The 108,733-nt window shown below is 29.6% G+C and overlaps 2 protein-coding genes across 3 annotated transcripts; one reads left to right on the top strand and one right to left on the bottom strand.

Annotated features, from left to right (window-relative positions):
• Nucleotides 1-6,278: 6,278 nt before the first annotated feature.
• LOC135123255 (mitochondrial carrier protein Rim2) lies at nt 6,279-70,913 on the bottom strand. 2 transcript variants are annotated; one of them, XM_064047750.1, is made up of 5 exons: nt 70,530-70,913; nt 41,336-41,496; nt 41,192-41,281; nt 33,734-33,993; nt 6,279-7,010 (listed from the first exon to the last, which is right to left on the bottom strand). In XM_064047750.1, exons 1-5 carry the CDS (start codon nt 70,568-70,570, stop codon nt 6,567-6,569), a joined length of 996 nt encoding a protein of 331 aa, XP_063903820.1. In that variant the 5' UTR covers nt 70,571-70,913; the 3' UTR covers nt 6,279-6,566. The 2 variants fall into 2 exon arrangements, with proteins under 2 accessions (XP_063903820.1, XP_063903819.1); XM_064047749.1 differs by having other exon boundaries at nt 41,192-41,496; nt 70,530-70,912.
• A 9,279-nt stretch (nt 70,914-80,192) lies between these two features.
• On the top strand, nt 80,193-101,330 carry LOC135123254 (2-phosphoxylose phosphatase 1). The gene is made up of 5 exons (XM_064047748.1): nt 80,193-80,587; nt 80,634-80,776; nt 93,065-93,444; nt 100,020-100,223; nt 100,279-101,330. Exons 1-5 carry the CDS (start codon nt 80,350-80,352, stop codon nt 100,775-100,777), a joined length of 1,464 nt encoding a protein of 487 aa, XP_063903818.1. The 5' UTR covers nt 80,193-80,349; the 3' UTR covers nt 100,778-101,330.
• The last annotated feature ends 7,403 nt before the right edge of the window (nt 101,331-108,733 follow it).

Here is a 108,733-nt window from a genome sequence, read left to right as displayed (position 1 = left end):
TAAATTTTTCTAATTTGGCCTATTTTGATTTATCTCAATTTTTAGACTTCTCCACTTTTCGATTTCTCGATAGTAAATTTTTTGATATTTCAGTTTTAGGATTTTTCAATTTTTATCCTTCAGTTTTTCGATTCTTCAATTCTTAATTGTTTAAGTTTTCGACTTCTTTTTCGTTTTTCGATTTCTTAATTTTCCGATTTTTCAGTTTTGCGATTTTTCAATTTTTAGATTCAATTTTTCACGTTTGTAAATTTTCAATTTTTCAATGTCTCAATTAGTAGATTTTTGATTTTCCTATTTCTTGACTTTTCAATGTTGCGGTTTACCAATTCTTCAATTTTGATTTTTCAAGTTCTCGATTTTTGGATATTTCAATTTTGGGATTTTCTACTTTTTCGATTCGCAATTCTTCCATTTTTCAATTTTTGGATGTTTCAGTTTTGGGATTTTTCATTTTTTGACGTTTCTATATTTTCGATTAATTGATTTTCTGGTTTTCTCATATCGTAATTTCTCGACTTTTCAGTTTTTCGATTTATCGAGATTTTGATGTTTCGATTTTTTTTTTTTGGTTAACTTCATGATTTTTCGATTTGAATTTTAAATTTTTCAATTTTGGCCTATTTTGATTTATCTCAATTTTTAGACGCGTCCACACTTTACTCGAGAGCTCGTAAAGTGTGGACGCGTTGCAAGTTACTCGATTAAAAATGAAATGCAAAAAGTGTAAAGCCAGTTTAATAAGTGGTGTAAAATGCAATGTTTGTTTGTCTTATTATCACACAAGTTGTGGAAAGTTGCTCAGTAAAGGGAAGTTCAATTCTGAAGATGTTATATTGTGCTGTAATCGACCCTGTTCTCCGTTTACCGAAGACACTACTCCTGAGCCAAATGATATCATCGATTTATCAAACATCACTGAACCAGTTGATGCGACCATGTTTAAGTATGTCATGCAGCAGAAAGATGTGATCATTGAAGAACTACGGTCTAAAATCGATCTCCTACAAGAAAAAATTTGCCTTCTAGAACAACTGGAAAAAGAACGGCAAAAACTCTCCTAGTCCTCTATCACACCAGTCGCTGCTAAGCAAGATAAGCAAAAGGTAAACAAGGAAAATGGTGGAAGTTCTGTCAAAGTTTCTATCAAAGGTTTAAGAAGTCCTGCGATGTCATCAAAAAGTCCTGCGATGTCATCTAAAAGTCCTGCAATGTCATCAAAAAGTCCTGTGATGTCATCACCCAACATAAAGTCTATACAGCCCACAATGAAAGTACAGCCAAAGGCTCTTCCAAAACGCCATAATGATGAATGGAATCTAGTTGAGAAGAAAAAACGTAAAGCCGTAGTTGGTTGTTTCGCTGCTGCAGGTTGCAGTTTGAAAGCTATACCAAAACTAATGGATCTGCATGTTTATAGGTTACACCCAGATACCAAAAAGGAAGACGTACTAACGTTTGTTAAATCTCATTTTCCCGAAGCAAAATGCGAGGAACTGGAAGCTAAACACAAAGGCGAATATTCATCTTTCAAGCTGTCTGTATATGCTGACAATTTCGGAAAAGCCCTGGATCCCAACATCTGGCCTGTAGGAGCATGTGTTCGCAAGTTTTTTCATTTTAAAAAAATTAACGAGTAAAGCGGTAGTTAGTGATAGCTATTTTTCAATTTTCCATTTAAATGTACAATCGATTAGGAAAAAAGTTGATGAAGTAGAGGTAGTTTTACATAACATTGAAGAATCTTATGATGTTTTATGTTTTACAGAACATTGGTTAACAAACTATGAGTTGGATTTATTAAAATTGGGTAGTTTTAAGATAGCCTCTGCCTATACCAGGAAAGATAAAGGTTATGGCGGTGTTGTGATACTAGTAAACGATAAAATTAAATACCAAGTTATTGATGTTTCAAAGTTTTGTAATGTAATTGACATTGAGCTTGCAGCCATTAAAGTTAATAAACCCAAACTAATCATAATAACTGTATACAGAGCACCAAAAGGCAATCTGGAAGTTTTATACTCTAATTTGACTAATTTATTTAATTTTATCAATATAATCGATTCAGATGTTATTATTAATGGAGACTTTAACATACATTTTGACCGCAAAACCAAACAGACTCTAGAGTTCCTTAACTTTTTAAAATCTTATAATTTGAGACCTCTAATCTTTGAGAACACGCGAGCAAATTCGTGTATTGATAATATACTTACAAATATCGCACATGATTGTAGGCACCAGGTCATGGAGACTCATTTATCTGACCATCGTGCTGCTACTGTAGAAATTCCACATAATCGTCATAAGTCAAAAGACTGCTCGAAAGTTGTATCATATCAACCTTTTACGGAAGTAGGATTCTTTAATTTTTTTAATATTATTAGTGATTGCAATTTTGATTTTATCAATGATGCTGGACTTGATACAAATACCAAATTTAACTTATTCACCAAATTAATTTCTGATAAAGTAAACATGGCCTTTCCTATAAAAGTAAAAAGAATAAAAAATGTTAAAAAGGATGATATTTACTGGTATGATGAGAAATTACATAAAATGAAACAAAATGTAGACCTGCTACACGAATTACACAATCAAAATCCTAATGACCCAACTTTTGTGACCTATTTTCAAAAATATAGAGAATTGTTTAGAACCGAAGTTAAGAAAAGAAAAAAAACCTTTAATGACAACCTAATTAAAAATTCTACTAATGTAGCAAAGGACAGCTGGAAATTAATTAATAGCAAACGATTAGCTAGTAGCAATAATTATTCAGAAAAACTGACTGCGGAGGACTTCTCTACATTTTTTGGTGATATCCCACATAATTTGGAGAATAATTTAAAATTATCAAATACGGATCCAATTCAGCTAATGCACAAAAATTTGACTCCGGTGAACTCTGTTTTCAATTTCAGAGAGATAACATTTAATGAAGTAAGAGATACAATTGATTCCATCAAAAAAAAAGAAAAGTAAGGACTACTACAACATAAGTATCACCATTGTTAGGAATATTAAGAATCTCATTCTAGTTCCACTCACAAGATTGATCAATCGGTGTATTAATGAAAATCTTTTCCCATCCTGTCTCAAGGTGACCAAAGTAATCCCTATCCACAAAAAGGGCAACGTAGATGATGTTGATAAATATAGACCAATCTCTATAACGCCTATTTTTGGGAAAATTTTAGAAAAGATTATGCTTAAACAACTTGAGGAATACGTTACTAAACAAAATATATTGAACCAACGCCAGTTTGGTTTCCAACATGGCAAAAGTACAACCATGGCTATTAATAGGCTTGTTGATGAGGTCATTACCTGTTTCGAAACAAAACAATTCTTAGGATGCACATTTTGTGATCTATCAAAAGCTTTCGATAGTATTAATCACAACATTCTAATAAACAAGCTTGAGTTGTACGGATTGTCAAATGGAGCCTTACAGCTTATTTTTAGTTTTCTCCACAATCGCCAGCAGGTTGTTCTGTTTAATAATGTATACTCCGAAATGACAATAGTTAACATAGGAGTGCCACAAGGCTCGATTTTAGGTCCGTTGCTCTTTTTGTTATACATTAACGACTTGGCTAAACATCTAGACAATAAAATCATACTTTTTGCGGATGACACTACTTGCTATAGTGTGGACTCAGACATCCCGTCTCTCTTGGACAGGATGGAACAAGATATTAATGCTGCTAGTGAATGGTTTACTTCAAACAGATTAACGCTTAATGTACTGAAAACTCAAAAAATGGTGTTTTCCCTTCGTTACATTTCTGAGATTGACAATCCGAGGTGTGTCAAATTTCTTGGTGTGACACTGGACCCGAAATTATGCTGGGATAATCACGTCATTGATATCTGTAAAAAATTGTCCAAGTCAACTTTTCTTATTAGGAATTTGCAATATGAGGTTAGTGAGCAGATCCTTATGATGATATACTACTCTTTATTTCAAAGTATTTTTAGCTATGCCATTATAACCTGGGGCCACAGCAGTCATTTAAAAACCGTTTTTAAATTGCAGCGCCGAGTAGTTCGAATTATTGGAGGTCTATCTTACAGAGCTTGTGTTAAAAATTATTTTAAAGAAAAAAGTATTCTCACCGTGCCCTGTCTTTATATTTTATATGCTTTATTATATGTGAAGTCTAATCTCACCACTTATAATAATCCCACAAATATGTCATTAATCACGAGATCTACCCATAGCATTCACACCGAATTCTATCGTGTAGGTAGAAGTAGAAATGCCATCAATTATTATGGGCCCAAATTATTCAATAAATTACCGAAACGTATTGCTAACTTACCTTTTTCGCAATTTAGCCGTACTATAAGAAATTTTTTATTAAAAAACGCATTTTACTCTCTCGATGAATTTTTAAATTGTAGCGATGTCCTGTGTAGTTTTTACCAGTCGATTTGAATTATCTTGTAAATTGTATAATTTTAAACTCTTTATATTGTAACTTCATCTGACTTGACTTATGTACCCTAATGGTCATTAATAAATACTTACTTACTTACTTACTTACTAGACTTCTCCACTTTTCGATTTCTCGATAGTTCAGTTTTGGAATTTTTCAATATTTCGACTTTTCTTTCAACTTTTCAATTTTTTGATATTTCAGTTTTAGGATTTTTCAGTTTTTATCCTTCAGTTTTTCGATTCTTCAATTCTTAATTGTTTAAATTTTCGACTTCTTTTTCGTTTTCCGATTTCTCAATTTTCCGATTTTTCAGTTTTGCGATTTTTCAATTTTTAGATTCAAATTTTCACGTTTGTAAATTTTCAATTTTTCAATGTCTCAATTAGTAGATTTTTGATTTTCCTATTTCTTGACTTTTCAATGTTCCGGTTTACCAATTCTTCAATTTTTTTTTTCAAGTTCTCGATTTTTGGATATTTCAATTTTGGGATTTTCTACTTTTTCGATTCTCAATTTTGCTTCCATTTTTCAATTTTTGGATGTTTCAGTTTTGGGATTTTTCATTTTGGACGTTTCTATATTTTCGATTAATTGATTTTCTGGTTTTCTCATATCGTAATTTCTCGACTTTTCAGTTTTTCGATTTATCGAGATTTCGATGTTTCGATTTTTTTTTTGGTTAACTTCATGATTTTTCGATTTGAATTTTAAATTTTTCAATTTTGGCCTATTTTGATTTGTCTCAATTTTTAGACTTCTCCACTTTTCGATTTCTCGATAGTTCAGTTTATGAATTTTTCGATTTCTCAATTTTTCTTACATTTTTCAATTTTTCGACTTTTCTGATTTCAACTTTTCAATTTTTTGATATTTCAGTTTTAGGATTTTTCAATTTTTATCCTTCAGTTTTTCGATTCTTCAATTCTTAATTGTTTAAATTTTCGACTTCTTTTTCGTTTTGCGATTTTTCAATTTTTAGATTCAATTTTTCACGTTTGTAAATTTTCAATTTTTCAATGTTTCAATTAGTAGATTTTTGATTTTCTTATTTCTTGACTTTTCAATGTTTCGGTTTTCCAATTCTTCAATTTTGATTTTTTAAGTTCTCAATTTTTAATCGAATTTTTATTTTCCCATTTCTCGATTTCTGGACTTTCTGCTTCGATTTTTTGATATTTCGATTACGCGATTTTTCAATTTTTCGTCATTTCAGTTTTGGAATTTTTCAATTTTTGACATATTAAATGAAAATTTTTACAAACATTTTCTTTATTTCGGGTTAGATATATCTATATTAGGGAAAAGCAACAGAAAATGAACAGGAAAAATTTAGAAAAACGGGGTGCAACTAGGGAAAGTTCTTCTTAATAGTTAATAATTTCGTAATACAGATGTAAATATAATTAAATTAATTTTATTTTTATCCAAATATAGTCTCATTTTTTTACCGTAGTCCAAATTTTCTACACTGACTTAGTTCTTCTACAACTCAAGTTTTTCCTTTGGTGGATTTTTTCCTATGCTCTTGACCCATTATCAAAAAAATTCCATATTTTGAATTGAATATATTATTGTAAAGATAAGCTCCTCCGTAGTCTAGTGGTAAGGGCACCCGCCCGGCAAGCGGTAAACGTGCAGTTCGATTCCCACCGGAGAAGCAACATTATTCTTCGCTTACCTACATTATTTCCAACTTTCTGAAGACTTCCTGATACCATGATTTTCGTAGAGATTTACCCCTAGATGTTCCACTGAAACCTAAAAATCGGTATATAATTTGTTTTTTAATAATACCAACTGGACCTGGGCTTAAAACACAAACCCCTCTTTAGACAAAAGGTATATTTAAATCAATAACTTGGCCATATATACAACGAGCAAATTTATACATCTATAAGAAAATATCGCATCTCGAAACCACCTTAAATCTCCATAACAAAACAGTTCTCGACCGATTTTTACATCTTACCCTACCGACATGACCAGAATCATCTCTCAACAAAAAACACTTTACCTCTAATACTGTACACCACTACATCCACAAATTGAAACTTAACCTAACCTCAACTTTACAACGTAATAACACAGATCTCTAACATCAAGACTACGACCCTGTTATCCGCGAGCCTCCTCCTTCTCGTAGAAGTCGGTCCCCGTCTTCGTCGTCAGCACGTACACCACAGCCTCGTAGGTCGCCATCATGATGGCCGTATTCGGTATCTGCCGGACGAGCTGCGTCGTCAGACCCCGGTACACCCCCCGGACGCCCTCCTCCTTAAAGACCAAAGTGAGGGTCTGCCAGAAGCCGGTGTACCTGCTGCCCTCCTCGCGAAGGCGGGTTCGGGCGACCTCGTGCGGGTACGCGATGCACGACGCGACCGTCTTCGACACTGCCCCCGCCATCATGAACTCGAAAAAGTCCCGAGAACTTTTCTCGACGGAATATTGATGGTGGTTGATCAGTTCGGCTTTGATCGCTTCGTAGATGACGAAGTGGACGATGGTCTCGGAGATGCCCATGTAGGAGGCGGAGATGCCTTTGTAGAAGCCCAGGATGCCCTGCAACACAAAAAACAGTTACTTGAGTTAAGTGTACTTAACAATCTTTTCCTCTTCCTATAACAAATAAAAATAATAAAGTAAACAAATTTCCACGTGACATTCTTCCGATGTAACATAAACATTTCAAGCACTATGCATGTTGTTGAGAGGCCATTTTTCCCGTTGGTTATCTGTTGTAAATATATTTTACGTTGTCCGCTGTTTATGACGAAGTGGCCTAAATGTAAAGGAAAATAAAATTTATAAATTTGTCAATTTTTCCAATGTTTAAATTTTACAATTTTCAATTTTTTATTTTTCGAATTTTTTTTTTTAATTTTACAAGAATTCAGTTTGGGGATTTTTTCAATTTCTCGATTTTTTGCTTTTTTTGATTTTTCAGTTTTTCGATTTTTTGTTGTTTCAATTTTTCAATGTTTTCAATATTTCAATTCTCAATATTTCGATTTTTCAACTTTTCGATTTTTCGATTTTCCAATTTTTCAAGTTCTTGATTTTTCAATATTTCGATTTTTTAAAGTTTTAGATTTTTCGAATTTAAAATTTTCGATTTTTCAAACTTTCGATTTCGGGGTATTCTAATTCCTCGATTTTTCGACTTCGCGATCTTTTGATGCTTCAATTTCTCCCATGTTTCAATTTTTCGATTTCTTGGTTTTTGATTTTTCGAGAATTCAGTTTGGGTATTTTGAATTTATCGATTTCTTAAATTTTAGATTTCTCGATTTTCCAAATTTTAAATCATAGATTTTTACATTTTTTGATTTTTCAGTTTTTCGATTTTTTGGTGTTTCAATTTTTGGAATTTTGGACTTCTCGACGTCTCGTTTTTCCGATTTATAAAATTTTTCCAATTTCCGAGTTTTCAAGTTTTCGATTTCTCACTATTTCAACATTTCAATTTTGGGAATTTTTTCGACTTTTCGATACTTTAATTTTTCAATATTTTAAACTTAAGACTTTCGATGTTTCCATTGCCAAACTTCCCCATTTTTGATTTTTCGAATTTCAATGTCAGTTTTCCATTTTGTCGATTTTTGAAATATTTTAAATTCTCAATATTTCGATTTTTCAACTTTTCGATTTTCCAATTTTTCAAGTTCTTGATTTTTCAATATTTCGATTTTTAAAGTTTCAGATTTTTCGAATTTAAATTTCTCGATTTTTCGATTTCTCGATCTTTTAACGCTTCAATTTCTCGATGTTTCAATGTTTCGATTTCTTGGTTTTTGATTTTTCGAGAATTCAGTTTGGGTATTTTGAATTTATCGATTTCTTAAATTTTAGATTTTTCGATTTTCCAAATTTTAAATCGTAGATTTTTACATTTTTTGATTTTTCAGTTTTTCGATTTTTCGGTGTTTCAATTTTTGGAATTTTGGACTTCTCGACGTCTCGTTTTTCCGATTTATAAAATTTTTCCAATTTCCGAGTTTTCAAGTTTTCGATTTCTCACTATTTCAACATTTCAATTTTGGGAATTTTTTCGACTTTTCGATACTTTAATTTTTCAATATTTTAAACTTAAGACTTTCGAAGTTTCCATTGCCAAACTTCCCGGTTTTTGACTTTTCGAATTTCAATGTCAGTTTTCCATTTTGTCGATTTTTAAAATATTTTAAATTCTCAATATTTTGTTTTTCAACTCTTCAATTTTTCGATTTTCCAATTTTTCAAGTTCTTGATTTTTCAATATTTCGATTTTTAAAGTTTCAGATTTTCCGAATTTAAATTTCTCGATTTTTCGACTTCTCGATCTTTTAACGCTTCAATTTCTCGATGTTTCAATGTTTCGATTTCTTGGTTTTAAATTATTCTAGAACTCAGTTTGGGTATTTTGAATTTATCGATTTCTTAAATTTTAGATTTTTCGATTTTCCAAATTTTAAATCGTAGATTTTTACATTTTTTTAATTTTCAGTTTTTCGATTTTTTGGTGTTTCAATTTTTGGAATTTTGGACTTCTCGACGTCTCGTTTTTCCGATTTATAAAATTTTTCCAATTTCCGAGTTTTCAAGTTTTCGATTTCTCACCATTTCAACATTTCAATTTTGGGAATTTTTTCGACTTTTCGATACTTTAATTTTTCAATATTTTAAACTTAAGACTTTCGATGTTTCCATTGCCAAACTTCCCGATTTTTGACTTTTCGAATTTCAATGTCAGTTTTCCATTTTGGCGATTTTTAAAATATTTTAAATTCTCAATATTTCGTTTTTCAACTCTTCAATTTTTCGATTTTCCAATTTTTCAAGTTCTTGATTTTTCAATATTTCGATTTTTAAAGTTTCAGATTTTTCGAATTTAAATTTCTCGATTTTTCGACTTCTCGCTCTTTTAACGCTTCAATTTCACGATGTTTCAATGTTTCGATTTCTTGGTTTTTGATTTTTCGAGAACTCAGTTTGGGTATTTTGAATTTATCGATTTCTTAAATTTTAGATTTTTCGATTTTCCAAATTTTAAATCGTAGATTTTTACATTTTTTGATTTTTCAGTTTTTCGATTTTTTGGTGTTTCAATTTTTGGAATTTTGGACTTCTCGACGTCTCGTTTTTCCGATTTATAAAATTTTTCCAATTTCCGAGTTCTCAAGTTTTCGATTTCTCACTATTACAACATTTCAATTTTGGGAATTTTTTCGACTTTTCGATACTTTAATTTTTCAATATTTTAAACTTAAGACTTTCGATGTTTCCATTGCCAAACTTCCCGGTTTTTGACTTTTCGAATTTCAATGTCAGTTTTCCATTTTGTCAATTTTTAAAATATTTTAAATTCTCAATATTTTGTTTTTCAACTCTTCAATTTTTCGACTTTCCAATTTTTCAAGTTCTTGATTTTTCAATATTTCGATTTTTAAAGTTTCAGATTTTTCGAATTTAAATTTCTCGATTTTTCGACTTCTCGATCTTTTAACGCTTCAATTTCTCGATGTTTCAATGTTTCGATTTCTTGGTTTTTGATTTTTCGAGAACTCAGTTTGGGTATTTTGAATTTATCGATTTCTTAAATTTTAGATTTTTCGATTTTCCAAATTTTAAATCGTAGATTTTTACATTTTTTGATTTTTCAGTTTTTCGATTTTTTGGTGTTTCAATTTTTGGAATTTTGGACTTCTCGACGTCTCGTTTTTCCGATTTATAAAATTTTTCCAATTTCCGAGTTTTCAAGTTTTCGATTTCTCACTATTTCAACATTTCAATTTTGGGAATTTTTTCGACTTTTCGATACTTTAATTTTTCAATATTTTAAACTTAAGACTTTCGATGTTTCCATTGCCAAACTTCCCGGTTTTTGACTTTTCGAATTTCAATGTCAGTTTTCCATTTTGTCGATTTTTAAAATATTTTAAATTCTCAATATTTTGTTTTTCAACTCTTCAATTTTTCGATTTTCCAATTTTTCAAGTTCTTGATTTTTCAATATTTCGATTTTTAAAGTTTCAGATTTTCCGAATTTAAATTTCTCGATTTTTCGACTTCTCGATCTTTTAACGCTTCAATTTCTCGATGTGTCAATGTTTCGATTTCTTGGTTTTTGATTTTTCGAGAATTCAGTTTGGGTATTTTGAATTTGTCGATTTCTTAAATTTTAGATTTTTCGATTTTCCAAATTTTAAATAGTAGATTTTTACATTTTTTGATTTTTCAGTTTTTCGATTTTCTGGTGTTTCAATTTTTGGAATTTTGGACTTCTCGACGTCTCGTTTTTCCGATTTATAAAATTTTTCCAATTTCCGAGTTTTCAAGTTTTCGATTTCTCACTATTTCAACATTTCAATTTTGGGATTTTTTTCGACTTTTCGATACTTTAATTTTTCAATATTTTAAACTTAAGACTTTCGATGTTTCTTTCCATTGCCAAACTTCCCGATTTTTGACTTTTCGAATTTCAATTTCAGTTTTCTATTTTGCCGATTTTTAAAATACTTTAAATTCTCAATATTTCGTTTTTCAACTCTTCAAATTTTCGATTTTCCAATTTTTCAAGTTCTTGATTTTTCAATATTTCGATTTTTAAAGTTTCAGATTTTTCGAAATTAAATTTCTCGATCTTTCGACTTCTCGATCTTTTAACGCTTCAATTTCTCGATGTTTCAATGTTTCGATTTCTTGGTTTTTGATTTTTCGAGAATTCAGTTTGGGTATTTCTCGATTTTTCGACTTCTCGATCTTTTAACGCTTCAATTTCTCGATGTTTCAATGTTTCGATGTCTTGGTTTTGATTTTTCGAGAATTCAGTTTGGGTATTTTGAATTTATCGATTTCTTAAATTTTAGATTTTTCGATTTTCCAAATTTTAAATCGTAGATTTTTACATTTTTTGATTTTTCAGTTTTTCGATTTTTTGGTGTTTCAATTTTTGGAATTTTGGACTTCTCGACGTCTCGTTTTTCCGATTTATTAAATTTTTCAATTTCCGAGTTTTCAAGTTTTTGATTTCTCACTATTTCAACATTTCAATTTTGGGAATTTTTTAGACTTTTCGATACTTTGATTTTTCAATATTTTAAACTTAAGACTTTCGATGTTTCCAATGCCGAACTTCCCGATTTTTGACTTTTCGAATTTCAATGTCAGTTTTCCATTTTGTCGATTTTTAAATTATTTTAAATTCTCAATATTTCGTTTTTCAACTCTTCAATTTTCGATTTTCCAATTTTTCAAGTTCTTGATTTTTCAATATTTCGATCTTTAAAGTTTCAGATTTTTCGAATTTAAATTTCTCGATTTTTCGACTTCTCGATCTTTTAACGCTTCAATTTCTCGATGTGTCAATGTTTCGATTTCTTGGTTTTTGATTTTTTGAGAATTCAGTTTGGGTATTTTGAATTTGTCGATTTCTTAAATTTTAGATTTTTCGATTTTCCAAATTTTAAATCGTAGATTTTTACATTTTTTGATTTTTCAGTTTTTCGATTTTTTGGTGTTTCAATTTTTGGAATTTTGGACTTCTCGACGTCTCGTTTTTCCGATTTATAAAATTTTTCCAATTTCCGAGTTTTCAAGTTTTCAATTTCTCACTATTTCAACATTTCAATTTTGGGAATTTTTTCGACTTTTCGATACTTTAATTTTTCAATATTTTAAACTTAAGACTTTCGATGTTTCCATTGCCAAACTTCCCGGTTTTTGACTTTTCGAATTTCAATGTCAGTTTTCCATTTTGTCGATTTTTAAAATACTTTAAATTCTCAATATTTCGTTTTTCAACTCTTCAATTTTTCGATTTTCCAATTTTTCAAGTTCTTGATTTTTCAATATTTCGATTTTTAAAGTTTCAGATTTTTCGAAATTAAATTTCTCGATTTTTCGACTTCTCGATCTTTTAACGCTTCAATTTCTCGATGTTTCAATTCTTCGATTTCTTGGTTTTTGATTTTTCGAGAATTCAGTTTGGGTATTTTGAATTTATCGATTTCTTAAATTTTAGATTTTTCGATTTTCCAAATTTTAAATCGTAGATTTTTACATTTTTTGATTTTTCAGTTTTTCGATTATTTTGGTGTTTCAATTTTTGGAATTTTGGACTCTCGACGTCTCATTTTTCCGATTTATAAAATTTTTCCAATTTCCGAGTTTTCAAGTTTTCGATTTCTCACTATTTCAACATTTCAATTTTGGGAATTTTTTCGACTTTTCGATACTTTAATTTTTCAATATTTTAAACTTAAGACTTTCGATGTTTCCATTGCCAAACTTCCCGATTTTTGACTTTTCGAATTTCAATGTCAGTTTTCCATTTTGTCGATTTTTAAAATATTTTAAATTCTCAATATTTCGTTTTTCAACTCTTCAATTTTTCGATTTTCCAATTTTTCAACTTCTTGATTTTTCAATATTTCGATTTTTAAAGTTTTAGATTTTTCGAATTTAAATTTTTCGATTTTTCAAACTTTCGATTTTGAGCTACTCTAATTTCTCGATTTTTCGACTTCTGGATTTTCGAAAATTTTCCAAATATTAAATCGTACATTTTTACATTTTTTGATGTTTCAATTGCTCGATCTTTCTATTTTTCGATTTTCCAATTTAACGGGAATTCATGTTTTTATGATTTTTCAGGTTTTCGATTTTACGATTTTTCAAATTTTAGACTTCTCGACACCTCGTTTCGATTTTAAAAATTTGTGGGCTTCTTTCAAGTTTTAAATTTCGCATTATTTCGACATTTCAATTTTAAGATTTTAGTTCAATTTTTCGATATTTTAATTTTTTGATGTTTAGATTGCTCGATCTTCCGATTTTTTGACTTTTCGGATGTCGATTTGTCGGTTTTTCAATGTTTCGATTTTTAAAATGTTTTGACTTCTCGATATTTCGATTTCTCAATTCTTCAACTTTTCGAATTTGCATTTTTTTTCAGTATTTCGATTCTTTAAATTTTCGATATCTCGATTTCTCAATTTTTGGATGTTTAAGTTGTGGGATTTTTAAATATTTTGATTTTTAAAGCTTTAGATTTTTCGGTTTTAAATTTTTGGATTTTTTGATGTTTCGATTTCTCGCTTTTTCAGTCCTTCGAAATTGGACTACTCTAATTTCTCTTTTTTCGAGTTTCTTCATTTTTAGTTGTTTCTTAAATTTAACATTTTTCGATTTCTAAATTTTCCGATTTTACGATTTTTTGTTTAACTTTCCCGATTTTTAAATATTTTAATATCTCAATTTTTTGAAGTTTGAATTTCTCGCATCTCTTTATGATTTTTAAAATTTTTCGATTTTTCAAGTTTCCGATTTCTCAATTTTCCAAAATTTAAATCTTTATCTTTTTTTTCCATTTGTACTTCTCCACATTTGGTTTTTTGTTTTTTTCTATTTCTAAAATTTTCCGACTTTTCGATTTTTCATTATTTCAACATTTCAATTTTGGATATTTTTCAATTTTTAGATGTTTCGATTGTTACATCTTCCGATTTTTGGACTTTTCGGATTTTTCGTTTTTCCAATTTTTCAATTTGTCGATATCTCAGATTTTTGTCTTTTCAGTGTTTCGATTTTTTAAGTTCTAGATTTTTCGATTTTTTCAAACTTCAGTTTTTCCATAATTCGATTTTACAATTTTTTGAGAACTCAGTTTGGGGATTTTTCGATTTTTGTTTTCAAATTTTACATTCTTTAATTTTTAAATATTTAATTTTTACGATTTTGTGTTTAACTTTCTCGATTTTTAAATATTTTAATATTTCAATTTTTCGAATTTTGGATCTCCTTTTTCCGATTTTTAAATTTTTCGATTTTTCAAGTTTCCGATTTCTCAATTTTCCAGAATTTTTCGACTTTTCCATTTTTCATTAATTTAACATTTCAATTTTTGAATTTTTTACATTTTTCTGCATTTTAATATTTTGATTTTTTAAACTTTAGATTTTTCGATGTTTCGATTGCTGAATTTTCCCATTTTTAGACTTTTCAAATTTCGATTTGTCGGTTTTTCAATTTTTGGATTTTTCGATGTTTCGATTTTTCAATTCTTCAATTTTTCGATAATCCAATTTTTCAATTTTTTGATTTCTCAAATTTTTGTTTTACAGTATTTCGATTCTTTAAATTTTCGATATCTCGATTTTTTAAGTTTTAGATTTTTCGATTTTGTGACGTTTTGATTTCCCAATTTTTCAATCCTTCGACTTTGGGTTACTCTAATTTCTGAATTTTTCGATTTCTGGATTTTTTCATGCTTCAATTTCTCGAGGTTTCAATTTTTCGATTTCTTATTTTTTGATATTTCAGTTTTTCAATTTTTCGATTTCTTAAATTTTACAATTTACGAATTCTAAATTTTTCGATTTTACGATTTTTTGTTTAACTTTCTCGATTTATAAATATTTTAATATTGCAATTTTTCGAATTTTGGATCTTTCGCATCTCCTTTTTTCCAATTTTTTTATTTTTCTATTTTTCAAGTTTCCGATTTCTCAGTTTTCCAAAAATTTTCGACTTTCCCATTTTTCATTAATTCAACGTTTCAATTTTTGAATTTTTTAAATTTTTCTGCATTTTAATTGTTCAATTTTTTAAACTTTAGATTTTTCGATGTTTCGGTTGCTGGATTTTTCGATTTTTGGACTTTTCAAATTTCGATTTGTCGGTTTTTCAATTTTTCGATTTCTCGATATTTCTAATTTTCAATTCTTCAATTTTTCGATAATCCAATTTTTCAATTTTTTGATTTCTCAAATTGTTGTCTTTTCAGTATTTCGATTCTTTAAATTTTCGATATCTCGATTTTTTAAGTTTTAGATTTTTCGATTTTTTGACGTTTTGATTTCCCGATTTTTCAATCCTTCGACTTTGGGCTACTCTAATTTCTGGATTTTTCGACTTCTCGATCTTTTCATGCTTCAAGTTCTCGAGGTTTCAATTTTTCGATTTCTTATTTTTTTGATGTTTCAGTTTTTCAGTTTTTCAATTTTTCAATTTCTCGATATTTGGATTTTTCGATTTCTCGATATTTCGAATTTTCAATTCTTCAATTTTTCAATAATCCAATTTTTCAATTTTTCGATATCTCGATTTTTTAAATTTTAGATTTTTCAATTTTTTTTGCGTTTCGATTTCCCGATTTTTCAATCTTTCGACTTTGGGCTACGCTAATTTCTGGATTTTTCGACTTCTCGATCTTTTCATGCTTCAGTTTTTCGGTTTTTCAATTTTTCGATTTCTTAAATTTTACACTTTTCAATTTCTTAAATTTTACACTTTTCGATTTCTAAATTTTTCGATTTTACGATTTTTTGTTTAACTTTCTCGATTTCTAAATATTTTAATGTTTCAATTTTTCGAATTTTCGATTTCTCGCATCCCCCTTTACCGATTTTTTAATTTTTCAATTTTTCAAATTTCCGATTTTACAATTTTCAAGAATTTTCCGACTTTTTCATTTTTCAATAATTCAACATTTCAATTTTTGAATTTTTTGAATTTTTCTGCATTTTAATATTTCAATTTTTTAAACTTTAGTTTTTTTGTTGTTTCGATTGCTGGATTTTCTCATTTTTGGACTTTCAAATTTCGATTTGTCGGTTTTTCAATTCTTCAATTTTTCGATAATCCAATTTTTCAAATTTTCAACATCTCGATTTTTTAAGTCTTAGATTTTTCGATTTCCCGATTTTTCAATCCTTCGACTTTGGGCTACTCTAATTTCTGGATTTTTCGACTTCTCGATTTTTTCATGCTGCAATTTCTCGAGGTTTCAATTTTTCGATTTCTTAAATTTTACACTTTTTGATTTAAAAATTTTTCGATTTTACGGTTTTTTGTTTAACTTTCTCCATTTTTAAATATTTTAATATTTCAATTTTTGAATTTTGGAACTCTCGCATCTCCTTTTTCCGATTTTTAAAACTGTTCGATTTTTCAAATTTCCGATTTCTCAATTTTCCAAAATTTAAATCCTTGAAATTTTTCGATTTTGGACTTCTCCACATTTGGTTATTTCGATTTTTAACATTTTTCGATATTTTAATGATTCAATTTTTTAAACTTTAGATTTTTGTTGTTTCGATTCCTCGATCTTCTGCTTTTTTTACTTTTCGGATTTCGATTTGTCGGTTTTTAATTTCTCGATTTTCAAAATATTCTGATGTCTCGTTGTTTCAATTTTCCAATTTTTCGAGAATTCAGTTGTTCCAGATTTTCGGTTTTTCAATTTTTCGATTTCTACATTTTAAAACATTTGTAAGATTTCAGATTTTGCAATTTTAAAGTTAAATAAAATTGTAACATGTTATATACATATTACATATTACAAGATGGCGCCTAAGACAGACGCTAATAAAGACGAGCGGAATCAAACGTGTAAAAAGTGCAAATCAAGAGTGGTTTCAGGCGTTAAATGTGGAATATGTGCAGCTGTGTTTCACCCAAGTTGTGCTAAAAACTCCGCTTATGTAAAAATATCGGATGATATAGTGAAATGTTGTGAAAAAACATATGAAAACCAAATGGACGACGAGTTCGAAGATGCACTCGACTTTGACGAACTACCGAAACATTTCAAATACATCTTAAGACAAAAGGACATTATCATCGCCGAACTTAGGGAAAAGAACGAAATCCTGAAGGATCAGGTGAAACTTTACAAAACCTTCAGTAGGTTACAACTCGATGATCTAGAGGGTGATAAGCAGCAAGTTGAAAAAAACAAGCTAGATGATAAGCAATGTACTCCACAAAACCAGGTACATGCAAAAAACCCAAATAAACAGCGAACAGCTGATCAAATGCCAAAAATGACGAACCCAAACCATACGACCAAACAAAAGCAAATTAAACAAATAAACACACCTGATATTAGGAACGCTGACACTGATAATTCTCGGAAGGAAAGTGAATGGAATGAAGTGCGAATACGACAAAGGAAATCATCACAGAGGGTGCCTCAAGTGGTTGGAACCAACACCCAGTTCCCCTCGATAAAGGTGGCCCCCAAGAAAGCCTTCATATACGTTTCGAGGCTAGCTCCTGGAACCTCAGCTGCAGAAGTCTGTGGTCTGCTAAAATCTAAATTCCCAGAGACAACATGCCAGGAACTTGACAGTAAACACCCGGAATTTTACACATCATTTAAGGTGACCGTCGATCTGCATAATTTCAATTCAGCACTAGATGCCAATAACTGGCCAAGTGGATGCTATGTAACACGTTATTTTCATCGGGCGACGACGAGACAAACACCAAGTTAGTCCAAACTCCAATCTGTTCACTACTACATCTTAATCTCCAAAGTTTAAGAAACAAACGCAATGAATTCAGTCATCTTGTAAATGAATTAACCCCTACAGTTATTGGTATCACTGAACACTGGCTCAAAGACGGCGAAGTCTTACCATACGGACCTGAAAACTATCATCTAGCTGCAACCTTCTCCCGCCAAAGCACCCGAGGTGGTGGTACAGCGATATTCTTAAAAAATTCCAATCTGTTTGACAGTTCTCCTGTGAATTTCGATCAACCTAAACCGATAGAGGGTGACTTTGAATATTGTTGTGCAAAGATCAAACCGTCCAACGAGCCTAATATTCTAGTAGTATGTATATACCGTGCTCCTACTGGAGATAAAAATGTATTTCTCCAAAAATTATTTGAGTTATTACAATATGTTTTTAGTACTTCATCAAAACGATTAATAGTCTGCGGAGATTTCAATGTCGACTTTCTGGAAAACAGTAACAATGACGAAGCTCGTGAAGTGGTACATCTTTTTCAAAGCTTTGGATTAATACCACATGTACGGGAAGCAACGCGAATAGGTAGAAATTCAGAATCCCTCTTAGACAATATATTCAGCAATATTAATACTGATTCTGTAGCATGTGAAGTCATCAAGTCATATATATCGGACCATTTCTCGCAAGTATTGAAAATCTCTTCTGGGGACCAGCAAATAGAGTCGGAAACCCTCTATACTCAAAAACGAAATTTCGTAAGTTCAAAAAATAATCTTACCTTTTACGAAGCCATTAGAAATGAATCTTGGCATAATGTTTATGGTGTATCAGACAGCAACAGTAAATTTAAACAATTCTATGAAATAATCAAATACCATTTCAACAAATCCTATCCATTAATAACAAAGCCTGCCATCCAAAATAAAACAAAAAAAATTAACAACCCATATTTGAAAACGTGGTCAGCATATATACATGATCTATATAAATTATATATAAAAAATAAATCACCACAACTGCTCCAAAAACTTAAACAGGAAAAAAAAGACTTTAAGAATTTTTTAAAAAAAGTAAAACAAGATGAAAATTATAGATTAATTAATGGTTCCACAAATAAATCAAAAACAACGTTTGCTATTTTTAAGAGTATCACACAGCGGGGGTATCGTAAGCACCAATATTCAATCAAAGATAACAATGTCCCAATTTCTGATCCATCAGAATTAGCCAATAGGTTTATGAAAGTATTCCAACCGACTAGGGACAGTAACTCTAGTAGTTCCAATATTAATAATCATTCAGTTAGTAACAAATATGTCAATAATAGCATGTACCTTATGCCGGTGACAGTAGACGAAGTAAAAAAATTGATAACCACGTTACCAAATAAATATTCAAGTGGGATTGATGAAATTCCTATAACCGTAATAAAAAGCGTCAACAATCTTATAAGTGAACCCCTAACTCAAATACTTAATCAATGCTTTTTAGATGGCTACTTTCCAAATGAGTTAAAAGAAGCCAAAGTTATCCCTATTCACAAAAAAGGCAGTAAAGAAAATATTAACAACTATAGGCCAATATCTCTTCTGTCATCAATCTCAAAAATTTTTGAAAAAATTATATATCATAGATTAATTAATTTCCTTCAACGTAACGCTATCATTTCTCAAACACACCATGGTTTTGTACCTAATCGTAACACCGAAACTGCTTTATTTAATTTTATGGACTCATTACTGAATTCTCTTGACGATCATCAAAAATGTGCCGGTGTCTACTTCGATTTGTCAAAGGCATTTGATACAATTAAACACGACATCCTGTTAAATAAAATAGAGAAATATGGTCTTAGGGGGCAAGTAAATAAATTAATAGCATCATATTTAACTGGCAGAACTCAACGAGTTGATGTAACGACTACTATTAACAATATTTTAACAACTAAAAAGTCGTATATTAGTCATATCATGCAAGGGGTACCGCAAGGATCAATTCTTGGCCCTATATTGTTCCTTCTGTATGTAAATGATCTACATGAACACGTGGACATTAAGCACGTTTATCAATTTGCTGACGATACTTCGTGTATGGTGTGCAGTCATAGTCTTAATATGCTTTCTGAAAACATAGTTACGGTCATTAACAAAATGATTACATACTGCAAGCAGAATTGTCTAAAATTAAATGTGGATAAAACAGGATTGCTATTCTTTAAAAATTTTGAAAACATATTTATAAATCATATGCAAATTCAGCAATCTAGTGAAATAAAATTCCTAGGAATTGTCATAGATTACAAACTGCAATTTTCGGAACACATTAAAAATATAATAAGTAAGATAAATACAGCATGCTATGTAGTACGTGTTCTAAAAGAAGAATTACCCATTGCAAGTCTTATGCAATTCTACTACGCTTACGTACAGTCCATTATTTCTTATGGCATTGTTTTCTGGTACATATCGTCTGAGTGGAACAAAGTCTTTATAACCCAGAAGAGATTTTTAAGAATTATACTTGATTTACCAAGTAAAGAATCATGTAGATCTTTTTTTAAAAAACTTGGCATAATGACAGTAACCTCCCTCTATATGTTTAAATTAATAATGTATGTAAGATCTAATGAAACCAGTTTTGAAAAAAACAGGGATCTTTACTCTCGGATGACCACAAGAGGTAATGCTTATCTTAGCGTGCCCAAACATAAAACCCGTTGCTTTGAAAAAGGCCCACATTATAGAGCAATTCTCGCATATAATTCTTTGCCATCAACTATAATAAATATACGCGAAACAAATAAATTCAAATGGGAACTAAAAAAATATTTAATAGATAAAGAGTATTATAGCTTTGATGAGATACTGAATCGATGTTAACGTCTATATTGTACTGTAAAATTGTATGTATGTGTATATATTTGTATGACACTATTGACACTTTTAACTCTTTGTATGTTGTGACAATGCCGATGTCGTATATTCACGATCTTGATGGCTGAATAAAATTTATTATTATTATTATTATTATTATTATTATTATTATAATTTTGATTTTTTTTTTTTTCTCCAAAAATCTGGATGTCTAGGGTAAAAACTCAACACCGATTCATAAACCACAAATGGAGGGGTACGTTATTATATAAAATAACGTCTACGATGGCTTACTCTCGGGAAATAAAAACAACTGTAACGGCAAAAAACTGACAGTTATTGAAAATGACATTTGACAACAAAATAATGTTAGGTTAGAAAATGTTTTCTCAACATCGATCTTAACGACGAAATTGTTCACGCCCCAAAGTATATTTGGTTGTCTACTTATCTCCAAAAATAATTCCCAATTATAAATAAACGGCAAATAATAATTCCAAGGCCTACTCCAAATAATTTTTTTGTTGTACACCCGTTATGTTTTAATTGCACATTCCGTTCCTGGTACCGCAAAACAGAACAATAAAAACACTTTTTAAGCTTTCAAATGTAAAAAACAGATTTATGGAAAAGATTTCGTGCTCAAAATATCAACTTGGTTCGATAGAAGCGGCACATTTATTTCTCATTACCTAGATTTAAACATTAAAATAAAGTAAGTATTTTATTAGCAAAAAATTTCGATCTCGGTATAATCTTTTATTTATAAACATAGTACTTGCGATTTATTGATCTTGTTATCATGTTTGGTGGATTAGATAGAGTGTAGTTGATGTGCCTAATTGTTTACAATAGTGTTGAGATCTTTTTTATGATATCAATTATTATTATTTGATGTTAATATATCTTATCGCTTTCGAGAGTTTCGCGAAATTGGTACACGATGCACTCGTTATTAAATTCCTCAAAATATGCTGCGATAAATTGTGGACACAATATTTTTGATTATTATTAGGTTTCTATTAAGAAAAATATAAACAGATATTTAATATTTTTCTCTTTAATATGTGTCAGTTCTAAGTGCAATTTGTTTTTTTCTTGAGAATGTGAATAAAATTCAGTGTTGTAAAAATTGTCGAAAGTTGCAAAAGTATTGTTGGTACCCAGTAGCGAGGGGTACTAGACTGCTCCGCTTCTTTACTACGGGTTTCCATAATCCCTAAACATTCAGAATAAAGTGGACAAGGATCAAGAATTTATAGTATATTTTAATTTTAATACAGACATTATTTAAATAAATTGCACTACTAACAAATTAAAAAATCCAGAAATTGAAAAATTCCAAAGATTTAAATTTTGAAAAATTGAGAAATCGGGAACTTGAAAATCGAAAAATTTTAAAAATCGAAGAAAGGATATGCGAGAAGTCCAAAAAGGAAAAGTTAAACAAAATATCGTAAAATCGAAAAATGTAAAATTTAAGAAAACGAAAAATTGAAAAGCCGAAAAACTGAAATATCAAAAAAATAAAAGATCGAGAAATTAAAAAATATCCAAAATTGAAATGTGGAAATAATGAAAAATCGAAAACTTGAAGAGTCTAAAAGTCAAACAATTTTAAAAATCAAAACAACCAACTGTGGAGAAGTTCAAAATTGAAAAATTTTCAATCGGAAAATTTAGAAATCGAAAAATGTAAAACTAAAGAAACCGAAAAATTGAAAAAGCGAAAAACTGAAACAACAAAAAATGAAGAAATCGAGAAATTGAAAAATCCCCAAAGCGAATTCTGGAAAAATAAAAAATTGAAACATCGAGAAATTGAAGCACGAAAAGATCGAGAAGTCGAAAAATCGAAAAATTAGAGTAGCCCAAAATCGAAGGGCTGAAAAAACGAGAAATTGAAACATTAAAAAATTGGAAAATCGAAAAATTGAAAAACCGACAAAAAAAATCAAGATCCGAAAAGTCCAAAAATCGGAATGTTTCGATGTTTTGATTTCTCGTTTGTTCGATTTTTCCACTCTTCAATTTTTCGATATTTCAATTGTTCGAATTTTTAAATTTTGGATTTTCGATTTCTCCATTTTTTGGTGTTTCGATTTTTCGAAAAATAAAAAATAGGAAAACTGAAAAATGCAGAAATCAATAAATTGAAAATTTTCAATTAAAAAAAAAAAAACGAGAAATTGAAATATCAAAGAACTGAAAAATTGACAAATCGAAACATCAAAAAATAGAAAAATTCAAACATTTTAAAATTGAAAATCCATAAACCGATAAATCGAAAATCCAAAATTTAAAAAATTGAAAAATGGGAAAAAAGTCGAAAAGTTAAAAATTTAAAAAATGAAAAATCAAAAAACTTAAAAATCAAAACTTTAAAAATTTGAAAAAATTAAAAAACGGGAAATTGGAAAAATTACAAAGTCGAAAAACTGAAGAATGAAAAAATTTAAAAGATTAAAAATCGAAAAGTCTAAAAATTGGAAAATTTAAATTAAAAAAAACTGAGAAATTGAAATGTCGAAGAACTGAAAAATTGACAATTCGAAACATTAAAAAATGGAAAAATTCAATCATGTTAAAATTAAAAATCGATAAACCGAGAAATCGAAAATTCAAAATTTAAAAAATTGAAAAATCAGAAAATATGTAGGAAAGTAAAAAATTGAAAAACTTAAAAATCAAAACTTTAAAAATTTGAAAAAATGGGACATTCGAAAAATTACAAAGTCGAAAAACTGAAGAATGGAAAATTGAAATTAGGAAAATTGAAAAGATTATAAATCGAAAAGTCTAAAAATAGAAAAATGTAAATTAAAAAAAACTGAGAAATTGAAAATATCGAAGAACTGAAAAATTGATAAATCGAAACTAGAAAAATTCAAACATGTTAAAATTGAAACACCAAAAACCGATAAATCGAAAATCCAAAATTTAAAAACTTAAAAATCAAATATTTAAAAACTCCAAAAAATAAAAAAAATAGGAAATATGAAAAGTTACAAAATCGAAAGTTCGAATTTTCCGATTTTTAATTTTTTTGTAATTTTGGATTTTCAATATCTCTATTTTTGGTTTTTCGATTTTTAATCTCTAAGATGTTTCGATTTCTCCATTTTTCAATTTTCCTATTTTCAATTTTTCGACATTGTAATTTTTCCAATTTTCCATTGTGTAATTTTTTCGAATTTTTAAATTTTCGATTTTTCATTTTTTCAATTTTTAACTTTCCGCCTTATTTTCCGATTTTCCAATTTTTTAAATTTTTGATGTTTCGATTTATCAATTTTTCAGTTCTTCGATACATATTTCAATTTCAGTTTTTTTTTAAATGTACATTTTTCAATTTTTCGATTTTCAACTTTTCGACTTTTGGCCTCTTTCGATTTCTGAATTTTTGATGTTGTTTTGATTCCTCGGTTTTTCGATTTTTCCACTCTTCAATGTTTCGATATTGTAATTTTTCGAATTTTTAAAATCTGCTTTTTCGATTTCTCTATTTTTTGGTTTTTCAATTTTTAATCTTTAAGATGTTTCGATTTCTCCATTTTTCAATTTTTCCATTTTTCAGTTTTTCGATATTATAATTTTTCCAATTTTCCATTTTTTAATTTTTCGAATTTTTCCAATTTTCCATTTTTTTAAATTTTTCCGAATTTTTAAATTTTCGATTTTTCATTTTTTCAATTTTTAACTTTCCGCCTTATTTTCTGATTTTTCAATTTTTTAATTTTTGATGTTTCGATTTATCAATTTTTCAGTTCTTCGATACATGTTTCAATGTCACAGTTTTTTTAGTTTATATTTTTCAATTTTTCGATTCTTAACTTTTCGACTTTTGGCCTATTTCGATTTCTGAATTTTTGATGTTGTTTTGATTTCTCGGTTTTTCGATTTTTCCACTCTTCAATGTTTCGATATTGTAATTTTTCGAATTTTTAAATTTTGGTTTTTCGATTTCTCCATTTTTCAATTTTCCTATTTTCAATGTTTCCATTTTTCAGTTTTTCGACATTGTAATTTTTCCAATTTTCCATTTTTTAATTTTTTCGAGTTTTTAAATTTTCGATTTTTTATTTTTTCAATTTTTAACTTGCCGCCTTATTTTCCGATTTTTCAATTTTTTAAATTTTTGATGTTTCGATTTATAAATTTTTCATTTCTTCGATACATATTTTAATTTCAGTTTTTTTTAAATTTACATTTTTCAATTTTTCGATTCTTACCTTTTCGACTTTTGGCCTATTTCGATTTCTGAATTTTTGATGTTGTTTTGATTTCTCAGTTTTTCGATTTTTCCACTCTTCAATGTTTCGATATTGTAATTTTTCGAATTTTTAAATTTTGGATTTTCGATTTCTCTATTTTTTGGTTTTTCGATTTTTAATCTTGAAGATGTTTCGATTTCTCCATTTTTCAATTTTCCTGCTTTCAGTTTTTGATTTTTAAGTTTTTGGATTTTCCAATTTTTCAATTAACTTTTCGACTTTTCGATTACTCAATTTTTTTCGAATTTTGGACTTATTTTTCGATCTTTTAATGTGTTTGTTTCTCAATTTTTCATTGTTTCGACCTTTTATTTTTTCAATTTTTCGATACATATCAAAATTTTTCATCAATTCAGTTTTGATATTTTTCAATTTGTAGATTTTTCTGGTCTCTAAATTTTGGATTTTCGATTTCTCGGTTTTTCGATTTTCAATTTATACATGTTTCAATATTTCAATTTTTTAATGTTTCGACTTGTCAATTTTTCAGTTCTTCGATATTTCAATTTTTTGTTTTTTTTTTAATTCAAATTTTACAATTTTTCGATATTTCGTCTTCTCCAACTTTATATGTTTCGATTTCTCGATGTTTCCACTCTTCAATATTTCGATATTGTAATTTTTTGAATTTTTGAAGTTTCAAATTTCTCAATTTTTCAGTTTTTGGATATTTCAATTTTTCGAATTTTTAAATTTTGGATTTTCGATTTCTCCATCTTTTGGTTTTTCGATTTTTAGACTTTTTGTTTTGATTTCTCGGTTTTTCCATTTTTCCACTCTTCAATGTTTCGATATTGTAATTTTTCGAATTTTTAAATTCTGGATTTTCGATTTCTCTATGTTTTGGTTTTTCGATTTTTAATCTTGAAGATGTTTCGATTTCTCCATTTTTCAATTTTCCTATTTTCAATTTTTCCATTCTTCAGTTTTTCGACTTCGTAATTTTTCCAATTTCCCATTTTTTAATTTTTTTGAATTTTTAAATTTTTGATTTTTAAATTTTTGGTTTTTCAGTTCTTCAATTTTCAACTTTTCGACTTTTCGATTTTGGTCTGTTTCGATTACTCGATTGTTCGAATTTTCGACTTCTCGATTTCTCCATCTTTCGATGTTTTTTTTAGTAATAATAATAATAATAAGTTTATTGTCCCACAGGTTTCCCAATTTTTTTTTCATTGTTTGGATATGTCTATGTGTATACAGTGTTTTTAAAATTTTGGATTTTCAATTTCTCGGTTTTTCGATTTTTTGAATTTTTCAGTTCTTCGATATTTCAACTTTTGGTTTTTTAAATTTAAATTTTTCAATTTTTAGACTTTTCGATTTTTAATCTTTTCAATTTTCCCATTTTCAATTTTTTCATTCTTCAGTTTTTCGACTTTGCAATTTTTCCAATTTCCCGTTTTTTAAGTTTTCCAAATTTTTAAAGTTTTGATGTTTAAGTTTTTTGATTTTTCATTTTTTGGATTTTTAACTTTCCGGCTTATTTTCCGATTTTTCAATTTTTTAAATTTTGGATTTTCGATTTTTGGGTTTTTCGATTTTCAACTTGTACATGTTTGAATTTTTCAATTTTTTAATGTTTCAATTTATCTACTTTTCAGTTCTTCGATACATATTTCAATTTCACAGTTTTTTTTAATTTATTCTTTTCAATTTTTCGATTTTTTACTTTTCGATTTTTGGTCTATTTCGATTTCTGAATTTTTGATATTTCGTCTTCTTCATCTTTTAATGTTTCAGTTTTTGAATTTTTTGATGTTCTGATTTCTCGGTTTTTCGCTTTTTCCACTCTTCAATGTTTAGATTTTGTAATTTTTCGAATTTTTAAGATTTGAATTTCTCGATTTTTCGAATTTTTAATTTTTGGATTATCGATTTCTCTATTTTTTGGTTTTTCAATTTTTAATCTCTAAGATGTTTCGATTTCTCCATTTTTCAATTTTTCTATTTTCAATTTTTCCATTTTTCAGTTTTTCGACATTGTAGTTTTTCCAATTTTCCATTTTTTAATTTTTTCGAATTTTTAAATTTTCATTTTTTCAATTTTTAACTTTCCGCCTTATTTTCCGATTTTTCAATTTTTTAAATTTTGGACTTTCGATTTTTCGGTTTTTCGATTTTCAACTTTTACATGTTTGAATTTCCCAATTTTTTAATGTTTCGATTTATCTATTTTTCAGTTCTTCGATACATCTTTCAATTTTACAATTTTTTTTTCATTTATTCTTTTCAATTTTTCGATTTTTGGTCTATTTCGATTTACCTGAATTTTTGATATTTCGTCTTCTTCATCTTTTAATGTTTCAGTTTTTGAATTTTTTGATGTTTTGATTTCTCGGTTTTTCGCTTTTTCCACCCTTCAATGTTTAGATTTTGTAATTTTTAAAATTTTTAAGTTTTAAATTTCTCGATTTTTCGATATTTCAATTTTTCGAATTTTTAAATTTTGGATTTTCGATTTCTCTATTTTTTGGTTTTTGATTTCTAATCTTTAAGATGTTTCGATTTCTGCATTTTTCAATTTTCCTATTTTCAATTTTTCCATTCTTCAGTTTTTCGACTTCGTAATTTTTCCAATTTCTCATTTTTTAATTTTTTGATGTTTTAGTTTTTGACATTTTCATTGTTTGGATTTTTCAGTTTTTCGATTTCATAATTTTTCGTCTCTTTAGGTTCGGAATTTTTCAATTTCCCGATTTTTCTATTTTTCAATTCTTCGATTTTCTGATTTTTCAAGTTTTTAAATTTTGGATTTTCAATTTATCGGTTTTTCGGTTTTTTGAATTTTTCATTTCTTCGATATTTCAACTTTTGTTTTTTTTTTTAACTTTAAATTTTTCATTTTTTCTCGTCTTCCATCTTTTGATGTTTCGATTTCTCGATGTTCCAGCTTCTGAATTTTTCAATGTTTCGATTTCTTTCCAACTTTTCCGATTTTCCGTTTGCCAGTCATCTTTATTAAATACATAATTTCCGAAACTACTGGACCGATTAACAGTTAAACGCAAACCAAAATTGATTTGTGTTTTTTTGGAGAAAAAAAAATCAAAACCGTACACGAAAATTTGAAAATTTCTGTTAAATATCTAAGTGTGAAAATTCGCAAATTTTACTATTTATTTTAGAAACTAAACCAATTGCTCTGAAATTTAGCACATGATTTGAGGTTATTTTCAGACTGATTGATCGTTAATTAGAATTGTCTACGTACCCCCACCAAAACTTTGATGACATCACTCGAAAATTTTGCCAAGTAATTCCTATTTAATGTGGTTCAGGGGCAACAGAAATTCGACCCAAAATACTCAGATCGCTTGACAACCAAAATATTTTATTCCAACTGTGATGGGCTAATTTTTGTCATGCAAATCTGACACATTACGAAATATTAAATGATAAAACAATCACAAATAATTCTATCAAATCAACGAAAATTTTTAACAAAACAAAAATAACTACTATTTACATAATCGATAAACTAAAATGCGATAAGTGCATAAACAAGCCACACTACACGCATTTCTGCATATTGAAAATGCAAACAACCAAACACTGATAACATTGAAATTAGCTTATCACATTATTTACACCCGTACATCGCGTGTTTCAAACCAAAGTTTGTAGGAACGTGTTGATCCCCGATTTCGTTCTGAACAAAATCTTTACGTTTAAAAATCGACAACAATAATTTATAAATTAATCAACACGACTGACACCGACCTAATTTATAAGTTTATAGCCTGCCGAGATAAAACAACGGCTTCTGTACTTCTATCTAGAAATAACCGCGTCAGATCGCACGAGTGCGTAAAGTCATCACCAAAACAATTGATAGCATTCTCCTTACAAAAACCCACAAGTTTTGCACGCGAACTATATCACGTGCTTTTCCCGAACAGCGTTTTTAATTTTTATCGTCCAGATAAGACCGATAAGGAGATTAAAAGCCTCCAAACCTTTGAACCTTGACACTGCCATTCCTCATCACTCGAATCTCCAAATAGGCGACTTGTGACGACGTTGCGTTAGAAAAATTGGTCGAAGGTTGTTTAGACCGAACTTTCCTTGCCCCTGAAGTGTGGCCTAACAAATCCCGTTTCTTTGAAAAATTATAAAAATTGTAACAATACTCCCGCAGCTATGACTTGAATTTTTCAATTCTTTAATTTTTTTCTAATTCAATTAGCAATTTTTCGAGTTTTTAAGTTCAAATTTTTCTATTTTCCAAATTTCTCAGTTTTTAATTGTAGTATTTTTCGATTTGAAATTTTTCTTTTCGGTTTTTTATTTTCTTTATTTTTTAATTAATCGATTTTTTAATGTTTCGATTGTATTATTTTTTGGTTTTTCAATTTTAACTTTTTCAGTTTCTTGTTTCTTCAACTTTTCAATATTTGAGTTTTTGGATTTCTTTAAATTTTCGATTTGCAATTTCGACTTTTTAATTTTTCATGATTTTAATTTTTCGTTTCGGTTTTTTATTCCCTTACTTTTTTCAATGTTTCCATTTTATTATTTTTTGTTTTTTCAATTTTAATTTTTTCAGTTTTTGGTTTCTTCAATTTTTCGATTTTTCCATTTTTCATTTTTTGTTACTTCAATTTTCAATTTTTCAGTTTTTGGATTTCTTAAATTTTCGATTTGCAATTTTTCGATTTTTCAATGTTCCGATTTTACAATTTTTTACTTTTCCAATTTCAATTTTTTCAATTTTTGTATTTTTTAATTTTTCATGTTTCTAATTTTTTGTTTCGTTTTTTTTATTTCTTTATTTTTTCAATTTTTCAATGGAAACATTTTTGTTTTTTCAATTTTAATTCTTTCAGTTTGGCGTTTTTTCAATTTTTCGATTTTTCATTTTTTGTTTCTTTCATTTTTAGATTTTGTCATTTTTCGATTTAAAACTTTCTTGAGTTTTCAATTTTCAATATTACACTTTTTGGATTTCTTAAAATTTTCGATTTGCAATTTTTCGTTTTGTTTATTTTCTTAATATTTTTAATTTTTCGTTTTTTCAATGTTAAAAACTTTTTACTTTTCAGATTTAATTTTTTCAGTTTCTCGTTTCTTCAATTTCTCATTTTGTTTGTCTCTTCAATTTTTAGATTTAGCAAATTTTCGATTCAAAATTTCTTGATTTTCAATTTTAATTTTTCAGTTTTTGGATTTCTTTTCGTTTTGCAATTTTTCGCTTCGTTTTTTTTTTCTTTATTTTTTCAATGTTTCGATTTTTCAATGTTCCTATACAGCTTTTTGTTTTTTCAATTTAAATTTTTTAAATATTACGATTTTTTAATCTTTCATGATTTTAATTTTTCGTTTCGGTTTTTTCGATTTTTCAAATGTTCCGATTTTATAATTATTTGCATTTCCAATTTCTATTTTTTCAATTTTTTGATTTTTTAATTTTTCATCTTTTAATTTTTTGTTTCGGTTGTTTTATTTCTTTATTTTTTCAATTTTTCAGTGTTTCCATTTTATTATTTTTTGGATTTCTTGAAATTTTCGATTTAAAATTTTTCGTTTCGTTTTTCATTTTCCTTATTTTTTCAATATTTCGATTTTTTAATTTTTCATGTTTTCAATTTTTCGTTATGAGTTTTTTGTTTCTTAATTGATTCAATGTTTTAATTTTTTTCAATTTTTAATTTTTTTGTTCAATTTTTAGATTTTGCAATTTTTCGATTTAAAATTTCTTGAGGTTTCTATTTTCAATTTTTCACTTTTCGGGATTTCTTAAAATTTTCGAAATGCAATTTTTCGCTTCGTTTTTTTATTATTATTTTTTCAATTTTTCGATTTTTCAATATTCTGATTTTACAGTTTTTTGCTTTTTCAATTTTTAAAATATTTCCATTTTTTAATTTTTCATGATTTTAATTTTTTTGTTTCGGTTTTTTTTTCCTACTTTTTCAATGTTTCCATTTAAATATTTTTAATTTTTTTGTTTCTTCAATCTTTAAATTTTGCCATTTTTCGATTAAACATTTGTTGAATTTTCAATTTTCAATATTACACTTTTTGGATTTCTTAAAATTTTCGATTTGCAATTTTTCGTTTTGTTTCTTTATCTTCTTAATATTTTTAATTTTTCGTTTTTTCCATGTTCTGATTTTTAACTTTTGTTTTTCAATCTCTTGCAATTTTTCATTTTTTTGTCTCTTCAATTTTTTGATTTAGCGATTTTTCAATTTAAAATTTCTTGATCGTCAATTTAAAATTTTCGATTTGCAATTTTTCGGTTCGTTTTTTTATTTTCTTTATTTTTTCAATTTAAAATTTTTCAGTTTCTTGTTTTTCTAATTTTTAATTTTTCAGTTTTTAGATTTCCAAAAATTTTCGATTTGCAATTTCTCGTTTCTCTTTTTTCTTTTAATTTCTCTATTTTCTCAATTTTTCGATTTTTGAATGCTCCGGTTTTATAACTTTTGGTTTTTCAATGTCCTGATTTTCAAATTTTTGTTTATTTTTAATGTAAAACGTTTCAAGGACTTTTTCGTTTCATTTTCTTATTTTCTTTAATTTTTCAATTTTTCAATGTTCCGATTTTATAACTTTTTGTTTTTTCCATTTCAATTTTTTCAATTTTTCGATTTTATAATTTTCCGTTTCGGTTTTTTGTGTCTTCATTTTCTCAATGTTCCGATTTTTCAATGTTTCCAATTTATTTTTTGTTTTTTCAATTTCATCATCATAATTTTTTCAATTTTTTCAGTTTCTTGTTTTTCCAATTTTTAATTTTTCACTTTTCAGATTTCCAAAAATTTTCGATTTGCAATTTTTCGTTTCGATTTTTTAATTTCTGTATTTTTTCAATTATTCGATTTCTGAATGTTCCGGTTTTATAGCTTTCGGTTTTTCAGTTTCAATTTTTTAAATTTTTCGATTATTTATTTCTTGATTTTTTCAATTTTTCGATTTTTCAATATCCTGATTTCCAAATTTATCTTTTTTTTAATGTAAAACGTTTCAATTTTTGGATTTGTCAATTTTTCGGTTTTAAAATTATTTCACTTTTTCAATTTTACGATTTTAAAATGTTTCCATTTTCCAATTACTGGATTTTCACACTTTTTCATTTATTCTACTTTTCAACTTTTTTATTCTTGAATTTTTCATTTCTTCAAATTTTCGTTTTGAATTTTTATTTGTTTCATTTTACAATTTTTCAACTTTTGATGTTCCGATTTTATAATTTTTTGTTTTTCAATTTCAATTTTTTCAATTTTTTGAGTCGCAATTTTTCAATATTTCATTTTCTTCGTTTCTTCAATTTACGATATGCAACTCCTTGAGTTTTCATTTTTAAATTTTTCAGTTTTTTGAATTGACAACTTTTGAATGTCTATGTTTAGATTTTGCACTTTCACGAGTTTTCAATTTTTAATTTTTCAATTTTTTAACTTTTGAATTTTTCAATTTTCGATTTCGACGATATTTTTTTTTTGGTTTTGGTTTTTTATTTTTAAAAATTTTCGGTTTTCCAATATTTTCAATTTATAATTATTCTTTTTTTAATGTGAAATTTTTCAATCTTCCGATTTTTAATTTTTCATTTCTTCAATTTTTGTTTCGAATTTTTTCACTTTTTCAATTTTCCATTTTTCAATTATTGGATTTTAAAACTTTTTCATTTATTCGATTTTTCAGTTTCTCGTCATTTAATTTTTCAATCCAATGTTACAGTTTTTCGATTTTACAATTTTTGGGTTTTCCAATTTTTCTTATCGATTTGTTTTTTCTTCTTTTTTAATTCATTGTCTTTTTCGATTTCTAAATGTATCTATTTTCAGTTTTTATCTTGTTACAGTTTTTCAATTTTACAATTTTTGAGTTTTCCACTTTTTTACGTATGTTTTTTCTTCCTTTTCTATTTATTAATTTCTTAGATTTTTAAATTTATCGAGTTCAGTTTTTGAATGTTTCAGTTTTTCCTTCCTCAGTTCTTCGATTTTCAATTTTTCGATTTTGCAAGTTTTTGTTTTTTCTTTTTTTGATTTTCAAGTTTTTACGATCTTTTAGTTTTTCGATTTTTCATCTTTTCGAATAAAAAACATGGCAAACTGCAAATTATAAAATGAAATTAAAAATGAAACAAAAAAGTATAACATGAAAGCTTTGAAAAGTCTAAAAATTGGAAATCAAGAACTTGAAAAATTGGAGAAACTTAAAATCGAAGAAGTGCAAAATTGACAAAATTTAAAAGCAGGAAAATCGGGAAATTGAAAAATCTAGAATTGAAAAAATGAGACATAAAAAATCTAAAATTCAAAAATCGAAACACTGAAAACCGAAAAATAAATATCATAAAATCGAAACGTTTAAAAAGTAATGGAAATGAAAAAACGAAAAAATTCTGATATAAAATCGAGAAAATGAAAATAAAAAAATCGGAAGAATGAAAAATAAAAATTAAGAACTTAAAAAACTGAGGAAACGAAAAATTGAAAAATCGAAAAATTTGAGAAACTAAAAAAATCGAAAATGAAAAATTGTAGTAGCGAAAAACAGCAAAATTAAAAAATTGCAAATCGAAAAATTGAAGAAACGAAAATTTAAAAATTTTGGAAGTTGAGAAATTGAAAAATGAAAAAAAATGAAAAAAGAACAAAAATTATAATATCAAAAAAACTGATCGAAGCTAAATAAATCCAATGTCGTTCTTCATTTAATCAATATATATAATCTTACAACTTGAATTTGAACATTTATTCCCAAATTATTATTCAGACTTTTCTTAATTTGAAATAAGAAAAAAGCACCTTCAATAATTCCCATTTAAATTTAACGTTCTACGCCTCGCTAAAAGGCACACTAAGGTCACCTACTCAACACCCCGACATTTCGCGCCTTTGGCGCGTTATTTTGGCCGAAATCGCGACGGAACTTACCGATCTGGCGTATATCCTGCGGATACATTCAAAAGCGGTCATGTTGCTGTTCTTGTTCAGGTCGAGCTGCAGTCGGGTTTTGACGAACCATATGGGGTTGGTGAGGGTGCTCGCGACGAAGCCGGCACACGACGCCGAGCACACGTGCACCATGGGGGAATCGGGAGGAAGGAGGCCGTTCCAGAAGAATTTCGCTTGGGAATACGTGGCGAAGTAGACGGCCCTCGAAGGGGCCACACCTACGAGGTTCGGGCCCAGGCCTGCAAAGAGGAAGTCGATTAGTTCCGTCGGGGCGGCGGCCGGTCCGTCAATTACGCTGAAAGCGTTTTTGTTTCGTTTAAGAGCGTTTATGTAAGACGGGTGTTTGGGTAGGATGCTGTAACGAGTGGGCGAGAGGCGGTGGAAATTGAATTGGACGGTGGTGGCGGCGGCGATAGGGAAAAAATACGGTGAAGTTTGCGAAAATAATTAAAAAAAAAAAGGAAAATAGCGTTAGCATGCCAATTTCTGAATCATAATATATAATAGAGGACCCAGAACAGACCTTTGGGGCACTCTTTTTTTTTTAGTGTACGTATGAGCAAAATGTTATCTGTTTCCTAAATACTTCCAAGCCACCATTAGAATTATCAACTTCACCAAAATTTGACCAATCAGAACCTGAAAAATTTTCCAAAGTTTGATTTTTCGACAAATTTTTACATCAGAAAAGAAAAAATTTTCTAAAATTTTGTAATACTTAAACACAGAATATTTAAAAAAAACCAAATTTTGGTGCAATTTTGACACCCATAGATTTGGATTTTGTCAAGTAGAAAACCAACATTAGACGAAAATTTTGCTTTGGACCATTTGTTTTTCAATGATTTGATATTTTGACGAATTTGTAGCGTGACGATCGTTGATTCGAGAAGACAATAAATTTTTCAAAATTTTCACGAATTTTTGAGAGTTGCAACTGGAACAATTAACCAAAATTTGGCGAAATAGAGCGCAAAAACTGTGAATTTACATCCGAAAGAATACAAAATTAATAAACTTGACGCTTCTTTTACAAGAGAAGACCATAGATTTTCTAAAACTTTGGTAATATTTGGACGTACATTATTAACAAAAATTCGCGAATTTTGGGAAATTTTAACGCGTAGAGTTGAGTTTCTTAACTAAAAAATTCACCTTGAACGAAACTTTTAGTCTTGAGTATTTGGCTTCAGCAAGAGCCTTCCAAATTTTTGATATTTTGACGAATTTGTTGAAATTGCGTGAAATAAGATCAATTTGAACAAATTTTGACGAATTAAAGGCCTAAGGTATGTGAAATAATCTTTTTTCTTTAGAAAGGACAACAGAATTTCCAAATTTTGGTAATATTTTGAGCAAAAATACAGAATTTTCAAACTTGCCGCTTTTGTGTAAGAAAAGACAACAAATTTTAAAAAATTTTGGGAGTTCTGTGGAATTGAGGATTTCGCTTTTCTGAGGATTTGAGGATTATGGGGTTCTGAGGATTTGAGGATTTCCCTGTTCTGAAGTTTTGAGGATTTCGCATTTCTGAGGATTTGAGGATTTTGCTGTTCTAAGGATTTGAGCATTTCGCTGTTCTGAGGATTTGAGGATTTTGGAATTCTGTGGATTTGGGGGTTATGGAGTTATGAGGACTTTAGGATTTCGGTGTTCTGAGAATTTGAGATTATTATGGAGTTCTGAGGATTTGAGGATTATGGAGTTCTGAGGATTTGAGGATTATGGGGTTCTGAGTATTCGAGGATTTCCCTGTTCTGAAGTTTTGAGGATTTCGCATTTCTGAGGATTTGAGGATTTTGGTGTTCTGAGGATTTGAGAATTATGGAGTTCTGAGGATTTAAGAATTATGGGGATCTGAGGATTTGAGGATTATGTTGTTCTGAAGATCTGAGAATTTCGCGGTTCTGAGGATTTAAGGACTTCGCTTTTTTGAGGATTTGAGGACTTCCGAGTCCTGAGATTTTGAGGATTTTGGTGTTCTGAGGTTTTGAGGTTTTGGGACTATGGAGTTTTGAGGAATTAAAGATTACGGTATTCTGAGGATTTCAGGAATATGGTGTTCTGAAGATTTAAGTATTTCGCTTTTCTAAGGATTTGAGGATTTCGGAGTTCTGAGATTTTGAGGATTTTGATGTTCTGAGAATTTGTTCTGAAGATTTTGGAGTTTTGAGGATTTCGCTTTTCTGAGGATTTGAGAATTATGGAGTTCTGAGAATTTGAGGATTTTGGAGTTCTGATGATTTGAGGATTTTGGAGTTGAAAAATTTGAGAATTATGGAGTTCTGAGGACTTGAGGATTTCGCTGTTCTGAGGATTTGAGGATTTTGGATTTCAAAGTACTTGAGAATTACGGAGTTCTAAGGATTTGAGCATTTCGCTGTTCTGAGGATTTGAGGGTTTTGGAATTCTGTGGATTTGGGGGTTATGGAGTTATGAGGACTTGAGGATTTCGCTGTTCTGAGGATTTGAGATTATTATGGAGTTCTGAGAATTTGAGGATTATGGGGTTCTGAGGATTTAAGGATTTCGCTGTTGTGAGGATTTGAGGATTTTGGAGTTCTGAGATTTTGAGGATTTTGATGTTCTGAGAATTTGTTCTGAAGATTTTGGAGTTTTGAGGATTTCGCTTTTCTGAGGATTTGAGAATTATGGAGTTCTGAGGATTTGAGGATTTTGGAGTTCTGATGATTTGAGGATTTTGGAGTTGAAAAATTTGAGAATTATGGAGTTCTGAGGACTTGAGGATTTCGCTGTTCTGAGGATTTGAGGATTTTGGATTTCAAAGTACTTGAGAATTACGGAGTTCTAAGGATTTGAGCATTTCGCTGTTCTGAGGATTTGAGGGTTTTGGAATTCTGTGGATTTGGGGGTTATGGAGTTCTGAGGATTTGAGGATTTCGCTTTTCTGAGGATATGAGGATTATGGAGTTCTGAGGATTTGAGGATTATGCTGTTCTGAAGATTTGAGGATTTATCTGTTCTGAAGTTTTGAGGATTTCGCATTTCTGCGGATTTGAGAGATTTTGGTGTTCTGAGGATTTGAAGGCAATGAGGTTCTGAGGATATGAGGAATTTGGTGTTCTGGAGATTTGAGGATTATGGAGTTCTGAGGATTTGAGGATTATAGTATTCTGGAGATTTAAGGATTATGTGGTTATAAGGATTTGAAGATTTGGCTGTTCTGAGATTTTGAGGATTTTGGTGTTCTGAGGATTTGAGGATTATGGAGTTCTGAGGATTTGAGAATTATGGGGATCTGAGGATTTGAGGATTATGGTGTTCTGAAGATTTGAGAATTTCATGGTTCTGAGGACTTAAGGATTTCGCTTTTCTGAAGATTTGAGGACTTCCGAGTCCTGAGATTTTGAGGATTTTGGTGTTCTGAGGTTTTGAGGATTTGGGACTATGGAGTTTTGAGGAATTGAAGATTACGGTGTTCTGAGGATTTGAGGACTATGGTGTTCTGAGGATTTAAGTATTTCGCTTTTCTGATGATTTCAAGATTTCGAAGTTCTGCGATTTTGAGGATTTTGATGTTCTGAGAATTTGTTCTGAAGATTTTGGAGTTTTGAGGATTTCGCTTTTCTGAGGATTTGAGAATTATGGAGTTCTGAGGATTTGAGGATTTTGGAGTTCTGATGATTTGAGGATTTGAGAATTATGGAGTTCTGAGGACTTGAGGATTTCGCTGTTCTGAGGATTTGAGGTTATGGAGTTCTGAGGATTTGAGGATTTCGCTTTTCCGAGGTTTTGAGGATTTTGGTGTTCTAAGGATTTGAGGATTTTGAGGTTCTGAGGATTTGAGGATTATGGAGTTCTGAGCATTTCAGGATTACGGGGTTCTGAGGCTTTGAGGATTATGATGTAGAGGATTTGAGGATTTCGCTATTCTGAGGATGTGAGGATTTTGGAGTTCTGAAGATTTGAGGATCATGGACTTCTGAGGATTTGGGGATTTCGCTATTCTGAGGATTTGACGATTTTGGAGTTCTGAAGATTTGAGGATTATGAAGTTCTGAGGATTTGAGGATTATGAAGTTCTGAGGATTTGAAGATTATGTGTTCTGAAAATTTGAGGATTTCGCTGTAGTGAGAATTTGAGGATTATTGAGTTCTGAGGATTTCGCTTTTCTGAGGATTTGATGTGATGAAGTTCTGAGCATTTGGGGATTATCGAGTTCTGAGGATTTGAGGATTTCGCTGTTCTGAGGATTTGAGGATTTTGGAGTTATGAGGATTTGAGGATTTTGGAGTTCTGAGTATTTGAGAATTACGGAGTTCTGAGGATTTGAGAATTTCGCTTTTCTGAGACTTTTAGAGGATTTTGGTGTTCTAAGGATTTGAAGATTTGAAGATTTCGAGGTTCTGAGGATTTGAGGATTATGGAGTTCTGAGCATTTCAGGATTACGGGGTTCTGAGGATTTGAGGATTATGCTGTAGAGGATTTGAAGATTTCGCTATTCTGAGGATTTGAGGATTTTGGAATTCTGAAAATTTGAGGATTATGGAGTTCTGAGGATTTGGGGATTTCGCTATTCTGAGGATTTGACGATTTTGGAGTTCTGAAGATTTGAGGATTATGAAGTTCTGAGGATTTGAGGATTATGGAGTTCTGAGGATTTGGGGATTTCGATGTTGTGATGATTTGAGGATTTATAGAGTTCTGAGGATGACAGGATTTCGCTTTTCTGAGGATTTGAGGATTACGGAGTTCGGAGATTTTGAGGATTTTGGAGTTCTTAGGATTTGAGGATTTCGCTGTTGTAAGGATTTAAGGATTACATAGTTCTGAGGATTTCGTTTTTCTGAGGATTTGAGGATTTTGGAGTTCTGAGATTTTGAGGATTTGGTGTTCTGAGGATTTGAGGATTTTGGGGTTCTGAGAATTTGAGGACATGGAGTTCTGAACATTTGAGGACTTTGGTGCTCTGAGGATTTGGGACTATGGAGTTCTGAGTAATTGAAAATTACGGTGTTCTGAGGATTTGAGGATTATGCTGTTCTGATGATTTGAGGATTTCGCTGTTCTGAGGATTTGAGGATTTTGCAGTTCTGAGAATTTGAGGATTTTGGGGTTCTGAGGATTTGAGGATTATGGAGTTCTGAGGATTTGAAGATGTCGCTGTGCTGAGGATTTGATTTTTTTTTCAGTCTAGATAATTTATCTTGGGTTAATAAGAGATTTCCAAAAATGTTCATATTTCGACGAATTTTTGAGAAATCTCGGTAAATACTTAAGAACAACTTGACCCAATTTTAACGAATTCGAGTCTAAACACTGAACCTAAAACAAAAAAGGAACACAGAATTCTCAAATTTGCCGCTTATGTATCAGAAAAAAACAAATTTTCGAAAATTTTGACAATATTTAGATGAAGAATATGAAAACAAAAGTAAACTTCGGACAATTTTGACGCCCAGAGAGTTGGATTTAGTCAAGTAGAAAATTAATTTGAGACGAAATTTTTAATTTGGACCATTAGTTTTCGGTAAGAGAAATCCAAAATTTTGATATTTCGACGAATTTTTTAGAAACGCTTGAAATAAAAGCACTTTGACCAAATTTTTAAAAATTACAATAAAAAAACGCTAATTATCAAACTTTATTAACTTGATTTACTACTCAAAAACAACAAAATTTTTATAAAATCCACCTGGGACGAAACGAAAACTTTTAGTCCAATGATTTTCAATTGACAAAATTTTTACATTTTTACAAATTTTGGCGGATCAGGCCCACAAAACTATAAATTTGAGGCCGAGGGAACACAAAAATTATCAAACTTAACTCTTGTTTACAACAACAGAGCGTAGATTTTCAAAAAATTTACCAATATTTGGACGTAAATCATTGACTAAAATTTGAGAAATTCGGTGAATTTTGACGCTCTGAGAGTTGAGTTTGGTCAATTAGAAAACCCATCTAAGAGTAAGAGTAGTAAGAGATTTACAAACTTTTAATATTTTGACGAATTTTTGAAAAATCTCGTTAAATAAGAGCAGTTTCACCAAATTTTGGCGCATTAGAGTCGAAACACTGTGAACTTAAAACCCAAGGAATACAGAATTTTCAAACTTGGCGCCTGTACTCTATAAAATTTTGTAATACTTAAACAAAGAATATTAAAAAAAGACAAATTTTGAGCAATTTTGACGCCCATAGAGTTGGAGTTGGTCAAGTAGAAAATCAACATTAGACGAAATTTTACTTTGGACCGTTTGTTTTCAGTACGAGATTTCCAAAATTTTGATATTTTGACGAATTTCTAGCGTGAAATAGGAACATTCCGACTATAAATTGGTGAACCAAGAGCCTTCAAACCACCAGCTTAATTCCCGACGCAAAATTTTCAAACTTGACGATTGTTTATTCGAAAAGACAATAAATGTTCCAAAATTTTCACGAATTTTTGGGATTTGCAATTGGAACAACTTAACCAAAATTTGGCTTAAAAAACCCCAAAAACTGTGAATTTACATTCGAAAGATTTGGCGGACAAATTTGTTAAATTAGACTTACAAACATTACCAAACTTGATTGTTTACAAGAAAAGACCGTAGATTTTCCAAAATGTTGGTAATATTTGGACGTATTTTTTTTTTTTTTTTTGGCGACTTAAGAGTTGAGTGGACGTAACGAACTTCTTAGAAATCTCAGTTGTTCAGGGTCGAACCAAATACCTTAAGGTCCAAATTTTGTAAATTTTTCGAATTCTTTCTTCGGCTAGTTTCCAAATTCAATAGCATTTTTAAATGACTGGGTAGAGAGTAAATTTTAAATAATAAATTTTCTATGAAAAGATTCTTTATAAATTTGTTTTTAATAAATCTATCACACCCATACGGTGTGCCCCGATGTTGTAAACATGTCCCATAATCGCGACTGATCCACTAATACGAATCCAATAAAACACCACCTACTGTGGCTATTTTTAACTAAAAATTAGAAAACGCAGGACGCAATATTATATCATTTCAAAATAAATGAAATCTGGATTTATTGCCAATTCGTTCAACAGTCCAACGCGTGCAAATACCGTTCTAACAAGAAACTAATGTTAGGAAAAAAACAATAAATTAATTATAGTAGTATATACAATGAACAGAGGAAACTAGACGCCAAGTGTAAATTTAGCCGCAACACAAGATAATTTATTTTAGTAAATAAACTGAGCGTCATGATCAAAACAATCTCCTAATGAAAAATTGTGTCTCTATCTAAAAACGCGCATTTATTTATAACCAATCGAGTTGGAAGAACGATCAGCTGCCACCGTACTTGATCGAGCACCCAACCAAACACTCATCTTAATTGGCTGTGACGGAGTGCAGTCGCGAGCGTTCTGGAGCAGGAACACAATACAACTCTTCTTTTCGTTACCAAAATATGTAGTCACAAATAAAATCAAAACTGTATCCTCCCGACACGTTACCTTTGAACAAGGCCATCGGTCCTTCGTGCTTGATTATGTGTTTCAGGCATTGGACGATGGTCATACTATTGGACGAAGATCTGACGTAACCTGAAAGAGCCACAACTTGAGGCCGGCTGTGCCGTGTAGTGGTCCATAACCTACGCCTCTGTGCGGGATATACGGTACGGCACGTGGTTTGAGAACCGCCGGGGGGCTCCTGTGCTATCTGAGGCAACTGGTGGAAGCCACTGTTTGACGACTGCTGACGAGTTTTTACCACTTCGAGGGGACATGTCACTATGGCCCCCACCGTACCGGCGACCCTGCAAAAAAAACTAAGATTAACAGGGTTAACTTACAAATGTATCGAAAATAAGGACTAGATTGATAAAGTAGCGAATTAGCGCAGCTATGGCTTAAGCTTAATATAATAAATGGCGTAAAAGTATTAGAAAGAGTGAGAATTAGCTAAAAAAAATCGCCAAAATGGAAACGAAAAGTGTAAAAATGGTAAAGATGTTTTAAAAAATTGGGTATAATCTCTTTCAAAACTCTCTGAAAAGTAAATTGGTTCAAATACAAATTCAGAAGAAAGTCTGCCTGTCTGTCTGAGGTCTGTCCGGATTTTTATCAGAAATTACGTACTCCTCCACCTGTGGTTTATGAAACCGTGAATCATTTAACATTTTACAATTTAATTTTAAAATTACAAAATCGAATATGTATTTCGAAATCTTGCAAACTCGGAAGCATGAGTAAATCGTTAATCAAAATTTATTGTTCATTGTCCACCTAGGAAATCACGAAGTTGTCGAATAAATGTTATTTAAATGTTAAAAAGTACCATCGTCCTAAATTTGTGGTTTATGAATCCGGGTTGAATTTTTTTCACATACATCAAAATTTTTGGAAATCTCCATTTCCATTTTCCACTTTTTTTAATTTATAGATTTTTTTTATTATAAATTTTTCATTTTTTCGACTTCTCGACTTTTAAATTTTCCCATGCTTCGATTTTTCAATTTCTCGATTTTTCGATGTTTCCATTTTGCAATTTTTCGATTCCACTAATTTCCCATTTTTCAATGTTTAAAATTTTGAATTTTCGATTTCATTCAATTTTTCATTTTTAATGTCCCAATTTTTAAAATTTTAGATTTTTCGATTTTTCACTTCTTCGTTAACTCAATTTTTCAAATTTTTCGATTTCTTGACATTTCGGTTTTCCGATTTTTTTAATTTTTTGCTTTTCGATTTTTAGATTTCTCAGTTGATTTTTCAAGTATTCGATTTCTGAAATTTTCAAAATCTCACTTTTGGTAACTTTTTAACTTCTAGATTTTACAATTTTTTGATTTTTTGGTACAATCGACCGAAAATTGGTGCCAAATTGTTGATAATCTTTCGCTAGTTACGAATCTGAAATCGCCGTCACGATATCTGTTTCAACAAACAAGAAAAGTGAATTCAAAATTTCCAAAAATTTTCTAAAAAAGTGGTTAAAATTGGTTCAATCGACGGGAAATTGGTGCCAAATTGTAGATAATCTTCCGCTAGTTACGAATCTGAAACCGCCGTCACGATATCTGTACCAATAAGCACGAAAAGTGAATTCAAAATTTCCAAAAAATTTCCAAAAGAATGCTTAAAATTGGTTTAATCTGCCGAAAATTGGTGCCAAATTGTTGATCATCTTCTGCTAGTAACGAATCTAAAATCGCCGTCACGATATTTGTTCAAATAAACACGAAAAGTGAATTCAAAATTTCCAAAAAGTTTCCAGAAAAGTTGTTAAAATTGGTTCAATCGATCAAAAATTGGTGTCAAATTGTAGATAATCTCCCGCTAGTTACGAATCTGAAACCGCCGTCACGATATCTGTTCCAATAAACACGAAAAGTGAATTCAAAGTTTCCAAAAATTTTCAAAAAAGGTGGTTAAAATTGGTTCAATCGACCGAAAATTGATGGTAAATTGTAGATAATCTTCCAACCGTTACGAATCTGAAATCGCCGTCACGATACCTCTTCCAATAAACGCGAAAAGTGAATTCAAAATTTCCAAAAAAGGGGTTAAAATTGGTTCAATCGACCAAAAATTGGTGTCAAATTGTACATAATCTTCTGCTAGTTACGAATCTGAAACCGCCGTCACGATATCTGTTCCAATAAACACGAAAAGTGAATTCAAAATTTCCAAAAATTTTCCAAAAAAGTGGTTAAAATTGGTTCAATCGACGGAAAATTGGTGCCAAATTGTAGATAATCTTCCGCTAGTTACGAATCTGAAACCGCCGTCACGATATCTGTACCAATAAACACGAAAAGTGAATTCAAAATTTCCAAAAATTTTCCAAAAAAGTGGTTAAAATTGGTTCAATCGACCGAAAATTGATGGTAAATTGTAGAAAATCTTCAAACCGTTACGAATCTGAAATCGCCGTCACGATATCTCTTCCAATAAACGCGAAAAGTGAATTCAAAATTTCCAAAAATTTTCCAAAAAAGTGGTTAAAATTGGTGCAATCGACCAAAAATTGGTGCCAAATTGTAGATAATCTTCTGCTAGTTACGAATCTGAAACCGCCGTCACGATATCTGTTCCAATAACCACGAAAAGTGAATTCAAAATTTCCAAAAATTTTCCAAAAAAGTGGTTAAAATTGGTTCAATCTACGGAAAATTGGTGCGAAATTGTAGATAATCTTCCGCTAGATACGAATCTGAAACCGCCGTCACGATATCTATTTCAATAAACACGAAAAGTGAATTCAAAATTTCCAAAAATTTTCCAAAAAAGTGGTTAAAATTGGTTCAATCGACCGAAAAATGATGGTAAATTGTAGACAATCTTCAAACCGTTACGAATCTGAAATCGCAGTCACGATATCTCTTCCAATAAACGCGAAAAATGAATTCAAAATTTCCAAAAATTTTCCAAAAAGTGGTTAAAATTGGTGCAATCGACCAAAAATTGGTGCCAAATTGTAGATAATCTTCTGCTAGTTACGAATCTGAAACCGCCGTCACGATATCTGTTCCAATAAACACGAAAAGTGAATTCAAAATTTCCAAAAATTTTCCACAAAAGTGGTTAAAATTGGTTCAATCAACGGAAAATTGGTGCCAAATTGTAGATAATCTTCCGCTAGTTACGAATCTGAAACCGCCGTCACGATATCTGTACCAATAAGCACGAAAAGTGAATTCACAATTTCCAAAAATTTTCCAAAAAAGTGGTTAAAATTGGTTTAATCTGCCGAAAATTGGTGCCAAATTGTTGATCATCTTCTGCTAATAACGAATCTAAAATCGCCGTCACGATATTTGTTCCAATAAACACGAAAAGTGAATTCAAAATTTCCAAAAAGTTTCCAAAAAAGTGGTTAAAATTGGTTCAATCGACCGAAAATTGATGATAAATTGTAGATAATCTTCCAACCGTTACGAATCTGAAATCGCCGTCACGATATCTCTTCCAATATACGCGAAAAGTGAATTCAAAATTTCGAAAAAATTTCCAAAAAAGTGGTTAAAATTAGTTTAATCGACCGAAAATTAGTGCCAAATTGTTGATAATCTTTCGCTAGTTACGAATCTGAAACCGCCGTCACGATATCTGTTCCAATAAACACGAAAAGTGAATTCAAAATTTCCAAAAATTTTCCAAAAAAGTGGTTAAAATTGGTTCAATCGACGGAAAATTGGTGCCAAATTGTAGATAATCTTCCGCTAGTTACGAATCTGAAACCGCCGTCACGATATCTGTACCAATAAACACGAAAAGTGAATTCAAAATTTCCAAAAATTTTCCAAAAAAGTGGTTAAAATTGGTTCAATCGACCGAAAATTGATGGTAAATTGTAGAAAATCTTCAAACCGTTACGAATCTGAAATCGCCGTCACGATATCTCTTCCAATAAACGCGAAAAGTGAATTCAAAATTTCCAAAAATTTTCCAAAAAAGTGGTTAAAATTGGTGCAATCGACCAAAAATTGGTGCCAAATTGTAGATAATCTTCTGCTAGTTACGAATCTGAAACCGCCGTCACGATATCTGTTCCAATAACCACGAAAAGTGAATTCAAAATTTCCAAAAATTTTCCAAAAAAGTGGTTAAAATTGGTTCAATCTACGGAAAATTGGTGCGAAATTGTAGATAATCTTCCGCTAGATACGAATCTGAAACCGCCGTCACGATATCTATTTCAATAAACACGAAAAGTGAATTCAAAATTTCCAAAAATTTTCCAAAAAAGTGGTTAAAATTGGTTCAATCGACCGAAAAATGATGGTAAATTGTAGACAATCTTCAAACCGTTACGAATCTGAAATCGCAGTCACGATATCTCTTCCAATAAACGCGAAAAATGAATTCAAAATTTCCAAAAATTTTCCAAAAAGTGGTTAAAATTGGTGCAATCGACCAAAAATTGGTGCCAAATTGTAGATAATCTTCTGCTAGTTACGAATCTGAAACCGCCGTCACGATATCTGTTCCAATAAACACGAAAAGTGAATTCAAAATTTCCAAAAATTTTCCACAAAAGTGGTTAAAATTGGTTCAATCGACGGAAAATTGGTGCCAAATTGTAGATAATCTTCCGCTAGTTACGAATCTGAAACCGCCGTCACGATATCTGTACCAATAAGCACGAAAAGTGAATTCACAATTTCCAAAAATTTTCCAAAAAAGTGGTTAAAATTGGTTTAATCTGCCGAAAATTGGTGCCAAATTGTTGATCATCTTCTGCTAATAACGAATCTAAAATCGCCGTCACGATATTTGTTCCAATAAACACGAAAAGTGAATTCAAAATTTCCAAAAAGTTTCCAAAAAAGTGGTTAAAATTGGTTCAATCGACCGAAAATTGATAAATTGTAGATAATCTTCCAACCGTTACGAATCTGAAATCGCCGTCACGATATCTCTTCCAATATACGCGAAAAGTGAATTCAAAATTTCGAAAAAATTTCCAAAAAAGTGGTTAAAATTAGTTTAATCGACCGAAAATTAGTGCCAAATTGTTGATAATCTTTCGCTAGTTATGAATCTGAAATCGCCGTCACGATACCTGTTCCAATAAACACGAAAAATGAATTCAAAATTTCCAAAAATTTTCCAAAAAAGTGGTTAAAATTGGTTCAATCTCGATTTTTCAATATTTCGATGTCTAAATTTTTTGATATTTCAACTTCTATAAAATTCTCGAGTTCTCGATCTTTTCAATTCGTTTTTCCACTTTTTCGATTCTTCAGTGTTTGATTTCTTGACTTTTCATTTTTCGACTTCTCGAATTCTCAATTTTTTACTGTTTCGATATTTTAAAATCTCAATATTTTAAATTTTTCGATTTTTCAGTTCTTCGTTATCTCAATTTTTAGATTTCTCTATATTTTAAGTTTTCTGATTTCCATTTTTTTAACATTTCGATTTTAGGATTTTTTTATTCCCGGATTTTTCAAATGTTCGATTTTTTTATGTTTCAATTGCTCGATCTTTCGATTCCCCGATTTTTCCGATTTCGATTTTTCGGTTTTAAAATTGTTGATTTTTCGATTTTTAGTTTTTCGATTTTTTAATTTCTCGATATATTGATATTTCGATTTCTGTATGTTCCAGTTTCTGAATTTTCGATTTTCCAATTTTTCGGTTTCCCATTTTCTCGTCACTTTGGTTTTGAAATTTTTCAAATTTTCATTTTTTTTTAATTTTAGATTTTTCGATTTTTCAGTTCTTGACATGTCGACTTTTCGATTTCTAGATTTCTCGATTTTTCAATTTTTCAACATTTCTATTTTGGAAATTTTTTAATTTCTAGATTTTTCCCTTTTTCGATTTTTTGATTTCTCGATCTTTGGATTTTTCGAATTTCCGGTTGTAGATTTTTCGTTTTTTAAAATTTTTTCGATTTCTTTGTTTATCGAGACTTCAATGTTTCGAATTATCATCGAATTGGGGCTATTTCGATTTCCCAAATTTTCGATTTTTTATTTTTCCAATTTTTCGATTTCCCAATTTTTCAACATGAGTTTTGGAAGTTTCTAAATCTCCATTTTTCAATATTTCGGTGTTTAACTCTTTTGATTTTTCAACTTTTCGATGTTTCACTTTTTTTAGATTTTTCGATGTTTCGATTTTTTTCAATTTTTCGATTTCCTAATTTGTCGACATTTCAGTTTTGGGATTTTTCTGCTTTTTGGTGTTTTAATTACTGGATTTTTCGACTTTTCATTTTTCGACTTCTCGATTTCTCAATTTTTTACTGTTTCGATATTTTAGTGTCTCAATATTTTAAATTTAAGATTTTTCGATTTTTCAGTCCTTCGTTATTTCAATTTTTCAAATTTTTCGACTTTTCGATTTTTAGATTGCTTAATTTTTAAAGTTTCCGATTTCCGATTTTTTCAACATTTCAATTTTGGGGTTTTCTTTTATTTCCGAATTTTTCAAATTTTCGATTTTTTGATGTTTCGATTGCTCGATCTTTCGATTTCCCGACTTTTCCGATTTTTAAATTCCTCGATATTCTGATATTTCGATTTCTCTATGTTCCAGTTTCTGAATTTTCGATTTTCCAATTTTTAGATTTCCCATTTTCTCGTCACTTTGGTTTTGCAATTGTTCAATTTTTTATTTTTATTTTTTTTTAATTTTAGATTTTTCGATTTTTCAATTTTTCAATTTCTCAATTTTTCAACATTTCTATTTTGGGAATTTGTTAATTTTTAAATTTTTCACTTTTTCAATTTTTTGATTTCTCGATCTTTGGATTTTTCGACTTTTCGGTTGTAGATTTTTCGTTTTTTTTAATTTTTCCGGGTGTAATTTTTGTTTTTTCGATTTCTTTGTTTAACGAGACTTCAATGTTTCGATTTTTCAGTTGTTCAGTTTCCCGATTTTTCAATTTTTTATTTTTCCAATTTTTCGATTTCCCAATTTGTCAACATGAGTTTTGGAAGTTTCGAAATCTCCATTTTTCAATATTTCGGTGTTTAAATTTTTTGATTTTTCAACTTTTCGATGTTTAATTTTTTTAGATTTTTGGATGCTTCGATTTTTCAATTTTTCGATTTCCTTATTTGTCGACATTTCAGTTTTGGGATTTTTCTGTTTTTTTGGTGTTTTAATTACTCGATTTTTCGACTTTTCATTTTTCGATTTCTCGATTTTTCAATTTTTTACTGTTTCGATATTTTAATGTCTCAATATTTTAAATTTAAGATTTTTCGATTTTTCAATCCTTCATTATTTCAATTTTTCAAATTTTTCGACTTTTCGATTTTTAGTTTTCTCAATTTTTTAAGTTTCCGATTTCCGATTTTTTCAACATTTCAAATTTGGGGTTTTCTTTTATTTCCGGATTTTTCAAATTTTCGATTTTTTGATGTTTCGATTGCTCGATCTTTCGATTTCCCGACTTTTCCGATTTTTAAATTTCTCGATATTCTGATATTTCGATTTCTCTATGTTCCAGTTTCTGAATTTTCGATTTTTCAATTTTTCGGTTTCCCGTTTTCTCGTCACTTTGGTATTGACATTTTTCAATTTTTCATTTTTTTTAATTTTAGATTTTTCGATTTTTCAGTTCTTGACATGTCGACTTTTCGATTTCTAGATTTCTCGATTTTTCAATTTTTCAACATTTCTATTTTGGAAATTTGTTAATTTTTAGATTTTTCCCTTTTTCGATTTTTTGATTTCTCGATCTTTGGATTTTTCGAATTTCCGGTTGTAGATTTTTCGTTTTTTTAAATTTTTCTGAGTGCATTTTTTGTTTCAATTTCTTTGTTTATCGAGACTTCAAAGTTTCGATTTTTCAGTTGTTCAGTTTCCCGATTTCTCAATGTTTCGATGTTTCGAATTATCATCGAATTGGGGCTATTTCGATTTCCTAAATTTTTAATTTTTAATTTTTCCAATTTTTCGATTTTCCAATTTTTCGACATGAGTTTTGGCAGTTTCGAAATTTCCATTTTCCAATATCTCGGTGTTTAAATTTTTTGATTTTTCAACTTTTCGATGTTTCACTTTTTCGATGTTCCGATTTTTTGTTTTCTCGGTTGTTCGATTTTACGATTTTTCGGCTTTTCGATTTTTCGTTTTTCCAATTTTTCGATGCTTTGACTTTTCAGTTCTTCGTTATCTCAATTTTTCAATTTTTTTTTCGATTTTTAGATTTCTCGATTTTTCTGATTTCCGTTTTTTCAACATTTCAATTTTGAGATTTTTTTTATTCCCGGATTTTTCAAATTTTCGATTTTTTGATGTTTCGATTGCTCGATCTTTCGACTTCTCGACTTTTCCGATTTCGATTTTTGGGTTTTAAAATTTTTGATTTTTCGATTTTCAAATTTCTCGATATTTTAATATTTCGATTTCTCAATGTTCCAGTTTCTAAATTTTCGGTTTTCCAATTTTTCTATTTCCATTTTCTCGTCACTTTCGTTTTGAAATTTTTCAATTTTTAATTTTTTTTAATTTTAGATTTTTCGATTTTTCAGTTCTTGACAAGTCGACTTTTCGATTTCTAGATTCCTCGATTTTTCAAGTTTTCGATTTCTGAATTTTTCAACATTTCTATTTTGGGAATTTGTTAATTTTTGGATTTTTCAATTTTTCGACTTTTTGATATTTTGATTTCTCGATCTTTGGATTTTTCGACTTTCCGGTTGTAGGTTTTTCGGTTTTTCAATTTTTCGATTTCTAAAATGTTTGATTTTTCGATTTTTAAGGGTACAGATTTTTTTTTATCGAGATTTCAATGTTTCGATTTTTCAGTTGTTCAGTTTCTCGATTTTTCAATTTTTCGATGTTTCGATTTATAGAATTTGGGTTTGTTTCTCAATTTTTCAATTTTTAACTTTTCCAATTTTTCGATTTGCCAGTTTTTCAACATCAATTTGGGAATTTCAAAATCTCGATTTTTCAATATTTCGATGTCTAAATTTCTTGATTTTTCAATTTCTCGAATTTTCGAGTTCTCGATTTCCTAATTTTTCGACATCTCAGTTCTGGGATTTTTCAGTTTTTTGGTGTTTTGATTAGTCTATTTTTCAATTTTTCGATTCTACTTTTTTCGGTTTTTTGACTTTTCATTTTTCAACTTGTCGAATTCTCAATTTTTTACTGTTTCGATATTTTAATGTCTCAATATTTTAAATTTTACATTTTTCGATTCTTCAGTCCTTCGTTATTCCAATTTTTCAAATTTTTAGACTACGATTTTTTGATTTCTCGATTTTTAAAGTTTTCGATTTCCGATTTTTTCAACATTTTAATTTTGGGATTTTTTTACTCAGGATTTTTCAAATTTTCGATTTTTTGATGTTTCGATTCCTCGATCTTTCGACTTCCCGACTTTTTCGATTTCGATTTTTCGGTTTTAAAATTTTTGATTTTTCGATTTTTAAATTTCTCGATATTCTGATATTTCGATTTCTCGATGTTCCAGTTTCTAAATTTTCAATTTTTTGATTTCTCGATTTTCAAAGTTTTCGATTTCCGATTTTTTCAACATTTCAATTTTGGGATTTTTTTTATTCCAGATTTTTCAATCTTTCGATTTTTTGATGTTTCGATTGCTCGATCTTTCGACTTCCCGACTTTTGCGATTTCGGTTTTAAAATTTTTGATTTTTCGATTTTTAAATTTCTCGATATTCTGATATTTCGATTTCTCTATGTTCCAGTTTCTGAATTTTCGATTTTCCAATTTTTCTATTTCCATTTTCTCGTCAGTTTCCTTTTGAAATTTTTCAATTTTTAATTTTTTTAAATTTTAGATTTTTCGATTTTTCAGTTCTTGACATGTCCAGTTTTCGATTTCTAGATTTCTCGATTTTTCAAGTTTTCGATGTTTCGAATTATAGAATTTGGGTTTGTTTCTCAATTTTTCAATTTTTTACTTGTCCAATTTTTCGATTTGCCAATTTTTCAACATGAATTTTGGGAATTTCGAAATCTCGATTTTTCAATATTTTGATGTCTAAATTTTTTGATTTTTCAATTTCTCGAATTTTCGAGTTTTCGATTTCCTAATTTTTCGACATTTCAGTTCTGGGATTTTTCAGTTTTTTGGTGTTTTAACTAGTCTATTTTTCAATTTTTCGATTCTTCAGTTTTCGGTTTTTTGATTTTTCATTTTCCGACTTGTCGAATTCTCAATTTTTTACTGTTTCGATATTTTAATGTCTCAATATTTTAAATTTAAGATTTTTCGATTATTCAGTCCTTCATTATTTCGATTTTTCAAATTTTCGACTTTTCCATTTTTTCAACATTTCAATTTTGGGATTTTTTTTATGCCGGATTTTTTGATGTTTCGATTGCTCGATCTTTCGATTTCCCGAGTTTTCCGATTTCGATTTTTCGGTTTTAAAATTTTCGATTTTTCGATTTCTCAATGTTCCAGTTTCTAAATTTTCGATTTTCCAATTTTCCAGTTCCATTTTCTCGTCACTTTCGTTTTGAAATTTTTCAATTTTTATTTTTTTTTAAATTTTAGATTTTTCGATTTTTCATTCTTGACATGTCGACTTTTCGATTTCGAGATCTGTCGATTTTTCAAGTTTTCGATTTCTCAATTTTTCAACATTTCTATTTTGAGAATTGGTTAATTTTTGGATTTTTCAATTTTTCGACTTTTTGATATTTGATTTTTCAAACTTTGGATTTTTCGACTTTCCGGTTGTAGGTTTTTCGGTTTTTCAATTTTTCGGTTTCTAAAATTTTTGATTTTTCGATTTTTCAATTTTCCGGGTATAGATTTTTTTTCGATTTCTCTGTTTATCGAGATTTCAATGTTTCGACTTTTCGATTTCTAGATTTCTCGATTTTTCAAGTTTTCGATGTTTCGAATTATAGAATTTGGGTTTCTCAATTTTTTACTTTTCCAATTTTTCGATTTGCCAATTTTTCAACATCAATTTTGGGAATTTCGAAATCTCGATTTTTCAATATTTCGATGTCTAAATTGATTTTTCAATTTCTCGAATTTTTCTAACATTTCAGTTCTGGAATTTTTCAGTTTTTTGGTGTTTTGACTAATCTATTTTTCAATTTTTCGATTCTACAATTTGACTTTTCATTTTTCGACTTGTCGAATTCTCAATTTTTACTGTTTCAATACTTTAATGTCTCAATATTTTAAATTTAAGATTTTCCGATTTTTCAGTCCTTCATTATTTCAATTTTTCAAAATTTTCGACTTTTCGATTTTTAGATTTCTACATTTTTTAAGTTTCCGATTTCCGATTTTTTCAACACTTCAATTTTAGGGTTTTCTTTTATTTCCGGATTTTTCAAATTTTCGATCTTTCGATTTACCGACTTTTCCAATTTTTAAATTTCTCGATATTCTGATATTTCGATTTCTCTATGTTCCAGGTTCTGAATTTTCGATTTCTCAATTTTTCAATATTTCTATTTTGGGAATTCGTTAATTTTTAGATTTTTCTCTTTTTCGATTTTTTGATTTCTCGATCTTTGGATTTTTCGACTTTCCGGTTGTAATTTTTCGTTTTTTTTAATTTTTCCGGGTGTATTTTTTTTTTTCGATTTCTTTGTTTATCGAGACTTCAATGTTTCGATTTTTCAGTTGTTCAGTTTGCCGATTTTTCAATTTTTTATTTTTCCAATTTTTCGATTTCCCAATTTTTCAACATGAGTTTTGGAAGTTTCGAAATCTCCATTTTTCAATATTTCGGTGTTTAAATTTTTTGATTTTTCAAGTTTTCGATGTTTCACTTTTTCAATGTTCCGATTTTTTGTTTTCTCGGTTTTTCGATGCTTTGATTTTCCAATTTTTCGATTTCCTAATTTGTCGACATTTCAGTTTTGGGATTTTTCTGTTTTTTGGTGTTTTAATTATTCGATTTTTCGACTTCTCTTTTTTTCAATTTTTTACTGTTTCGATATTTTAATGTCTCAATTTTTTCAATTTCAGATTTTTCGTTTTTTTTTCAGTTCTTCGTTATTTCAATTTTTCAAATTTTTCGCGTCCTTGACGTCTCGCTTCATGGATTTTTTTAAATGCGAAATGCTAACCATCACAGACGCTGTATTAAAAATTTTAGTAACATAGCAGCACCAATAAACAGATTAAGTAAGAAAAATATGACATTTAATAATACAAATTTTGGAGAAAATAATATTTTCTGAATTAAGATCAATAAGAGAAGAGAATTTTAAACAATTGTTAACAATAAAAATTACGACTATAAAGTTAGTAATTTAATGCGTAAAAATGATGGACATTTAATTTATGCGAAAGAAAATACTGGATCAGCGTGTGCCTTAGCAGCAACAAGAAAATTAAATTTAAAACTTCGACGACTTTGTCAGTTTTAATCCCAATAATTTGCGATGCACCGCTTCCGCGCTCTGCCAACCGGCCTTTTTTTGGACCGTGGCGTCGTATAATTAGAAGAAAACCTTCGCCGAGGCTACTGAATGTAAAAATAATGCTTATAAAACAAAAACCACTGCGAAATTTAACACAGTCACGCAAGCATCTGTTGATCTAAATGCAAACACAAACAGTCCTCGTCTAGTTGCACAATTCGTCCCGAATATCGATGTAGCAAAATCCACCTGAGATGAGCGCAAGTGCACTTTTTTAGCAATGATCAGAATAAAACTGCGTCCTATTCGTCCAAAGATCGCGTGTCGCGACTTGTTACATCGATATTTCGCACGAATTAAAATAAATAACTTCGTGTTTACCGTAAAATCCGCATTGCCGTATATACATTAACAATTATGTAACATTATCTACAGGAAACTAATAAAGATGGGCAGGTTTTTATTGGTTTAACACTCAAGGGAGGTGCTAATAAACGAGATAAATTTGTCCACTCATCACGGAAATATTAATTTAATGAAGTGGGCTGCTACACGCGGTTTATTAAAACTCGGTGGCGCCCTCACAATTCTGGCCAACTTTGATATAATAAAATAATTATGTTTATTAAATATTACTATTGAAACGACCATGATTCCCATTTCCTGTTGCTTTATTACATTATCGCAGTCAGCCATAACAACAATGATCTCTGCAACTCATATTTTTCAACTTGAATTATATAAGTATAACCTCCAAGACTGTTATTTGTGTTTTCGAAAACACAGATAAGCGAGATAACGAATAAAACACTGATACTGCAACCAAAGTGGTCCAAGTTTCAACGAAACCATGTACTATATAAATATTTGTCCCTTTTGGCGTCCATCCGGCTCGAAGGACCACTCCAACGCCTGATAGCCCGACAATAAAAATCGTCGAAAGATAGAAATCTAGACCAGCTATCTGGGTCAAGTCGTTTATCATTCAATTCGGGTTTTATGGCTGGTTTATGACGAGCTAATATTGGCCGGAGCAAAGACATGATGCGTTATTGTTTGGAGCGTGGTATTATTATTATTTTGGCTGTCATACGATGAAATGGGGCGCGACAGAAGTTTTTGTTTTCTTGGACCGTGCGGACGGCGGTCAGCTGTTGATTTAAATTCCCTGAGTAATGCAGGTCGGTGCCAAGATTAGCGGGTAAACACTTCCCGTGTGAGTACTGGCCTGTTTTATGTAACTTTCGATTTGCCGCTTAGTCATGAAAATTGATACGCTAAAATTCACTTTTGGGATGAAACGCTGACAATTTGTGTCGAATTGTGCTTCCAATATAGGTTTGGATTTTTTTGTCTATGTATTTATGTGCTTTTCGGCCTTGGACTTTTCTTTAACGTATTGGCTCATATTTATGTACCACAATTTTTAAAATGTTGTCTAGGAACGAAAAAGAAATGAGCATAATTTTTCTTAAGAAATTGGCACCGTCTAGCGAGTTATACAAGTGCAAATAATAACGTGTTACGCATTATTTTGATCGAGAAATGTTAAAGTGCGTCTGGTGTACGTTTACGAATTATAAAGTGAACAGTGAAGTACTAATCCTTAAAATTATATCCTAATTTTTTGACCGCTGCGTGCAACTGACCCATGTCCATTATGCTCTTATGCATTTGGCGTTGTCTCAGATGTATCTCTTCACTTAATCGTATAAAGTATTTTCAAGGAATTTTCCAAAAGGAAGTTAAAATGGGCTCTATTAATTGGACAAAAGATCAACTTAAAAGAAATGGACAAATAATCCTCACAATTATAGAAATCATTTCACTGAAAAATTTAAAATCCGCAAAGTCAAAAAATCGGAAGATGAAGGAATCGAAATATCAAAAATTCGAAAAATTGAAAAATTCAGAACTTGAAAAATTCCCAAAATTGAAATTTTCAAAAACTGAGACATCGAAAACTGATTTTTTTCGATTTCTCCAATAAAGGTCGAACAATTTTTTAAATTGAAAACCGAGATGTCGAGAAAACGAAAATCAGAAGAAACGAAAAATTATAATAATTTTAAAACGTTGAAATCGAAACATCGAAAAATTAAAATATAAAAAAAAACTTGAGAAATTGAAAAATTCCCGAACGGAATTCACGAAAAATTGTGAAATTGAAGAATTGAAATACCGAAGCATCGAGAAATAGAGACATGCAAAGATCGAGAAATCGAAAAATTAGGAAATCGAAAAATTGAAATAATCCCAAATCAAAATTTCATAACAGTTTTTTCTATTTTCGAATTTTCGATTTTTCAGTATCCCGATTTTTCATTTTTCGATATTTCAGTTTTGGGATTTCTCGGTTTTTTGATTCGTCAATTTCTCGATTCCTCAATATTCCCTTACATATTTCGTTTTTGCGATTTTTCAATTTATCGATTCTTTACTTTTTCAATCAGTTTTCGGTTTCTAAAATTTTCAAAATTTCAATTTTGGGAATTTTTCAATGTTTTGACTTTTCAACTGATCGATTCTTTACGTTTTCGATTCTTGAATTTTATCAATTTTTGGCTTTTCTAAATTTCTGAGGTACCGATTTCTAGGTTTTTTTTTTCAGTCCAATATTTCGATTTTCCAATTTTACAATTATTCAATTTCTCAGGTTTTAATTTTTCAGTTTTTCGGTATTTAATTTTTCGATTTTTGAAATTTTAGTAATTTTCAATTTTTCCATCTTTCGGAGTTCTTCGGTCTTCCTATTTGTCAATTTTTTCCAATTTTATAATTCTAGATTTTCCAATCTTGTCGATTTATTGAAATTTCTGTTTTTCGATTGTTCAATTTTCCCATTTTTCGAACTTTCAATTTTATTGCAAAATCAGTTTTCGGTTTCTAAATTTTTCAAAATTTCAATTTTGGGAATTTTTCAATGTTTTGACTTTTTAATTTGTCGATTTTTTACGTTTCGATTCTTAAATTTCATAAATTTTTGGCTTTCCTAAATTTCTACCGATTTCTCGATTATTTTTTTTCAGTTCTTCAATATTTCGATTCTCCAATTTTCCAATTTTTAATTTCTCAGGTTTTTAATTGTTCAGTTTTTCCATTCTTCAATTTTCCCATTTTTCGATCTTTCAATTTTATTGATTTTTGAATTTTTCAATCTATCAATTATTAATTTTTCGATTTCTCGATTTCCCGATTTCTTCATGTTTCAATCGAAAAATTTTTAAAATCAAAAACCGAGATGTCGAAAAATCGAAAATTGGAAGAAACGAAAAATTATATTAAAAATTTTTAAATCTTGAAGTCGAAACATCAAAAAATGGTAAAATCGAAAAAACAAGAACTCGAGAAATTGGAAAATTGAAATACCGAAACATCGAAAAATAGAAACATGCAAAGATCCAGAAATTCAAAAATTGTTAAATTAAAAAAAATATATAATTTAATTTTTTTTTTTTTGGAAACAAATCAAAATTACATAACAGTTTTTCTCGTTTCGATTTTTCAATATCCTAATTTTTCAACTTTCGATTTCCCAATTATTTGATATTTTTGAGTTTTTGGATTTTTCAACTTTTTTATTAGAGTTTTCAATTTTTCACTTTCTCGCTTTAGAATTTTTCGATTTCTCAATAATCCGTTATTTCAGTTTTGCGATTTTTCAATTTATCAATTTTTTACTTTTTCGATTCTTAAATTTTTATCAGTTTGTGGCGTTCCTAAGTTTTTGAGAAATCGATTTCTCCATTCTTCAAAATATTTCGATTTTCCAATTTTTCAATTTCTCAGGTTTCTAATTTTTCAGTTTTTCGATATTTAATTGTTCGTTTTTTGAATTTTTTTAATTTTCAATTTCTCCATCTTTCGGAGTTCTTCGATCTTGCTGTTTGTCAATTTTTTCCAATTTAAAAGTTTTAGACTTTCAGTGTTTTCGGTTAATCGAGATTTCGATATTTCCCAATTTCCCAATTTTTCGTGAATTCAGTTTGGGGATTTTTCAATTTTTCGAGTTTACGATTTCAAGATTTATTAAACCTTTTTCGACCTTTATTTGAAAAATCGAAAACTAAATTTTTCAAAATTTCAATTTTGGGAATTTTTCAGTGTTCTGACTTTTTAATTTATCGATTCTTTACTTTTCGATTCTTAAATTTCATCAATTTTTGGCTTTCCTAAATTTCTGAGGTACCGATTTCTCGATTTTTTTTCAGTTCTTCAATATTTCGATTTTCCAATTTTTCAATTTCTCAGGTTTTTAATTTTTCAGTTTTTGAAATTTTAAAACTCTCAATTTCTCCATCTTTCGGAGTTCTTCGGTTTTCCTGTTTGTCAATTTTTCCAATTTTATAATTCTAGATTTTGCAATTTCGTCGATTTATTGCGATTTCGGTTTTCCGATTGTTGAATTTTTCGTTTTTTCGATTATTCAATTTTCCCATTTTTCGATCTTTCAATTTTATTGATTTTTGAATTTTTCGATCTTAAAATTATTAATTTTTCGATTTCTCGAATCCCCGATTTCTTCATGTTTCAACAAAAAAATTTTTAAAACCAAAAAACCGAGATGTCGAGAAATCGAAAGTTGGAAGAAAAACGAGACGTAATATTAAAAATTTTTAAATCTTGAAGTCGAAACATCAAAAAATGGTAAAACGGTAAAATTGGAAAATTGAAATACCGAAACATCGAAAAATAGAAACCTACAAAGATCCCTAAATCCAAAAATTGTTAAACTAAAAAATTAAAAATATTATAATTTTCTTTTTTTATTTTTTTTTTTTTAATTAAAATTACATAACAGTTTTTCTCTTTTCGATTTTTCGATTTTTAGGCTTTTCGATTTTTCAATATTCCAATTTTTCAACCTTCGATTTCTCAATTTGATATTTCAGTTTTTCAGTTCTTCAATTTTTCGATTTTCCAATTTGTCAATTTGTCGATTTGTCAGGTTTCTGATTTTTCAATTTTTTTTTCGATTCTTCAAATTTTTGATATTTTAAATTTTCGATTTTAAAATTTTAGATTTTTCATTTTATCGATTTTTCAATTTGTCAATTTATCCAATTTTAAAATTTTGGATATTTCGATTTTTCAATGTTCCGATTTCTCGATTTTATTAAATTTTGAATTTTTCAATCTTCCAGTTATTAAGTTAATTTCCCGATTTTTCGATTTCTCGTTTTCTCGATTCCCCGAATTCTTCATGTTTCGATTTCTTGATGTTTCAATTTTTCGAATTTTCGGCTTTTCAATTTTTTCATGTTTCGATTTTTCGATATCCCAAATTTGCGAAAATCCAGTTCGGGGTTTTTTTAATTTCTCGATTTCTCGTTTTTTCGATTTTTCAGTTCTTCGGTATCTCAATTTTTCCATTTCTTAAATTTTACATTTGTCAATTTTTCAATTTTCCGATTTCACGATTTAAAAAAAATCGGCATTTCGATCCTTCGATTTCTCGCTTTATCCATTATTCAAGTTTTCGATTTCTCAGTTTTTTTAGCATTTCAATTTTGGGAATTTTTAAGGTATCGATTTCTCGATTTCTCTTTTTTTAGTTCTTCATTTTTCGATTCTTAAATTTTTCAATTTCTTAGGTTTATAATGTTTCAATTTTTCGATATTTAATTTTTCGATTTTTGTAAATTTTAGATATTCCAATTTCTCCAGCTTTCAGGTCTTCGGTTTTTCTATACTGTCAATTTTTTTCGATTTTTAAATAATAGATTTTTCAATTTTTTGATGTCAATTTTTCAGTTTTTAGATTTTTCAATTTTTCAGTTTTCTGGATTTATCGACATTTCGATGTTTTTTCAATTGTTGAATTTTCCAATTTTATTAATTTTTCAAATTTCCAATCTAACAATTAATAATTTTTGGCTATTTCAATTCCTCAGAATTATATAAGTTTTTTCTATTTTCGAATTTTCGATTTTTTGGCTTTTTCATTTATCAATATCCCGATTTTTCAAGTTTCGATTTTTCAATTTTTCTATTTCTGGGGTTTCTAATTTTTCAATTTTGCGATTCTGCAATTTTTCAAAATTTGGTTTTTCGATTTTTTAAAGTTTAGGTTTTTACATTTTTCAGTTCTTCGGTTTTTCTATTTATCAATTTTTTCCAATTTTAAAATTGATTTTTCAATTTTTCATAAATTCAGATTGAGGATTTTTCAATTTCTAGAGTTCTTAGTTTTTTGATTTTTCAATTTTTCAATTATACGACTTTTTGATGTTTCGATTTCAAGATTTAAATATAATTTTTCTTTTCTTTGAATTTTCGATTTCTCGATATCTCGGTTTTTCTATTTTGAGAATTTTCAATTTCTGAATTTTTAAATTTTTCAATTTATTCTATTCCGTTATTTCAGTTTTGCGATTTATCAATGTTTTGATTTTTCAGTTTATCGATTCTTCACTTTTTCGATTCTTAAATTTTATCAGTTTTTGAGGTATCGACCTCTCGATTGTTTTTCCAGTTCTTCAATTTTTCGATTTTCCAATTTTTAATTTCTCAGGTTTCTAATTTTTCAATTTTCCGATATTTAATTTTTCAGTTTTTGAAACTTTCGACTTTTTTTTTAATTTGTCCACCCTTCAGAGTTCTTCGCTTTTCCTATTTGTTAATTTTAAAATTCTCAATTTTTCAAAATTTCAGTTTAGAAAATCTTCATTTTCTGAATTTTTCAATTTTTCGATTTACAATTTTTGATTTCTCAATATACCGTTATTTCAGCTTCAATTTATCGATTCTTAAATTTTTATCAATTTTTGGCGTTCGTAAGTTTTTGAGGTACCGATTTCTAGATTTTCTTCAGTTCTTCAATTTTTCGATTTTCCAATTTTTAATTTCTCAGGTTTCTAATTTTTCAATTATTCGATATTTAATTTTTCGATTTTTGAAACCTTCGACTTTTTAATCTCTCCATCTTTCAGAGTTAGGAACGCCAAGAGTTGAAAAACTGCAAAACCGAAAAATTAAAAATCAAAATTACATAACAGTTTTTTTCTTTTCGATTTTTAGACTTTTCGATTTTTCAATATCCTGATTTTTCAACTTTCGATTTCCCAATTATGTATTTAATATTTCAGTTTTTGGATTTTTCAGTTTTTTGATTCGATTTTTCAATTTTTCACTTTCTCAATTTACAATTTTTCGACTTTTCAATGTTCAGATTTTTCGATTTCATTAAATTTTGAATTTTTCAATCTTCCAGTTATTGAGTTAATTTCCCCATTTTTCGATTTCTCGTTTTCTCGATTCCCCGAGTTCATGTTTCGATTCCTTGATGTTTCTATTTTTCAACTTTTTGGCTTTTCAATTTTTCGATTTTACAATTTTTTCATGTCTCGATTGTTAAATTTTTCGATATCCCAAATTTTCGAAAATTCAGTTCGGGGCTTTTTCAATTTCTCGTTTTTTCGATTTTTCAGCTTTTCGGTTTCTCAATTTTTCCATTTCTTAAATTTTACATTTGTTAATTTTTCAATTTTCCAATTTCACGATTTAAAAAAAAATCGGCATTGGATCCTTCAATTTCTCGCTTTATCCATTATTCAAGTTTTCAATTTCTCAGTTTTTTTAGCATTTCAATTTTGGGAATTTTTAAGGTATCGATTTCTCTTTTTTTCAGTTCTTCAATTTTTCGATTCTCCAATTTTTCAATTGCTCAGGTTGGTAATAATTTGTCAGTTTTTCGATACCTATTTAATTTTTCAATTTTTGTAAATGTTAGATTTTTCAATTACTCCAGCTTTCAGTTCTATTTGTCATTTTTTTTTCGATTTTAAAATTCTAGATTTTTCATTTTTTTTTTATGTAAATTTTTCAATTTTTAGACTTTTTATTTTTTCAGTTTTCTCGATTTATCGACATTTCGATGATTCGGTTTTTTAATTGTTCAATTTTTCGATGTTTTAATTTTCCGATTTAATTAATTTTTCAAATTTTCAATATTTCAATTATTAATTTTTCGGTTTTGAGCTATTTCAATTCCTCGATTTTTCGATTTCTCGATTCCCCGATTTCTCGTGTTTTGATCGAAAAATTTTTTAAATCGAAAAGCCAAGATGTCGAGAAAGTGAAAAGTCAGGAAACCGAAGAGTCGAGAAATTGAAGTAACCCAAAATCGAAAAACGAACAATTGAAAAATTGATAATCAAATTATTATAGAAGAGTTTTTCTATTTTCGAATTTTCGATTTTTTGGCTTTTCCATTTTTTTCAATTTTAAAATTCTAGATTTTTCAATTTTTCATTAATTCAGTAAATCAAAAACTTGAAAAATCAGTTTTCGATTTCTTAATTTTTCAAAATTTCAGTTTTGAAAATTTTCATTTTCTGAATTTTTAAATTTTTCAATTTTTCGATTTACAAATTTTCAATTTCTCGATTTACAATTTTTGATTTCTCAATGTACCGTTATTTTGTAGGAACAATAGGGAAGGAATTGAAATGCAATCTCTTAATACACGTCAGTCGAGAGTATATTTTCTACATCAATTATTATATCAACAAAATGTGTCTCTATGCCTACTAAGTTGACAACCTTAAAGTATGAGGGATGAAATAAATGTACACACATTACCAACATATTTTAGTTTCAATTTATCGATTCTTTACATTTTCGATTCTTAAATGCTTATTGCTTCATCGGAGCGCGATGAGTACAGACGTTGTTTCTTGTTTCGCGTGCTCTACTAACATTGATGATGCAAAATGTGTAGTTCAGTGTACCATGTGTTTGAACTCTTATCATAATAAGTGTGTGAACATTGATCTGAGGGGATTCCACATGAAGAGATCGATTTGGAAATGTAATCATTGTGTTGATGTTTCCCAAGGAGCTATCCCCAAAAGGTTTCGTTTTGAAAGTGAAAATGATACTAGCAATTGCAATCGCGATGATATTATGCTACTTGTGCATAGTTTAATTGATTCAGTCAATGGATTAAAAGAAGATGTGAAAATATTGTTATCTATGAATAAAAATCTCAGAGACGAAATAAAAAGTCTGAAAAAACACAATCAGGAGGTGAGCGCACCTGCAACTGTTTTTCCTAAGTCTTTTTCGGAGGTCATTGAATCCAACAACGTTCAGAACAAAAACTGTGGAACCATTGCAAAAAAGACGGTTAGTTCTAACTCTTTTAATAATTTTAATTTCGAGCTCCCTAAAAATTCTTTGTCTTCATCCAATATACAAGCTGCCAAACTTGCATCAAAATCGAGTAAGCAGTTAGACACAGCAACCACTCCCTATGTCCCAGCTTCTAAAATAACTGTTGAAGCTAATACCCTTAAAGCGGACGATGATTTTGTACCAGTCTCATATAAGAAAAAAAGAAATATTATTCGAGGGTCGATACACAGTTCAAACTTGTTAATTAAAGCTGCACCCCGTAGTAGTTATATTTATGTTGGAAATCTTGATGTTGGTACTTCGGAGACTGATTTGTCTACTTATTTAGAGAACAAACTTTGTTGTGACAATTTCAAAGTTGAATCATTACCAAAAAGGGAGAATGCCAAGAGCATTGCATACAAGGTCACCGTGGATAGTAGTATTGTCAAGAATTTAATGGATGCTAGTGCTTGGCCAGAGAACGTTATTGTCAAAAAATTTTATTTTTTAGCGAAAAAAGGAGAGAGACTAGACCTAAAAGAAAAGAAAGAAAAGTCGATAAGCCCAGCAAATTAGAGGATGGTACGTTCTCTGTGTATTATCAAAATGTACGCAGCTTACGCAGTAAAATAAAGGACTTTAACTGTGGGGCATTAGCAAATGAATATGACGCTATAGCTTTAACAGAAACCTGGTTATCATCTGATTTTCACAATAACGAAATTTTATATCCTAGATACTTGATATTTAGAACCGATAGGAGTAGTCTTAACAGCACAAAGGAATTAGGAGGCGGTGTAATCTTAGCGGTAAGCGCTAAATATAAGTGTATCCAGTTAACCTCTCCTATATCATCAGTCGAAGAAGTGTGGGTTAAAGTGCTTACGGGAGTGCGTGATCTAATACTGGGATGCGTTTACATACCTCCACGAAGTGAAATTTGTAGGTATACTAATCACATTCATACCCTTAAATCTATATGTGAGAAGCACAAAGATTGTGACATCGTGGTGCTCGGTGATTTTAATCTACCAAATATTAGCTGGATAACATCTGAAAACTCACCTGGTCTGATTCCGCATAGGTTAACTCTCCAAAGTGAGATATATCTTTGTGACAGCTATTTCAGTCTTTGTTTTGACCAATTAAATAATATTAGAAATTTACATAATCATATTTTAGATCTTTGTTTTGTTAATTGTGACAATGTTGAAGTTAAATGCTGTGAAAATTTAACTAAACTTGATGTATGCCATCCCACTTTTAGTGTTAATATCAGCATCTTAGATAATAGCGCCATCTTTAATGATAAAGTGTGGTATTATGATTTTAAAAATGCCAGATATGATAGTATTGTTGAATATTTTAAAAATATCAACTGGGCAGATCTTTTCAACTGCCAATTGCTTGATGAATCAATTTGTAAATTTTATGAACTTATGTATGTCGCCATTGATATGTATGTTCCACTTAGATGTAAACGTTCCTCAACCTTCCCATCCTGGTTTAACAGCGAACTAATAGAGCTATTAAGACATAAAAAGATTGCTCATAAGCGGTATAAAAACACACGAAGTATCGAAGATTACTTAGAATTCTCTAATTTACGCAAACAGTGTAAATACAAAATTTCTGAGGCGTATGATAGGTACCTATGTCATATTGAACGTGACCTATTAATTAATCCAAAAAATTTTTGGCAATTTATTCGAAATAAATCTTCTAAGGCTTCCATCACACTTCCTATGATTTATAATGATACACTTTTGTCAGATTTACAACAGGTTGTTGATGCTTTTGCTGTTCATTTCTCATCCATATATAATAAAGCTAGTTGTCTCAATTCAAACTTTCATTCTGAAATTAAAATTAATACAAATTTTATTGACATCAGTGTGGAAGATGTTGATCGTTGTTTAAGTGCTCTTAATACAAACAAGGGGCCTGGTCCGGACGGAATACCTCCATTATTCTACAAAAAGACTCAATCAATTATAGCTTGGCCATTACAGTTACTGTTTAGCAAATCTTTAAGTCAGGGTATTTTTCCTAGTAAATGGAAGCACACTTTTATCATACCTATTTTCAAATCAGGTGCTACCAGCAAAGTTGACAATTATCGTCCAATAACTATTTTATCTGCTGTAAGTAAAATATTTGAATCTTGCTTGATCACAAAACTAACACCTATCTTTAATTCTTTAATTATTCCTGAACAGCATGGTTTTTATAAACAACGTTCAACAGTTACTAACTTATTCAGCTACGTCAACCTCATTTTAACAGCGTTAGGTAGAGGTTCCGAGGTTCACTCAATATATATGGACTTTTCTAAAGCATTTGATAAAGTGAACCATTCCATCCTTATTCATAAATTGGAAGAGTACGGTGTATCAGGGTCCCTACTTACATGGTTTATTTCGTATATTTCCAATAGATCGCAACAGGTTAAGATAGCCAATTGTCTGTCGCATATGGTGAATGTAACCTCGGGAGTTCCCCAAGGGTCAATTCTGGGGCCCCTATTATTTTTGATATATGTTAATGACATTGGATATAAATTTGAAAGTCCTTATCGTCTATTTGCTGATGATTTAAAAATTTTTAGAATTATAAATTCTAGAAATGACGTTACAACTCTACAACGAGATCTTGGTCATCTGGAAGAGTGGTGTGTTTCCAACAATATGTTACTAAATGAAGATAAATGTCACGCAATAAACTTTAGTAGGAAAATTGTATCATGCAAGGTTAAATACATTTTAAATGGCCAAATACTTAACTTTGTTTCTGAAGTTAGAGACTTAGGTATCACTTTGGACTCGAAGTTGACATTTATACCACATTACGAAAAAATTGTGTGTAGAGCTAATAAAATCTTAGGGTGTGTAACAAGATACGGTAGTGAATTCAAAAATTTACAAACAATAAAAACTTTGTATGTTACACTAGTTAGATCGGTAACGGAGTATGGATGTATACTTTGGTCACCTCAATATAAAATCCATATCGACAGATTAGAGGCGATACAACGAAAATTTCTTAATTGTGTTAAGCATAAATTGCCCAACAATTTACAAATAGACTTCAATTACAATTTAAGTTTGAGCTATCTTGGAATGACAACATTATGTACTAGACGAAAATACTTTCAACTTTGCTTTGTTTTTAGAGTCATGAACAATCTTTTGGACTGTAACGAAATTCTGCATTCCCTATTTTTTTATGTTCCGCAGTTTGCTGTGAGGAGAAGTCCATTGTTTAGTATAGAAAGCTGTAGGAGAAACTATACTTTAAATTCTCCATTGAACACAGCACTCCGTACTTGCAATGAGTTCTCTGATTCATTGGATTTTTTTAATTGTCAATCTTATGCTGTTTTTAAAAATCGTGTCCATCATTTACTGTGTTCTTAAAGTTACTGTAAATGTAATCTGTATCATTATTATTGTAAATGGGATACTTACTTGCCCGTGAATATAGATTATCATTATTATAGCGACATTAGGTTTTGTGGTGTGCTAATCTCTGCATCAAAGAATGTTATATTTAGTTTTAGTTTTAGTTTTATTTCATGTACATCCTAAATTTTTAGTTATAAGTTACTTAATGAATTGCTTTCTTGTTTTATGTAATAGGAGTTTCTTTCCGTTAATAAACTATTATTATTATTATTATTATTATAAATTTTATCAATTTTTGGCATTCGTAAGTTTTTGAAGTACCGATTCTAGATTTTTTTTCAGTTCTTCAATTTTTCGATTTTTAATTTCTCTGGTTTCTAATTTTTCAATTATTCGATATTTAATTTTTAGATTTTTGAAACTTTCGACTTTTTAATCTCTCCATCTTTCAGAGTTCTTCGGTTTTTCTGTTTGTCATTTTTTTTTCCAATTTTAAAATTCTAGATTTTTCAATTTTTCGATTTTCTCAGTTTATCGAGATTTCAGTGTTTCGGTTTTTCAATTGTTCAATTTTCCGATTTTATTACTTTTTGAATTTTTCAATCTTCCAATTATTAAGTTAATTTCTCCATTTTTCGATTTCTCGTTTTCTCGATTCCCCGATTTCTTCATGTTTCGATTTCTTGAGGTTTCAATTTTTCGACTTTTCGGCTTTTCAATTTTTCGATTTCCCAAATTTTCGAAAATTCAGTTCGGGACTTTTTCAATTTCTCGATTTCTCGTTTTTTCGATTGTTTAGTTTTTCGGTATCTCAATTTTTTCATTTCTTAAATTTTACATTTTTTTGTGAATTTTTCAATTTTCCGATTACACGATTTAAAAAAATTCGGCATTTCAATCTTTCGATTTCTCGCTTTATGCATTATTCAAGTTTTCGAAATCTCAGTTTTTTTAGTATTCCAATTTTGGGAATTTTTGAGGTATCGATTTCTCGATTTCTCTTTTTTTTAGTTCTTCAATTTTTTGATTCTCCAATTTTTCAATTTCTCAAGTTTATAATGTTTCAATTTTTCGATATTTAATTTTTCGATTTTTTTCAGGTCTTCTGTTTTTCTATTTGTCAATTTTTTTCGATTTTTAAATACTAGATTTTTTTCAATTTTTTGATGTCAATTTTTCAGTTTTTAGATTTCTCAATTTTTCAGTTTTCTGGATTTATCGACATTTCGATGATTCGGTTTTTCAATTGTTCAATTTTCCGATTTTATTAATTTTTCAAATTTCCAATCTAACAATTAATAATTTTTCGGTTTTGGGCTATTTCAATTCCTCAAAATTATATAAGTTTTTCTATTTTCGAATTTTCGATTTTTTGGCTTTTTCATTTATCAATATCCCGATTTTTCAACTTTCGATTTTTCAATTTTTCTATTTCTGGGGTTTCTAATTTTTCAATTTTGCGATTCTGCAATTATTTAAAATTTGGTTTTTCGATTTTTTAAAGTTTAGGTTTTTACATTTTTCAGTTCTTCGGTTTTTCTATTTATCAATTTTTTCCAATTTTAAAATTGATTTTTCAATTTTTCATTAATTCAGTTTGAGGATTTTTCAATTTCTAGAGTTCTTGGTTTTTGATTTTTCAATTTTTCGATTTTTCAATTTTTCAATACGATTTTTTGATGTTTCGATTTCAAGATTTAAATATAATTTTTCTTTTCATTGAATTTTCGATTTCTCGATATCTCGGTTTTTCTATTTTGAGAATTTTCAATTTCTGAATTTTTAAATTTTTCAATTTTCGATTCTTAAATTTTATCAGTTTTTGAGGTATCGATCTCTCGATTTTTTTTCCAGTTCTTCAATTTTTCGATTTTCCAATTTTTAATTTCTCAGGTTTCTAATTTTTCAACTTTCCGATATTTAATTTTTCAGTTTTTGAAACTTTCGACTTTTTTTTTAATTTGTCCACCCTTCAGAGTTCTTCGCTTTTCCTATTTGTTAATTTTAAAACTCTAATAAATTTTTCAATTTTTCATAAATTCAGTAAATCAAAAAATGGAAAAATCAGTTTCCGATTTATCAATTTTTCAAAATTTCTGTTTTGAAAATTTTCATTTTCTGAATTTTTCAATTTTTCGATTTCCAATTTTTCAATTTCTCGATTTACAATTTTTGATTTCTCAATATACCGTTATTTCAACTTCAATTTATTGATTCTTTACATTTTCGATTCTTAAATTTTTATCAATTTTTGGCGTTCGTAAGTTTTTGAGGTACCGATCTCTAGATTTTTTTTCAGTTCTTCAATTTTTCGATTTTCCAATTTATAATTTTTCAGGTTTCTAATTTTTCAATTTTTAATTTAATTTTTCGATTTTTGAAACTTTCGACTTTTTAATCTCCTTCTTTCAGAGTTCTTCGATTTTTCTGTGTCATTTTTTTTTTCCAATTTTAAAATTCTAGATTTTTAATTTTTCGATTTTCTCGGTTTATCGAGATTTCAGTGTTTCGGTTTTTCGATGTTCAATTTTACGATTTTCCGATTTTATTAATTTTTGAATTTTTCAATTTTGCAATTATTAATTTTCGATTTTGGGCTATTTTAATGCCTCGATTTTTCAATATCTCGATTCCCCGATCTCTTCATGTTTCGATCAAAAAACCGAGATGTCGGGAAATCGAAAATTCAAAGAAACGAAAAACTATATGTACTTACTAAAAATTTTTGAATCTTGAAATCGTAAAATCAAAAAATTGAAAAATCGAAAAATGTAAAATGTAAGAAATCGAAATATTGAAAAATCAAAAAAAAAACAAGAACTCAAGAAATTGAAAATTCCCCAGAATGAATTCAGGAAAAATTAGGAAATCGAAAAATTGAAATATCGAAACATTGAGACATAGAAACATGCAAAGATAGAGCAATCGAAAAATCTGGAAATCGAAAAATCGAGGAATATAATGGAAACATCGAAATCTCGATAAATTGAGAAAAGTAAAAAATCGAAAAATCTGAAAACTTCCAAAAATGAAACATTGAAAAATGAAGAAAGTGGGAAATCTAAATGTCGGAAAAGTAGGAAAATCGTAAACTGAAAAATTCAAGAATCAAAAACCTGAGAAAACGAAAAATTGAAAAAATGGAAAACACAGGAACATCCAGAAATCGAGAAGTCGAAAAATGAGAACAAAGAGTAAAAAAAATGAAAAAATCGATCAAGTGGAAGAAAGGAAAATCGAAAACCTAGGAACGCCAAGAATTGAAAAACTGCAAAACCGAAAAATTAAAAATCAAAATTTGAAGAGTCGAAAAATTGAGAAATCAAAAATTGAAAAATCGGAAAATCCAAAAGCCGATATTTCAAAAATGTGTTATACAATTTTCCAAAAAACGCATTCATAAACCATAAGTTGTTACTTTTTAATATTTTAATAACATTTATTAGCCAAAGTCGTAACATGACATCATCAATTCCTGGAGATAACATGAACGGATAAATTTTGATTAACGATTTACCATGCTTCCGATAACCTTAAAACGTTTGCAGAATTTCAAACTATTCGATTTTGCAATTTTAAAGTCAAATTATAAAATGCTGTTATCCAAATTTGATTTTTTTAGAAACACAACATTTACTATTGTAAAATTTGGTGGTCCATTTACAATACTTCGTAAAGTACATAATAAAAATATTCAATCGAAGAAATACAGTTTATGTATTTCATTATAAAAAAAAAATGAAATCACATATAAATTTGACAACAATCGGTCCAGTTTGAAAATTGACAGGCAATATTCCTTAGTATACGCTTGGGTAGTTAAAAATAAAAGTCACGCAATCAAATTTTATAATTTATCTAAAAAACTGGATTTGTTTGATTTTTTCCTTTGTTTTTTTAAACCCAGTAATATTTTGACATTTTATCTAAAACATAAACAAGACCTCCAGTTAGCTAATAAATCCGGCGCAAAACTACGTCCTTGACGGTAATATATTTTTTGTGATAAAAATGACAACTCGCAATAAACATGGCCAACTTATTAATCCCGATTTCATTAAATCTTTTACAGTTCTACTGGTATTATCACGTTATTTATTCTGATTAATTCAAAAACAGGTCTCGTTACCGCGCACCACGATTAAAAAAAAATGTTTCTCTCCCCCCACACCGCCGTCGCTGGCGCCCATTCGCGCCCCGCCACTGTCTTGCCAAACACTGACGTTATTGACACTTGACGAAAACGTGATTTTCCTTCACGTGCACTCAAATTGCGCAAATTACCACAACATTCCACCCGAAACGCAGATCCACATCCCGGCGAAAAATTCCAGGAAGCTGCGCAATTTTCCCAAACAAAGAAAAAAGCTATTTTTAGCCGCACTTTGCCATGTTTGCGCGGACCACGCGTCGGGAATTACATAATAAAACGCAGTTTACCACGTTAGGTTAGGTTAGGTTATGTTATGTTTTGATTTGGATACTCACCCCCCGGCGATCAGATGTATGACAGAGTCCCTCTGAGACATGTCATGTAAGCCCTTCACAAAAGGGCCCGGCGACGCACTGGCACTCGCACACACTCTCGCATGCCTCTCAGGCTGAAATCCGGCCCTGCGCGGGGCTCCTCGCACCCTGTGGACGTGACACGCACCGCGTAGGCCCAAATTCACAAATTTCTCGGAATGCCGCACTGTTTTCGCCCCCCCACCACCGCACAGTGCATGCCGCGATCACGTGGCCCTGTTTTCCGGAAAACACCCTAGGGCCTGTTGCGCTGCCAACCGTCCTCGCTGCACTAAGCACTAGGTGGATTTCCGCGATTTTCCGACTTGGGTGCAGCGCTCGCAGCTCGCAGTTGCGCACCAACTGAGTCTATGTAAACAAGTGTTTGATTTATTTTTAGATTATCTCCGTGGCGGCAATTACGCAAACGGGGAGGGGGATAGAGGCAGGCTGACACTTTTTGGCGGGAAGCTGGCGCCGGATACTATTTTTTTGAGGGTGGTACGCACTTATTGTACAATGTGACATTTTTTAGTAACTTTTCGTAGGTGATTTCTTATCTGTTACGAATATGTTGCTATGGATTAATCTAAATTTCAAATTCGCATTTATTGACAGGTACAGGTACTAAAAAAGGAAGGTCAAAAAGAAAAATTTTTTGTAAATTGAATTTTTAAGTTGGTAGACTCATTAATCAGTGACGTGCGTTGTCTGTTGCCACTACTTGTTATATTTCATACAACAACTTTATTTTGAATGAATACAGTACACTCATCAACTACAAAAATTGGTCTAAAGAGTTTAAACGGTACTTTCCTCGCTGTCGGAAATGTGAGTATTTTAAAAAAAAAATTGCGATGACGTCATCAACATTTTTGCAAGGACACGTATATCAGTGTGGATAGATGCAGTGTAATACTATCAGTTGATGGTTTTAAAATCCATATCCACGACATAATAATAATAATATTTTTAATAATTTTCAACTGTCGGTCTCGCTGAAAATAAAACTATTTCTAATAATAATAATAGTAATTTATTGTCAAACAGAACTGTTCCAATAGACACAATAAAATATAAATAAGAGAATTGATGGCTACATTTGCCTTAAATAAAAATTAAATGAACTCTCCTTACAATTAAAAATATCTAAATTAACTGGTAGATTGTTTATAGCAGTCACAATTTTATTAACAACAGAGCTATTTAAACCAAAATTAGTTTTTCTAAAGGGACAAACAAATATATCGCGGTTTCTGGTATTAACTGAAGGCGCTTTGAAATTTAAAAGCAACAAAAGCTGTGGACAATCTATTTGATTATGCAAGAGTTTAAACCCAAATCGTAGCTTAAATTTCAAAACGCGTTTCGACAGTGCTTCCAATTCCGTTAAATTGAGTCTCTGTTCATAATTATATTGCGATTTATTAAGCCCCATCTTGAAAATTAAAAAGTTACACATTTTTCTCTGCACTCTTTCTAGTCTTGTTACGTGGACTTCATAAAAAGGAAACCAAATAATTATGCCGTACTCTAAGATAGGTCTAACTAGTGTAATAAAAAGCTTACGAACAGCAGCAACGCAGTGAAAATCTCTAGTCATCCTTTTTATGAAGCCACTTATACGATATGACTTATCAATAATATAATCCATGTGGCTATTAAAGCGTAGTTCAGAATCAAAAACTATTCCTAGATCTTTAATTTCATTCACTCTTTCCAAAAGCTTATTTTTTATAGCGTAGGCGAATACATAGTTACATAATTTTCTAGAGAATGTTATAATCTTGCACTTGTCATTGTTGAGCATCATATTATTATTAATACACCACTTCGTAGTAACATCCAGGGCTGCTTGGAGCCGATAACAATCTTCAAAGGAACTTATCTTGGAAAAAAATTTTAAATCATCAGCAAAAAGCAGTAGATTCGATGTAGAGAGGGATACTGCAAGATCATTAATAAATAGTAGGAAGAGTATTGGACCAAGATGACTGCCCTGGGGAACTCCGGAAGGTATTAAGAGAGAAATCCCTTTAACGAAATTATTTGAATACGATTGGTAATATAAGAGAAAATCCATGTGTGAAACTGACAACAAACACCGAGATACCAAAGTTTTTTCATTAAAAGAGCATGGTTAACACGATCAAACGCCTTACTAAAATCTAAATAAACCGAGTCAACCTGGCATCCATCTTCAAAAGCATCGATAATAAATTCATTGTATATAGCAAGATTGGTCACTGTACTTCTACTAGGAAGGAATCCATGTTGATACGGTGAAAGGATGTTTCTGTACAGTCGAATAAGTTGTTCACTAATAATTGATTCTAAACCCTTACATAAAGCAGAAATAATCGATATAGGTCGGTAGTTAATAACTTCAAATTTGTCTCCAGAGTTATGCAGGGGAATCACATGAGATTGTTTCCAAATATTGGGACAAATAGCATTGTCGATAGATTTTCTGTAGAGTAAAAAGACAGACCAGGCTAAGCTACTAGCACACTGATTTAGGAAATAAGGAGGAATTCCATCTGGTCCTGGATTTAAACTAGGTTTTAGAATTAATAGTTTGTTTCGATTCAAGTCAGGATTTAAGTCAATATCATGTAAATTAACATTATTCAGAAACAAAGAGGGATTTAATTCAGGGTTTTGGTTGTTCACGTTTGAATCATATACAGACTTAAAGTACTTAGCAAACATATTGGCAATCGTTTGGGGATCAGAGGAGTGTAAATCTTGGTAGTGCATATTTTTCGGTAGACTAGATTTAGAATTGCGACTTTTGGAATTTACGTAGTTAAAGAAGACTTTAGTATTATTATGAACGTTATTTTCAACGAAGCATATATAGTTATCGTGGTCTTCTTTTATTGCAGCCTTAGCTAGTCTACGAACCGCTTTAAAATGATTATAATGGGTTACATTCAATGTAGATCTGTATAATGAAAATAATCTACGCTTTTTATTTACAAGTTTAACAGTATTTGGCTTAAACCATACTGGAAAATGAATATTGGGCTTACTAGTTTTAGGAGTACAGATATCAATAGCCTCATGAACAATGGAGTAGAAAGTTTCAATTGTAGCTTCAATATCTGAATATTGCTAAAGAGAACCCCAGTTTATAGATGAAAAATAGTTATTTAAAAAGTGATCATTGGCTTTTTTGAAGTTATAGTACCAACTGATTGAAGGCACAATATTGGAAGTTGCATGATTTGTGGGGAGAATTATACAGAGTGGAGGATGATGGTCATCCACGGTAACTAATCCGAAATCTTCACTATGAACTTCTGTCGACGAAGACGTTGTTAATATTAAGTCAAGAATAACACCGTTTTTATTAATCTCATGATTATGCTGAAATAACTCCAATGAGGAGAAACCATCACAGATAATTTTTTCTTTGTCGCTGACCCCTGCCATACAATTTCTTGAATCATTGTAAACGTTTTAAGGTTATCGTAATCATCCTAAATCGTTAATCAAAATTTATCTGTTCATGCTCCCCCCCAAGAATTGATGATGTCATCTTACAATTTTGCATAACAATTTTTCAATTTTCGAATTCCCGATTTTTCAACTTCGATTTCTCAATTTTTCATTTTTCAGTTTTGGGATATTTCAAATTTTTTATTCAATTTTTCGATTCTTCAATTTTTCAATTTCTAAATTTTAAAATTTTAGACTTTACGATTTTTCAATTTTCCAATGTTTTAGTTTTGGGACCTTTTGCTTTTTCCATTTTTTGATGTCCCAATTTCTTTATTTTTAAATCTTTTTCGATATTTTAATTTTCTCATTTTTAAAATTTTTGGGTTTTTGAATTTCTCGATTTTTCAATTCTTCGCTTTTTCTATTTGTCAATTTTTTCAGTTATAAAATTTTAGATTTTTCAATTTTTTGAATTTCAATTTCCTCGATTTATCGAGATTTCGATGTTTCGATTTTTCGATTGTTCAATTTTCCTATTTTTCGATTTTATTAAGTTTTGCAATTATTAATTTTTTCATGTTTAGACTATATCTCGATTTCTCGTTTATCGATTTTTTAGTTTTTCCGTTTTGCAATTTTACGATTTAAAAAAAAATCGGTTTTACGATTTTTCGATTTCTCGATTTTTCAACAATTCAATTTTACTAATTTTTTAATATCCGGTTATTTTTGGTTTTTCAATTTGTCGATATTTTCATTTTTTGATTTTTTGAATTATAAATTTTTCGATTTTTAAAATTTTTGAATGATTTTTAAATTTTTTAACTTCTCGGTTTTAGATTTTTCAATTTTTTGTTTTTTAAAATATTTGATTTTTCAATGTTTCAATTTTTTGCTAATTTTTCAATTTTTTCAGTTTATCTATTTTTCAATTTTTTGATTTTTCGATTTATCGAGATTTCAATGTTTCGATTTTTCGATTGTTCAATTTCCCGGTTTTCCAGTTTTTCAATTTTTTTATTTATCGATGTTTTTTAATGTTGAAGGTTTAATTTTTTCAGTACCTATCTATGCATAAATTATTCAATTTGGGCTACTCCAATTTCTCGATTTTTCGACCTCAACATGTTTCGATTTTTCAATTTTTCTGATTTTTCGACGTTTCGGATTTTCGATTTTTCTATTTTCCAGTTTTTCATGATTTCGATTTTGAGTTTTTCGTTTTTACAATTTTTCGAGAAATCAGTTTGGGGATTTGTCGATTTCCCAATTTCTTGATTTTTGATTTTTCAGTTTTTCTTCGATATCTTAAATTTTATATTTCCCAATTTTTCAATTTTCCGATTTCACGATTTTAAACAAATTTTCGGCTTTTCGCTTTATCGATTATTCAAGTTTTCCATTTCTCAATTTTTCAGCATTTCAACTTTGGTGGTTTCGATGTTCGGTTTTTCAGTTTGTGGATTTTTTAAATTTTACATTTCTCGATTTTTCAATCTTGCGATTTGACAGTTAAAAAAAATCGGCTTTTCGATTTTTGGATTTCTTGATTTCACGATTTTTCAAATTTTTGATCTCTCAATTTTTCAAGATTTCAATTTTGGGAATTTTTCAATTTCTGGATTTAATATTTTTCGAAAATAGATTTTTCGGTTTTTCAATTTTTCGATTTTTCAATTTCTCGATTTTTCAATTCTATTAATTTTCCATTTTTCAATTTTCAATTTTTTAAATTTTGATTTTTCGATTTCGTTCGATTTTTCATTATTGTTGTTTAAATGTCTCAATTTTTTAAATTTTGGGTTTTTCGATTTTTCAGTCAAATTTTTAAATTTTTTGACATCTCGATTTTCCGATTTTTTTAATTTTTCGCTTTTCGAATTCTAGATTTCTCAGTTGACTTTTTAAGTATTCGATTTCTGGAATTTTCAATATATCATTTTTGGTAATTTTTTAATTTTACTATTTTTAAAATTCTTGATTTTTCAATTTCGAGTTCAGTTTATTAATTTATAGATTAGTTTTGTTTAAAAATGTTCAATTTTTCAACTTCTCAACTTTGAAATTTCCAGATATTTAAATTTCTCGATATTTTGACATTTCAATTTCTCGATGATTCAGTTTTTGAATTTGACAAAGTTTCGATTTTTCATTTTCGAGGTTTTTGACATCTCGGTTTTTCGATTTTTTTAAATTTTACATTTTTCGATTTTACGATTTTTTGATGTGTTCATTTCTTGACCTTTCGGTTTTTTGTTTTTTTTTAATTTTTCGCCTTTCGATTTTTAGATTTCTTAATTATTCAAGTATTCGATTTCTCAAATTTTCCACATTTCAATTTTGGGAATTTTTCAATGTTTCGATTGCTCGATCTTTCGATTTTTCGACTGTTTGAATTTCGATTTTTCGATTTTAAACTGTTCAGATTTTTCGATATGTATTTCCAGTTGCCAGTTTTTTAATTCAGTGATTTTTTTTATTTTAAATTTTTCAACTTTTCAACTTTTTGATACTTCGATTTCGCAATGTTCCAATTTTTGAATTTTCCAATGTTTCGATTTTTCAATTACTCGGATTTTCGATGTTCAATTTTCCAACTTTTCCATATTTCCAATTTTCGATTTCCTATTTTTTGTCACTTTAGTTTTACAATTTGTCAATTTCTCTACTTTTCGACTTCCACAGATTTCCCATTTTTCAATTTTTTAAATTTTGGATTTTTGATTTCATGCGATTTTTCGGTTTTTCAGATATTGGATATTTGAATGTCCCAATTTTTTAAATTTTTTTGATTTTTCGATTTCTCATTTTTTTTGGGATTTTTTTTCTGAATTTTTCAAATTTTCGATTTATCGATTTCCCAATTTTTCGATGTTTTAGTTTTAGAATTTTTTTTACTTTTTCGATTTATCAATTTTTCGATATTTCAATTTTGGAATTTTTCAATATCTTTTTCGAGTTTTTAAATTTTAGGTTTCCGATTTTAAATTTTTCGGTTTTTAGATTTTTTGATGTTTCGATTTCCCTATTTTTCAATCTTTCTATTCTTTTTGGTTATTTTAAATTGTTCGATTTCTCGATTTTTCATTTCTTCAATTTTTCTATTTATCAATTTTTCAATTTTTAAATTTTTTAGTTTTTTGTTGTTGCGTATCACGATTTTTCGACTTCTCGGTTTTAAATTTTTCAGTTTTTTAATTTAAATTTTTTTTTTTTTGGATTATTCGAATTTTCAGTTTTTCGGTTTTGAAATGTTTCAATTTTTCGATTTTCCGATTTTTGATTTTTTAAATTTTGATTTTTTGACTTTTCGATTTTTCAATTTCTCAATTTTTCAATGTTAAATAGTAAGATTTCTCAATTTTTCGACTTTACAGTTCTAGATTTTTAAAATTTTTGATTTTTAAATTATTCCATTTTTTGATTTTTAAAGTTTTTCGGTTTTTAAATTTTTTAATTTTTCGGTTTCTGTATTTATCGAGATTTCGATGTCTCGATTTTTTATTTTTTCAATTTTTCCATTTATAGATTTTTGAAAATTTTCGGTTTTTCAATTTTTCGATTTTTAAAATTTACGAGTGATTTTTCAATTTTTTGATATTTCGATTTTTGGGCTTTTAAATGTTTCAAGTTTTCAGTCGAATTTTCAGTTGTTTAATTTCCCGATTTTCCGATTTTTCGATTTATTGATTTTATTAAATTTAAAATTTTTCAGGTATTAATTTTTTGGTTTTGGGTCACCTAGATATCTGGATTTTTCGATTTCCCAATTTTTCGATCTTTTCATGTTCCGATTTCTCGGTGTTTCAATTTTTCGACTTTTCAGCTTTTCGAGTTATTGATTTTCTAATTTTTCGATGAGAATTTAGTTTGGGGATTTTTCAAATCTTCTATTTCTTGTTTTTTCGATTTTTCAGTTTTTCAATGTTTCACTTTCTTAAATTTTCCATTTTTCCATTTTTCGGTTTTTAGATTTTATGATTTTTGAATGTTTCGATTTTTTCAATATTTTAATATTTCGATTTTTCGAATTTTGGCTTCTCGATGCTTTAATTTTCTGATGTTTCAATTTTTTGACTTCTTGGTTTTAGATTTTTTGATTTTTTCTTTTTTCAATTTTCTTTGATTTTTCAATTTTACAGTTGATCTATTTTACAATTTTTTAATTTTTCGATTTCTCGATTTAACGAGATTTCTTTTCGTTTGTTGAATTTCCTGTTTTTCCATTTTTTCGATTTTTAGATTTATCAATGTTTTTTAAAATTCTCATTTCTTCAATATTGTATTTTTTTTTCAATTTTGGGCTACTCTAAAATCTGGATTTTTCGATTTCTCGATCATTTCATGTTTCGATTTCTCGAATGTTTCAATTTTTCGATTTCTCAATTTTCTGATTTTTCGACGTTTCGGACTTCGTTTTTTCGTTTTCAAAAAAAAAAAATCAGTTTGGGGATTTTCCGATTTCTTAAATTTTACATTTTTGATTTTTTGATGTTTCGATTTCCTCCAATTTTCAAATTTTCAATGTTGCCTGTTTTAAAATTGAGAGTGGCTAAAAACTGAAAAATGGGAAAATTCAAAATTGAAAAATTTTAACTTAAAAAAAAACGATGAATCGAAAAACTGAAAAATTAATTCCGAAAAATTGAAAAACCAGAAAATCTAAAATCGAGAAAGCGAAAAATTGAAAGAAAACCGTGAAGTCGAAAATTGAAAAATCCGGATATCGAAAAACTGAAAAATTAATTCCGAAAAATCGAAAAACATGAAGGCAAAAAATCGAAAGATTTAGAGATCAAAATAACAAAACAGTGAAAAGCCTAAAATTTAAAAATTCGAAAAATTGAGCAATTAGAAAAAACTGAAAAATTGAAAAATGTAAGACTTAAAAAGTCGCAATATTCTGAAAAATCGAAAAAATAAAAAATAAAAAAAAATAAGTCGAAAAATCTAAAAGTTTAAAAATCGACATACATATTGAGAAATCCCAAAACTTAAACATTGAAAATTTGAGAAATCGAAAAATTGAGAAATCGGGAAATCGGAAAGACGAAAAATCGAAAATTCGAAAAATTAAAAAATCGATTAATCGAGAAATCCAAAAATTTAGAAAAGCCAAAAATTGGAAAATTAAAAAATTGAAAAATTTAAATACATAAAGCCCAAAACTGAAACGTTGAATAATTGGAAAATCGAAAAATCGAAATTGAAAAATCGAAAAATCGCGAAATTGAAACATTAATCTATCGAGAAATCGAAGAGTCAAAATATCGAAAAATGGAAGTGGATAAAAATCGAAAAATGGGAAAATGGAACATCGAAATTTTTGAACTTAAAAAAAGGTATAAATCGAAAAAGTGAAAAATCGAAACATCGAAAAACTGAAAAATTAATTCCGAAAAATTAAAAAACCAGAAAATCTAAAAACGATAAAGCGAAAAATTGAAAGAAAATCGTGAAGTCGAAAATTGAAAAATCGGGATATCGAAAAACTAAAAAATTAATTCCGAAAAATTGAAAAATCGAAAAACATGAAGGCAAAAAATCTAAAGATTTAGAGATCAAAACAACAAAACAGTGAAAAACCTAAAATTTAAAACTTCGAAAAATTGAAAATTCTAAATATTGAGAAATTGAAAAATTGTAAAATATAGGACTTAAAATGTCGCAATATTCTGAAAAATCGAAAAAATTAAAAATAAAAAAAATAAGTCGAAAAATCTAAAAATTTAAAAATCGACATACTTATTGAAAAATCCAAAAATTTAGAAACGCCAAATATTGAAGAATTGAAAAATCGAAAAATCTAAATACATAAATACCAAAACTGAAACACTGAAAAAATTGGAAAATCGAAAAATCGATTATCGAAATTGAAATATCAAAAGATCAATTTCCATTGTCCTTTTTAACAAATTTGGGAAATCATCTTCTCATTTTTCCCTATTATTAGAAAAGGTGTTGGCTAATTTTTTGTTCGGCTCAGAGCCCGTTTTTTGGAAAATTTTTAAAAACTATTTTCTTTCCAATTTTTTCGGTTACATATTTGAAAATGGCGCATGTCCGCAAAAAAGTGGCAACCTGTCCCTAGTCCACTGTTGTTGTTTGTTGTCCCCACCACCGCCCGTGCACGCCGCGATCACGTGTCTCTGTTTTCCGGAAAAACCCCTAGAGCGCGTTCGGTTGGCAGCCCTGACCGGTGCAGTGGATTTCCGCGATTTTCCGCGTCGAATGCAGCGCAGCGGTTGCGCACCAGCCACCACTATGTAAACAAGTGTTTGATTTATTTTTAGATTATCTCCATAGCGGCAATTACGCAAATAGCGATAAGTGAGGTTATGTCACATCTGGAGTCATGACTTTCGTGGACGTCCTGCCCAGGATGCCCAACAAGGCCCTGCACTGCTACCTCCTGATGATCATCTGGATCCTCCTGCTCGTAGCCGGAGTGTACAAATTCCTCGAGCCGAAACAGAAGCTCCCCGAGCCCTCCGTGAACGCGGAGCTTTTCCACAACCTCGCCAACGACATAAAAACGCGCCGCATCTTCAAAATATGCAATTTCCCGAGCGAAATGGACGACGGGGACGAAGGTAAACCCCCTCGACCCGCGAGCGCCGCTCTCATGGCTTGCCGTAGGTGTGATCGAGTCGAGGAAGTGGGCCATGACGGGGCTGATCGCCCTCATCCGGCACGGCGACAGGGGGCCCCTGCAGCACGTGCGGAACATCACGGCGGTGAACTGCGGGACGGAGGAGACGGACAAGTTCGTCTCCTACAAGGTAATAATTCAGGTGTTGGCAACCGGACCAGATAAACAAGTTTTTGGATTAATTCTGAGCGCGAGGGCTATTTTACGAACGCAGATGGGTATTTCGGGCGGCGGGAGCTATTTTTGAGCGTGCATTAAGTTGGAAGTGCCAATGGAACTTTGTAATCCGTGAGGAATTTGTGGCGATAAGGGGGGCTATTTTTAGCAGAGGACGACGGAAAGAACCGGTTCGTAATGATTTGTTTACGCGATTATTTATGTAGTGGATAATCAAATTTCGTATTTTTGAATTTCGGCTATTTTTAGAATGATTTATGGGTGCCGTAAATTAAAGTTGGTAGGATTGAGGCGGGTCGAGATCTGTCAGTTGAGGTTTAATCAGTGGCGGCGCAAAGAGAGGGACAGCGTTGTATTAATTTCGAAATTTTTACTACTTATATAGTACATTTGCCAAATTGTAAGACAAAAATGTGTCTAAAATTAAAATATGCTTTCAAACGTGAGTTTAAACTATGGAAAATTGTGGTGATATGGTGGGGAATTATTTTGCACACAAGATGGAAACAACCCGTTAGTAATGATTTATTTATTTACAAATTTATGAAGCCACGAATTATATTTTACTATTTTTAGGTAGATTTATGTTGGTAGGATTGATGTGGGTCGAGAACTTAGTGGCGTAAAAAATAGATCTGTTGAGTCACTTTTCTCAAATCACAACCTTGGTATAACATGACTAAACGGCGAAAAATGAGACAATGAAAGTGTTGATAAAAAAATTGAAAAATTACAATTCACAAAAAAATGAAAAATTTGCATGAACTGTGAACTAGAGTAGAACTAGAAAGTAAATAACAAAATAAAAGAGAATAAAATAAATAAGTCGTAAAATATATTTGAAAAATTGAAATATCGATTTGAAATTTGTAATATTTTTTTGATACCACAACATAGCGCTTACCGTTGTTTATCTCTAATAAACCAAGCATAATTTTCAAGATAAAAATAATCAAATAAATTAAACTCGAGTGGTTGTCAACTTGTGCGATCAGGTGTACACTGGAAGTGGCTGAAGTTTTCCATGATCTTACGTGTTACATCGTGTTTATGTCTATTCTGTGGTTTTATTTACACAGATTTTATTTTTCAATTTTTCACAGAATTTTCGAGTTTTTCAATGTCACAATTTCTCAGTTTTTTAATTCTTTGATTTTGCAATTTTTCTTAGATTTTTCGATAGTTTAGTTTTGGGATTTTCAGTATTTCCATTTTTTAATGTTTCGGTTTCCAGATTTTTCATTATTTTAATTTTTCAGTTTTTTAAATTTTAGATTTTTTAGTGCTTCGACATTACTATTTTTCAATTTTTTGAATTTTTAAATTTTAGATGTTTCAAAATTAATATTTTTAATATTTCGAGTTCTCGATCTTCCGATTTTTCGACTGTTTTTCGATATTGTGATTTTTACATTTTGGATTTTTCAATTTTTGACGTTTTTAAATTAGGTACAATTTTTCGATTTCTCAATTTCTTGATGAAACGATTTTTTAATTTTTCCATATCTCGATTTCTCAACTTCTCAATATTTCAATTTCTCCGTTTTTCAATTTTTTGATGTTTCAAATGTTCTTTCAATTTCCCGATTCTTCAATTTTCCTTCCATATTTCAATTTTTCAACACTTCTGTTTTGGGATTTTTCAAAGTTTCGATTTTTTGATGTTTCGATTGCTCGATTTATCGAGATTTCGATGCTTTGATTTTTTGATTTGAGGATTTTTCGATGAATCCACTTTTCGGTTTTTCAATTTTTCAGTTGCCCATGTTTTGTCATTTCAGTTTTGAATTTTTTTCTATTTCTATTTTGATGATTCGATTTTTTTCATTTGTTAATTTTCCCATTTTCAATCTTTACATTCTTCAGTTTTTCGACATTGTAATTTTTAGTTTTTTAATTTTTTCGAATTTATAAATTTTTTATTTTTAAGCTTTTTTCCGATCTTTCGGTTTTTTCAATTTTTCGATGTCATAATGTTTCGTCAGTTCAATTTTGGAATTTTCCAATTTCTCGATTTTTCTGTTTTTCAGTTTTTTAATTATTTTAAATTTTGGTTTTTCGATTTCTCGGTTTTTCGTTTTTTCGATTTTCACTTTTTACATGTTTGAATTTTTCGATTTTTGATGTTTCGGTTTGTAGATTTTTCAGTTCTTCGATCTTACAACTTTTCGTTTTTTTAATTTTTTTAGTTTTTGACGTTTCTAAATTATCAATTTTTCGATTTCTCAATTTCTCGATTAAACGATTTTTTAATTTTTCCATTTGTCGATTTCTCAACTTCTCAATGTTTCAATTTCTCCGTTTTTCAATTTTTTAATGTTTCAGTTTTGTGGTTTTTCAATTTCCCGATTCTTCAATTTTCCTTCCATATTTCAATTTTTCAACAATTCTGTTTTGGGATTTTTCAAAGTTTCGATTTTTGATGTTTCGGTTTATCAATTTTTAAGTTTTTCAGTTCTTCGATATTTGTATTTTTCAATTTTTTGAATACAAATTTAATTTTAGTTTCATCAATTTTTCCAATGTTGAAATTTTAAATGTTTGAGTTTTTTGATGCTTCGATTTCTCGATCTTTCGATTTTTTCGGTTTTTAATTGTTTCAATATTTCGATTGCTCGATTTATCTTGATTTCGATGCTTCGATTTTTCGATGATTCCACGTTTCGGTTTTTCGATGTTTCAGTTGCCCAATGTTTTGTTTACATTCTTCAGTTTTTCGACATTGTAATTTTTAGTTTTTTTATTTTTTCGAATTTTAAAATTTTTGATTTTTAAGTTTTTTTGATTTTTCAATTTTTCGATTTTGGTTTGTTTCGATTACTCAATTTTTCGAATTTTCGACTCCCGATTTCTCGATCTTTTGATGTGTTAGTTTCTGAATTTTTCATTGTTCGATCTTTTGGTTTTTTCAATTTTTCGGTGTCATAATTTTTCGTCAATTCAGTTTTGGGATTTTCCAATTTCTCGATTTTTCTGTTTTTCAGTTTTTCAATTTTTTTAAATTTTGGATTTTCGATTTCTCGATTTTTCGATTTTCACTTTTTACATGTTTGAATTTTTCGATTTTTTAAAGTTTCGGTGTGTAGATTTTTCAGTTCTTCGATATTACAATTTTTCTCGTTTTTTTAAATTTTAATTTTTTCAGTTTTTGACGTTTCTAAGTTATCAATTTTTCGATTTCTCAATTTCTCGATTAAACGGTTTTTAAATTTTTTCATTTCTACAATTTTCAGGTTTTTCATTTTTCAATTTGTCGACTTCTCGATTTTTCGATATTTTGATGTTTCAGTTTTGTGATTTTTCATATTTCAGTTTAGAGATTTTTCAAAATTTCGATTTTTCAACTTTTGGGTTTCTCGATTTTTACTTTTTCGATTTTTTGGTGTTTCGATTGATGGATAGATTTTTCAATTTTTCCGGTGTTCAAATTTTAAATGTTTCAGTTTTTTGATGTTTCGATTTCTCGATCTTTCGATTTTTTGACTGCTGGGTTTTTCAATTTTTCAATATTTCGATTGCTCGATTTATCGAGATTTGGATGCTTCGATTTTTTGGTTTCAGGATTTTTCGATGATTCCACTTTTCGGTTTTTCAATTTTCCAGTTGCCCAATGTTTCGTCATGTTTTGAAAATTTTCAATTTTTCGATTTTTCTATTTCAATTTTGATGATTCGATTTTTTCATTTTTACATTCTTTAGTTTATCGACGTTGTAATTTTTAGATTTTTCATTTTTTGGAATTTTTAAATTTTTGATTTTTAAGTTTTTTGATTTTGGTTTGTTTCGATTACTCAATTTTTCGAATTTTCGACTTCTCCACTTTTTACATGTTTGCATTTTTAATTTTTTTGATGTTTCGATTTGTAGATATTTCAGTTCTTCAATATTACAACTTTTCGTTGTTTTAGATTTAAAATTTTTCAATTTTTGACGTTTCCAAATTATCAATTTTTCGATTTCTCAATTTCTCGACTTTTCAGTGTTTCAATTTCTCAGTTTTTCAATTCTACAATGTTTCAGGTTTTTCAGTTTTCAATTTTTCGACTTCTCGATTTTTCAATTATTTGATGTTGCAGTTTTGTGATTTTTCAATTTTTTGATTCTTCCATTTTTTAATTTTTCGATATTTCAGTTTTGGGATTTTTCAAAATTTCAGTTTTTCGGTTTTTACTTTTTAGAATTTTTGATGTTTCAATTGATTTTTCAATTTTTTGAATTTTTAAATTTTAGGTGCTCGTTTTTTGTTGTTTCGATTTCTCGATCTTTCGATTTTTGACGTCTCGGTTTTAGATATTTAGGTTTTTCCACTTTTCGCTTTCATTTTTGGAAATTTTCAATTTTTACATTTTTCAATTTTTATTTTGCAAATTTTTGTTTTTATAATTTTTCAATTTCTCCTTGCTTCAATTTTCCCATTTTTTAATGTCCAGTTTTGAAATGTTTTAATTTTGTTTTTTTTTCGTACCTGAATTTATAATTTTTCAGTTTGTAATTTTCCGAGGTTTAAATTCAAAATTTTCCAATTTTTCTATTTTTTAACTTCTGATTTTTTCAATTCGTAGTTTTTTCAGTTTTTCGATTTTTCGTTTGTTTCAATTTTTGAATTTTTAGCTTCTGAATATTTCACTCAGTTTTTGTTTCTTCAAGTTTTTACTTTTCCGATTATACAATTTTTCAGTTCCCCGATTTTAAAATTTCCAGTTACTCAATTTTTAAGTTTTCGATTTTCCCGACTTTTTTATTAACCTACTTTTCGATTATATGTTTTTTCAATTTATTAATTATTATATATTTTAACGTTTGGTTATTTTTTAATTTTGTGATTTTTTGTTTCTTCAATTTTTCACGTTGCAATTTTGCCGGGCTTAAATTTAAAATTTTCCAGTTTTTCGATTTTTCTGCCGTTGAATTTGTTTTTCGACTTTTCCGATTTTTATTTTGCAAATTTTTGTTTTTATGATTTTTCAGTTTTTCGTTACTTCAATTTCCGATTTTTTAGTTTCCAGTATTGAAATGTTTTAATTTGGTTTTTTTCGTATCTCGATTTATAATTTTTCGTTTCGTCAATTTTTCAGTTTGTAATTTTCCAGGATTTAAATTTAAAATTTTCCAATTTTTCAATTTTTTAGGTTCTGATTTTTCCAGATTTTCTTTTTTTAATTTAGCAATTTTTCAATTTCTCCGATTTTTATTTTGAAATTTCTGATTTTTTCAATTTTTAGAATTTTAATTTGTAGTTTTTTCAGTTTTTCGATTTTTCATTTGTTTAATTTTTGGATTTTTCGCACAATTTCCCAAGTTTTCAATTTTCAGTTCCTCGATTTTAAAATTTCCAGTTACTCAATTTTTAAGTTTTGGATTTTCCCGACTTTTTTATTAACCTATTTCAATTTATTAATTATTATATATTTTAATGTTTGGTTTCTTTTTTTTTTAGTTTTGTAATTTTTTGTTTCTTCAATTTTTCACGTTGCAATTTTGCCGGGCTTAAATTTGAAATTTTCCAGTTTTTCGGTTTTTCAACAATTGAATTTGTTAGTTTTTCAATTTTTAATTTTTCGACTTTTCCCATTTTTCAGTGACATTTTTCGATTTTTATTTTGCAAATTTTTGTTTTTATAATTTTTCAATTTTTCGTCACTTCAATTTCCGATTTTTTAATTTCCAGTATTGAAATGTTTTAATTTTGTTTTTTTCGTACCTCGATTTATAATTTTTCGTTTCGTCAATTTTTCAGTTTGTAATTTTCCAGGATTTAAATTTAAAATTTTCCAATTTTTCAATTTTTTAGGTTCTGATTTTTCCAAATTTTCTTTTTTTAATTTAACAATTCCTCCGACTTTTCAGCTAACCCCTTCTCCGATTTTCATTTTGAAATTTCGGTTTTTTCAGTTTTTTGATTTTTCGTTTGTTTAATTTTTGGATTTTTCGCAGAATTTCCCAAGTTTTCAATTTTACAATTATTCGATTAAACTTTTTTCAATTTTTAGATTTTTCAGCTTCCGAATCTTTCAGTGTCTCGATTTCTCAATTTTTGTTTCTTCAAGTTTTCACTTTTCCGGTTATAGAATTTTTTAATTCCTCGATTTTAAAGTTTCCAATTACTCAATTTTTAAGTTTTCGATTTTTCCGACTGTTCGTTAAGCTTCTTTTCGATTATATATTTTTTCAATTTATTAATTATTATTGTATATTTTAATGTTTGTTTTTTTTGAGTTTCGTGATTTTTCGTTTCTTCAATTTTTGAATTTATTACAATTTTGCCGGGCTTAAATTTAAAATTTTCCAATTTTTCCACTTTTCCGATTTTTCGATGACCTATTTTTCGATTTTTATTTTGCAATTTTTTTTTTTTATAATTTTAAAACTTTTCAGTTTTTCGTTGCTTCAATTTTCCGATTTTTTAATTTCCAGTACTGAAATGTTTTAATTTTGTAATTTTCCGAAGTTTAAATTTAAAATTTTCCAATTTTTCTATTTTTTAGCTTCTGATTTTTCCAAATTTTCTTTTTTTAATTTAGTAATTTTTCGATTTTTAATTTTTCGATTTCTCCGACTTTTCAACTAACCCATTTTCCGATTTTTATTTTGAAATTTTAATTTTTTTCAATTTTTAGATATTTTAATTTTTCTAATTTTCGCACAATTTCCAAAGTTTTCAATTTTACAGTTTTTTGATAAAATTTTTTCCAATTTTTGTATTTTTTAACTTTCGAATTTTTCAGTCTCTTGATCACTCGGTTTTTGTTTCTCCAAGTTTTCTCTTTTCCGATTATACAATAATTTTTTAGTTCCTCGATTTTAAAGTTTCCAATGACACAGTTTTTAAGATTTGCATTTTTCCGACTTTTCATTAACCTACTTTTCGATTATATATTTTTTCAGTTTATTAATTACTGTATATTTTGTTTTTTGTTTTTTTTCAATTTCGTGATTTTTCAATTTGCAATTTTGCCGGGCTTAAATTTAGAATTTTGCAATTTTTCAACCTTTGAATTTTTTTAGTTTTTCGATTTTTTAATTTTTCGACTTTCCCACAACCTGATTTTTATTTTGTAAATTTTTGTTTTTCAAATTTGTAACTATTCAATTTTTTTCTTGCTTCAATTTTTCGATGCTTTAACGGTTTTTCATTCATTTTGTGATTTTTCGTTTCTCATTTTTTAATTTTTCGTTTCGTTTTCTCAATTTAACGATTTTTTTCAGGTTTTCAATTTAAGATATTTTAATTTTTCATATTTTTAAATTTTTGTGTTTTTCAATTATTCCTTCTTTTTTAAATTCATCGAGTTTCAGTTTTTTTAGTTTTCAAAACATATTACAGTTTATCGATTTTTCAGTTTACAATGTTTCAGCTATTAAATTAATATTTTTGTTTTTTTTTTTCAGTTTTCAAAAAAGAGCCAAATCTTTTACCTTCCATTTCTGATTCAGTTTGTATAAATAGGTTATGTTCGGTAGTTTCATTTATATAAAAAAATAATAATAATAAAAAATCAATTTGCAGTTTTTCGACTTTTGAATTTTTCAATTTTTCGATTGTAAATTTTACAATTTTTTCAGTTTTTCCAGCTTTCACATATTTTTTGATTTTTAGTTTGTCGATTTTTAATTTTTCTATTTTAGATATTTTTATTTTTCTTTTCTCGATTGTGAGTTTTCAATTTAGAATTTTTAATTTTTCAATTTTTCCAAATTTAAATTTTATTTTTCGTTTCTTTAGTGTTACGATTTTACAGATTTTCTATTTTTCAAGTTTTCAATGTCAACTTTTTCGATAGCCCGGTTTTGAATTTTTCAATTTTTCCATTTTTAATTTTTTAAATTTTCGGCGTTTACAGTTTTTCTATTTCTCGATTTTCAATTTGTCGGTTTTTCCGACTTTTCAGTAAACTCATTTTCCGTTTTTTATTTTACAATTTTTTGTTTTCACAACTTTTATATATTTTAGTAAGTGGTTTTCAATTTTTAGAGTTTTAGTTTGTCGATTATTCATTTTTCAATTTTTCGTTTCTTCAATTTTAGATATTTTCATTTTTCTTTTCTCGATTGTGAGTTTTCAATTTAGAATTTTTAATTTTTCAATTTTTCCAAATTTGAATTTTATTTTTAGTTTCTTTAGTGTTACGATTTTACAAATTTTCAATTTTTCAAGTTTTCAATGTCAACTTTTTCGATAGCTCGGTTTTGAATTTTTCAATTTTTCCATCTTTAATTTTTCAAATTTTCGGCGTTTACAGTTTTTCTATTTCTCGATTTTCAATTTGTCGGTTTTTCCGACTTTTCAGTAAACTCATTTTCCGTTTTTTATTTTACAATTTTTTGTTTTCACAACTTTTATATATTTTAGTAAATGATTTTCAATTTTTGGAGCTTTAGTTTGTCAATTTTTAATTTTTCAATTTTTCGTTTCTTCAATTTTAGATATTTTCATTTTTCTTTTCTCGATTGTGAGTTTTCAATTTAGAATTTTTAATTTTTCAATTTTTCCAAATTTGAATTTTATTTTTCGTTTCTTTAGTGTTACGATTTTACAAATTTTCAATTTTTCGAGTTTTCAATGTCAACTTTTTCGATAGCTCGGTTTTGAATTTTTCAATTTTCGATTTTTAATTTTACAAATTTTCGGCGTTTACAGTTTTTCTATTTCTCGATTTTCAATTTGTCGGTTTTTCCGACTTTTCAGTAAACTCATTTTCCGTTTTTTATTTTACAATTTTTTGTTTTCACAACTTTTACATATTTTAGTAAGTGGTTTTCAATTTTTGGAGTTTTAGTTTGTCGATTATTAATTTTTTAATTTTTCGTTTCTTCAATTTTAGATATTTTCATTTTTCTTTTCTCGATTGTGAGTTTTCAATTTAGAATTTTTAATTTTTCAATTTTTCCAAATTTGAATTTCATTTTTAGTTTCTTTAGTGTTACGATTTTACAAATTTTCAATTTTTCAAGTTTGCAGTGTCAACTTTTTCGATAGCCCGGTTTTGAATTTTTCAATTTTTCGATTTTTAATTTTTCAAATTTTCGGCGTTTACAGTTTTTCTATTTCTCGATTTTCAATTTGTCGGTTTTTCCGACTTTTCAGTAAACTCATTTTCCGTTTTTTATTTTACAATTTTTTGTTTTCACAACTTTTACATATTTTAGTAAATAATTTTCAATTTTTGGAGTTTTAGTTTGTAGGTTTTTAATTTTTCAATTTTTCGTTTCTTCAATTTTAGATATTTTCATTTTTATTTTCTCGATTGTAAGTTTTCAATTTAGAATTTTTAATTTTTCAATTTTTCCAAATTTGAATTTTATTTTTCGTTTCTTTAGTGTAACGATTTCACAAATTTTCAATTTTTCAAGTTTTCAATGTCAACTTTTTCGATAGCTCGGTTTCGAATTTTTTAATTTTTCAATTTTTCGATTTTTAATTTTTCAAATTTTCGGCGTTTACAGTTTTTCTATTTCTCGATTTTCAATTTGTCGGTTTTTCCGACTTTTCAGTAAACTCATTTTCCGTTTTTTATTTTACAATTTTTTGTTTTCACAACTTTTACATATTTTAGTAAATGATTTTCAATTTTTGGAGTTTTAGTTTGTAGGTTTTTAATTTTTCAATTTTTCGTTTCTTCAATTTTAGATATTTTCATTTTTCTTTTCTCGATTGTGAGTTTTCAATTTAGAATTTTTAATTTTTCAATTTTTCCAAATTTGAATTTTATTTTTCGTTTCTTTAGTGTTACGATTTTACAAATTTTCAATTTTTCAAGTTTTCAATGTCAACTTTTTCGATAGCTCGGTTTCGAATTTTTTAATTTTTCAATTTTTCGATTTTTAATTTTTCAAATTTTCGGCGTTTACAGTTTTTCTATTTCTCGATTTTCAATTTGTCGGTTTTTCCGACTTTTCAGTAAACTCATTTTCCGTTTTTTATTTTACAATTTTTTGTTTTCACAACTTTTACATATTTTAGTAAATAATTTTCAATTTTTGGAGTTTTAGTTTGTAGGTTTTTAATTTTTCAATTTTTCGTTTCTTCAATTTTAGATATTTTCATTTTTATTTTCTCGATTGTAAGTTTTCAATTTAGAATTTTTAATTTTTCAATTTTTCCAAATTTGAATTTTATTTTTCGTTTCTTTAGTGTAACGATTTCACAAATTTTCAATTTTTCAAGTTTTCAATGTCAACTTTTTCGATAGCTCGGTTTCGAATTTTTTAATTTTTCAATTTTTCGATTTTTAATTTTTCAAATTTTCGGCGTTTACAGTTTTTCTATTTCTCGATTTTCATTTTGTCGGTTTTTCCGACTTTTCAGTAAACTCATTTTCCGTTTTTTATTTTACAATTTTTTGTTTTCACAACTTTTATATATTTTAGTAAGTGGTTTTCAATTTTTGGAGTTTTAGTTTGTCGATTATTAATTTTTCAATTTTTCGTTTCTTCAGTTTTAGATATTTTCATTTTTCTTTTCTCGATTGTGAGTTTTCAATTTAGGACTTTTAATTTTTCAATTTTTCCAAATTTGAATTTTATTTTTCGTTTCTTTAGTGTTACGATTTTAGAAATTTTCAATTTTTCAAGTTTTCAATGTCAACTTTTTCGATAGCTCGGTTTTGAATTTTTCAATTTTTCGATTTTTAATTTTTCAAATTTTCGACGTTTACAGTTTTTCTATTTCTCGATTTTCAATTTGTCGGTTTTTCCGACTTTTCAGTAAACTCATTTTCCGTTTTTTATTTTACAATTTTTTGTTTTCACAACTTTTATATATTTTAGTAAGTGGTTTTCAAATTTTGGAGTTTTAGTTTGTCGATTATTAATTTTTCAATTCTTCGTTTCTTCAATTTTAGATATTTTCATTTTTCTTTTCTCGATTGTGAGTTTTCAATTTAGAATTTTTAATTTTTCAATTTTTCCAAATTTGAATTTTATTTTTCGTTTCTTTAGTGTTACGATTTTACAAATTTTCAATTTTTCAAGTTTTCAATGTCAACTTTTTCGATAGCTCGGTTTTGAATTTTTCAATTTTTCGATTTTTAATATTTCAAATTTTCGACGTTTACAGTTTTTCTATTTCTCGATTTTCAATTTGTCGGTTTTTCCGACTTTTCAGTAAACTCATTTTCCGTTTTTTATTTTACATTTTTTTGTTTTCACAACTTTTATATATTTTAGTAAGTGGTTTTCAAATTTTGGAGTTTTAGTTTGTCGATTATTAATTTTTCAATTCTTCGTTTCTTCAATTTTAGATATTTTCATTTTTCTTTTCTCGATTGTGAGTTTTCAATTTAGAATTTTTAATTTTTCAATTTTTCCAAATTTGAATTTTATTTTTCGTTTCTTTAGTGTTACGATTTTACAAATTTTCAATTTTTCAAGTTTTCAATGTCAACTTTTTCGATAGCTCGGTTTTGAATTTTTCAATTTTTCCATGTTTAATTTTTCAAATTTTCGGCGTTTACAGTTTTTCTATTTCTCGATTTTCAATTTGTCGGTTTTTCCGACTTTCCAGTAAATTCATTTTCCGTTTTTTATTTTACAATTTTTTGTTTTCACAACTTTTATATATTTTAGTAAATGGTTTTCAATTTTTGAAGCTTTAGTTTGTCAATTTTTAATTTTTCAATTTTTCGTTTCTTCAATTTTAGATATTTTCATTTTTCTTTTCTCGATTTGCGGTTATTCCGAGTTTTCAATTTAGAATTTTTAATTTTTCAATTTTTCAAAATTTGAATTGTTTTGTTTTTCGTTTCTTCAGTTCTACGATTTTACAAGTCATCAATATTTCAATTTACAATTTTCCAAGTTTTTCGATATTTCGGTTTTGAATTTTTCAATTTTTAATTTTTCAAATTTTCAACATTTATTACAGTTGTTCTCACAACTTTTACATATTTTAATAAGTGTTTTTCAATTTTTCGATTTTTAGTTTGTCGATTTTAAATTTTTTAATTTTTCGTTTCTTCAATTTTAGATATTTTCGTTTTTCTTTTCTCAATTTGCGGTTATTCTGAGTTTTTAATTTAAAACTTAATTTTTAAATTTTTCAAAGTTTAAATTTTTTAATTTTTCGTTTGTTAAGTTCCACGATTTTACAAGTTTTCAATTTTTCAATTTACAACTTTTCAAGTTCTCAATCCCAAGTTTTTCGATATTTCGGTTTTGAATTTTTCAATTTTTCCATTTTTAATTTTTCAAATTTATGAAATGGGGTCGGATGTTCAAATCTACAAAAAAATCTTTTTTCCAGTCATATTTGCACAACCTCACCGCCACCGGCCGCGCCCCCTGGACCGGCCCCGGCCCCTTCCACGACTTCCCCGTCCTCCCGACCCACCCCCATCAGTGCCAACTGGGCCAACTCACCATGCAGGGCATCCACCAACTCCTCAGACTGGGGCAAATTCTGCGCGATTCGTACCTTCAAGTGTGGCCCAAACTGGCAACACTGACACCCAGCGAAGTCCTAGTGTACAGCACTAGGTACCGAAGGACTTTCCAATCGGCGCTGTCTTTCTTATACGGACTCGTGCCGCACGAAACCCTCACCAAACTCACTATTTTCGAGAGCCAGTCGATGAACTTCTGCTTCAAGGACTGCGGCTGTCCCGTCACGGATAAGTTATGGAAGTAAGTGTAGGAAATGAGTCATTTCGTACGGTTTGAGGTCATTTCGTACGAGCGTTGTACGCACGCAAATGTTTTGAGCCTATGGGCGGATCATTTTTGCCGGTCGTCACCGAAGGAGGCGGTCCAAATCGTCCAAGGGCAGAATTTGTAGGTAGGCTCAAACTACAACGAAATTTACGTGTTGACCAAATTCTTACCCTGAATTAGTTTTAATTTTATAAATACTTACTCTGAATTAGTTTTAATTTTATAAATACCCTATCTAAAATGTTCAGAATATGATGAGTCTATACTTGTGATTTACCATTCCATTAATATTTTTTGGATTTGTTTATAGGGGGTGACTCAAAAAAAAATAATGACTGAGTCAATTTATTTTATTGAAGAAATCAAGAATTGCAGAACTGAATACTTTGAAATCTTGTCAATTAGTTAGAAAAAAAAAAACCTGTCCTGCTCTAATAACATCGAGAATATGCTCAAAATCACACTAATATTAGGTCTAATTGTGCCGACCATAGTTATAAAATTCACATTAAAGTAAGTCACGGACATTTTTTGAAGTGTACTACATTTCAAAAAACAAAAAAAATGTTCAGTTTATAAACTTCATAATTTTGGTTTAAAGTTTATCAATCATATTTGACGCTTTATTTTATCCGTTCCATTTGTTATCCTTTACTGCGGTCTCTCTTGGGTCGAGGTGTAACACCGGACCGAACGTTCTTCGACCGATAGGATAATTTATTACTTCCGACATCTTTTTGGTGACAAATTTAATCTTTGCATACTTCAGCGTAGTTAGTGAACTCGTTGTGACCACTGAAATATACAAAGAGTAAATTTTGAAATGGAACGAAAGTCGAAGAATACTTTCAAAGCCACGATCAAAATGTATTTGCTTATCTTGGCCAAAAAATGCATGACGTTATCGTAAAATTTGATATGATGAGTCTATACCTGTGATTTATCATTGCAGTAATATTTTTTAGATTTACTTATACAGCCTGTCTCAAAAAAAGGTCACTTCGATTTTCGATTTTTCGTTTTATCGACCAACAGTTTCATCGAATTAGATTTTTCAGTTTCCATTTTTCTATCAACTTTTCGATTTTATTACTTTCTAATTTTCTGATTTTTCAAATTTGCGGTATTTTGATTTTTCGAGTTTTCAGTTTTTTCGTTTTTCGATTTTTTAATTTTTCGTTTTTTTGATTTTTCGATGTTTCGATTTTTTAATTTGCCATTCTTTCAATTTTCAATTTTTCGTTTTTCCATTTTTAGATTTTTTGATTTTTCTGTTCGTCAGTTTTTAGACTTTGCAATTTTTTTGCATTTTTCGATTATATTTTACTTTCCGATTTTTTTGATTTTTGAATTCTCGATTTTACGTTTTTTATTCTTCGATTTCCGATTTTTCAATTTTCCGGTTTTTTAATTCTTCTATTCTCGATTTTTCGATTTTCCATTAATCATAAAATTTTTCAATTTTTCGGTTGTTTTATTTTTCGACCTTCGATTTTTCAACTTTCGATTATTCGATTTTCCATTTTCTGATTTTACGATTTTTCGATTTGCGATTTTTCTGTTTGTTTCAGGTTTTATGGTTCTGCAATTTGCAGCTTTTAGATTTCAATTTTGTTACTTTCCGATTTTCCACTTTTCGATTTTTTGATTTTTTTTCGATCGTCGTTTTTTCGATTTTCATTTTTTCGATTTTTTGATTTTTCAATTTTTAGGCCTTGCAATTTTTTTACTTTTCGCTTTTTCGAGCATTTGTTTCATCGAATTTTCGATTTTTCGAGTTTTCGATTTTCGATTTTTCGGTTTTTCCATTCTCCGATTTTCGATTTTTCGATTTTCCATGTTTAGATATTTTTCGATTTTTTTTATTTTTCGATTGTTCTGTTTGTCAGTTTTGAGACTTTGCAATTTTTACTTTTTCACTTTTCTATTATTTTAGTTTCGGATTATTCGATTTTTGAATTTTCGTTTTTTTTTTTCATTTTTCGATTTCCGATTTTTTAATTTTTCGATTTTTCGGTTTTTTAATTTGTCGATTCTCGATATTCCGATTTTCGATTTTTCGATTTTCCAATCTTCGATTTTTCAATTTCCAGTTTTCGATTTTCCACTTTTTGATTTTACGATTTTTCGATTTTTCTGTTCGTCAGTTTTTAGACTTTGCAATTTGTTTACTTTTCGATTTTTCGATTATTTTACTTTCCAGTTTTTTTGATTTTTCAATTGTCGACTTTTAGAGTTTTCAATATTATGAATTTTCGAATTTTCGGTTTTCCTATTTTTCGATTTTTGATTTTTCCATTTTTAGGTTTTTTGATTTTTCAATTCTCGGTTTTTCAATCTTGCGAGTTTTCGATTTTTCAGATTTGTGAATTTCCAGTTTCTTGATCGACCTACGTATTAGATTCATTGAATTTTCGATTTTCGGTTTTTCCATTTTTAGATTTTTGATTTTCCAGTTTTGCATTTTCAGATTTTCTGTTTTTCGCATATCTGATTTATCAAATTTTCGATTTTTCGGCTTTTCGATTTTTCGATATTTGATTTTCGAATTTTCGATTGTTCAGTTTTCCATTTTTCAGCTTTTAGACTTCAATTTTTTTACTTTTCGATTTTCCAAATTTTCGAGTTTCAATTTTCAGATTTTTGATTTTTCGATTTTCTTTTTAAATCTTCGAATTTTTCGGTTTTGATTTTTCGAATTTTTGATTTTTAATTTTTCCATTCTTCGGTTTTTAGACTTCAATTTTCTTTCTTTTAAATTTTTCGATATCCTATTTTCCGCTTTTCATACTTTTCGATTTTCAGTTTTCAGACTTTCGATGATTAGAATTTTGGATTTTTCAGTTTTATGATTTTTCGATTTTTAGAAAATTTGAGTAGTCGAATTTTCGATTTTTCAATTCATCGATTTTTCTATGTTCAATTTTTCAATTTAAATTTTGCGATTTTCAATTTGTCCATTGTCGATTTTTAGAATTTTCGGTTTTTCAATTTTTCCATTCTCAACTGTTGGACTTCAATTTTGTAACTTTCCGATTTTTTGGTGTTCGATTTTCCAATTTTCAGAATTTCCAAGTTTCTTTATTCAGATTTTCCATTTTCCACTTTTTCGATATTAGATTTTTCGAATTTTTGTTTTTCCAATTTTTTGCTTTTTCTATTTTTCTGTTCGTTTCAGTTTTTAGGCTTTGCAATTTTTTTTACTTTATATATTTTGATTATTTTAATTTCCGATTTTTTTTTTATTTTTGTTTTTGATTTTTTTAATTTTCAATATTACAAATTTTTGACTTTCCGATTTTTTGGTTTTCCCGTTTTTCAATTTTCGATTTTTCGATGTTTCGATTTTTTAATTTGCCATTCTTTCAATTTTCGATTTTTCGTTTTTCCATTTTTAGATTTTTTGATTTTTCTGTTCGTCAGTTTTTAGACTTTGCAATTTTTTTGCATTTTTCGATTATATTTTACTTTCCAATTTTTTTGATTTTTGAATTCTCGATTTTACGTTTTTAATTCTTCGATTTCCGATTTTTCAATTTTCCGGTTTTTTAATTTTTCTATTCTCGATTTTTCGATTTTTCATTAATCATAAAATTTTTCGATTTTTCGGTTGTTTTATTTTTCGACCTTCGATTTTTCAACTTTCGATTATTCGATTTTCCATTTTCTGATTTTACGATTTTTCGATTTGCGATTTTTCTGTTTGTTTCAGTTTTTATGGTTCTGCAATTTGCAGCTTTTAGATTTCAATTTTGTTACTTTCCGATTTTCCACTTTTCGATTTTTTGATTTTTCAATTTTTAGGCCTTGCAATTTTTTTACTGTTCGCTTTTTCGAGCATTTGTTTCATCGAATTTTCGATTTTTCGAGTTTTCGATTTTCGATTTTTCGGTTTTTCCATTCTCCGATTTTCGATTTTTCGATTTTCCATGTTTAGATATTTTTCGATTTTTTTTTATTTTTCGATTGTTCTGTTTGTCAGTTTTGAGACTTTGCAATTTTTACTTTTTCACTTTTCTATTATTTTAGTTTCGGATTATTCGATTTTTGAATTTTCGTTTTTTTTTTCATTTTTCGATTTCCGATTTTTTAATTTTTCGATTTTTCGGTTTTTTAATTTGTCGATTCTCGATATTCCGATTTTCGATTTTTCGATTTTCCATTCTTTGATTTTTCAATTTCCAGTTTTCGATTTTCCACTTTTTGATTTTACGATTTTTCGATTTTTCTGTTCGTCAGTTTTTAGGCTTTGCAATTTGTTTACTTTTCGATTTTTCGATTATTTTACTTTCCAGTTTTTTGATTTTTCAATTGTCGACTTTTAGAGTTTTCAATATTATGAATTTTCGAATTTTCGGTTTTCCTATTTTTCGATTTTTGATTTTTCCATTTTTCGGTTTTTTGATTTTTCAATTCTCGGTTTTTCAATCTTGCGAGTTTTCGATTTTTCAGATTTGTGAATTTCCAGTTTTTTGATCGACCTACGTATTAGATTCATTGAATTTTCGATTTTCGGTTTTTCCATTTTTAGATTTTTGATTTTCCAGTTTTGCATTTTCAGATTTTCTGTTTTTCGCATGTCTGATTTATCAAATTTTCGATTTTTCGGCTTTTCGATTTTTCGATATTTGATTTTCGAATTTTCGATTGTTCAGTTTTCCATTTTTCAGCTTTTAGACTTAAATTTTTTTACTTTTCGATTTTGTTTTTAAATCTTCGAATTTTTCGGTTTTGATTTTTCGAATTTTTGATTTTTAATTTTTCCATTCTTCGGTTTTTAGACTTCAATTTTCTTTCTTTTAAATTTTTCGATATTCTATTTTCCGCTTTTCATAATTTTCGATTTTCAGTTTTCAGACTTTCGATGATTAGAATTTTGGATTTTTCAGTTTTATGATTTTTCGATTTTTAGAAAATTTGAGTAGTCGAATTTTCGATTTTTCAATTCATCGATTTTTCTATGTTCAATTTTTCAATTTAAATTTTGCGATTTTCAATTTGTCGATTTTTAGAATTTTCGGTTTTTCAATTTTTCCATTCTCAACTGTTAGACTTCAATTTTGTAACTTTCCGATTTTTTGGTTTTCGATTTTCCAATTTTCAGAATTTCCAAGTTTCTTTATTCAGATTTTCCATTTTCCACTTTTTCGATTTTAGATTTTTCGAATTTTTGTTTTTCCAATTTTTTGCTTTTTCTATTTTTCTGTTCGTTTCAGTTTTTAGGCTTTGCAGTTTTTTTTACTTTATATATTTTGATTATTTTAATTTCCGATTTTTTTAATTTTTGTTTTTGATTTTTTTAATTTTCAATATTACAAATTTTTGACTTTTCGATTTTTTGGTTTTCCCGTTTTTCAATTTTCGATTTTTCGATTTTTGAGGTTTGTGAATTTCCGCTTTTCGATCGACCTAGGTATTTGATTAATTGAATTTTCGATTTTTTGATTAGCCATTTTTAGATTTTCGATTTTTACGATTTGTATTTTTCGATTTTCTGTTTTTTGCATTAGTGAATTTCAGTTTTTCCGATTTTTGATTTTGCGCGTATTTGATTAATCAAATTTTCAAAAAAGTTACCATACTACAAAAACTTAAAGACATCTACAATATTTCAAAGTATTCAGTTTTGCTATTCTTGATTTCTTCAATAAAATAAATTGAATCAGTCATTAACTTTTTTGAGACACCTTGTATAACCAAATCTAAAAAATATTAATGCAGTGATAAATCACAAGTATAAAACTCATCATATTTTATACATTTAAGATAGGATTTATTCTGCAAAATTTTGAGGTGACGTCATAAATTTTTTAGAGGGGATAAGCAAATATATTTTAATTAAAAATGTATCATGTTTATCATGATTTTAAAACATCTGCAAGATTTCAAAGTATTCGATTTTGCAAATTCAAAATTAAATTGCAAAATATTGTTTTATAATTTTGATTTTTTTTCCAAAAATCTGGACGTTTTGGATAAAAACTCAACACGGAGTCATAAACTACATGTGTAGGACTATGTTACTGTATACAATTTAAAACCCATTTACTATGCATAAATTTGAAGTGACGTCATCACATTATTGGTGGGGATGATTAGACAAATTTAATAATTTTGCGACATTTATGAAAAAAATATCAGTTAACAAAAATGGCACGTTTTTATTATTATGCCAGTTACATGTCACTCAACGACAATATCGTTTTTTTAAGAGTATTTTATTTGAAAAAGTGATGAAATTTTTTATTCGGAACAATTGGTCGAAAGATGTTAGAAAGCAAAATAATTCATGTCCGGACCATCGTTCGAGAGAACTGGTGTGAGCCATAAATATTTCTTACCAAATGTATATAAAACTACTGTCCGTCCCGTTATTGTCAATAAAATTTTATAAGGTAAAATGTGAATTTCGTTGTAGTTTGAGCCTACCTACAAATTCTGCCCTTGAAGGATTTGGACCGCCTTTTTCGGTGAGGGCAGGCAAAAACGATCCGCCCATAGGCTCAAAACATTTGCGTGTACGGTGTACTGATTATTGAAGATTCTAGAGGGGTGAAGAAGTCCATTTCGCACCAACTGAAGTCGCATCCGGCGGTGGCGCTCCTGGCGGAGTCCACTGGGAGGTCGCTGTTTTCGCCAGGGGCGGAGCAGGGGGCGCTCGGGGGTGATCCTCATGCCGTAAGAGACGCCCTGTTGACGTACGTGTGTCACGGGAGTGGATTGCCGTGTGAAACACCCTCCAATTGTATTAAGTAAGATTGAAATTATTATAATTTTTTTTAATTTGTCAATTCGGGTACTTCACAGACGTCAAAACGTCGCTGGTGTCTTCGCCTACACCGACTGGGTGAACTACCAAAAATGGCGCAACGTCTACTGGAAGCGACTGTGCTTGCTGCGCTCGTACGGTCTAATCCGCCACATCGTCCAGCAGATGTTGCACATGGTGTCCAGTAACGGCCCCTTCCTGGTGCTCTACTCGGGTCACGACCACACCGTGGAGCAGCTCACCACAGCACTCGGGCTCCAAAACGATCCGCTTCTTCTGCGCTACGGCGCTCGGATCGTCTTCGAGGTGTACCAGAACCACGAGCAGTCTCACAACGGGGCCAAAGGTATCTATTTTCGGTTATTAACCAACGGGAGGGACGTCACCCGACAGGTGAGTTTCTGCAAAGACGTGGTTTTCTTGGAAAATAAGGTCAGCCTGTGCAAGATCGAGGACATTGTCAGGTTCATACACGACGACTACTTCGTTTCGTTGAACGTGACGAACTTTAAAGATGCGTGTAGTAAGAGCGAGTAGGACTGTGATTTTTCGTTGGTTAGGTTTTTAAGACTGTGATTATAGACTGATTGTTTTGTTTGTGGTGGTTTTCGGACAGGGGGCGCCACTGTTGATGTTCGCATTCCGTATTTTTATCGAAAGTATCGAAAGTTGTTTATTTTTTGATTTTTGTTTTGGTGGTTTCGATCAGTATTGTTATTATTATTGCCGACTAAGATCTAACCGGGGTATTTAATCTATTGTGCTAACCTCAAAAAATTGGGTAACTAGCGTTCTCTGCTGTAATTATGCACCCTTGAAACTGACATTGTGGCTCTTAGATCAGGATTTAAGGGAATCTGTAATACCGGCTGAATGTATTAACTACTAACATGAAGAAAATAGGCGGCGGCGAAGATAAGACTGATTTTAGCAAATGATATATCTTCTAAGAAAATAGAGGGCGGGTGGGCGGGGCAAGTACTTCCTAAGATATTTGTACATAGTAGAAAAAAAATCAAAACTATAAAACAACATTTTGCAATTTAATTTTGAATCTGCAAAACCGAATGTTTTGAATTCTTGCAGATGTTTTAAAGTTATGATAAGCATGATAAATTTTTAATAAAAATATATTTGCTTATCCTCTCCAAAAAATCGATGACCTTGGTTGAAAATTTTGCCTAATAAATCCTATCTAAAGTGTCCAAAATATTTTAGATTGTGTATACAGGTGGCTCAAAAAAATTAATGAATGAGTCAATTTATTTTATTGATTAAATCAGGAAGAACTTCGTCTAATTTTTGTTTAGGTGCATCCGATTATTATTGTTATTATTATTATTATTGCCGACATATCAAACTTCATCTAATTAAAAAATGGGTCGACTAAGATTTGGCCGAGGTATTTGATCTATTGTGCTAACCTCAAAAATTCGTTCTGTAAGTAGCGCTATCTACTGTAGTTATGCACCCTTAAAATTGACATATGGTGGCGCTTACATACATCTGGAGTGAAAGGAATCTGTAATGCCGACTGAATATCTAACTATACTTTAACCAGAAATCTTGTGCGGAGTCTGCCTAAGGCGTTTATTGACTTCCACTAATTTTTATGAGGGCTGGAAACTGGTCTACTTACCCCGACCTCTGTCTTGACTAATACAGGTGTCAGTAAAATTTTCATTACTTGCTGAGAATCTTAGTAGGCACTAGCCCCGCCCACCCACCCTCTATTTTCTTGGAAAGTATATCATTTGCCAAAATCAAAATAGAGGGCGGATGGGCAGGGCTAGTGCTTGCTAAGATGTTACTAACCCCGCCCATCCGCCCTCTATTTTCTAAGAAGTATATCATTTGCCCGAATTAAAATAGAGGGCGGGTGGGCCGGGCTAGAATAGTTTGACGAAAGAGGCTATCACGTGATCTGCGCATAGGGTCAAGCTATTTCGGTCGAGTTCATTCTTCGTTTGAAAACGTCTTTGCAGTGGCGTGCACCCAAACTCAGAATATATTATTTGTGCCACATTTAATAAATAATAGTAATAGTTTTAAGAATGCGATTCTACAATTTAGATTTTCTTTATTCTTTGAAATTCACAATGATTTTTTGAAAGTACATAATATTTGCTGTAACTACGTAACCTTCTTATGCTACAAACGTTGCGCCACTGTGATCTAAAAATCACGCATCATAAGCCGCACCCCTGTCCTCTCTTGCTAAGAATCGTAGCAAATACTAGCCCCGCCCACCCGCCCTCTATTTTCTTGGAAGGTATATCATTTGCCAAAATCAAAATAGAGGGCGGATGAAGAGGGCTACCGCCTGGTAGAGCGCCAAACAGAACGAAAGGTGACATGGGCGGAGCTTCAGATGCGCGCCTATCTCTTACCAGTGGCGTAACTGATTTATCATAAAATGTATTTAAAGTAATAAATGCTCTAAGGATCTTATATAATATAATAGTGCTTTATTACGCCGAAAGATGTAAAGGCATTACATAAAGTACATAACAAAATATTAACATAACAATTCATATTAACATAATAGTAACAATTTGCGACATTCTTTCTTGAAGGCGTTGAGGGAGATACCAAAAAACTCTAAAGTGTTGCATTCGTTAGCAATCATCAAAACGCTATTTAGAGGCGAATGTAATGCATAATTCGTTTTATGAACTGGTATAAAAAACAGCCTAGGCGTACGAACCTTACGGATTGACACATTAAGACCTACCAACGCTAGCAATATGGGGGCTTCAATTAAACCATTTAATAATTTAAAAAGAAAACATAGTTTGTGATACTTACGACGATTTTCTAGTGTATGTACTGACAGATAAGATGCAACAAGGTCTGTATCTGCTAACACAATACCATCACCACACAACTTATATTTGACATATTTTAAAAGTTTGACTTGGACAGCTTCAATTCGGCTTATGTGAGTGATATAAAACGGTGACCAGTTGACACAATTGATTTCCAATATCGATCGGACTAACGAATAGTATAATATCAGAATGGTTCTGATGTTACTGAAGTTCACCGTCCACCGCTTTAAACACCCCAAAAGTTTTCTACCTCTAGAAACAACATATTCACAGTGACTGACGAAAGATAATTTAGTGTCTAAATAGATACCCAAATCCTTGGCATTGCTAACTATGTCTAGGGGCGTATTTTCTAGTAGGTACAATGGAACTGAGGGACGACTTTTGCGACTAAAGCACATTGCTTTGCATTTTTTAATGTTAAGAGACATATGATTGAGTTTACACCAATCGTTAAGACATATAAGATCATTTGTCAAAGTATTTATGTCATACATGGAATCAATCTTCTTATATAACTTCAAGTCATCTGCATACAGTAAGGAATTTGAGTTGAAATTCAAGCAGATATCGTTAATGAAGATATTAAATAAAAGTGGTCCTATAACCGAGCCTTGAGGAACTCCAGATGTTGATTCGTAGGTAGATGACTTGAACTTCATTAATTGTACAAAATGTAGACGATGACTGATATAAGATTGAATCCATGAAAGTAAAGGATCACGAACGCCGTAGAGTAGAAGTTTGTGTATCAAAATGGTGTGATCAACAGAATCAAACGCCTTGTGGAAGTCTGTGTAGATGCAGTGAATTTCCGAACCGTCCTCAATTGCATTAAAAATATCATTTATGTATACAAAGAGATTAGATTCAGTTGATCTACCAGAACAAAAACCATGTTGTGACACACTGATTACGTTTCTAAAAGAATCACTTATGAAACTGGACACAATGTTTTCAAAGATTTTCGATAGAACTGAAATTATACTAATCGGTCGATAGTTTTCAATGTCTTGCTTATTGCCAGATTTAAAGATTGGTACCACACGTGCAGATTTCCACAAGTCAGGAAATTTTCCCGAACTTATTGAAATAGAGAAAATTCGTGTTAGTGGTATAACCAATGAATCTCTGCAGTTATAAAAAAATGTTGGAGGTAACTCATCTGGCCCAGCACCCTTGTTTAAGTTTAGAGCATTAAGTTCTCTTGCTACCAAATCTTCCGTGATATGCACAGAGCTGATGTCAACAAATGAGTCAATTGTGTAAGGATAGTTATAATTACTACTACTGCTGGTATTATTAGTATATACGGAAGAAAAAAAACTGGCAAACGTATCAACTATGTTTTGAAACCCGCAAACATCAATACTTTTATAAATCATTATATTTGAAAAGTCGCAACTGTTTTTTACACTCTTAATAAAATTCCAAAAATGTTTTGGGTTAGAGTTGATTTGAGATTCGGTGTTCTTAATAAATTTGTTGTAACAGCAAGCGATTTCTTGTTTACATTTGGCTCTAATTAAACTGAAATTATAATAATCTCTGATATCACGGCTTATTTTATAACGACGATGTAATTTGTTCTTCTCAATCACTAACTTTCTAGTTTCATGGCTAAACCAAGAGGGAAAATTTTTACTTTTAGATTTCCGGATTGGTATAAAATTATCACAAATGAAATACAAACACTGGTAAAAGTCATCTACAATATCACATATGTCATTATCGCTACTAATAAAATCCCAGTTAAAGTTAAACAGGAAAGAATTGATGGCATTATAATCACAGTTTCTGAAATCACGATAGGTATCACAAAATGTATCACCGTAATAATTACAGTTACAGTCAGATATCACAAATTTAAGAGGTGGATGAAACTTATCCACCTTTACAAACTCACCAGTACGACTTACAGTAAGACTATCACAGTTGGAAAAACAAAGGTCAAGAATATTATTATTGCAGTTGGCAATATTGTTAAATTGACAAAGATCGCATGACGCAAAATTGTAGCATATAAGAGTCTCTTTTTCTGATTTAATATTAGTTGGAGTCAAACCTATTGTCTCATCATCTTGAATCCATTGTATGCCAGGCAGATTGAAGTCTCCTAGAACAAAAATCGTATCGGCCAAGTTGTTGTAACATATAGTTTTAAGATTGCCAACATAATCGGCATAGACAGCAAGTGAAACGTCTGGTGGGAGATAAACAGCACTGAAAATAAAAAATCTGCTGTTGACTTGCAACCTAATCCATATATCTTCGACTGAAGAAGGGATGTACAATTTGCTGGATAAAAGATTTTTCCTAACTGCTATCAGGACACCACCACCTATAGATTTTTCACTATTGTTTGATGAACGGTCATTCCTGTACACGACATATCGGTTATCAATAAATTCACTATCATCGATGTCTGGATGAAGCCATGTTTCTACAAAAATAATGACATCAAAGTTCTCACTCAAGCACGATACATAACAATCGGTCAGTTTTGTTCGCATACCGCGCACATTTTGAAAATACACCGTTAGATGGTCTATGTTATGGTTTCTTCTTCTACTGCGTCTAGAAAATTTTTGCGTTCCTTAGAAACTGAAAAGTCATCCTTATTTTTTGATGGGAAAAATCTGCGAACTACCACCCCTTGAGGCCAGATTTGAGGATTCAATATATCGTTAGATTTAGACTGAGGAATACTAAGTTTAAAAGAGATCCTATTAAACAAAATTCTTCTTGCTAATAAATACAAAGTGACAAAATAAATAATAATAATTTAAAAAAATATAAGACACAAAACGCTGGCACGAGACATACGAAGACAGTACAAAAGTAAGACAAATTAACGGCGCTACTGCTTTATGTTTCCATCCCCCGAGAGCTATGAATAGACTCGACCAACGTCACTTGCTTAACTGCGCAACCCACGTGATGGCAATTTTTGTTTTGATTGTCACTCTAAGAATCTTAACAGACATAAGCCCCGCCCACCCGCCCTCTGTTGTCTTGGAAGGTATATCATTTGCCAAAGTCAAAATAGAGGGCGGATCGACAGGACTAGTACCTGCTAATATGAGACTGATTTTGGCAATTGACATACTCCAAGAAAATTGAGGGCGGGTGGGCGGGGCTAGTATAGTTTGGTGCAAAACGAAAGTCGCCATCACGTGATCTGCACATAGTGTCAATCTATTTCGGTCGAGTCCATTCTTCATTTAAAGGGGAAAACGTCTTTGCAGTGGCGTGCACCCAAACTCAGAATATATTATTTGTGCCACATTTAATAAATAATCGTAATTGTTTTAAGAATGTGATTCTACAATTTAGATTTGAAATTCACAATGATTTTTTGAAAGAACCTAATATTTACTATAACTACGTAACCTTCTTATGCTACAATCGTTGCGCCCTCTATTTTCTTGGAAGGTATATCATTTGCCAAAATCAAAATAGAGGACGGATGCACAGTAAGATAAGACTGATTTTGACAAATGACATACCTTCCAAGAAAATAGAGGGCGGGTGGGTGGGGCTAGTATTTGTTAAGAATCTTAGGAGGCATTAGCCCCGCCCACCCGCCATCAATTTTCTTGGAAGGTATATCATTTGCCAAAATCAAAATAGAGGACGGATGAAGAGGCCTACCGCTTGCTAAGAATCTTAACAGACACTAGCCCCGCCCACCCGCCCTCTGTTTTCTTGGAAAGTATATGATTTTCCAAAGTCAAAATAGAGGGCGGATGGACAGTAAGTAAAGACTGATTTTGGCAGATGACATACCTTCCAAGAAAACAGAGGGTGGGTGGGTGGGGCTAGTATTTGTTAAGAATCTTAAGAGACATTAGCCCCACCCACCCGCCCATTGATTTCTTGGAAGGTATATTATTTACCAAAGTCATAATAGAGGGCGGATGGACAGTAAGTAAAGACTGATTTTGGCAGGTGACATACTTTCCAAGAAAATAGAGGGTGGGTGGGCGGGGCTAGTATTTGATAAGAATCTTAGGAGGCATTAGCCCCGCCCACCCGCCCTTTGTTTTCTTGAAAGGTATATCATTTGCCAAAGTCAAAATAGAGGGCGCATGGACAGTAAGTAAAGACTGATTTTGGCAGATGACATACCTTCCAAGAAAATAAAGGGCGGGTGGGTGGGGCTAATATTTGTTAAGAATCTTAAGAGACATTAGCCCCACCCACCCGCCCTTTGATTTCTTGGAAGGTATATCATTTACCAAAGTCATAATAGAGGGCGGATGGACAGTAAGTAAAGACTGATTTTGGCAGGTGACATACTTTCCAAGAAAATAGAGGGTGGGTGGGCGGGGCTAGTATTCGCTGAGAATCTTAGGAGGCATTAGCCCCGCCCACCCGCCCTTTGTTTTCTTGAAAGGTATATCATTTGCCAAAGTCAAAATAGAGGGCGGATGGGCAGTAAGTAAAGACTGATTTTGGCACATGACATACTTTCCAAGAAAATATAAGGTGGGTGGGCGGGGCTAGTATTTGTTAAGAGTCTTAGGAGGCATTAGCCCCACCCACCCGCCCTCTATTTTCTTAGAAGGTACATCATTTGCCAAAATCAAAATAAATGGAGGATGAAGAAGGCTACCGCCTGCTAAGAATCTTATCAGAGACTAGCCCCACCCACCCGCCCTCCGTTTTGTTGGAAGGAAGGTATATCATTTGCCAAAGTCAAAATAGAGGGCAGATGGACAGGACTAGTACCTGCTAAGATAAGACACATTTTGGCAAATGACATACCTTCCACGAAAATAGAGGGTGGGTGGGCGGGGCTAGTATTTGTTAAGAATCTTAGGAGGCATTAGTCCCACCCACCCTCCCTCTATTTTCTTAGAAGGTATATCATTTGTCAAAATCAAAATAGAGGGAGGATGAAGAGGGTTACCGCCTGCTAAGAATCTTATCAGAGACTAGCCCCGCCCACCCGCCCTGTGTTTTCTTGGAAGGTACATATATCATTTGCCAAAGTCAAAATAGAGGGCAAATGGACAGGAGTAGTACCTGCTAAGATAAGACTGATTTTGGCAATTGCCGTATCTTTCGAGGAAATATATAGCGGGTGGGTGGGGCTAGTGTTTGCTAAGAATCTTAAGAGGCATTAGCCCCGCCCACCCGCCCTTTATTTTCTTAGAAGGTATATCATTTGCCAAAATCAACGAAAATGACGATATATTTCTGACTACTTAATACTTATTACTTTTCTTCTTTTTTATTTCTTTCATCTCCACCAAAAACTCGATACAAATTTTCAAAGAATTATGAAATAATTAAAAAAAAAAAATTTACAGGAATTTTAGGTTTTTTACACACACAGAGAGAGAGAGAGAGGGAGCGAGAGAGAGAAGAAAGTTGTGTCTAAATAACTTTAATAATTTTTTTATACTATCTATAGGTATTATTATACAGGGTGATTTAGCTAAAAGGGGACACCTTGAATAACTTATTTATGAACTTATGTTAATTAATTAATTTATATTTGTAAAAATCAGGAACCAATCAACCCATTAGTAGAAAGGTATTGAAATTATAAAAACGTACTTATTCTTCATCGTTCCATGTTCCATTAGTTTATTGTTCATTTGTGATATGTTAAATTTTTGACACTTTGTCATTTTAATAATGTTAAATATAC

This window comes from Zophobas morio, unplaced genomic scaffold, assembly GCF_036711695.1.
Source record: "Zophobas morio isolate AGI-343-1 ecotype UQ-CSIRO unplaced genomic scaffold, CSIRO_AGI_Zmor_V1 ptg000006l, whole genome shotgun sequence".
Classification (NCBI taxonomy): domain Eukaryota; kingdom Metazoa; phylum Arthropoda; class Insecta; order Coleoptera; family Tenebrionidae; genus Zophobas; species Zophobas morio.
This window is presented reverse-complemented; position numbering and strand designations above follow the sequence as displayed.

Coding starts and splice junctions, on each gene's coding strand:
- LOC135123255 (XM_064047749.1), bottom strand. CDS start 70,570: ATGTCTCAGAGGGACTCTGTCATACATCTGATCGCCGGGGG. Junction 41,497..70,529: donor ATACATCTGATCGCCGGGGG/GTGAGTATCCAA, acceptor TTTTTTTTGCAG/GGTCGCCGGTACGGTGGGGG. Junction 33,994..41,191: donor ACCGATGGCCTTGTTCAAAG/GTAACGTGTCGG, acceptor TCCTCTTTGCAG/GCCTGGGCCCGAACCTCGTA.
- LOC135123254 (XM_064047748.1), top strand. CDS start 80,350: ATGACTTTCGTGGACGTCCTGCCCAGGATGCCCAACAAGGCCCTGCAC. Junction 80,777..93,064: donor ACAAGTTCGTCTCCTACAAG/GTAATAATTCAG, acceptor TCTTTTTTCCAG/TCATATTTGCACAACCTCAC. Junction 100,224..100,278: donor ACACCCTCCAATTGTATTAA/GTAAGATTGAAA, acceptor GGTACTTCACAG/ACGTCAAAACGTCGCTGGTG.